Below are 144,179 nucleotides of genomic sequence, written 5' to 3'. Positions count from 1 at the left end.
CCCTTATGGCAGAAAGTGAAGAGGAACTCAAAAGCCTCTTGATGAAAGTGAAAGAGGAGAGTGAAAAAGTTGGCTTAAAGTTCAATATTCAGAAAACGAAGATCATGGCATCTGGTCCCATCACTTCATGGGAAATAGACGGGGAAACAGTGGAAACAGTGTCAGACTTTATTTTTTTGGGCCCCAAAACCACTGCAGATGATGACTGCAGCCATGAAATTAAAAGACACTTACTCCTTGGAAGGAAAGTTATGACCAACCTAGATAGCATATTGAAAAGCAGAGACATTACTTTGCCAACAAAGGTCCATCTAGTCAAGGCTATGGTTTTTCCAATAGTCATGTATGGATGTGAGTTGGACTGTGAAGAAGGCTGAGCGCCAAAGAATTGATGCTTTTGAACTGTGGTGTTGGAGAAGACTCTTGTGAGTCCCTTGGACTGCAAGGAGATTCAACTAGTCCATTCTAAAGGAGATCAGTCCTAGGTGTTCTTTGGAAGGAATGATGCTAAAACTGAAACTCCAGTACTTTGGCCACCTCATGTGAAGAGTTGACTCATTGGAAAAGACTCTGATGCTGGGAGGGATTGGGGGCAGGAGGAGAAGGGAACGACAGAGGATGAGACGGCTGGATGGCATCATGGACTCGATGGACGTGAGTTTGAATGAACTCCGGGAGTTGGTGATGGACAAGGAGGCCTGGCGTGCTGCGATTCATGGGGTCACAAAGAGTCGGACACGACTGAGCGACTGAACTGAACTGAACTGAAAACTCCACCAGACTGGATACTTCCGTGCCCTTGACTAGAGTGGAAGGAGTCAAAGAGGTGACAGATTTGCATAAGCTCAATCAGTCATTCAGTTCAGTCACTCAGCTGAGTCTGACTCTTTGTAATCCCATGGACTGTAACACGCCAGGCTTTCCTGTCCATCACCAGCTCCCAGAGCTTGTTCAAACTTGTTCAAATGTCCATTGAGTCAGTTATATCATCCAACCAGCTCATCCTCTGTCATCTCCTTCTCCTCCTGCCCTCAATCTTTCCCAGCATCAGGGTCTCTTTCAGTGAGTCAGTTCTTCACAACAGGTGACCAATGTATTGGAGCTTCAGCTTCAGCATCAGGCCTTCCAATGAATATTCAGGACTGATTTTCTTTAGGATTGATTGATTTGATCTTCTTGCAGTCCAACAGACTCCCAAGAATCTTCTCCACCACCACAGTTCCAAAGCATCAATTCCTCGGCGCTCAGCTCTCTTTATGTTCCAACTCTCACATCCATGTATGACTACTGGAAAAACCATAGCTTTGACTAGATGGACTTTTGTTGGCAAAGTAATGTCTCTGCTTTTTGATATGCTGGTTAGATTTGTCATAGCTTTTCTTCCAAAGAGCAAGCATCTTTTAATTTCATGGCTGCAGTCACCATCCCAGTGATTATGGAGCCCAAGAAAATAAAGTCTGTCACTGTTTCCATTGTTAACCCATCTATTTGCCATGAGGTAATGGGTCCCAAAACCATGATCTTCATTTTTTGAATGTTGAGTTTTAAGCCAGCTTTTTCAATCTTTTTTTTTTTTTTCACTTTCTTCAAGAGGCTCTTCAATTCTTCCTAACTTTCTTCTATAAGGGTGGTGTCATTGCATAAGCTCACAGCTCAGCAACAGCAGGGCTGGTTTGAACTCAAGTCCATCTGTGCTGTTCCCAAAGTCCATTGTCATGCTATTGTCCAAAGCACCTGTTCTCACTTCTCAAATTTGTGTGCATGCATTCTAAGTCGCCTCAGTCATGTCTGACTCTTTGTGACCCTATGGACTGTAGCCTACCAGGCTCCTGTGTCCATGGCATTCTCTAGGCAATAACACCGGAGTGGGTTGCCACGTCCTCCTTCAGGGGATTTCCTGACCCAGGGACTGAACACAGGTCTCTAATGTCTCCTGCATTTGAAGGCAGGTTCTTTACCACTAGCTCTACCTGTAAAGCCCCGAATTTGTAGGGCAGACATTGAGTCTATAAGACAATTTTCTTGTTTTGATCACAATGTCCTACTGGGGTGTCAGATAAAGGAAGTTGTTGCTTTGGGTTTAAAGTTGAAATGTTGAACAGAAGAATGCATACCCTTGGAAATCTGGTGCCAGTGATGCTCCATATCCAGCAAGGGCTTTTTTCTCCTCTTACATGCCCCATTTCTCTCTCCCCTCTGAAATCTTCTGCTTAACTACAGATACAGTAACAGTTTAAAGCCATGCTCCCAGTTCAACGGCCACTGACTACAAGTGGATGCTGAGCACTTGAAATGTGGCTTGTCCAGGTTGACATACACTGTATGTGTAAAATATCAGATTTCTAAGACATCATACATAAATTAAAACATAAAAATACTTCACTAATGATTTTATATTGATTACATAGTGACATGATACTATTTTGAATATATTAGATTAAATAAAGTATATTGTTAAAATTAATTTCACCCATTTCTTTTTACTTTTTAATGGAACTACTAGAAAAAATTAATTACATATGAGGACAGCACTATATTTCCACTGGAGAGTACTGTGGTAAAGTCATGCAAACATGCTTTCATTAAGGCATTCCCTACATTAATTAGTACATGATCATGTGAAATGAAATCTATTTCTTCCTTAATTGATAGACAGAAAACTGTCACCTGAGGTTCAGTTAAGACAGTTGTAATTATAAGGCAGGAGTTTCACATTGTGAGGAAACTAATGAAGTCTGATTTTCTCAGATTGCATCTTACAAGTGACTGAAGAGTTCACTAATCATCCCAAAGTTTGTATCCTACAGATCACATTAATAATAGTGTAATTTATATAAAGAAGCATGTAGCCTATCAAACTTAACAAAGAACTTCACATTCTTACATTAAAGAAAATAGAACCATTGCTGTTCTACTCAGAGGTGTGTTCCTAATGCTGTATCATCTTCTCATCCCTAATTAGTTCAGTGCCTTTAAACTGGTGGAAAGCTCATTGTACCCTAAGATTAAAGCAGTTCAACCTCCAAAGCTCAATTTCAGGCTAACCAGCTTTCTTGACAGATTTTTCTTATCTCATAAAAAAACAACCCTGGAAAAATGCCCTTAAAGAAATATACAAGCCCATGAACTCCTAAAGATAGCATATATTCAAAGTTCCTAACTAGAGACCTAAAGAACAAGTTTAGTCAGTGGCTCCCCAGGGTGACAAATCATTAGTGCAAACCACGTGGCATTACTCCCTCTGCAGGACCCTCAGGACAACAGTGACCTGAGACTAGAACACGCCAGCAAGGATGAGAGCCAGCAGAAATGCTTCCTGCCTGCCCAAGAATGTTAAAGAGCCTCTACCTCCCTTTGCCTTGGAGACAGGCTCTCTGTCCACAATGATGCTGAGTTTCCAGTCAGGAGGAGGATGCACTGATTGACTCCTCAGGTTCACCTTCAAAACCAGACTCTGACTTTCAGCTCTCTGCAGAAAGGAACACACCCAAAAAGTTAAACTGAAGTAAAAAACAACTTTGGTCTGAGGTCTCCTAGGAACCCTTTGCAGGATGCAAACTCAACAGCTATCTTCTGCCAGCTCTTCTCAATTTTCTCTGCTATGTGTGATATTTTCCATGGATGAGACCAGAGATGTTGGTTGTAAATGATAGACAGATGTTTAAACAATTTTGTTGCTGAAACATGATAATTTCCAGAAGCCCCTTTTCTGTACACAGTGTCTTTCAGTAAGACCCACCACAAAGAAAATGAATTGTACAAGAGGAATGGCAGAAGATCTGGAAATTAACCAGGAAACTGGATCATAACATGCCTCAGAAAAACAAAAAACCATTAATTGGAAACAGGCCAGTTTTTAGGGGTCAAGAAAAGAATACACCCTGAGTTCTCAGCAACTGGCTACATTTCACAGTCAGTAACCTCCAACTTGTCAGGGAGGATTGTGGTTAATGCTGCGAAAGACATGTGCTGAAAGGTTTCTAGTTGCCCTTAAATTCCTGAATTTCTAGTCAGGATATCATACCGCACATGTGCAAAGGAGAAAAGTCTGGTTTAAATGGGACCTGCTGTAAGTAAACCCAATATATAAAATCTTATAAAAATCAATACATTAGAAAGTGGTCATTTATATCAAAACAGTATAACTTCAAAATATTTTAAGTGAAATTTTTCTTATTCAGATATTAGGTTGAATCACATTAAATTATCAATACTTGACTATTTTGACCAAATATAAAACAAAATCCTGGTGGTCCCATATGGTTCAATATATACATTTCATTAACAACAAAGAGGCTACAAAATTTTAAAGAGGGAATTAGGAATGTCTGCTAACTCCAAAGTGGTAGTAACAAAAATTCTTTTAAAGCTTCTCAAATAATAATTCAAAATCAACAGAAAAATATGTTAACATTTTCAATTTTGATCTACAAAATCTTTCAGTAGCACAATATAGCCTGTTTAATTTGAGTACCACTCAATATAATCATTGATGACTAAGAATTTTGATAATAATTTGGTAATGTCTAAAATAACTGTAATAAACTTCATATTTATATTTTTCACATTTCAAAGTAGCTTTAATTGAAATCAATTAAGTCATGCCCCCAAATCCTTTGTGAAAATGAGACAAAGATGGAAGAGAGGGAGAAAAAAAGGGAAAGATAAACTAATTTTGATTATTAGAATTTATACATCTAAACAAAGTTTGTCTTTCAAAGGAGTCACCATAGGAAGCTATATGTCTACAGGTGATATGACCACATAGCTCAAAATGTCTGTGGAATTCCTCTTGGAACTGCCTTCAAAGCTATATAAGAAAAACAGTACAATGTTTAATAGTCATATTTCTTCTATCCTTCTTCTTGCTTTTAAAATTCAAACTAGGATCAGCCAGCTACTAACCTGCTACTTCACAAACTTAGATCCAAATGCTTTGGGGTTATAATATTTGCTGAAATACATGTACAATTTGTCCAGACTCATAGAATGGACAACACAAAGAGTGAACCCTAAGGTAAACCGTGGACTTAGGGTGATGATGATGTGCCAGTGCAGGTTCCTCAATGTAGATAATAAGTGTAATAAAGATGCTGATAATGGAGGAAGCTATGCATGTGAGGGGTGAGGAGGTATATGGGAAATCTCTGCTCCTCAACTTTGCTGTAAACCTGAAACTGCTCATTAAAAATAAATTCTTAGTTTAAAAAAAAGGAAAAGATTTTCCTGGTGGCACAGTGGATAAGAATCTGCCTGCCAGTGCAGGGGTCATGGGTTCAATCCCTGGTCGGGGAGGACTCCACATGTATCGGAGCCACTGATCCCGTGTGCCACAGCTACTGAGCCTGCATGCTGCGCTACTGAAGCCTGCATGACTTGAGCCGTGCTCTGCAACAGCAGAAGCCACAGCAATGAGCAGCTCAAGCACAGCAAAGTAGAGTAATGCCTGCTCACCGCAAGTATGGAAAACCCACACAAGCAAGAAAGACCCAGGGAAAACAAAATTCAATAAATAAAAATTCAAAACAAATTTTAAGGAAAATATAAAATATATATATAATTAAAACTATTTGGGAGAAGGAAATTTGTCTACACTGAGGTTGTCCAAGAATGATCCCATTTCCATTTTTGTCTGCTTAACCCTCCTCATCTCCATTAGTTCCCTCCACCTCTGAGAAGAAAAAAGCAATCTGCTATCTTTGCTGTTGTTTAGTCGCTAGGTCGGATCTAACTCTTTGTGACCCCATGGACTGTAGCCTGCCAGGCTCCTCTGTCCACGGATTTCCCAGGCAAGAATCCTGGAGCGATTTTCCATGTCCTTCACCTCTGTTACCTTTAAACCAAGGTAATCAGGAATGAGATGGTGGGAAAAACGTCCCGAACAGTGGCCAACTCCTATCCCACTCCGAGTGACTTCAGAATGTTCCTTTACTCTTCTTTGTACCTGTTGACGTGTATGAATGTGGTAGAGATTTCAGAATATGGCAAGGATTTGTCACGTAGTCTCTTCTCTACATAAGAAGAAATACAAATGTCGAGCAAGCAGATAAATGACAAGCAGGGGAGTGTTTTTCTCATAGAAAACGTAGGGAGATCTGACTGCCAAAGTTTTCACAGTTTACTTATTTTAAAAATTACATTGACCCATAAAATAAAAGTATTTCTTATGCCCATCTGAAAGTAAGTGGGTTTTTACTCTGAGGTTGACAAATAAAAATACTTTGGAAATAAAGAATGAAAGAACTGGACATGGAACAGCGGACTGGCTCCAAATTGGGAAAGGAGTACATTAAGGCTGTATGTTGTCACCTTGCTTATTTAACTTATATGCAGAGTACATGATGTGAAATGCTGGGCTGGATGAAGCACAAGCTGGAATCAAGATTGCCAGGAGAAATATCAATAACCTCAGATATGCAGATGACACCACCCTTATGGCAGAAAGTGAAGAGGAACTAAAGAGCCTCTTGATGACAGTGAAAGGGGAGAGTGAAAAAGCTGGCTTAAACTCAACATTCAAAAAACGAAGATCATAGCATCCGGTCCCATCACTTCATGCCAAATGGATGGGGAAACAATGGAAACAGTGAAAGACTTTATTTTCTTGGGCTCCAAAATCACTGTGGATGGTGACTGCAGCCATGAAATTAAAAGATGCTTGTTCTGTGTAAGAAAAACTATGACAAACCTAGACAGTATATTAAAAAGCAGAGAGAGATTACTTTACCGACAAAGGTCTGTAGAGTCAAAGCTACGTTTTTTCCAATAGTCATGTATTGATGTGAGAGCTGTACCATAAAGAAGGCTGAGGACTGAAGAATTGATGCTTTTGAACTCTGGTGTTGGAGAAGACACTTCAGAGTCCCTTGGGCTGCAAGGAGATCAAACCAGTCAATCCTAAAGGAAATCAGTCCTGAATATTCATTGGAAGAACTGATGCTGAAGCTGAAACTCCACCTGATGTGAAGTACTGACTCATTAGGAAAGACCCTGATGCTGGGAAAGATTGAAGGCAGGAGGAGAAGGGGACGACAGAGGATGAGATGGTTGGATGATATCACTGACTGGATGGACATGAATTTGACCAAGCTCCAGGAGTTGGTGATGGACAGGGAAGCCTGGCGTCTTTGCGGTTGCAGAGTCAGACATAACTGAGCGACTAAACTGAAAGAATAAAAATGAGAGAAATGGAGCGATGGAGGCGATTCCATCTCTCCTGTCAATCTGGAAAGGCTTGCTTGAAGAAACTAAGGTTAGTGTCTTTGGCATGACCGGGGTCCACCGGGCTCCACGCTCGTCCAAACTGCAGACCGGGGCCTGACCTTCCACGGTTGCTAAGGCAACAGGCCGCCTCTGAGGTGCTGCCTCTGATCCACCGGTCCGGCCTGGGGCTTTCATTTCCACCCAGTTTCCAGCGACTATAACGCCGCCGAGAGACTGCCCAATGGGATCGGCCCTCTCTAACGGGCCCTCTGTGATCCACGAATCAAGTGCTGCCGATAAAGCCCGAAGCTGAATGGTCAATTCCCAGGGAGGGCGGGGTTGGGAAAACAGTAGCTGTACGAAAATAGGAGCTGCTTTTCGGGGGCTTGGTAAAATGGCTGTTAGTCACTGATACCCGGTGTTCCATTTAGGGCAGAGGACGGGATCCTCAGTGGGGGTTCCTGTGGCGCTAGAAAAGCAGGGTCGCCCCAGGGAGCGAGAGTCCCCTGGACTCCTACTGGGATATGGGAGAGACCTCCTTGGAGCCCACTCCTGGCTGAGGTCCTGTTAGGTCCTGGCAGTTCCCTCTGCCAGCATCTGATTAACCCCGGGGGAAGTGACTGTATCACCAACCTCAGGGTTTGCTCCCTTATATAGAAAAACAAAACTGTTATTATTGTTGCCCTTGGGAGGGAACAGTAAGCAGCAGGTCATATGAAAATCTGTGTGAAATGAAAATATCTCCCGCCATATTAATAAATAAGAATCGTCAGAGCCATCAGCGATTTCTGGCCTCCAAATGTGAATGAGAGCTCCCAAAACTGTGATCCAGCAGATGCTGCCCCTCCACCACTGTGGTTGCTGAGGAGCTGGGGGAATGCAAGAAGCTAGGAGAACAGCTTTGGCCTCAGATAGCTGAGGTGCAAAAGAAAGGACTGAATTCAGTGAGCCCAGAGGCTTGCATGCTCGCATACAAAGAATGCTAAATTCCTTAACTTGAAACCTAATCTTTGTCGTTCAGACTGCCTGCTCCCTTTGTTGCAAACTTGTATACAGCCTGACTCCTGCCTCCTTGGAGCAATTTTCTCAGAGGTACTGAGGTGCTATTTCCCAGGCTCGGAGTCCTAAACATTCCCACCAAACCTCTACTTTCCGTTTGTGACTGTATTTTTTAGTTGACATCTGTAATTGAAAGTTCATGGAAGAGCTGAACATGCAAGGGAAGTATTAGTAAGATTCTAAGTTGAAAAAGAGAATGTTTTGATTTGTTTTTCAAACAAAGAGAATACCGTCAGGAAGAAAGCGAATGCAGTGAGATGACTGGTATTCTGCCAGCCCAATTCTACAGACCAGTGAGGCCTCCTAGCAGGGACCAGGGCTTTTGGAAGAAAAGAAAGACAAAGATGAAGGAAGATAACAAGGAAAAAAGAAGAGGGAAATATTTGAAAAGTCTGGAAGAAGAAAGGAAACAGCTGAGCCAATGGAAAACAATAGAAGAAAAAGAAAAGTTTCTGCTCTGCAGTAGAATGACTATTTTCCAACCCAACTTCAGGATATATGAACAAAAGCCACTGTATTTGTAGAGGAAATTAAGGCTGATTTAAATTCGTCCTGCCCCTGAAAATCCAGGATGTATGTTTGTCCACCCTGGGGTTGATTAAAGACATAGACCCATAAGCCTGCCCCAGTGGAGTAAGGATACTGAAAGTCTAAATGTCTGGAGAATTCTCATCTATCAGCACTCAGAGTGGGTAGGGTGTAGTCCTCAGGAAGTCTCAGAATATGGTCAGTCCTTTATCAGAATTATTTTAGATTCACTTTTATTTTTTCATCAAATGCACGTAAAGCATGGACTTGTGCTTCTCTTGAAACTGTGCTGACCTTGTCCTTTTCCTGAAAATGTACCTGCTCCAAGAGGAATAATAATAATGTTTTTAAAGCCCTATATGCATGACCTCTTTGTACTTTTCAAATCATTGTCTTATGCCCTTCCCTCCCCTTCCTACATTGTGCCTGATGCAGTCACCCTCGTTCTCACAGTGGCTCACAATAGTGACTTCCTGTAGCTCTCATCGTTACACTATTTTTTATTTCTTTTTCAAACTTGTTTCTGGTTTCTGGAGAGGATGTTGTTAATTCTTAACTTACTACATAAAGAGTTCCTTTTCCAGAAACATTATTAATGCAAGGAACGGTCTCTCTTTTCCATCATGGATATATATCAGTGCTTCTTACCTCGTGTGTTGACAGTCTTTTCGCTCTGTATTATGAAACTAGCTTCACTGTAATTACTTTTCACTCTCTTGAGAAGCTCTGCTAGTCAGTTCTCCATTTGCCCCTCAAGAGTTTCTCCTGTTTCATCTTTGCGTTTTGAGAGCTGGGATCTATACTTATTTGGAGTCGAGTGCCTTGTTCCTCACAGAGCTCTGAAATTCTACAGCAGAGTGAAGGGTGTAATTTTCCAACAACTTCAGTGGCAGTTGTTTACTTTCTACTGTTTCCTGACTCTTTCGCTTTCCAGACAGCTGATCCAGCTTAATGATGTTTTAAGCCATTCTATCCACTAGTATTTAGAAAAGTTGTATCATAGGCTTTCAAGTCCTCTGAGAGTACAAGCAAGACTGTTAACATCTATATCTTAGATCTGTTGGCTTGAGGTTCTCAGTATCACTCCCCCACCCCCATATGGGCAGATGGTGTGTATTGTTCTTTGATTTCACTTTGTATCCACCTAATTGGACTTCTGCATGCTAAGCCATAGGAAGGAAAGAATTGAGTAGGAATCACCTCCCCCAACTGCTGTTGTTCCATTATTTTTTAAATGTCAAATATTTGAGACATACCCATTTATTCCTGAATCAGCATAATCTGAGTGTTTGGAAAATAAGTGTTAGGAGGAGACGAAAAGATGAGGGAAAAAAAGCTGAAGTGAAAGACTTCTCTCAAGAGCTCAGGAGAAATAGCTCCAGAGGACAGACTCTTCTATAAGTAGTAGAGTACACAGAGGAAGAACCAGAGTTCACAAGCAGATCTGAACTCAGCATGCTAAGTGGAATGTAGGTTTGAGGGAGATGGTGCAAGCTGGGGGTCGTGAGCACAAGCATCTGGGTTCACATCCTAGCTCTGCCATCTACTATCTGGGTGACCCTAAACAAGTTGCTCAGCCTCAGTCTCCTTACCTGTAGAAGGTAGGTAGAATGGTTCCAGCCTCATAGGGTTGTTGTGAAGATTAGTGGGTTAATTATATAAATTGTTTGGAATAGGACCTGGTCTTTGGAAGTGCTAAGTAGGTATTAACTACTGTTACTATAAAGCCATAATCTCCAAACCACAGCAGTTTGCCACCATGTGTCTCTAACAGAGGTCGTACATGGTGTCTCAGATACTAATTAACCAAACAAGTTTTTGCTTAAAATTTAGTAAAAGCATGGAGAAGGCAATGGCACCCCACTCCAGTACTCTTGCCTGGAAAATCCCATGGATGGAGGAGCCTGGTGGGCTGCAGTCCATGGGGTCGCTAAGGGTAGGACACGACTGAGCGACTTCGCTTTCACTTTTCACTTTCATGCATTGGAGAAAGCAATGGCAACCCACTCCAGTGTCCTTGCCTGGAGAATCCCAGGGACTGGGGAGCCTGGTGGGCTCCCGTCTATGGGATCGCACAGAGTCGGACACGACTGAAGTGACTTAGCAGCAGTAGCAGTAGTAAAAGCATCCCAATCCATTTTCATTTCTCCTGCAGTTCAAGGGTGAATATGAACCCTCATGCATTGAGGATGGAATTTCCCAACAGTAGCTTCACTGTGACCGTATTAGTGACAGCAGCAGCAGAGAAGGAAATACATGAGGGCCTTCTCTATTCCCTGCCCCTTTCCCCTATGCCTCTCAGAATTCCACAATTAGATCCATTGCTGCCAAAAAGAGGCCAAAGAAATCAGTGCCCTGAGATTCATCACTGAAACTACACATTGCTGTGAACATGATTCACGTGATTTTGACTTTCAAACGTAGGTAGAGATAACAGGAAGTGGAAAGGTGCAAGGGAAGGTGGAGTGCTTGATGGAAACTGGTAAGGTAGGCACAAGGTGGCACAGGGTGGTAACCAGAGTGCTCCTCCCCAGTGACTGCATTTGCACTGAGGGCTGTTTCTGCTGCCCTGACTCTCTTAACATCTTAATATTCTGAAATGCTCTCTGCATCACCTTTCTCTTCCATTTTCCACAATCTGTGGTCCCTTCTCTTTCCCTAGTCCCTCTTTTCTTTGAAAAGTTCTCCTCAGTTCTCACTGTTACACTGAACATGTGTTCGTTTCTCTCTCAGTTGACTCTGGTGGCAGATCCTGTACTCAGCAACTCTCCACTTCTGGAAGGTGGGCTCCTCCAGCATATCGCTAAGTCATATTTTCTTTTTTTTTCTAATTGAAATTGATTTACAATGTTAGGTTAGTTTCAAGTATACAAGCACAGTGACTCCCATATATTCTTTTCCAGATTCTTTTCCATTATAGGTTATTACAAAATATTGAATTTGGTTCCCTGTGCTATAAAATAGGTCCTTGTTGATTATTTATTTTATATATAATAATGTGTATTATAGACCAACCTCCTAATTTATCCCTCCCCTCTCCTTTCCCTTTTGATAACCATAAGTTTGTTTTCTATGTCTGTGAATCTCTTTCTGTTTTATAAATACATTTATTTGTATCTTTTTTCTTGGATTTCACATGTAAGTGATATCTGATATTTGTCTTTGCCTTACTTCCTGTAGCTATGTCCATTTATGTTGCTGCAAATGGCATTATTTCATTCTCTATGGCTGAGTAATATTGCACTGCATATACACAGATAGATGGATCATATCGTCTTTGTCCACTCATCTGTAGATGGACATTTAGGTTCCTTCCATGGCTTGACTATTATAAATAGTGCTTTTATGAACATTAGGATTCATGCATTTTTTTTGAAATAGATTTTTCTTTGGATATATGCCCAGGAGTGGCATTGCTAGATCATATGGCAACTCTACGTTCAGTTTTTTTAAGGAACCCCCATACAATTCTCCATAATGGCTGCACTAATTTACATTTCCACCAACGGTGTAGGACCTATTGTATAGCACAGGGAACCAAATTCAATATTTTGTAATAACCTATAATGGAAAAGAATCTGATATCTGTCCTGGTGTTTTCCGAATTTAACATTAAGAAGCATGGGTTCTCTAGATTGGGGGAGTGTTATGGCCTGAACTGTGTCCTCTCAAAATTCACATGTTAAAGTCCTAAACCAGGCTTCCTTGGTGGCTCCATGATAAAGAATCTGCCTGCGGTGCAGGAGGCCTGGCTTGTGCTCTGCAATGAGAAGCCGTAGGAGCCACACGCACCCTGCTTGCCGCAACTGGAGAAAACCCTGAGCAGCAACAAAGACCCAGCACAGCAAAAAGAAAAAAATCCTAAACCCCACTACCTTAGGATGTGACTGTATTTGGAGATAGGACCTTTAAAAAGGTAGTTAAAGTAAAAAGAAGTCAAATGAGTGGACTCCAGTTCAGTGTCACCAGTGTCTTTATATGGGGTTTCTCTAGTGGCTCAGATGGCAAAGAATCTGCCAGCAGTGCAGGAGACCTGGCTTTGATCCCTGCATCAGGAAGATTCCGTGAAGAAGGGAATGGCTACCCACTCCAGTATTCTTGCCTGGAGAATTCCATGGACAGAGGAGGCTGACAGGCTAGAGTCCATGGGGTTGCAAACAATCAGACATGACTGAGTAACTAACGTTTTCACTTTTTCAATGTCTTTAAAAGAAGCAGAGATTAGGACACAAATACACACAGAAGCAAGTCACATGAAGACGTTGAAAGAGGATGGCCATCTGTAAACCAAAGGAGAGCTCTTAGAAGAAACGAGCCCTGTTGGTATCTTGACCTGAGACTTCTAGTCTCCAGAACTGTGAAAAAATAAATTCACATTTAGTCACCCAGCCTGTGTGCTTTGGCATAGGTCCCAGCAAACTAACATCAGGAGCATTATCAAGACATGTCCCTTATTTCTGCCCTTTCCTGATGCCTTCTACCAGATGCTTACCTTCATCTACTTGGCAGCCTGGAATGGCCAATTATTAAGACTGGATCTTTCCTGGTTTGCTTATGGGGTCAGGACACTCAGAATCAAACCTGTATAAGTGTTGGTACTTAAGACCCTACTTGCTGCTGCTGCTGCTGCTAAGTCGCTTCAGTCATGTCCGACTCTGTACGACCCCAGAGATGGCAGCCCACCAGGCTTCCCCGTCCCTGGGAGTCTCCAGGCAAGAACACTGGAGTGGGTAGACCCTACTTACTGCTGCCTAATACTTAAGGTACTTACTGAACATTTATCACGTCCTAGGGCCATGGGACGGAGAAGGCGATGGCACCCCACTCCAGTACTCTTGCCTGAAAAATCCCATGGATGGAAGAGCCTGATAGGCTGAAGTCCATGGGGTCGCTAAGAGTCGGACACGACTGAGCGACTTCACTTTCACTTTTCACTTTCATGCATTGGAAGAAGGAAATGGTAACCCACTCCAGTGTTCTTGCCTGGAGAATCCCAGGGACAGGGGAGCCTGGTGGGCTGCCGTCTATGGGGTCGCACAGAGTCGGACACGACTAAAGTGACTTAGCAGCAGCAGGGCCATGGGAACATAGAGAAAAATCATCTAGGGCTAGAGAAGAAATCTTTCCTGAAAAGATGGTAATTTAGACAACTTTAAAGACTCAGTAGCAGTTGTTAGAATGGGAATTGTTAGAGAAGGTTGGGTGGGGATAAGACAATTCAAGCAGAGAAAACAGCTTGTACAAATATACAAAGATGTGGAAGAGTAACATGTTGAAGGAATAGAAGTAATCCTCAGTGACAGAAGTGAAGAGTCCGTGTGACCTGTGGCATAGGGACAGGCAGGAAGTCAAACACCAGGGTCTGTTTTTTTGGCTGTTCTGGGTCTGTTGCTGTCCACAGGCTTTCTCCAGTTGTGGCAAGTAGGGGCTACTCTCTAGCTGCGATGCGCAGGCTTCTCGTTGCGGAAGCCTCTCTCGTTGTAAAGCCTGGGCTCTGGGTACACAGGCTCAGTAGTTGTGGCCTGCAAGCTCAGCTGTCCTGTGGCGTGTCTTCCTGGACCAGAAATCGACCCAGTGTCCCCTGCATCGGCAGGCAGATTCTTTACCACTGGACCACCAGGGAAGTCCCCAAACACCGAGGTTTCGTGGACTAAGCTGAGGGATCCGAACAGACTAGCTTTGGTAGGACTTGAATACTGTCTCCGGAACATTCACCTTCAGGAAAGCATGAGGTGAATTAGAGAGGAGGAAGTAGAGACTCAACAAACTTGGATACAATTTTTTTTAGAAACTATACTGAGAAAGGAAGGAGAGGGCAGTAGCTAGAGGAAAGGGAAGGTCAAAGTGAAGGAGAGCTGTGGGAGATGGGCCAGTAAAGAAGGTAAGATCCAAGAGCGTGTGTAGTTATGGTCAGAGGCTTATATCTCTGAGGAGACAAGAGAGGAGGGAACCCAGAGTGAACATGGAGCAATCAGACCTAGACAGGCAGAGGGATATCCCTTCTGCCACTAACAGAAGGAGAGAACCTAGTGTTGGGATGCTTGAAGGAGAAAAAAATTGGCCATGCCCTGCAGCATATGGGATCTTAGTTTCCAGACCAGGGATTGATCCCATGCCCCCTATATTGGGAGGGCAGTCTTAACCACTGGACCACCAGAGAAGTCCCTTTTTTCCCCTATTTCCTCTTGTGAAGGAGAAAATTTGAGCAGGAAAAAAAGAGGATAAAAGTTGAGAGGGAAAAAAAGAGGATAAAAGAGGAACTCTTTGCAGGCAGTCTTCGTTTTCTCAGGGAAGTAGTGGGAAGGTCTTCCAGATGGTGTGAGAGGAGAGCTGGGGAGAAAAGGGCCTGAATGATGGTATATGTTTTAAACACATTTCAGGGGATGGGTGGAGAAGTCACTAACTAAGTATTTAGAATCAAATGAGAAATGCTTAACATTGGAAATTATCATACTTTGTGTTCCCTTAAAACCAGACCCTGACTAGGGATTTAACTACAAGTAGTTTCTGGGGAAGAAAATGGCAACCCACTCCAGTATTCTTGCCTGGAAAATCCTGTGGATGGAGGAACCTGACAGGCTACAGTCCATTGGGTCACAAAGGGTCGGACATGACTGAGAGACTTCGCTAGTTTCTGGTGTTGGGGAGGAGGGCTTTCCTGGTGGCTCAGATGGTAAGGAATCCACCTGCAACACAGGAGACCTGGGTTCAATCCCTGGGTTGGGAAGACCCCTTGCAGGAGGGCATGGTAACCCACTCCAGTATCCTTGCCTGGAGAATCCCATGGACAGAGGGACCTGGTGGGCTACAGTCCATGGGATTACAAAGAGTTGGACATTACAAAGAGCGAATAAGCACGGTGCAGCACAGCTTCTTGGGGAGACAATTCTGGGAAACACCAGAAGAGAAGGGGAAAATGAAGCAGAAAAGGGACAGCAACTAAAAAGTTATCACTGTGGTAACTACAGAGAAAAACACATTCTTCAATGTTACCCCACTCAGTGGGGAAGGGGATGGAAAATTCAGACACCAAGTCCTGATGGCCATTGGTTAAGGGGGCTGGAATGTGCTGGTTATCTGTTAGAATGTGAAAATGTTAGTCTCTCCATCGTGTCCAATTCTTGGCAACCCCATGGACTGTAGCCCTCCAGGCTCCTCTGTCCATGGAATTCTACAGGCAAGAAATACTGGAGTGGGTAGCCATTTCCTTGTCCAGGAGATCTTCTTGACCCAGGGATCAAACCTAGGTCTCCTGCATTGCAGGCAGATTCTTTGCCATCTGAGCCACCAGGGAAGCCCCTGGTTATCTGTTGCTATAGAACAAATTACCCCGGACTTACAGGCTCTGAACAGCAATAACCATCTCTCACAGTTTCCATTGGTTAGGAACTTAAGAAAGACATGGTTGGGCTATTCTAGCTCAGGATCTCTACTGTAGTTATTGTCAAATGGTAGCTAGAGATGGAACAGCAAGGGGAACCAAGTCAGCTAGGGGATGGGCCAGCATCTCTGTCTCTCCATAGTCTCATGGCTCTCCACTGATCATTTGCCATGGGCTAGTTTGGGCATCCTCAGAACATGGTGTCCCTGAAGCAGTCAGACTGCTTACCTGGTAGCTGGAAGAGGGCAAAGGACAGTAGTCCAGTAAGCAAGGTATAAACTTCTCTGCCTGTTATGACCTAGCCTCAGATGTTATACAGCATCACTTCTGCCATGCTCTATTGGTTGAAATAATCCCAAAAGCCTGTCCAATTTCAAGGGAAGAGGACTTAGACCTCACTCCTCAATGGGAGGAATGTCAAATTCACACTGTAAGAAGAACATGTTGGGTAGGAAATATAGTTACCTATCCACTGGAAGATACAAGGCTGCGAGGGGAGTAGTGTCAGAAGGAAACATCAGGTAATTCTCCAGTATCTGTAGCATACTCACTGCTTCTCCACCTTGTGGCTAACATCAAGTGTACATCATGTCCATGTAGACTACGCTTCACCAACCAGGGACTGCACTCAGGCAGAGAGTAATTACTGCTGGCAATTGCAAATCTTAGTTCATGAAAATAAATGCTGAGAAGGATATGAGTGGCCACCTACAGCATCTGCTATATTGACCACACATTTGTTGTAAGAAGGGAGTATTGTTTCCTCCCCCCACACTACTACAAATTTGTTTTGACTGATTAGCATGACTCCTAACTCCCCCCATTTCCTGTTAAGGTGACTTGATTAAACACTACTGTGCCCATTCTTCCATGTTCCATTGGCTTCCATGTTCCTGTCCAGCCTTTACCAGCCACTCTCTTAAATACTCTGGCAGTCTGTACCTTCCCAGTCCTTCTTGCATGATTGTTTGCTCATTGCAGCTCTATACCCTTTCTTGAACTCCAACTGTTGACCCTGACCTAGATTTGGTTCATTAACATGGTCTAAGTTCCAATACAGTCTTAAAGAAGAACTTAATTCTTAAAGAAGAACTTAAGTCTTAAAGAAGAACTTTAAAAAGCTCAGGCCTAAGGCCCACTGGGGCCTCAGCAGGATTCAGAATTTCTAGTCAAATTTCTAACACTAATCCTTTACCTATCCCAAACTAGGCTTTCCCAAAGGAGTACCTCCAAAATATCTATCCACTCCATCAGGGTCAGTCCTCCTACCTTCACCCAAATGTCCATAACCTGAAAAGACCAAAGATTTTAGCAATTTGAACCAATTCTCCAAAGCTTCCAAAGGAAGGCATGTCTCCACCTAGGAAGGCCCAGCTAGACCCGTCCACTGCAACCCCTCCGGATCCACTCTTCCTGGTCATCTCTCACAAGTCAGTACTGCCTCCCACACACCAGCCGCATCAACACACAGCTCTCCTTTTCCACCCTGACCCAACAGCTCTCTCTTGATATGTTGGGGATTAAGTCTCACATTTCACAGAGATAACAAAAGGAAAGCAGAAGCAGATCACTGGTTGCCCAGGGCCAGCAGTGTTGTGGGGGTGGGCCCATCTCTGCAAAGGAGCACAAGGAAATTTTTTGAATGATAGAAAAGTTCTATACCATCACTGGGTGATGGCTACACAAGAGTATGAATTTGTCAAAACTCATGGAGATACATGCTTTGAATGGGGGCATTTTAATGTATGTAAGTTATACATCAATAAAGTTGATTATTTTAGAAGAGGGGTAGTAATCAATCAACCATGGGGCATGCATGCTATTAATCTGACCTACAGGGTATGGCCTTCTCTCCAAGGCCTTCAGTACCAATGTCCTCTGAGAGGAGGCAACCTGGACAGTCTTCCCTTTTTCCCAACATCGCATCCCACAGGATCTACCTTGGGTGTCTTCCCCACATCTGTGTGGATGGGGACAGACCATTTCACAAACACATATAAACACACTCCACTCCACACCCCTAAATTTGTATGACAAAATATACGCTAGAGCATAGGCACTCAGTTATGTGTTGAATGAAAGAATCAGTGTACTAAGTTAGAGTAGATGTATGAGAGACACCCAAATAAATACATGAGATTGATTATTGATTGTTTGATTGGCTTATCTATTATTTATTTTTACTCTATCAGTTTAAATTATGGACTTCATCCATAATTGTTCATTTTCTTTCAGTTATTTCAGCTAAAAGTAGAACCTATCCTACAAAATTATAGGATTAAGAAGCATTATAATAGATGCTGCTGCTGCTGCTGCTGCTAAGTCGCTTCAGTCATGTCCAACTCTGTGCGACCCCATAGATGGCAGCCCACCAGGCTCCTCCGTCCCTGGGATTCTCCAGGCAAGAACACTGGAGTGGGTTGTGAGTACCAAATTTTTAAGTGCTAACTTAGAGGTATATAAGGGTTGAACTAATCCTAAAATAAAAATGTTGGGAAAAGAAAAAGGAATTGAATGGTTTAAAGCTAAATCTTAGAAAATATTTTGAATATCTGAGACACTTCACCTAGATATAATGGATATTAATTTAGTGCTTTTTTGTTTAGCAATCAAGGTGCATTCCAAGGTGAGGATGCAAAGATAAATACACATGGTTTGGAGCATAAAGGTGTATACCAGAAAAAAAAAAATGTGACCAACTAAAGATTAAATCATTTTCCATTTCGAAAATAACAGCTGAAGTGTATCCTGCATTATTTGTGGTATTGCATTTTTATGAAGTGAACCAATGACTTATTTTTATCACAATCCTCTTCACATCATTATCTGGTAATGGGTGCTACAAAAATTCTTATTAATTGTTAACATTTATTTTGTAAAGTTACTTTATGTATTTCTAAAGCATATTCATTTTCAAACCACTCATTGTTTCCACTACTAGTTTAAAACTGTAGCTTATAATAAAAAAAAAAAGTATTATCATATTTCCATGGCCAAATGCCATCCCCAAATCATTCCACTTATTAGTACTTTGTAATTTCAAAAGGGATGCACCTTTATCTGACTTTTTAAGGACTGATTTCACTGGATGACACACTCTGAAGAAATTGCATGTCGTTAAAATACAGTTGTAATAATATTCACCGTGGAGGATATTCACAAAATCATTGCAACTCAGGAGGTTTTCATGCTTTGAATGCTATTGTCCCCATGTGCTAGTTTCACCTGAAAAAAACTGAATTCACTAATGTGTATCTACAAGTTAAACTGGGTGATTTATTACTGCTTAATCAAAAAAAAAAACAAAAATACCAAACAGGAAAGAGTAAAATAGAAAATTGAATCCATCCCATGTAATTGAAATATTTTTTTACAAAGATTTGTTTCATGTGTGTGTGTGTGAATTTGCATGAACACTGTACTAGGCTTCAATGTAAAAATGTGTTTCCCACTGGGAGAAAGTGGTCAGAAAAGACTGGAAAAGACAGCCCCTGCTGTTTTCAGTGGTTTGGCCTTCAGTAGTATTGATTACTCATGTGATTGCTCACCTGAGATCAGGACCACAAGAGCAGATAAGAGAGCCTGGGTTGTTGCCTATATTTTTTAAGATATACGTATTTGTTAATGGATTTTAGACTGTGAGGGGTCTTCATTGCTCCACACAAGGTTTTCTCCAGTTGCAGGGAGCAGGGCTGCTCTCTATTGTGGTGTGCGGGCCCCTCCTCACAGCGGCTCCTCTCATTGCGGGCATGGGCTCTAGGGCCTCAGTAGCTGCGGTGCATAGGCTCAGTAGTTGTGTGGCAGGGACTTGGTTACCACATGGCACGTGAAATCTTCCCCAACTGGGGACCAAACCCATGTCCCCTGCATCGGCAGGCAGATTTCTAACCACTGGACCATCAGGGAAGCCCCCAGATTGCCGTTAGAGCAGCGTGGACCTGCATGGCTGCAGACTATTTATCTTAAAACATAGCCAATAATCATCTACATTGGTATGAAAGTTTTCAGTGATGAAGCCTCCTATAGGAGCTGCCACTAGGTGAGAAGCGTTTCCAGTCTGAAAGTCTGCTTTCAGAGGAGGAGTCCCATGGACCCGCAGCTTCCATGTGAAAAGTGCATGAGTTTCTTCCTCATTAGGTTGGTTTTCACCCCAGGACACGTGTGTGCCTGCAGAAACCGGTTTCTTCTGATATTCATGCAAAGCACCCAACTCTGACTCTTGTGTCTTTCATTTTCTCTCTTCCCTTATGCAATACCACCTCTCCTTTTGAGGCCATCCAACTGACATTTGAAAAAATGCTTTTGGTAATTTGTTGCTATATTTTTAAGTAAATTTCTATTTATGGATAAGTAATAGAAGTGTAGAACTCAAGTTCACGAGTGTAAAGCCTCTCCTTTTCCTGTCCTCCAGCCAACCACTTTCCTTCCCAGAAAATGTGTTTTTTTTTTCATTTTTTAAGTGGTGGAAAATTGGTTTACAATGTTGTGTTGGTTTCTGCCATACAAGGACGTGAGCCAGTTATAATTATATATACATGTGCTCTCCCTCTTGAACCCCCCTCACCTCCCCCATCCGACCCCTCTCCTGCTGCTGCTGCTAAGTCGCTTCAGTTGTGTCCGACTCTGTGTGACCCCATAGACGTCAGCCCACCAGACTCCCCCATCCCTGGGATTCTCCAGGCAAGAACACTGGAGTGGGTTGCCATTTCCTTCTCCAATGCGTGGAAGTGAAAAGTGAAAGTGAAGTCACTCAGTTGTGTCCGACTCTTCGCGACCCCATGGACTGCAGCCTACCAGGCTCCTCCACCCATGGGATTTTCCAGGCAAGAATACTGGAGTGGGGTGCCATCACCTTCTCCGTCCCACCCCTCTAGGCCATCCCAAAGCACTATGCTGGGCTCCCCGTGTTGTTTAGCAACTTCCCACCAACTTTTTTACACATGAAGTGTGTGTATGTCAATGCTACTTACTCAGTTCGCCCCACCCTCACCTTCCCCTGCTGTGCCCACACGTCCATTCTCTACTAGGTTCATCAATAACACTTTTCTAGATTCCATATATGTTCATTAACATATGATGTTTATTTTTCTCTTTCTGATTTACTTCACTCTATATAAAAGGCTCTAGATTCATCCACCTCACTACAACTGACTCAAATTCATTCCTTTTTATGACTAATATTCCATTGTATAAATATACCACAAATTCCTTATCCATTCATCTGTTGATGGATATCTAAGTTGCCACCATGTCCTGTAAATAGTGAATGTATTGTAAATAGTGTAATATATTGTAAATAGTGTAATATATCATAAATAGTATAAATAGTGAATTATTGTAAATAGTAAATACCCCATTGCAATGAACAGTGGGGTACACGTGTCTTTTAGAATTGTGATTTTATCAGGGTATATGCCCAGTAGTGGGATTGCTGGGTCATACGGTAGATTTAGTCCCAATTTTTAAGGAATCTCTATACCATTTTCCATAGGCTATATCAGCTTGCATTCCCACCAACGGTGCAGGAGTGTTCCCTTTTCTCCATGTCCTGCACGTATAGGCACCTTTTCTTTGACAAAGAAGGCAAGAATATACAGTGGAAAAAAACAGCCTCTTCAATAAATGGTGCTAGGAAAACTGAACAGCTACATGTAAAAGAATGAAATTAGAACACTTCCTAACACCATACACAAAAATAAACTCAAAATGGATTAAAGACTTAAACATAAGGCCAAAAACCATAAAGCTCTTAGAGGAAAACATAGGCAATACAAGTCTTTGATATAAATCACAGCAAGATCCTCTTTGACCTATCTCCTAGATTAATGGAAATAAAAAATAAATAAAAATGGGACCTAATAAAATTTAAAAGCTTTTGCACAGCAAAGGAAACTATAAACAAGATGAAAAGACAACTCTCAGAATGAGAGAAAATAATTGCAAATGAAGCAACTGACAAAGGGTTAATTAATCTCCAAAATATACAAGCAGCTCATACAGCTCAATATCTGAAAAATAAACAACTCATTCCAAAAATGGGCAGAAGATCTAAACAGATATTTCTCCAAAGAAATGAATACATGAAATAAATACCTGAAAACATGCTCAGCATCACTCATTAGAGAAATGCACATCAAAACTACAATGAGGTATCACCTCACAGCAGTTAGAATGACCAACATCAAAAAATCTGTTAACAATAAATGAGGCAGTAAATGTTACTAGGTTCCCCCTCTCTCCACCCCGCTGAGTAGCAACCACTCCCACATTTTGAAGTTGGGCTGGGAAGGAGGTTCCTGGAAACCGATTTTGCAATCCTGGGCTCCTGAGGCATGAAAAAGTTTGGAGAGAGAGTTGGAGAGTCACAGATTAGGAAAGAGCCGCTAGTGTCTCGCACCTGCAAGCCCCTTGGAGGTGATGTTGGCCCACCTCTGGCCCTATGACCGCACCACCTTCTTCTGATCCTTCTGTGCCCCTAGGAATGAATCACCATGCCTTATCATGGACAAGCTGGTCCCTAGAAAGGAGGTGTGCCCTGGGAGCTCCCTTGTGCCCGCCTCTCAGTGCCCCTTCTTCTTTCAACTTAGTATCTCACACCACATTCACTCTCTGAGAAGCAGCAACTCCATAGGTTCAATCAGTTATCTGCCCGTTAGCCAGCTTTCTCACAATCCACCTCCCTCCTTTCCACAGGTGTTCCCTTGAGATTGATGGCCAGTGCAGTACCACCAGGCTCACCTGGGGTTCTGCTCCCTGCCACACCTGACACTCAGGGGCATGATGTGATCACTACCCAGGCTCTGAGCACTGCAAGGAACTGCACATGTCCAAAATGGATCTTCAGGCCAAGTGCAGAGCCTTGGGGACAGAGGTTAGAAGAATAGCTGTGGTCCAAAGCCTGAGCAAGTGGCTGCTGTGGAAGGAGGCTCACTGATGGAGCAAGGGCAGAGAGAGAAGCAGGAGCCAGAGGAGGCCTCAGAGCTGTGGAGCACCCAACAGAGCATCCAGGAGGCAGGAGGGCCTGCAAGCTGACCAAAGCTGAATTTCCAGGAATGCTCTAGGACCAGCACTGCTAAGCCCTGGGAGGAATGTCATGGAAAGCTAGGATTCGTGAAATGCCATGACAGCAAAGGTCCAAGAAGTCCCAGCCAAGGGTGTGGGAGGCAGACACAGAGCTACTTGCTGAGAACTGCATGTTCAGTGCAGGGTCGGGGTGGGGAGACTTCCAGCACCTGGGGGAGAATTATTACCTGGTATATCCTGAAGCTTCAGTGTTGGTGCCCATGATGCTCAGGCTGGCAGAAGGCTTGACAAGCAACCATAACATCCTAGAATTCCCACGTGTGATCCCAGTAGATTTGGAGTGTGAGACAATAGAGTATCTGGGTAAGTGTTTTCAGCCCTAATATCATCCTAACACATTGAAGTGGGTGGAAGAGTTCTCTGAGCCTGTGTGAGGGATCATCACAGTAATGGGGATGAAAAGAGCTGGTCACCTTGACCGACAATATGGACCAGTCCAGCACACACACCAAAGACATGCAGGGAAGCTTGCATGGACTCTTTCAGCAAAGATGTAACTCAGTCACAAAGACACACCACCTACAAGGAAAGATGGGAAATGTAGGCTAATGGAGAGTTACAGGCTGAATGTTTGTGTCCCTACAAAATATATAGTCCCCAGTGCAACTGGATTTGGAAGAAGAGCTATTGGAATCAGGTGTACTTCAGGTCATAAGGGTAGAGCACCCATGATGGGGATTAGGATCTGTAGGGACTTAAAGTCTTTATATGAAGAGAAAGAGAACAGAGTGTGTGCTCTCTCTTCCCTCCCTCTCCCTCCCAACTCCCCTCATCCCTCTGCCTTGAGAAGACAATGAGATGGCAGCCAGGAAAAGAACCCTCACCAAAAACTACATCTGCTGACACCTTGACCTCTGACTTCTAGCCTCCAGAACTGTGAGAAATAAATGTCTATTGTTTACTCCATCCAATCTATGGTATTTTGCTTTAGCAGCCTGAACTAAGATGTGGGGTAACAAAAGAAGTAAAGAATGAGTTTTGGTATATAGTTACATATAGCTTACTTACAGTCTCTTTCACACTAAGGAAACATGTCATGTTCATTACGCTGTGTTTAAGAAGGGGTCAATCCCACTGTAATTGACCATCCACAATGTTCGCCATTTACTAATACACAAAATAAGGGAAAGGAAAAACAACACAAACACTTTGTTACGTGATGAGCAATATCTACAGAGCCATCCTAATGTTAACACTGATTATTTGGTTTTCAACCTTTAGTCTCAAACAATTAACAAGTCACTGGAGAGTTAACCATAGAACAGTAGGTGAATGTCATCCATCTTGATTGCGTGCATGCTAAGTCACTTCAGTCGTGTCCAACTCTTTGCCACCCTATGTCCTATAGCCTGCCAGGCTCCTCTGTCCATGGGATTCTCCAGGCAAGAATACTGCAGTGGGTTGCCATCCCCTCCTCCAGGAGATCTTCCTGACCTAAGGATCAAACCCACATCTCTTATGTCTCCTGCATTAGCAGATAGGTTCATTACCACGAGCACCACCTGGGAAGCCCTATCCATCTTGACTAGGTCAAAGTAAAAGCATAGCTGAAAGATATAAAGAAGTAGAAGATGGAAGCAGTGGGGAGGGCAAAGTGAAAGTGCAAAGGTCAGAGGTGGGAGAGGTCACAAGATACTACATCTAGCAGTAGACCTAAGTGGGTCATTTAACAGTATGCAGGTGACCGTGGAAGCAGAGAGGAAGGTATATAATGTGCAGAGTGAGGACAGGGCGATGAAAGTCAACTCTAACAGCGTACAGTCAAGAAGCAATGTTTACAATGGATATATTGATATATATAATATATAGAGGTAAGGAGGCAACTCCCAGAAAAAATTCAAATGTCAAAAGAGTTCAAAAGTAGTTGTTCCAGGATAGCAAGATTGGGTGGGCCAGAAAATGTTGCTTTTTTGTAATACCTGATTTATTTAGCAACTGTGCATAATCTGTATTAGTGAAATTTTTAAAAATAAGAGAGGCCAGTTGTTATGCATTTGAGAGAGTTATCCATTCAAAACAGTAAAAATGAAATATATTGTGTTATTTAGGGGCCTTTGTATTTCCAGAAAATGGAGCCATTTCTTGAGGGTGTAAGATAGCCAGTTTTACTACACCAGTTCCCATTTCTATCTGAAGGAGGCCATGTCCACCTCCTCCCTACAACCACTGCAAACTAGATGCCTGCAGCTTGCACTGTATGTAAATAAAGGGTAACTAGATATCACTTATATGTGGAATCAAAAAAATAATACAATTTAGTGCATATACAAAACAGAAGCAGAGCCCACTGATACAGAAAATGACCTTATGGTTACCACAGCGTGGGCAGTGATTAGGGGCACAGGGTTAACAGATACGAACTGCTATATACAAAAATAGATAGACAGCAAAGACGTACTGTATAGCACAGGAAATTATGCTCGTTATCTTTTAATAACCTATAATACAATCAGTAAAGACACCAAATCACCACGCTGTGTACCTGAAATTCACACAATATTGTAAATCAACTATACTTTAATTAAAAGAAAAAGAATAGTCACTCAACAAGTCACTAGGTACCTTATGATTTGCTATGAAATCAGACTTTGCCCCCAGATATTGGCCCTAATATCTATTGTTTGCCTAGCTTGCAATTTTATGTGTGTACAGAGCATTTCTCCGCAATCAAAAATCCACACAAACATTAAACCTTTGTACCCTTGGCACCTAAGCCCATTAACCTCTGTGAGAGATAGCCACATATTAATCCTTCTTCCTTCACCCACAGAACCCTGCTCAAGTGTGCTCCAAGTGTCCATATTCTTTGTGCTTGTATATCTATGTATGGCTTTGATTTTTTGGTTAAAGAAAAAGAAAATGTTTTGCTTTCTAAATGTTATGCTTACTGAAACCTAGGCATGGACCAAAATTTAAAAATGTTTTTTATGCTGGAGAAAAAACCGGTACCAGTGAAACAAAATGGAGAATCCAAAAATAGACCCAAACACATATGGCACTTTATATTTTGGTAACACTGGCATTTCAAACAAGTCACAAAATCATAGACCCACAAAAAAATCTTTAGTAGGGGGAAGCCACGTCCCTATATTTTGGTGCCTCAAAGGTTTCAAACCTAATTATCAACAATTTATGCATCAGGAGTTGAACATAAAGTAAGCAATAAAACTTCAAAGAGAAAGCATGAGTGACCATGGGAAAGGCCTTTCTAAAAAGGAATAAACCATCTGTATGTGAGGGAGGTGGGAGGGGGGTTCAGGATGGGGAACACGTGTACACCGTGGCAGATGCATGTTGATGTATGGCAAAACCAATACAATATTGTAAAGTAAAAAATAATAATAATAATAAATTAAAAAAAATAAAAAGGAATTAAAACCTAGAGTTCATAAAATTTTTAAATTGGTATATTTCAATACCAATAAATTTTTCTGTATGGAATTAAACTAGTGTAAACAAAGTCCAAAGATCAGTGTCAAATTAAAATAATATATTTTATTTTAATATAAACTAATATATTTACAACATGCATACATGCTAAGTTGCTTCAGTCACGTCCGACTCTTTGCCCCCCAGGGGAACCGTGCCCCTCAAGCTCCTCTGTCCATAGGATTCTCCAGGAAAGAATACTGGAGTGTTTTGCCATGCCCTCCTCCAGGGGATCTTCCCAACCCAGGCATCAAACCTGAGTCTATTAATTCTCCGGCATTGGAAGGTGGGTTCTTTTCCACCAGCGCCACCTGGGAAGCCCAATTGCAGCAACATACATGGCAAAAAAGGTCTAATTTCCTTAATTTATAAAAAGCGTGTAACAGCTAATAAGAAAAAATTGACAAATTAAATATGACAATAGGCAAAAGATGAGAACTGGCAATTTTCAAATAAAACAGCTTCATCCATTAAATACAAATGAATAAATAATAAAACTTACTAATTACTAAATAAATACAAGTAAAAATTAAATACCTATGGGGTTGACAAACATTTAAAGTTCAATGATAGTCACTATTGTTGAAATGTAGATATATAGGCTCAGATTACTGCTGTGCGTCTATAAACTGATGGACTCAGGGAGGAGTAACTATCAATATTCACAGTACTTTGACTTAGCATTTCCACTAATGAGGAAATATACTACAGATATAGTTACAACATCTTATGAAGATAGTCTATGAGATTAGATTCCTTAGAATATTTGTAATAGCAAAAAATTTTTAAGGAGGGAGAGAAAGAGAAAGAGCTACAAATAAATTATCAGCAGGAAATTTGTAAAAAAAAAAATTATAATTTAGTAGTCTGGCAGCACCAGGTGTTGGCAAGTTTTCCGAGAAATGGTTTCTTCTGTTCAGGAATGTGGGGAGGGATGGGTGCTACATAGAGACAGTTTGGCATTTCCTGGTGAAACTGAGATACTGTGACCTAGAAATTCCAGTCCTAGAAATATAATCTTTAAAAATTGATGCATATGAGAATCAAAATACATCTATATGTTCATAAAAACATTTTCTACAATAAGCACAAACTGGAAACAATCCATATATCCATAAATATTAGAACTGACTTTTTTAGTGAGATTTAGTTATACAATGGAATAACTCAACATTCAAAAAATGAAGATCATGGAATCTGGCCCTATCACATCATGGCAAATAGATGGGGAAAAAGTGGAAACAGTGACAGATTTTATTTTCTTGGGCTCCAAGATAACTGCAGATGGTGACTGCAGCCATGAAATTAAAAGATGCTTGCTCCTTGGAAGAAAAACTATGACAGACCTAGACAGCGTATTGAAAAGCAGAGACGTCACTTTGCCAACGAAGATCCATATAGTCAAAGCAATGGTTTTGCCAATAGTCATGTGAGAGCTGAATCATAAGGAAGGCTGAGTGTTGAAGAATTGATGCTTCCAAACTGTGGTGCTGAAGAAGACTCTTGAGAGTCCCTTGGATAGCAAGGAGATCAAACCAGTCAATCCTAAAGGAAATCAACCCTGAATATTCACTGGAAGGACTAATGCTGAAGCTCCAATACTTTGGTCACCTGATACAAAGAACCAACTCTGGAAAAGACCCTGATACTAGGAAAGATTGAGGGAAAGAGGATAAGAGGACAACAAAGGTTGAGATGGTTGGATGGCATCACTGACTCAATGGACATGAGTTTGAGCAAACTCAGGGAGATAGTGAAGGCAAGGGAAGCCTGGCATGCTTCAGTTCATGGAGTCACAGAGAGTCACACATGACTTAGCAACTGAACAACAACAACTGTCATTCAGTAATAAAATAAATCAACTCAGCTACAGGCCACCAGGGCTTCCTAAGTGGCGCTAGTGGTAAAGAACCTGCCTGCCAGTGCAGGAGATGTGGGTTCATCCCTGGGTTGGGAAGATCGCCTGGAGGAGATCATGGCAATCCACTCCAGTATTCTTTCCTGGAGAATTCACAGACAGAGGAGCCTGGTAGGCCACAGTCCGTGGCGTTGCAAAGAGTTGAACACGACTGAATGACTTATGACACATGCATGCACATGCCACAATATGGATGACTCTCATAAATATAATGCAGGAAAAAAGAAGCAAGAAGCAAAATTCATAAAATGTGGTTCCATCTAAATACAGTTTATAAACAGAAAAATAAACTGTACTATTAAGAAATGCATCCCTGAAGGTAAAAATTTTTTAAATGCAAACAAATTATCACAAAAGTCAAGATAGTTTGAGTTCTAGTTCTAATAGATAGAAATAATGCTGTAATTGAGTAGGAGTCCACTGGGCATCTTTAGGTGGTAGCAGTGCTCTATTTCTTGACCTGAGTCATATCTAAATAGTGTGTATATGAGTGTGTGTACATGCATGTGTACATATTATATATTTTATATGCAACAGTAAAATAAGAGCAAATGAAATTCTAAATCTACTATTGGGATATCCTTAGATGATTACAATACCCTCATCAAAGAAAAGAATGAGATAACTCTAGCTTCCTTTAGATTTTTTTGAAGTATAATTGATTTAAAATACAATATTGGGCTTTCCTGGTGGCTCAGTGATAAAGAATCTGCCTACCAATGTAGGAGACACAGGTTCAATCCCTGATCCAGGAAGATCCCACGTGCCACGGAGAAACTGAACCCATGAGCCACAGCTATTGAGCCTGCACTCTGGAGCCCGAGAGCTGCAACCGCCAAAGCCAGTGCGCCCTGGAGCCCGTGCTCTGCGACAAGAGAAGCCGCCACAAGGAGAAGCCCACACACTGCAGCTGGAGAGGAGTCCCTGCTCCCCACCACTAGAGAAAAGATGTGCAGCAACAGAGACCCAGCACCGCCGTAAATCCATAAAATTCTTTTAAAAATGTGTTTCAAGTATACCAAAAAGTGATTCAGATATATGTATTTCAGATACACACACACACACACTTTCTTTTCCATGATGGTTTTGTGTAAGGTATTGAATATAGTTCCTTGTATTATAGTAGAATCTTGTTGTTTATCTATAGAACTTTGTATCTGCTAGTCAGAAACTTCCTCTTTATCCTTCCTCAAGCCCTTTTCCCCTGTGGTAACCATAAGTCTGTTATGTATGTCTGTGAGTCTGTTTCTATTTTTCACATAAACTCGTGTGTAACATATTTTAGATTCCACACATAAGTAATACCATATGGTATTTGTCTTTCTACCTGAGTCACTTCACTTAGAATAATAATCTCTAGGTCCATCCATGTTGCTGCAAATGACATTATTCCATTCTTTTTTATGACTGAGTAGTATTTCATTATATATGTATGTATGCATATATGTCACATCTATACATATATATACACACACATATGTATGTGGTCACATCTTCTTTATTTATTCATCTCTCAATGGACATTTAGGTTACTTCTGTGTCTTGTCTATTGTAAATAGAGCTGCAATGAACATTGAGATGCATTTATCTCTTTGAATTATACTTTTCTCCAGATATATGCCTAAGAGTGGGATTGCTGGATCATATGGTAACTCTGTTTTCAGTTTGTGAAGGAACCTCCATACTGTTCTGCATAGTGGTTGCACAAATTTACGTTCCCACTAACAGTATAGGAGGGTTCCCATTTCTCCATACCCTCTCCAGCATTTATAATTTGTACACTTCTTGATAATGGCTATTCTAACCAGTGTGAGGTAATACCTCATTGTAGTTTTGATTTGAATTTTTCTAATAATTAGCAATGTTGAGCATCTTTTCATGTTGCTGTTGGCCAAATGGACATCTTCTTTAGGGAAATGTCTATCTAGATCTTCTGCCTATTTTTTGATTGGGTTGTTTGTTTTTTTTTTTTTGATATTGAGCTGTAGGGCTGTTCATATGTTTTAGAAATTAATCCTTTTTTGGTCACATCTTCTGCAAATATTTTCTCCCATTATGCAGGTTGTCTTTTCATTTTGCTTGTGGGTTCCTTTGCTAGGCAAAGGCTTTTAAGTTTAATTAGATGCCATTTGTTTATTTTTGCTTTTATTCATATTACTCTAGGAAATGGTTCCAAAAAATATTGCAATTATTTAAGTCAAAAGGTGTTCTGGCTATTATTTTCTCTAGGAGTTGAAGAGTCTTACATTTTGATCTGTACTTCACCTGGAGTTTTTTGTATACAGTGCTATCGAATGTTCTAATTTTATTCTTTTCTATGTAATTGTCTAATTTTCCCAACTCCACCTATTGAAGAGACTCTTTTCTCCACTGTATAGTCTTGCTTCCCTTGTTATAGATTAATTACCCATAAGTACATGAGTTTATTTCTTGGATTTCTATCCAGTTCCACTGATCTACATCTTTGTTTTTGTGCAAGTACCGTGCAGTTTTGATGACTGTAGATCTGTAGTACAGTCTGAAGTCAGGGAACCTGATTACTTTGGCTCTGTTCTTCTTTCTCAAGATACTTTGTCTATTTAGGGTCATCACATCACATTGTGTTTTCACACAAGTTTTTAAATTATTTGTTCCAGTTCTGCCAAAAATGCCATTGGTCCTTTGATGGAGATTGCATTGAATCTGTAGATTGCTTTGGGTATTATGGTCATTTTCACAATATTGATTCTTCCAATACAAGAACATGGTGTATCTTTCCATCTGTGTGAGCTTCGACTTCATTCATCAGCACCTTGTAGCTTTTGCAGTATGTCTTTTGTCTCATTAGGGTGGTTTATTCTTAGGTGTTTTTTGTTTTTTGTTTTGATGTGATGATAAAGGGAATTGTTTCTTTAATTTCTCCCTCTGATCTCTCATTGTTAGTGTACGTAAATAAAGCATTGTTAGTGTATGTAAATAGCATTTCTGTTATTAGTGTTCTGCAACTTTACTGAATTCATTGATAAGGTCTAGTAGTTTTCTGGTAGCGTCTTTTAAGATGTTTTATGTATAGTATCATGTCATCTGCAAATAGTGACAGTTTTACTGTCACTTTTCCAATTTGGATTCCTTTCATTTTTCCTTTTTCTCTGATTTCTATAGCTAGGACTTCTAAAACTGTTGAAGAGAAGTGGTGAGAATGGGCATCCTTGTCTTGTTGCTGATCTTAGAGGAAATGCTTTCAGCTTTTCACCATGGAGTATAAGGTTAGATGTGGGTTTGACATATGTGGCCTTTATTATGTTGAGGTGTTTCCTCTATGCCCACTTTCTGCAGAATTTTTATCATAAATGGATATTGGATTTTATAAAAAGCTTTTTCTGCATTCTTTTATTCTTCAGTTTGTTAATGTGGTATATCACATGGATTGATTTGCATATACTGAAAAATCCTTGGATCCGTGGGATTAAGTCCCACTTGATAACAATGTATAATCCTTTTAATGTATTGTTGGATTTGGTTCACTAATATTTCTTTTAGGATCTTTGCATCTACATTTATTAGTAATATTGATCTGTAATTTTGTTAGTGATAGTGACCTGTATTTTGGTATCTTTAGTCTGGTTTTGGTGTCACGGTAATTGTAGCTTCATAGAATGAGTTTAGAAGTGTCCTTTCCTCTGCAATTTTTGGAATAGTTTCAGAAGGAGAGGTATTAACTCTTCTTTAAATGTTTGGTGGAATTTGCCTGTGAAGTCATCTGGTCCTGGACTCTTGTCTGTTGGGAGTTTTCAAATTATGGATTCAATTTCAATACTTATGATCATTCTCTTTATGCTTTCTATTTATTCCTAGTTCAGTCTCGGGAAATTTTACCTTTCTAGGAATTTGTCCATTTCTTCTAGATTGTCCATTTTACTACCATATATTTATTCTTTGATTTCTTCAGTGATCTATTGGTTGTTTAATAGCATATTGTCCAGCCTCCATATGTTTGTGTTTTTTGCAGCTTTTTATTGTAGTTTATTTCCAATCTTATGGCATTGTGATCACAAAAGATGTTTGCTATGATTGCAATTTTCTTAAACTTGCCAAAGCTTGATTTGTAGCCTAGCATGTGATCTATCCTACAAAATGTTTTATGTGCACTTGAAAAGAATATGTATTCTGCTGCTTTCAGCTGGAATGCTCTATGCTGCTAAGTCACTTCAGTCGTGTCCGACTGTGTGACCCCATAGACGGCAGCCTACCAGGCTCCCCCGTCCCTGGGATTCTCCAGGCAAGAACACTGGAGTGGGTTGCCATTTCCTTCTCCAATGCATGAAAGTGAAAAGTGAAAGGGAAGTCGCTCAGTTGAGTCCGACTCTTCGCAACCCCATGGACTGCAGCCTACCAGGCTCCTCCGTCCATGGGATTTTCCAGGCAAGAGTACTGGAGTGGGGTGCCATCGCCTTCTCCGGGAATGCTCTATAAATATCAGTTAAGTCTATCTGGTCTGATGTATCATTTAAGGTCTGTGCTTCCTTATTGATTTTCTGTCTGAATGATCCATTGATCACATCCATTGATGTGAGTGGGGTCTTAAAGTCCCCCACTATTATTGTGTTACTGTAAATTTCTCCTTCTATGTCTATTAATATTTGCCTTATATATTCAGCTGCTCCTATGTTAGGTGCATTTATATTTACAATTTTTATATCATCTTGGATTGATCCCTTGATCAAAAAGGTAGTATCTTTTTTGTCTCTTGTAACAGTCTTTATTTTAACATGTTATTGAGCAGGGGATTTTTGCAGAAACTAATGCCTCTGGCCAGTGATTTGTTATGTAAGCAAATATTTAAACGTCTCCAGTTGATAGCATTTGGGTAACAAAAGATGTATTAATATATCTCTAGTCAGTAAGTTGTTAAAGCACATTTTGTCTGATATAAGTATTGCTACTTCAGCTTTTTTCCCCATGTGCATGGAATAGCTTTTTCTGTCCCCTCACTTTCAGTCTGTGTGTGTCTATAGATCTGAAATGAGTCTCTTATAGGCAGCAAATATATCGGCCTCTTTTTTTAATCCATTCAGTTAGTCTGTCTTTTGGTTGGAGTATTTGTTTGTTTACATGTAAGGTAATTATCAACTTCTATGTTCTTGTTAATTATTTTTGGATTTGTTTTTGTAGACCATTTTCTCCCCTTCTTTTGTTCTCTTCTGATGTGTTATGTTTGGATTCGTTTCTTTCTTTTTTGTGTGTATATCTATTGTAGATTTTGGTTTGCAGTTACTTTGAAGTTTTAGCATAGCAGTCTATATACTGGGTTAGCCAAAAAGTTCATTTGGGTTTTTCCTTAACAGTTTACACAAAACCTGAATGAACTTTATGGCCAACCCAGTATATACAAGATTATTTTAAATTGCTGGTCTCTGAATTTCAAATGCATTTTAAATACCCTGCATTTGTACTCTCCTCTCCTCATAGTTACTGGTTTTGATATATTTCACATGTAACTATTTTTTGTATCCCTTAACTGCTTATTTTGTATACAGATGATTTTGCTACTTTTTTATTTGAACCTCCTTATTGGTTTGTGTGTGTGTGTTTTCCTACATTTACTATTTGTTTGTCTTTACTGGTGAGCTTTTCCATTTCTTAATTTTTTTTTTTCTATTTGTGGCCTTTTATTTTCAGCCTAGAGAAGTTCCTTTCAGTATTTCTTGTAAAGCTGGTTTGGTAATGCTGAATTCTTTTAGATTTTGCTTGTCCATAAAGCTTTTGATTCTTTCATCAAAACTGTATGAGAGTCTTACTAGGTAAAATATTCTTGGTTGTAGCTTTTTCCTTTTTTATCGCTTTATATATAACATGCTACTCCCTTATGGCTTGCAGAGTTTCTGCTGAAAAATCAGCTGATAGCCTTGTGGGAATTCCATTGTATGTTATTTGTTGCTTTTCCCTTGCTGATTTTACTGTTTTCTCTTTATCTTTAATTTTTGTCATATTGATTACAATTATCTTCGTGTATTTCTCTTTGGGTTAATCCTGTATGGAACTCTGAACTTCCTGGACTTGTGTTACTATTTAATTTACCAAGTTAGGGAGGTTTTCAGCTATTTTTCTCTTCAAATATTTTCTCAAGTCTTTATCTCTCTTATCTTTCCAGGACCCCTGTAATATGAATATTAGTGTGCTTGTTGTTGTCCCAGAAGTCTCTTAAACTATCCTCGTTTATTTTTTTTTCAGTTTAGCAGCATGAGATAGCTCTTGAAATATTCCTGTATAACGTCTCTATGTTCTTATTGCCATCTTATTAATGCTGTTCAGAAGCAGAAGATATTAAGAAGAGGTGACAAGAATACATAGAAGAACTATACAAAAAAGATCTTCAGGACCCAGATAATCACAATGGTGTGATCACTCACCTAGAGCCAGACATCCTGGAATGTGAAGTCAAGTGGGCCTTAGAAAGCATCACTACAAACAAAGCTAGTGGAAGTGATGGAATTCCAGTTGAGCTATTTCAAACCCTAAAAGATGATGCTGGGTTAAAGTGCTGCACTCAATATGCCAGCAAATTGGGAAAATTCAGCAGTGGCCACAGGACTTGAAAAGGTCAGTTTTCATTCCAATCTCAAAGAAAGGCAATGCCAAAGAATGCTCAAACTATCACACAATTGCACTCATCTCACACACTAGTAAAGTAATGCTCAAAATTCTCCAAGCCAGGCTTTAGCAATACGTGAACCGCGAACTTCCAGATGTTCAATCTGGATTTAGAAAAGGCAGAGGAACCAGAGATCAAGTTGCCAACATCCGCTGGATCATTGAAAAAGCAAGAGAGTTCCAGAAAAACATCTACTTCGGCTTTATTGACTATGCCAAAGCCTTTGACTTGTGGAGCACAACAAACTGTGGAGAATTCTGAAAGAGATGGGAATACCAGACCACCTGACCTGCCTCTTGAGAAATTTGTATGCAGGTCAGGAAGCAACAGTTAGAACTGGACATGGAACAACAGACTGGTTTCAAATCAGGAAAGGAGTATATCAAGGCTGTATATTGTCACCCTGCTTATTTAACTTCTATGCAGAGTACATCCTGAGAAACGCTGGGCTGGATCAAGCACAAGCTGGAATCAAGATTGCAGGGAGAAGTATCAATAACCTCAGACATGCAGATGACACCACCCTTATGGCAGAAAGCAAAGAAGAACTAAAGAGCCTCTTTATGAGGAAAGTGAAAGAGGAGAGTGAAAAAGTTGACTTAAAACTCAACATTCACAAAGAGTCACAAAGAGTCTGACACAACTGAGCAACCGAACTGAACTCAACTGAAGGTCTCTGAGATATTACGTGAAAGAAACAAAGTGCCAAATTTTTAAAAACCAGACATATTTTGTGTAAATTAAAGTTAAAGATACATAAATGATAGATACATGGATGCATGCATGCCTAAGTGTATACACTCATATATAAATAGATGAATAGATACATAGGTAGATATATAGATTAAAACAAAGATGGTAGATTGAGAAATAAATCATTGGTAGATAAATACAACATAGACATATGACAGATGCATAAATAGAAAGAAAGATAGATACATTGATCCCAAGATACCTAAATAGATACCTAGATGATTGCACAGGGAGAGAGAGAGAGCTGTACATAGATAGATCATAGACAATAGATTGCTAGGTGAATGGATACATAGATACCTAGATTACATACAAGAATTACATATAGACAGGAAGAGAGGTACACAGAAGTATGATATAGAGATATATAATAATAGATAAATTAACTCATAGTTACATAGATGCAGAAATGATGATTAAGATATATAAATGATAAATAAAATGCATGTATATAGATTTGGGGAGTTTGGGAGGGAATTATAGGAAACTTTATATGGAAACAGCCATAAAATATGTAGAATTATTTTTTAGTATATGACATTTTGATTTATTTTTTAACATGAAGCCATATTGAAGTGGGCTTCCCAAGTGGCTCAGTTGAAAAGAATCCACCTGCCAATAAGGAGATGCGGGTCCGACCCTGAACCTAGAATATCCCCTGGAGTAGAAAATGGCAACCCACTCCTGTATTCTTGCTTGGAAAATCCCACGGACAGTGGAAACCTGTGGGCTACAGTCTATAGTGTCACAAAGAGTCAGACACAACTAAGCTGGGAAAAGCACACATATTAAAATATTTATATATATATATATAGGCAAAAGATGATAAGAATGTACACAAAATGTTAAAATTAATAATGCCTAGTAATAGAATTAAGGATGATCTTATTCCATTTTACCCCTTATTTCATTTTCTTAACATTTCAACCATAAATTCCTATTTTTAATTTTTAAATATTCATATATCTCTTTCTTAAATGACAATACAAATAAAGCACAGACATACTTGACTTTAAAAAATAAAAGGACACTGGAGTCATTACTCACTTCATTTACAGAGAGAGGTGACTTCAGCAAATGTTCTAGTGAGCTTTTTATCTGAAAGGCTGTGTGAGGGGGGTCAACTGGTCCCACTACCATCTGCATGGGTGTCTTTTGCTTCAAGGTCCATTTGATAGGTGAGAATGTGTCAGAGAATATGGCAGGCTCAGAGTTAGGGAAGGCACTCTGCTTTCAGGCAGAGCTAAGACTTCAGTCACTCACAAACCTGAAGCCAAATCTAACAGCCCAGCAAATCAGAACCACATTGCTCATTCATTCATTCACTTACCTACAAACATTTATTCACTTACACAAATGTTTATTGGACATCTACCAAATGCTGAAATGACCCCAGAGCCTGGGAACATAAATATGAAGAGTTTCCCTGCAAGAATATTGTATTATAATGGAGGAGAGAAACAATCATGTGATTACTAATAAAAAATTATAGGTATTAAGTTCCCTGAAGAGAAACATTCAGTTCAGTTCAGTCGCTCATTCGTGTCTGACTCTTTGCGACCCCATGAATCACAGCACACCAGGCCTCCCTGTCCATCACCAACTCCCGGAGTTCACTCAGACTCACATCCATCGAGTCAGTGATGCCATCCAGCCATCTCATCCTCTGTCGTCCCCTTCTCCTCCTGCCCTCAATCCCTCCCAGCATCAGAGTCTTTTCCAATGAGTCAACTCTTCACATGAGGTGGCCAAAGTATTGGAGTTTCAGCTTTAACATCATTCCTTCCAAAGAAATCCCAGGGCTGATCTCCTTTAGAATGGACTGGTTGGATCTCCTTGCAGTCCAGAGGACTCTCAAGAGTCTTCTCCAACACCACAGTTCAAAAGCATCAATTCTTTGGTGCTCAGCCTTCTTCATAGTCCATCTCTCACATCTATACATGACCACTGGAAAAACCATAGCCTTGACTAGACGGACCTTTGTTGGCAAAGTAATGTTTTGCTTTTCATTATGCTATCTAGGTTGGTCATAACTTTTCTTCCAAGGAGTAAGCATAGCTAGTTATAATAAAAAGTTATAGGTATTAAGTTCATTGAAGAGACATATAGCAAGCAACTTGTCTATTTTAGATGGGTTGGTCAGGAAAGACCTTTCTGAGATGGTAAAATTTGGGCAGAGACTCGAGTGAAGAAAGAAAACAGTGAGGCAAGGATATTGGGAAAGTACATGCCATGTAGTGAGGAAAGCAAAGGCTCTGAGGTCAGAGCAATATCAGTGTGTTTGAGAAATTGTCTGATGTCCACTGTGGCTTGAGAAAAATTATAAAAGATGAAGTGAGAGAGTCAGAAGAGGCCAAATCAAGTAGGATCTTGTGAGCTCTGGATATTATTTTCTGTGCCATTGGAGTGTCAGCCAAGATCTTAACTAATACTGTTTCCACTGTCATAAGGTCGCTGGGTTTTCCAGTTGTTTGATACAAATGCATTTTCTCCTGAAGCATTCTGGGAAGTTTTTCAGTGATAACTCACTCACCATACCTTCCACTGACTGGAGGTATCTACCCTGCAGGTCCCTGGCATAGTTTATTGCTTATGAGTGCTTCTTCATTCCAGAGCTTCTGGCAGTATCCCTCCAGCTTCATTCTGTGAGCCCACCTCTTCTCTCCTTGTAGTGCTTTCTGCTCTCGCTCTCACAATTATGATTCCGGTTTACAAGAATCACTCAAGCGTCCTCTTATCAAATCCTCTGGGAGTGCAGGCTGCCCCCCATTCAGCAAGCTCACCTCTCCACCATTAGCATAGTCAGCCAGTCTTAGCCTCTCAACGTGGGCCAGACATCGGTTCCCTGTGTCCATAATTGTAAGAGACATTTAACTAGTTCTTGAGTGGTCCTGAAGAAGACCCTATCCTTAGGCTGGTGTTCCTCAATCTCGACACTACTGACATTTGAGGCTACACATTTTTTGCATGTTGTGGGGGACTATCCTCTGCATTGCAGCATGTTCAACAGAATCTCTGGCCTCCAAATACCAGCAGCATCCCTCCTGTCATGACCATCCAAAATGTCTCCAGACATTGCCGATATTCCCTGTGGAGAAAAATCCCCACAGTTGAGAATCAATTTTAGTCCTAGGCTGCAGGTGAAGGGGAAGCATGCTTTCCTGTGGGAATACAGTGTGACTCTTGCAAAACTCGAGGCAACAGCTCTCTGAATCAACTTCAGACTCCACCTCGGCCTTTGCTAGCAAAGAGTCACACCCTAAGTGGTGAAGGTTCAGGGCTTGCAACACCAGTTTTCAGTACTTCTCCAAGTACTACAAAGGTCCCCTGGCCTCTCCTTGAAAAACATGGGAGTATTTGAAACCCAGAGTCCTAAAACCTCAGTCAAAACTGAGATAGCATAGCCCCATTCTCATAAGCTATTATCAAGTTATTTTTGGAGGGAAAAAAAGGAGCATATGCGTACATCACACTCATTTACTGTTAATAGTACGTTCTCTGCATAGAATATCTCTGGGAAAGTTCACAAAGAATTGAAAGATAGTGTCTATTTTTTCTGAGGAAAGGAACTAGGTGATGGGACAAGAAAAGACAAAACTCTCCATTTTTGTGTATCTTGAATTCTAAACCATATTATTATCTATAAAGTTTCTTTTAAAAAGGAAAAGAGCAAAGAATTAAAAAAAAATTTTTTTTAGAACCTTTTAAGGGGAGGCAGGATTGCATGAGGAAAAACACACATGGAGAGGCTAAATTCTGGGAATGCAAGATGGCCCAATTATTCTGTGGGTTCTGTTCTAACTCCAAGCATGCTCTGGGGTTAAAATGAAGTCAATGAAAGCAAATTGTGCAATTTTTATACAATTGCAAGTTCACAGAATGTTCCCTCTAAAGGATGGATTTAAAAGCTTAACTATTTCCACCATGAGGCTACAAAATCAATGTATTTATTCATCCTTTCTTTCAACAAGTATTTGAGTGCCTGTTATGTGCCAGGCACTGTTCTAAGTGCTAAGTATACAGGACTGACCAAAACAAAACCCCCGCTCTCATATATTCTAAAGCAAGGAGAGGTCAGAAAATGTAAAATAAAAGTAAGTAAATTATAAAGTATCAAAGAGTGAGAAGTGCTAAAGAGAAAAAGGAAATTGTAGAGGACAAATAAGGAGTTCAGGTGGGGGTCATGTAATGACATTTTAAATACGGTGGTCAGAGAAGAATTCAATGAGAAGATGACTGTGGGATTGGGCAGATTTTCAGACTTTCACACAGGGTCACATGCTCAGAAGGGCCCATACTTGTTTTGACACACTAACTACCTATTAAGGGTTTTGAAACCCTTAATAAAAAGAAAGTGAAAACACTGCTTAAAACTCAACATTCAAAACACTAAGATCATGGCATCTGGTCCCATCAGTTCAGTTCAGCTCAGTTCAGTTGCTCAGTCGTGTCCAACTCTTTGTGACCCCATGAATCACAGCATGCCAGGCCTCCCTGTCCATCACCAACTCCCAGAGTTCACTCAAACTCATGTCCATCGAGTCGGTGATGCCATCCAGCCATCTCATCCTCTGTTGTCCCCTTCTCCCCCTGCCCCCAATCCCTCCCAGCATCAGGGTCTTTTCCAATGAGTCAACTCTTTGCATGAGGTGGTCAAAGTATTGGAGTTTCAGCTTTAGCATCAGTCCTTCCAATGAATACCTAGGACTGATCTCCTTTAGGATGGACTGGTTGGATCTCCTTGCAGTCCAAGGGACTTTCAAGAGTCTTCTTCAACACCACAGTTCAAAAGCATCAATTCTTTAGCATTCAGCTTTCTTCACAGTCCAACTCTGACATCCATACATGACCACTGGAAAAACCATAGCCTTGACTAGACAGACCTTTCACTTCATGGCAAACAGATGGGGAAACAATGGAAACAGTAACAGACTTTATTTTCTTGGGCTCCAAAATCATTGCAGATGATGACTGCACACATGAAATTAAAAGATGCTTGCTCCTTGAAAGAAAAGTTTATGACCAATCTAGACAGCATATTAAAAAGCAGATACATTACTTTGCCAACAAAGGTCCATCTAGTCAAAGCTATGGTTTTCCCAGTAGTCATGTATGGATGTGAGAGTTGGGCCATAAAGAAGGCTGAGCATCAAAGAACTGATGCTTTCAAACTGTGGTGCTGGAGAAGACTTGAGATTCCCTTGGACAACAAAAAGATCAAATTAGTCAATCCTGAAGGAAATCAACACTAAATGTTTACTGGAGGGCCTGATGTTGAAGCTGAAACTCCAATACTTTGGCCACCTGATGCAAAGAGCCAACTCATTGGAAAAGACCTTGATGCTGGGAAAGATTGAAGGCAGGAGGAGAAGGGGATGACAGAGGGTGAGATGATTGAGTGACATCACTGACTCAATGGACATGAGTTTGAGCCAACGCTGGGAGATGATGATGGACAGGGAAGCCTGGCATGCTGCAGTTCATGGGGTCACAAAGAGTCAGACATAACTGAGCGACTGAACAACAAAACAGTTTTTAACAAGAAATCCCAGATTTTCATTATATTGGCCCTGCATGTTATATGGGGGATCCTACTTTCAGATAATTGGGGATAAGCTTTGCAGGAAAGAGGAATCACAAAGAGCATATCTGGAGTTTTCAAGAAGCAAGGAGGTCAGAGAGACTAGAGATGAAGGCAGGACAGTGATGGGTGATGATGTGACACATAATGTGAAGTCATCCTCTGGGTGGGATGGAAAAAAAATTGTGGAGTTTCAGCAGTGGAGTGACACAACAGGTTTTGTAAAAGAATAGCTCTGGATTTCCATTGAGCATAGATTATAGATGGGCAAAAACAGAACTGAGGATACCATTAAGAGGCTACAGCGATAATCCGAGAAAGACATGGCTTGGACATGATGTTAGAGTGAAGGTGCTGAGAGGTGGTTCGATTCTGGATGTGTCTTGGAGGATTCGCCTGATTTCATTTAGGGTCAGAGATTGAAATAAGAGTCAAGGGTGGCTCTAAAGTTGGCCTGAGCAACTAGAAGGATAGAGTTGTCATTTTTGGAATAAATATAGAAGGTTGTGGGAGAAGTAAGTTTTCCAGAAAACTGGAGGAATTCACTTTAGACATTTTAAATTTGAGCTATTTCACATCTAAAAGGAGATATCCAATAGGTAATTGAGTATCTACATTGAGAGTTCCAGGGAAAATCTGCATTGACAATATGTATTTAGGAGTAATGAGCTCAAATGGATAACATTTAATGTCATGGGAGTAAATGAATCACCATACAAGTGTACAGAGAAAAGAGGTTCAAGGTCTGAGTTCTGAGGGTGCTCTACAGTAGAGGCAGAATATGAGGGGGAAGCAGCAAAGGAAGGCTCCTGATGCATGCAACATATAGAAAAATTACCATCCAATAAAAACCAACTGAGAAAAATAGCCTTTAATATATTGAAGTATAAGCGGCATTCAGCACTGCAGATGTATACGGTTTTCACCTCAGTCCAGGCTTTGGTAAGAGCTCCCAATTTAAATGACATACTAGCAAATGAAATAACTGGCTAGCAGAACAACAATGAATTCCAAGCCATGGAAATGATAATTATTCTTATTGTGTTGTTTCTAATAATTTTTTAAATTTCTAGGAAATAGTCGATTTATAGGGTGACCACCAACCCCAGTTTCCCTGAAATAGAGGCAAATCTCAAGATGCAGAATTCATGCTCAATGTGGGAAATTAACCCAATGTGGTATCAGTCTTTTATTCAAATCCAGTCTTTCCAGGTAATATCTTGTTCTTTCTCATCTGCAAAAATATGAGTAATACAGGGTTGTTATAAGATAAACAAAAATATTGTACATCAGAATGCATGACATTTAGTGGTTATTCAATAAATGATAATATTAGGAGAAAACCATCTTGTATACCTCATTAAACCCTAAGGACACCACTAGCATATGGCAAGCAAATTTTTTGGAGTTCATAGTTATGATCCAGAGTTACAAAGGAACATTAACTTATATTTATCATATTTCTGTTTAGCATCATTATCCACTGAGAGGTACAGGGAACATGACACAAAATAAAGAGAGACGCCCAACACAATATTTGATTCTATCATAAATACAGCATTCTATTATTCTATGATGATATTTATACCATCATAATAATATTAACACTGACTATTGGCTTTCAAATTATAGAATAGACAAATTATGGGGAAATTAACCATAGTTTCAGAACAAAGTATAAATGCTATTAATCTGAATATTGTCAAAATAGATCAATAGCTATCAAAAGAAAGGGAGTGAAAATGAGGTAAAGAGAGGCAAAAAGTAGTGGAATTACCAAGATCCAAAGTGTGAAATTAAATACTATCTCTTGTTTATGGAAAATGAAGCGGAGGTTTAAATATATGTTTTGAGCAACTGAGACTAGTGGTAGGACCCTTTCAAAGGGTGGAGAAATTGTAATTAATGGAGGTGAAATAAAACTTTGCTCATCATAGAATGGCAAGGTGTAAAGATCAGTTTTTAAAATGGTATAAGGTTATTGTTGATAAATGTGGCAATCGCCATCACAGGAAAAAATAGAAATGATTAAAATTTCAGTACTTAAAGGCATTCAGCTTTTCAGAAAACTGAGCTATTGGTAGTGACTCATTTTTGAGTGAGTAATAAAATCAAACCAGTTCCTTCTCCATTCAGAACCTGGGCCACTATCAATATAGCTGCTGAAAACTGGATCCTCATACCTTGATTCCACTTTATTTAGATAAGACTGACTAATGAGCCAGCTACTGTATTAGTTGGTGAGGGCTGCTTTTAAGAAAACATCATGGACTGAGTGACTTAAAGAACAGAAATTTATTTTCTCACAATACTGGAGGCGAGAAGTCTGAGACCAAGGTATTGTCAGGGTTAGTTTCTGGTGGGGGCTCTCTTCCTGGTTCTATAGACAGTCACCTTCTCACCAGGCTTCCACATGGCCTCTTCACCACAAGTGCATGGGGAAAGGGAGATCTGTGGTGTCTCTTCCTCTTTTTCTAAGGATCACACCTCCACCCTCAGCACTTCCTTGAACCTTAGTTATTGCTCTTAATACCTTATCTCCAAATATAGTCACATTACAGATTAGAACTTCAGCATAGAAATGAGGGTGGTGTGGGGTGGGCACACAGGTCAACTCATAATACTGACCATTTTTATTTGTAGACTTTTTCATGATGGCCATTCTGACCGGTGTGAGGTGGTACCTCACTGCAGTTTGATTTACATTTCTCTCATAATTAGCAACGTTGAGCATCTTTTCATGTGCCTGTTGGTCATCTGTATGTTTTCTTTGGAGAAATGTCTATTTAGGTCTGCTGATTTTTTCAACTGGGTTTGTTGTTATTGTTGCTGTTGTCATCGTTTTTCAGTTTTATAAGCTGTTACCATATTTTGGAAATTAAGCACTTGTCAGTCACATCATTTGCAAAAATTTTCTCCCAATCTGTGAGTTGTCTTTTCATTTTGTTTATGGTTTCCCTTGTTGTACAAAAGCTTATAAGTTTGATTATATCCCATTTAAATTATTTGCTTTTATTTCAATTGCCTTCAGAGACTGACCTGAACCACTGGTACAATTTATGTCGAGAATGTTTTGCCTATGTTCTCTTCTAGGAGTTTTATATGGCAACTACTATTTTTTAATAAAAATCAAACCTCCTCCCCAGGATAACAGCTCTAACATACTAGTTGCTAACTTTCTATGTTGTACATTATCTGTATGCAAAGTGTTCCTTTCCAATTTATCTTCAGCAGAAACTTCAAACCACACAAGTAATCTAGTAGCATTTTTCCCAGGTTTCAGAGGGTTGACAGTTTTCCCATTCATCAAGAAACTTTCCCAGCAGTTCAATTGCATCCTGAGTGTCTGTATTTGTTTTCCATTGCTGTATAACAAATTACCGCAAATTTAGCAGCTTAAAACAACTTGCATTTACAGTCTCATAGTTCCTGTAGGTTAGAAGTCTGGCACAACATAGCTTGGTTCTCTGTTCTGGGTCTCATGAGGCTGAACCAAGGTGTCCTGCTATAGTCCCATCTGGAGCTTTGGATCCTCTTCCAAGTTTATCTCGGTTTTGGCAGAATTCAGTTCCTTTCTGTTGTAAGGCTGAGGTTGTTGTTGACTGTCAGCTGGGGGTCACCCTCGACTCCAAGTCTTCCTTGGGTTTTAGCCATTTGGCCCCTCCGTTAACAGTTCACCACATGGCTGTTTATCTTCTTCCAGGCTAACAGGAAAATGTCTCGATGGTGTTTCACCTTTTAAAGGGCTCATTTGAATCTAATCCACAGATCACATTCAAATGTTGTCAATTATCCCAATAATACCTATTATAGGTTCAGGATCTCATCCAAGATCATATACAATATTTAATTGTCATGTCTCTTTGATCTCAAGTTCTTCAAACCTTCCCAACGTTCATGACCTTGACATTTCTAAAGAGAGCAAGCCAGTTACTTTCTTGTTGTTATTGTTCAGTCGCTAAGTCGTATCTGCTCTTTGAGACCCCATGAACCACAGCACACCAGGCTTCCCTATCCTTCACTATCTCCCGGAGTTCACTCAAAATTGTTTAGTAGGTGATGCTGTCTAACCATCTTATCCTCTACCACACTCTTCTCCTTTTGCCTCCAATCTTTCCCAGCATCAGGGTCTTTTCCAGTGAGTTGACTCTTCACACCAGGTGTCCATAGTATCGGAGCTTCAGCTTTAGCAATAGCCCTTTCAATGAATATCAGGGTAGATTTCCTTTACAACTGATTGGTTTGATCTCCTTGCTGTCCAAGGGACTCTCAAGAGTCTCCTCCAGCACCATAATTCAAAAGCATCAATTCTTTAGCACTCAGCCTTTCACATAATATACTCTGCATAGAAGTTAAATAAACAGGGTGACAATATTACTACAGTGATTGCAAAATGTTTCTATTAACAAGTCATCATTCCCTCTACATTTATAAGTTGGCATCTTACTCTCAAGCACAGTTTTCCTTTCTCCCCCAATTATTTTTCTTTATTTATGCATTTATTTATAACAGTGAGGACTCATGGATTTCTATTTTATTGGGAGGACTGCATTTGTTATTATTATTATGTTTTGATGCTTGATTTGTCCCAGATTTAACCAAAGGAACATGTTTTTAAGCTGATTCTTATGTCTCTATGGCATTTCACTTATTATTCTTTGAGCAACTTTAACTGTCAGGCACAAAAATGATCTTCAAGGCTCATCTTATACTTTTCCCCCCACATCCAGAATCAACCATTTATCCAAGGATCATTACTTTTAGTGGAAAAAAAGTATTTAGAAACCAAGATCTGGGCACTAATTATAGTCATTGTTACTGGAATATTATTGCTTTTAGTTCCTTATAGGAAATAGAGCCAGAAATATATGAATATACATCTATAACATATAAATCTATTTTTATATCATTCTACTTGTTCATATTCAAAACAATGAGTTCACACCAATATTTCCAATTCCAAACTAACACCACAGAGTTTTTCCAACCTCTGCTTTTCCATAATTGTAATGTCTTTCTCAGATTATGAGAAACTTGGTTTGCATTATTCCCAACACATTTGCTCTTCAGCCAGTTCCCAAGTGTGTAAGCAATCTTGTGACCATTCGGGCTGTCTTCTTGGCCCTGGCCTTGGCAGCCCCAACCATGCTGGCTGAGCCTTTGGCCCCAGTCCCTCCCAACACAGCAACCACAAAGGTAAAATCCTCAGCTGGTTAGTTCTTTAGTATTGCTACAACCATTCAGCAGCCAAGTCTTCATCCCCAAATCTATTAATCATATTAATTGCACCAATCAAAAAGATAAATTTTTTTAAGTCTAAGTAGTGATCCCATGCTTAAAATTGTTTAAAAGATATCAGTGGGATGAACATAGATGCAAAAATCCTTAACAAAATTCTAGCAATCAGAATCCAACAACACATTAAAAAGATCATACACCATGACCAAGTGGGCTTTATCCCAGGGATGCAAGGATTCTTCAATATCCGCAAATCAATCAATGTAATACACCACATTAACAAATTGAAAAATAAAAACCATATGATTATCTCAATATATGCAGAGAAAGCCTTTGACAGAATTCAACATCCATTTATGATAAAAACTCTCCAGAAAGCAGGAATAGAAGGAACATACCTCAACATATTAAAAGCTATATACGACAAACCCACAACAAACATTATCTTCAATGGTGAAAAATTGAAAGCGTTTCCCCTAAAGTCAGGAACAAGACAAGGGTGCCCACTTTCACCACTACTATTCAACATAGTTTTGGAAGCTTTGGCCACAGCAATCAGAGCAGAAAAAGAAATAAAAGGAATCCAAATTGGAAAAGAAGAAGTAAAACTCACTGTTTGCAGATGACATGATCCTCTACATAGAAAACCCTAAAGACTCCACCAGAAAATTACTAGAACTAATCAATGAATATAGTAAAGTTGCAGGATATAAAATCAACACACAGAAATCCCTTGCATTCCTATACACTAATAATGAGAAAATAGAAAGAGAAATTAAGGAAACAATTCCATTCACCATTGCAATGAAAAGAATAAAATACTTAGGAATATATCTACCTAAAGCAACTAAAGACCTATATACAGAAAACTATAAAACACTGGTGAAAGAAATCAAAGAGGACACTAACAGATGGAGAAATATACCATGTTCATGGATTGGAAGAATCAATATAGTGAAAATGAGTATACTACCCAAAGCAATTTATAGATTCAATGCAATCCCTATCAAGCTACCAACAGTATTCTTCACAGAGCTAGAACAAATAATTTCACAATTTGTATGGAAATACAAAAAAACCTCGAATAGCCAAAGCAATCTTGAGAAAAAGAATGGAACTGGAGGAATCAACCTGCCTGACTTCAGGCTCTACTACAAAGCCACAGTCATCAAGACAGTATGGTACTGGCACAAAGACAGAAATATAGATCAATGGAACAAAATAGAAAGCCCAGAGATAAATCCACGCACATATGGACACCTTATCTTTGACAAAGGAGGCAAGAATATACAATGGATTAAAGACAATCTCTTTAACAAGTGGTGCTGGGAAAACTGGTCAACCACTTGTAAAAGAATGGAACTAGAACACTTTCTAACACCATACACAAAAATAAACTCAAAATGGATTAAAGTTCTAAACGTAAGACCAGAAACTATAAAACTCCTAGAGAAGAACATAAGCAAAACACTCTCCAGCATACATCACAGCAGGATCCTCTATGACGCACCTCCCAGAATACTGGAAATAAAAGCAAAAATAAACAAATGGAACCTAATTAAACTTAAAAGCTTCTGCACAACAAAGGAAACTATAAGCAAGGTGAAAAGACAGCCCTCAGAATGAGAGAAAATAATAACAAATGAAGCAACTGACAAACAACTAATCTCAAAAATATACAAGCAACTCCTACAGCTCAATTCCAGAAAAATAAACAAACCAATCAAAAAATGGGTCAAACAACTAAATAGACATTTCTCCAAAGAAGACATACAGATAGCTAACAAACACATGAAAAGATGCTCAGCATCACTCATTATCAGAGAAATGCAAATCAAAACCACTATGAGGTATCATTTCACGCCAGTCAGGATGGCTGCGATCCAAAAGTCTACAAGCTATAAATGCTGTAGAGGGTATAGAGAAAAGGGAACCCTTTTACACTGTTGGTGGGAATGCAAACTAGTACAGCCACTATGGAGAACAGTGTGGAGATTCCTTAAAAAACTGGAAATAGAACTGCCTTATGACCCAGCAATCCCACTGCTGGGCATACACACAGAGGAAACCAGAAATGAAAGAGACACGTGTACCCCAGTGTTCATTGCAGCACTGGTTATAATATCCAGGACATGGAAGCAACCTAGATGTCCATCAGCAGATGAATGGATAAGAAAGCTATGGTACACATACACAATGGAGTATTACTCAGCCATTAAAAAGAATACATATGAATCAGTTCTAATGAGGTGGATGAAACTGGAGCCTATTATACAGAGTGAAGTAAGCCAGAAAGAAAAACACCAATACAGTATACTAACGTATACATATGGAATTTAGAACGATGGTAACAATAACCCTGTATACGAGACAGCAAAAGAGACACAGATGTATAGAACAGTCTTTTGGACTCTGTGGGAGAGGGAGAGAGTGGGATGATTTGGGAGAATGGCATTGAAACATGTATAATATCATATATGAAATGAGTCGCCAGTCCAGGTTCAATGCATGATACTGGATGCTTGGGGCTAGTGCACTGGGATGACCCAGAGGGATGGTACAGGGAGGGAGGAGGGAGGAGGGTTCAGGATAGGGAACACGTATATACCTGTGGCGGATTCATGTTGATATATGGCAAAACCAATACAATATTGTAAAGTTAAAAATTTAAATTAAACTAAAAAAAAAAAGATATCAGTGGAACAGAAGAGAGAATCCAGAAAGAGACCTAAATATGCATAGTGTTTTTGTTCATAATAAAGATATCATTTCTGATCAGTGAATTTATATGCAATCTAGTCAATGGGGTAAATAAAATAGTATTGGGGGAATTGAAGAATATTAGGAAAAATAAGGTGGATTCATATGTCACTGTTTATAACAAAATTGATTACAGATGTATCAAAGATTTTACATAAAATAAATCTGTACAATTCCTACATAAAGCATGAGTGAATTTACAATAGGTTCTGGAGTGGGAAAAGACCTTTCCAAGAAAGATATCAAGGCACTGAGACATAAGGCAAAAGTTTGATAAATTTAACCATACCAAATTTATAAATTTCTCCTTGATAAATAAATAAATACATTAATAAATAAATCCTAAAACTCATTAACAAATTGGGGAAAGATATTTGAAGTACAGGAAAATAAACAACAGATATCCTTAATTTGTGTAAAAAGTTATACAAGTAGAGAAAATAAATTCAAATAACAAAAGCTAAACAGAGAAATAAACAAAGGATTTTACAAGAAGTTAAAAAATAAATAAAAGTATAGATGGGATCTTCAGCCTTACACAAAGGCAAAGAAATGAGAACCAAGATGATGGAATACAGTATTTCTCCCATGAGACTGGCAGGAAGGCTTCATGGATCCATGGAGGTTGTGAACACCCATAACTCCCTCTGGAGTTGTTGAACATGAAATACAGTCATTCTCATACATTGTCCTGAAATGTTGTTGAAGGGTAAATTTGTTGACACCTCCTGGAGAAAACTTTTGACAGTTGATTTCAATATTTAAAATGTACAGACTCATTAACCCTACAATCCCACCGCTAGGTGCTTACCCTAAGGATATACTGGCAAACTATGCCAGAGTATCTTTTCAACTTTTCAAGGATATTCACTGCAGCCTTTTTCACAAAATAGAGGAAAAATAATGGAACCAATGAAACTGTCTACCATAATGGGCTGGTTAAACAAAGTATAAGTGCATTCAACTGCTGCATTAAAAATGCCACAATTTAAAGAAAATGTGTTCTCAGTGCTGATATGAAAAGATTTCTGACGTTTTTGTATTATGTTAAAAAAAAAAGCAAAACAAATAACATAAATTTAGTAGAAACCTTCTTGTACAAACAAAAATATTTATATTGAGAGATGAATATAGACATGCAGCTATGAAAAGATTTTTTTTAAGTCCCTCTGAAACAAAGGCATAGCAGGAAAGCAATAGCCTTATTTGGATAATGACCTTAGAGCTAGCTTCTTTTTGACAGAGAAAGCCCAACAGGGGGTCTCTGAACAAGAACAGTTTGATCTCTTGCAGTCTGAGATACATTTAAGAAATGCCCCCACTTCTGGGCTCTATCTACTCTATCTAGTCATTTTCTACTTGAAAACAGGTCAGTTCTTGCTTGGACTCATCTCTCTCTTGTAATTTTATTTTTAAAAATATAGGGACTTCCCCGGTAGTCCAGTGATTAAGACTCTGCACTTCCACTGCAGGAGGTGCAAGTTCAGTCCCTTGTCAGGGAACTAAGATTCTGCATGCCATGCAGTGCAGTCCAAAAAATATATATATATATATATTTTTTTTTATATTTATATACTTATATATGTTTTTATTTTTACAAAATAAAATAGTTTTATAAAATAGTTTTTTTTTTTTACTTTGAGTATACTTGATTTACAATGTCATGTTAGTTTCAGGTGTACAGCGTAGTGATTCAGATAGATACATATTTTATTTTCAGATTCTTTTCCCTTATCAGCTATTACAAAATATTGAGTATAATTTCCTGTGCTATATAGTAGGTCTTTGTTGGTTATCTATATGCAGTAGTATATATCTGTTAATCCCAAACTCCTAATTTATCCCTGCCCCACTTTCCCTTTATGTAACCATAAGTTTGTTTTCTGTATCTATGGATCTATTTCTGTTTTGTAAATAAGTTCATTTGTGTCCTTTTTTAGATTCCACCAATACGCAATATTATATATTTGCCTTTGTCTGACTTACATCACTTAAAATGATAATCTCTAGGTCCATCCATATTGCCACAAATGCCATTATTTCATTCTTTTTGATGACTGAGCAATAACCCATTATACATATGTATACATAGGTATGTATATATATATATGTGTGTGTTTGTCTGTGTGTGCGACTATATCTACTTTATCCATTCATCTATTGGCGGACATTCAGGTTGCTTCCATGTCTTGGCTATTGTAAATAGTACTGCTATGAACACTAGGGTGCATAATCTTTTCTAAATAGATTTTTCTCTGGATGTATGCCAAAAAGTAATATTATTAGATTGTTTGGTAATATTTTTAGTCTTTTAAGAAACTGTTCTCCATAGTGGCTGCACCAATTCACATTTCTATCAACAGCATAGGAGCTTCTCTTTTCTCCATACCCTCTCCAGCATTTATTATTTGTAGACTTTTTGATAATGGCCATTATGACTGGTGTGAATTGATCATTCATTGTGGTACTGATTTGCATTTCTCTAATAATTATTGATATTGAGCATTTTTTTCATGTATCTCTTGGCCATCTATATGTCTTCTTTAGAGAAATGTCTATTTAGATCTTCTGCCCATTCCTTGAGATCTTCAACAATTTCTTGAATTGTTTATTGCTTTGATATTGAACTGTAGAGTTGTTTATATATTTTAGAAGTCAATTCCTTGTCTGTCACATCCTTTGAAAATATTTCCTTCCATTCTGTAGGTTGCCTTTTCATTTTATTTATGATTCCCTTTGCTATGCAAAATTGCTATGCAATTTTAAGTTTATATTTCATTTGTTTATTTTTGCTTTTATTCCCATTACTCTAGCAGATAAGATCAAAAATGTATTAATTCAATTTATGTCAGAGCATTCTGTCTGTTTTCTTCTAAAAGTTTTATAGTATCCAGTCTTACGTTTAGGTCTTTAATTCATCTTGTGTTTTACTTTTGTATACGGTGTAAGAGAATGTTCTAATTTTATTCTTTTATAGGTAGCTGTTCAGTTTTCCCAGAAGTTACTGACGAGATTTTCTTTGCTCCATTTATATTTTTGCCTCATTTGTCATAGATTAATTGGCCACAATGCGTGGGTTTATTTCTGTGCTTCCTGTCCTGTTCCATTGATCTATATAACTGTTTTGATGTTAGTATCATATTGTTTTGATGACTGTAGCTTTGCCGACAAAGGTCTGTCCAGTCAAAGCTACGGAGAAGGAAATGGCACCCCACTCCAGTACTCTTGCCTGGAAACTCCCATGGACAGAAGAACCTGGTAGGCTGCAGTCCAGGGGGTCGCTAAGGGTCGGACACGACTGAGTGACTTCACTTTCACTTTTCACTTTCATGCATTGGAGAAGGAAATGGCAACGCACTCCAGTGTTCTTGCCTGGAGAATCCCAGGGACAGGGAAGCCCGGTGGACTGCCATCTATGGGGTTGCACAGAGTCAGACACGACTGAAGCGACTTAGCAGCAGCAGCAGTCAAAGCTATGGTTTTTCCAGTAGTCGTGTATGAATGTGAGAGTTGGACCATAAAGAAAGCTGAGCACTGAAGAATTGATGCTTTCAAACTGTGGTGCTGAAGAAGATTCTTGAGAGTCCCTCAGTCTGCAAGGAGATCAAACCAGTGAATCCTAAAGAAAATCAACCTTGAATATTCATTGGAAGGACTGATGCTGAAGCTGAAGCTCTAATACTTTGGCCACCTGGTGCAAAGAGCCAACTCATTGGACAAAACCCTGATGCTGGGAAAGATTGAAGGCAGGAGGAGAAGGGAATGACAGAGGATGAGCTAGTTGGATGGCATCATCAACTCAATGGGCATGCGTTTGAGTGATCTCTGGGAGATAGTGAAGGACAGGGAAGCCTGGAGCGCTGCAGTCCATGGAGTCACAAAAAACCAGACATGACTGAGTGACTGCTGAACCTTGGGATAAATAGCCATTTTTAAGATGTTGATTCTTCTCATCCAGGAACATGTTATATCTTTTCATCTGTTTGTGTCATCTTCAGTTTCTTTCATCAGTTTCTTATAGTTTTCAGAGTAACGGTAGGTCTCTTGCCTCCTTAGGTAGTTTTGTTCCTAGGTATTTTATTCTTTTTGATGTGGTGGTGAATGGGATTGTTTCTTTAATTTCTCTTTCTCATCTTTCATTGTTACTGTATAGAAATGTCGCTAATTTCTGTGCATTAATTTTGTATCCTGAAACTTTACCGATTTCATTGGTGAGCTCTAGTAGTTTTCTTATAGCATCTTTAGGATTTTATAGGTATAGTATCATGTTGTCTGAAAATGGCGAGAGATCTACTTATTCTTTTCCAATCTGAATTCCTCTTATCTCTTTTTCTTCTCTGATTGCTGTGGCTAGGACTTCCAAAACTATGTTGAATAATAGTGGTGAGAGTAAATACCCTTGTCTTGTTCCTGATCTCAGAGAAAATGCTTTAACCTTTTCATTGTTGAGTATGATGTTAGCTTTGGGTTTGGTTTATATGGCTTTTATTATGTTGAGGTATGTTCCCTCTGTGCCTACTTTCTGTAGAGTTTTTATCATAAATGGATGTGGAATTTTATCAAAAGACTTTTCTGCATCAATTGAGATGATCATATGGTTTTTATTCTTTAATTTGTTAATGTAGGGAATCACACTGATTGATTTGTGGATATTGAAAAATCCTTGGATCCCTGGGATATATCACCCTTGATCATGGTATATGATTCTTTTAATGCATTTTGGATTCAGTTTCCTAGTATTTTGTTGAGGATTTTTGTATCTGTGTTCATCAATGACATTGGCCTGTAATTTTCTTTTTTGTGATATCCTTGTCTGGTTTGGTATCAGAGTGATGGTGGCCTCAGTGAATGAGTTACAGTGTTACAGTGTTACAATGAGTTACAGTGAGTTACAGTCAGTTACAATGAGTTACAGTGTTACAATTTGCATCTTTTTGGATTAATCTCGTGATCATTTTGTAGTGTCTTTCTTATCTCTTTTAGCCGTCTTTACCCTAAAGTCTGTTTTTTTCTGGTATAACAATTGCTACTCCTGCTTTCTTTTGTTTTCCGTTATGTGGAGTACCATATCCCATCCCCTTACTTTCTGTGTGTGTCTCTAGATCTAAAGCAGGTCTCATAGATAGCAAATATACAGGTCTTGCTTTTGTATTCATTCATCCTGTCTGTGTATTTTCACTGGACCATTGAATCCATTTACATTTGAGGTAATTATTGATATGTATGTTTCTATTATCATTTTGTTAATTGCTTAGGATTCTTTAGGTCTTTCCCCGCCGCTTTCCTCTTTTGTTCTCTTCTCTTCTGATTTGATGATAATCTTTAGTGTTTGAAATCCTTTTGTGTGTGTTGTTGTTGTTATTGTTGTTGTTGTTTAGTCACTCAGTCATGTCCGACTCTTTGTGACCCCATGGACTGCAGCATGCCAGGCTTCCCTGTCCTTATCTGTCTCCCAGAGTTTGCTCAAATTCATGTCCACTGAGTTAGCGATGTCATCCAAACATCTTATCCTCTGTCATCCCCTTCTCCTCCCGCCTTCAATGTTTCCTAGCACCAGGATCTTTTCCAGTGAGTCAGCTGTTCATATCAGGTGGGCAATGTACTGGAGCTTCACCTTCAGTATCAGTCCTTCCAACGAATATCCAGGGCTGATTTCCTTTAGGATTTATCTTTTTACTGTCCCAGAGACTCTCAAGAGATTTCCTTTAGGACTTGATCTTTTCACTGTCCAAGAGACTCTCAAGAGAGTATATGTGTATCTACTATAAATTTTTGGTTTGCAAAACCATGAGGTTTGGTTATAGCAATCTATTTGTACACACACAAACACACACACACGCATGATTGTTTTAAGTTGCTGATCTTCAAATTTCAAATGCATTTTAAATATCCTGCATTTGTACCCTCCTACCTAATGCAAAGAAACAATTCATTGGAAAAGATCCTGATGCTGGGAAAGATTGAGGGCAGGAGGAGAAGGGGGCCACAGAGGATGAGTTGTTTGGATGGCATCACCAATTAACCGACATGAGTTTGAGCAAATTCTGGGAGATAGTGAAGGACAGGAAAGCCTGGTGTGCTGTAGTCCATGAGTTTGCAAAGAGTCAGACATGACTTGGAGAAGGCAATGGCAACCCACTCCTTTTCCATGCAAGTACTCTTGCATGGAAAATCCCGTGAGGAAGGAGCCTGGTAGGCTGCAGTCCATGGGGTTTCTAAGAGTTGGACACGACCGAGTGACTTCACTTTCACTTTTCACTTTCATGCATTGGAGAAGGAAATGGCAACCTGCTCTAGTGTTCTTGCCTGGAGAATCCCAGGGACAGGGAGCCTGGTAGGCTGCCGTCTATGGGGTCACACAGAGTTGGACATGACTGAAGTGACTTAGCAGCAGCAGCAGCAGCAGCAGACATGGCTTAGTGACTAAACAACAACCCCACATGATTACTGGTCCTGATATCATATTTTACATCTAATTGTTTTGTGTCCCTTTACTGCTTACTGTGGATACAGGTGGTTTCTACTACTTTTGCCTCTGAACCTCTCTACTAGGTTGTGAGTGTTGATTTCCTACCTTTACTGTATGTAGGTTTGCCTTTACTGGTGAGCTTTTCCATTTTGTAATTTTTTTTTGTTTCCAGCTGTGGCCTTTTTTTCTGCTTAGAAATTTCCATTAGCATTTGTCATAAAGTTAATTTGATGATGCTGAATTCTTTTGCTTTTACTTGTCTGTAAAACTTTCTATTTCCCCATCAAATCTGAAAGACCTTACTCTTAGAGTTTTCTTCATTGAAGGTTTTCCCCTTTAATCACGTTAAATATATCATGCCAGTGCCTTCTGATCTGCAGAATTTCTACTGAAAAACTCAGCTGATAGCTTTATAGGGATTTTCTTGTATGTTATTCATTGCATTTCTCTTTTTATTTTTTAGTGTTTTCTCTATCTTTAATTTTTATAAACTTGATTACTATGTGTCTTGGTGTGTTTCTCTTTGGCTTAATTCTGTATGGGACACTGTGTTAATCCTGTGTGAGACTTGGGTGACTGTTTCCTTTCCATGTTGGGGAAGTTTCCAGCTATTATCTCATCAAACACTTTCCTAGGCCCCTTCTTTCTTCTCTTTCTGAGATGTGTATAATGTGAATTTGGGGCCATTTGATGTTGTTCCAGAGGTCTCTTAAACTGCCTTTATATATATTTATTCCTTTTTTCTTTATTCTATTCCATGGCAATGATTTCCACCACTCTTCCAGCTCACTGATCCATTTTGCTGCTTCATTTATTCTGCTATTGATTCCTTCTAGTGTTTATCATTTCAGTTATATTGTTCAACTCTATTTGATTGTTCTTTACATTTTCTAATTCTTTGCTAAAAAACTTCTTGTAAATTTTTGCTCTGTGCATCTATTCTTCTCCTAAAATTGTGGCTCATCTTTATGACCATTATTCTGAACTTTTTCTTAGGTAGATTTCTTGTTATTCCCGGGTTTTATCTTGTTCCTTCATTTGGAACATATTCTTTTGCCATCTCATTTTCTTTAAATTTCTAGTTATATTTTCATGTATGTGGTAGGTTAGTTACATTACCCAACCTTGAAGAAGTGGCCCTCTGTATGGGAATGTTCTATCTATCTCAGCAATACACTCCCCTCTCATCACCCAAGGGCCAAGGACCAGCTGATCTGGGTAAGTTCAGACTTGTGTTTGTGGACTCATTACTCAGGCTGTAAGGTCCTAGTTCTCTTGCTTCTGGTATCTGGCCCTGGTCCAGAGGCTTCTGCAGGCTTTCTGGTGTGATAGGTTGGTGCCTGCCCATTGGTGGGTGAAGCTGGGTCTTGGCCCTCTGGTGGGCAGGGCTGTGTCAAGGAGCAAGTCTATAGGTGGCTGTGGGCTCCAGAATTCTTTAGGTAGACTGTCTGCTGATGGCTGGGGCCAGGTCTTGGTGCTAATGTCCCACAAGATGTCTGCTTCCATGATAGCTTAGGCAGATGAACACTTCGTAACATCTCCATCATCAGTGCCCATGTCCCAAGGGTACATGATAGTCACCCTCTGCCTCCTCAGGAGACCCTCCAAGAACAGAAGGAGGTCTGACCCAGGTTCCTATGAAGTCACTGCTTTTGCCTTAGGTCCTGATGCACACAAGACCATATACGCACCCTCCAGGAGTGGAATCTCTATTCCCCCAGTCCTATGGAGCTCCTGTGCTCAAGCCCCACTGACCTTCAAAACCAAATGTGCTGGTGGCTCCTTCTGCTGCTGGACCTCCAGGCTGCAGAGCCTAACATGGTCCTTAGAACTCTCACTCCCATGGAGAACTTCTGTACTTTAACTATTCTCTAGTTTGTGGGTTGCCTGCCTGGGTGGTACGGCATTCGGTTATATCACAAGTGCACCCCTATTTACCATCTCGTGTGGTCTCTATTATATATCTTTGGGGGCAGAATACCTTTTCTGGTAAGTTTCAGTCTTTTTATCAATGGTTATCCAGCAGTTAATTGTAATTTTGATGAGCTTATGAGCAGAGGTGAGCTCAAGTCCTGCTCTACCGTCTTATCCCAAAGTCCCATCTTTCTTATCATTTAGTCCATAATGTCTCATTCACAATTCTGAAACCAAAAAAACTCTGAAAACCAAGGTTTTCTATGGCTCATTTCTATAACTTTATAATGGTGAAACTTGACCTAAATTGATGTAGATTATATACAGTTTTTATTTATCCTGCTTAACATGAATGATCATACATCTAACTGCAGAACTAGAAATGTATTTGATTATGGGGTGCTGCCCCCAACTCTGCTAGGGTGTTTTATACTACACAATACATGTACTACTAACTTTCTAAACTTCAGAAAATTCTGAATTCTCAAACACATCTGGCTCCAAAGTTTGTAGATCTACACTTTGCTAAAAGGAGCAAGTGGCAGCCAACTCACCCTAAAATTCTGGCTCTTTCCAACTGCTTCTTCCATAACTACAGGCTCAGGAGAAACCTGTAACTGCCTTCCTGGTTATATCAGAAAGTGTTGTACCAACTGCATTTCCCTCAGATAACAATGATCTAAAGCTCTCCATTCCCTCACTGCATGCTCCCAAACTGCTAAGTCAGTGCTACATATTTTTGACTTTTATTACAGCAGCACCTCCTCCTAATTCTAATTTCTACATTTTTAGAGTAGTCTGAACTGCTGCAATAAAATAGAATACCAAAGTGAAATGGCTTAATCAAAATAAACCATTATTTCTCACTCATGTAACATCCTGGGAAAGCTATTCCAGGTTGGCAAGCAGCTCTCTTCATAGAATCACGCAGGGCCCGAGGCTGATAGCAGCTCTACCATCCAAGGCTACTCTGGTCATTGCCATTCTATCTCAGGAGAAGCGAGAAAGGAAAGTGCAAGTAGTCTTCTGGGTCAGGTCTGGAAACAGCAGACCTCGACTTTTGTTTACACTGCATTACTCACACAGCCACACCCGCCTACAAGAGAGATTAAGAAATGAAGTACAGGGAATTCCCTGGTGGCCCGGTAGTCAGGACGCTGTGCTTTCACTGTCAAGGGCATGAGTTTAATCCATGGTCGGGGGACTAAGATCCCACAGACCACATGGCATGGCCAAAAAATAAATAAAAATAAATTAAAAGGAGCTGGACAATCTTTGCCAGCTACCATTTATGTACAACCAAACATTCCTGATCACACCTGTTCTAGCCAAGGATGAGCTTGGCTAGGTTATTCTCTGGGATTTTTAGGGATGCAAAATATGGCAGAAATGGAAAAGGAGGGGCTAGTGATCCCTGGGGAAGGGAAGAAGGCCAGGGGAAGAATTTGGGAGAAATCTGGAAGAGAGGAATGAATGCGAACATCTGTGACATATAAGGAATATAAACACAGTTGGAAATGAAGCTTTTCAGAGTCACACTGTAAACTTAAGTCCACTTTGTGGTATTCAGGAAAAATGCAAAAAAGAACCTGAATAATTTTGAAATTGCTTTTTGACTAATGAGTTATTTATTTGGTAGCAACACAACTTGAAGCCATGATGGGTCATAGATTTACATGTGCAATAAGATGCTAAACTGGAAGTTTTGATTGAGACACCATGTATGAGATACCAAAGTAAAAAGAGAGACAGAATATCGTGCAGAAAGGTGTGAGCAGGCTTCCAAAACCCAATTAAATGAGTAATGCCTATCAAAGGTACAAAAGGGTTTGAGGGGTTGAAGATCAGAAAGGACTTAGGGAAAGGCTTCTGTACTGAAGTTCCAGCCTACCCCAAGGGGTATGTATAAGTGAGTGGTGCTTCCCGTTGTACCTCAAGCATGGTGGGAGCACCTTTAAGGACACTGCTTTAAGAGCTTATTAGAGGTTCCCTGGAGGGAGGGCTGTGTGTTTATTGGTGTGGAGAACGATAAGTTGAATGGATGAAAGAGCAGATTGCACTGGAAGCCAGCTTGCCTCCCTGATGAGGGTAAATGGTGAACGAGCGCTGCTGAGGACCACATGGAGGCCACCACAGGGAGCTGCAGCCCATCTGAATTCTGACTAGCAAGGGTCTCCTCGAAGGATGGTGGGAAGCCTACTGAAAGGCTGACCAAAGACACCACAGGAAAACCAGAGGCTGAGAGAATGATGTACATAACCTGTATCATGAGAAGAGCCAGCAGAGATGCTGCTGGAGAAGCCAGGAGAAAGGCCCACAGAGAGTCAGCCATAATGACCTACCAGACCCAGAGAGTCCTAACCTGTTCATTCATTCAACAGGTATGTATTGAGCACCTACTGCATGCCAGACTATGCTCCAGGCCCTCCAGCGTGTGTCAGTGAGCAGTGGAGCCTGCGTTCTTAAAGAAACAGTAGGGGAGGGAAGACAAACAATAACAAATGACATGATGAATATATGAATTACAGAGTGTGATAGATGTTGAAAAGTGTTAGCGGGGATAAGATGGGAGTTATACTTATTTGAATGTACATATATAAATTTTATATTTAAAAAATATTTTTAACAGGGTAAGGATAATGGTAGTTGCATTTTTTCCAACTTTAAATTTATAACAATTCCAAACTTACAGAAAAGTTTTAAGAATATTACAGAGAACTCCCATATGCCTCCTATGTACATATATAAGTATATATTACATATTATCTATATATTATCAGTATCGCTCACAGTCTTATTTAATGAACTGTAGCTTATTACTGTCTTTATTTATGTTAAAAATCAAAATTTCTTACCACATCTTGACTTTTTAGCACAACAAAAATTTTCTAGGCGGCCCTGGTTTTCAGCCATTTTCCCAAGAATCCCTGGGTTCTCCCTGTGGGGAATGGCATTTATGTATTTAATTTCTTTTTGGCTGCACCAGGTCTTGGTTGCTGGGCAGAGGCTTTCTCTAGTTGCAGAGCACAGACTCTAGGTGCAGGGGCTCAGCGGGTGTGGAACGCAGGCTCTAGGGCTCGGGGGCTTCTTTAAATGCAGCGCGTGGGCTCAGAAGGTCTGGCTCTCCAGCTCTAGATCAGGGGTTCAGCAGCTGCGGCGCATGGGCTTAGCTGCTCCATGGTGCACGGAATCTTCCTGTATCAGGGATCGAACCCATGTCCCCTGCATTCGCAAGTGAATTCTTATCCACTGTACCACCAGAAAAGCCCAGGAATGGTATTTAGAAATCAAAGTAAACAAGATCTGGGTCCTAGTTGTGTTCCTTGCTACTTGGATGTCATTACCCTTTCAGCAGACAAAGTTATAAATATTTGTATATATATATATATTTATATACATACACACATATACTATGATCTGAATATTTGGGTACCCTCCTCAAATTCACCCTGCTTATTTAACTTATATGTAGAGTACATCATGAGAAATGCTGGGCTGGAGGAAGCACAAGCTGGAATCAAGATTGCCGGGAGAAATATCAATTACCTCAGATAGGCAGATGACACTACTTATGACACTTTCTACTTATGGCAGAAAGTGAAGAAGAACTAAAGAGCCTCTTGATGAAAGTGAAAGAGGAGAGTGAAAATATTGGCTTAAAGCTCAACATTCAGAAAACTAAGATCATGGCATCTGGTCCCATCACTTCATGGCAAATAGATGGGGAAACAGTGGAAACAGTGGCTGACTTTATTTTTCTGGGCTCCAAAATCACTGCAGATGGTGATTGCAGCCATGAAATTAAAAGACACTTACTCCTTGGAAGGAAAGTTATGACCAGCCTAGGCACCATGTTAAAAAGCAGAAACATTGCTTTGCCAACAAAGGTCCATATAGTCAAGGCTACGGTTTTTCCGCTGGTCATGTATGGATGTGAGAGTTGGACTATAAAGAAAGCTAAGCGCTGAAGAATTGATGCTTTTGAATTGTGGTGTTGGAGAAGACTCTTGAAAGTCCCTTGGACTGCAAGGAGATCCAACCAGTCCATCCTAAAGGATATCAGTCCTGGGTGTTCATTGGAAGGACTGATGCTGAAGCTGAAACTCCAATACTTTGGCCACCTGATGCGAAGAGCTGACTCATTTGAAAAGACCCTGATGCTGGGAAAGATTGAGGGCAGGAAGAGAAGGGGACGACAGAGGATGAGATGGCATCACCTACTGGATGGACATGGGTTTGGGTGAACTCCGGGAGTTGGTGATGGACAGGGAGGCCTGGCGTGCTGCAGTTCATGGGGTCACAAACAGTCGGACACAACTGAGCGACTGAACTGAACTGAACCTCAAATTCATGGGTTGAAATTTTCACTCCAAGTTGATGGTATTAGGTGATGGGGCCTTTGGGAAGTGATTAGGTCATGAGGGCAGAAAGAATAAAGTGAGAAATCTGAGACCCAGAAGAGAGCCCTCCCCGACCATGCTGGCACCCTGATTTTGGACATCCAGCCTCCAGAACGGTGAGAACTAAATTTCTCTTGTTTATGTAAGGCACCAGTCTGTGGTATTTTGTTGCAGCAGTCCAAAGAGATCATATAAATATATATTTACATATATAAACACATAAAAATATGGGAGGTCACTCACATTTATTTGCCTGACTGATAAATACGTATTTTTCCTCTTTCCCAAGAGAAAGAAGAGAGAAGTTGAGCCAGCTGTGTTCAGTTTATTCTTCCCAGAGTCGCCAACCAGGTTAAGTCATTCTACCTCCCTGAGGAGAGCACGTGCAGGGGCAAAGAGGGGAGCCAGGAGTTGCAGTAGTCAAGCTCTCTCCACCTGGAAGGAAAGGAGCGTGGAGATAGATGTGCTTTCCTAGTACTATTTCCCTAGTAAAAGATATCATTTTCATTTTTTTATCTCCCTTCCTGTTTATATATATGTATATTAAACAGTCTCTCCACTTCTTCCATCTATCCCTGGCTGGCCAAAGATTGCCTTCTTTAGTCATACCATTTCTTACAGCATCAGATTTTCTCCTCATTTTTATAATAAATTATATACATTTACATACATATTTTTCTTTTTATAACAAAGAGCCTGTGCCCCTTTATTTTCCTACTTCCCCTCACAGCCAAACATTATCAAAGAGTTGTCTATACACTGTTATCTCTGCTTCCTCATCTGCAATTCTCTTTTCAATCTACCTTCAGTCAAACTTCCTTCCTTCCCCGTCTCTCCTCTGAAGCTGTCCTTATTCATGTCACTTCTCTTTCCAAACCTTACTTGACCTTTCGGCGATATTTGCCAGCTGACCACTCCTTCCTCCTCTCTCTCATCTTGGTAATGTCATTCTCTCCTGGTTTCCCTCTGACCTCATTGGTAATGAACTCTTACCTCCTTGTTTTCCTATGCCAGTTCTTCCTGCTTGACCAACCTCCAAATGCTGAGGAGCCCAACAGTAGGGATCTCTATCCTGACCCCATTCTATTCCATCCATGTGTGACTTTAAATACCATCCACGTGTCTTTCACTTCTAAAGTGTGCCTCAAGCTCAGACTGGGAGCCAGACTCTTATGGTAACTATCTTCTCCTGGATATCTAAGAGGTATCTTAAAGTAAGATGCAGTGGAAGGGATCAGCTGGTTGGTCACCAAGTCCTTTTTAATACGTGTTTATTTATTGGCTGCACCAGGCCTTAGTTGCAGCATGTAGGATCTCCCATCTTTGCTGTGGCAGGTGGGATTTTTAGTTGTGGCATGTGGATCTACTTCCCTGATGAGGAAACAAACCTGGGCCCCCTGCACTGGGAGCGTGGCGTCTTAGCCACTGGAACACCAGGGAAGTCCCCTTGAGCTCCCAGCCAAGCATTTCCTAGCTTCCCATGCAGCCAGATGTAGCTCTGGAGCAGGACAGGGTCACAAGATAGAGCTTAGATTCATGAGTCAGTACACAAAACATTACCCACTGAATACCCACATTGAACTGTTTTATCAACAAGAAAAGAAAAATCTATTGTGTTCTGCCATTGCTATTTGGAGGTAACTTGTTCAACAGCAATTAGCTTACCCAGACTATTAGAGATGTCAAAAGCTGAGCTTGACTCCCTTACCCAAATTCTTTCCCCTACCAACTTGATAATTCCTCGATAATTGATTTCTTTCTCCATTCTGCTGCAAGACAAAAGCCTTGATTTCTTCCTTTTCCTTATCCACACATCCAGCCTACAAGCAAGCTCTCTTGGTTCTCTCTCTGTATTATTCCAGTTTTGCTAAAGTAACTTACAAACTCAGACTTGCAGCGAGATACAGTAAATATTTATGTCTCATGCAGAAGTTGGCAAGCTGGTTGTGCTTGTGCTAGGCTTGGTTGACCTTGTTTGTTTTCAGCCAAGTTTGGCTCCATATTGCAAATCAGGTTTGGGTCTGCAAGCCATGTATCCCATTCTGGGACTCTGAGTGAAGAAGCAATGCTTCCTGAAAAATGTTCTTTTCATGGTGGATGACAGAAGCACAAAAGAGACAACAGAAGTTGTTCCTGCCTCCTAAAGCTTCAGATTAAAATCTCAGTCACAATCTGTGACTTATCTTGTTTTTACTGGCTATTACTTCCTGGCATCTAGTAGATACTCAACAAATGCTTATGAAACTAATGTTAAATGAGAAGATTCTGGAAAAGCAGTTTAAGGCTAGACTATTAAAGAATCTTGGAATATTGTGTAGGAGAGTCTGGACTTCATTCTAAAGCTATACATCAGTCACCAAAGGAGAGGTCTGCTTTGAAAAGGTAACTATAATGGTTTCTGGGTGATGAATGTTTAAAAAGAATCCAGTTAAAAGGTTACAGTCATTGTCTAGATTAGAGGAGACTTGAAGCCTAAACTAGGGCAGAGGGATTAGAAAGGTGACTGCTTTGAGGTGTCATCAACAAAAATCAGTTAGTAATAGCATTAATTAAGTGCCCTTAGTAGGCTCAGGCTTCATGCTATCTTTACAGGAGCCAAGCAAAATAGTTATTAGTATGCTAACTTTGCATTAAAAAAAAAAAAAAAAAGCTTCAGAGAACTTATACAATCCCCCCCCCCCACCCCGAATCACACTGCTAAATAAAACACTATTCTGGAATTCCATTGCAGGAGTATCTGATTTCCAAGGACAAGGAGTGGAAGACAGTTATCCAGCCAAGATAATTGTTCAGATGATGTCCTTTGCTAATATACATACAAGTTTGCTGGGAAGGTAATGAGCGTGGTTTTGGTTACCCTGTAGCTTAGAAGCCTGTGATACAGTAAACTGTTCTGCCTGAAACAGAAGCTGACTCTTGTTAACTCACTGAACAGGATATTTCCTGAAAGGCTATGGGGACTCACAGAATCAGTGGTAGGCTGGAGGCACAGGCTCCATGAAAAGGTCATGAACCCAGGGAGTTCCAGACAATGAGGCAACAAGAACTAGCCATCTATATATTCATGAAACAGATGGTTATTGAGTGCGTACCCCGTATCAGGCACCTCAGAGCCCTGGGGACACAGCTGCGAAAATTCCAGAAGCATCCTCACCTTCATGCAATTTTCATTCAAATGAGGGACTTGGGTCATAAATAAAGCAATTGATTAAATCCAAAAATACGTCAGATGGTAGAAAATAAAACAAGGAAGGGGGATAAAGAGTGCCATGAGGAGAGAGAAGTTGCAGTTTTCAATGGAGTGGTCAGAAAAACCTCTCCAAGAGTTCTGGTCCATCCACTGCTACAGACACATGAATGAATGAGAATTCTAAGTGTCCCCTTGTTGCTGCTCATTCTCTTGAGTGTCAGAGTCTTAGAGTAATATTTGACTGGCAGAGATGAAGACATGTGCCCAACCCCTTCAGTTCAGTTCAGTTCAGTCGCTCAGTCGTGTCCGACTCTTTGCGATGCCATGAATCAAAGCATGCCAGGCATCCCTGTCCATCACCAACTCCCGGAGTTCACTCAGATTCACATCCATCGAGTCAGTGATGCCATCCAGCCATCTCATCCTCTGTCGTCCCTTTCTCCTCCTGCCCCTAGTCCCTCCCAGCATCAGAGTCTTTTCCAATGAGTCAACTCTTCGCATGAGGTGGCCAAAGTACTGGAGTTTCAGCTTTAGCATCATTCCTTCCAAAGAAATCCCAGGGCTGATCTCCTTCAGAATGGACTGGTTGGATCCCCTTGCAGTCCAAGGGACTCTCAGGAGTCTTCTCCAACACCACAGTTCAAAAGCATCAATTCTTCGGTGCTCAGCTTTCTTCACAGTCCAACTCTCACGTCCATACATGACCATTGGAAAAACCATAGCCTTGACCAGACAGACCTTTGTTGGCAAAGTAATGTCTCTGCTTTTCAATATGCTATCTAGGTTGGTCATAACTTTTCTTCCAAGGAGTAAGCGTCTTTTAATTTCATGGCTAAAGTCACCATCTGCAGTGATTTTGGAGCCCAAAAAAATAAAGTCTGACACTGTTTCCACTGTTTCCCATCTATTTCCCATGAAGTGATGGGACCAGATGCCATGATCTTTGTTTTCTGAATGTTGAGCTTAGCTCCTCTGAAATGAGGCAGAGGAAGAATTGCCCTTCAACTCCAATATTTTAATAAGCACTATCTCCAAAGAACATACAGAAAATGAGAGCTTTTCCCCAAAGAGAAGAGGATTTGGACTCTAAACCACCCAAATAACCACAGGAGTGGATGTAATCAATAAGGCAGAGTCAAAGACGAGATTCGTCAAAGAGAAGAATGAGAATGAAATAAAGGACAGTGCTTTAGAGAATCCTGGATAAGTTTTAAGATACAAGTTGATGAAGAGGAACCAGTAAAGGAAAGCAGGAAGAAAAGCATCTGGAGGGAGCAGTGTTTGAGAATCCAATGACAGAGAGCTTGAGAGGTCAAAGGCAACCTTATGGAGAAGCTTGGAAGAAGACACTGTAAATGGAGAAAAGAACCAACAGTGAATGAAATGGGGATAAAGTAACCTCTGAACCAAAGTGTTCCATAATTCATGCTGCTGTAAAGGAACTTGAAAATTACACTATCCTGTGTCAAAAGGAGTGTAGGACTTCTGCCCTCACTTCACTGAACTTCACAGTAACCTTGTGAGAAAGAGCTTATCCTCACTTGGAGATGGAGGAAAATGATATCGAATACCCAGTGTTGGAGATTATAAACCTTTTCCTGGAGTACATCTTGTCAATAGATAGCAAAAGACCTTAAACGCATGTATTTTCTGACCCTTCCTCTTTAAAGGAATTTAGCCAAAAGGAATAATCAAAAGCATGCACACAGATTTATCTACAAGGTTGTACACTGACTGTAATAGTAAAGAATTGAAAACAAGCTAGTTCCAACACGAGGGGATTGGTATGTCCATGCTGTGAAATAACGTGCAGTCAGTACCAAATGAATGTTGAAGAATGAACTATTCAAGAAAAAAAAGAGGAAATGGTTTACAATTTATGAAGCAGAAAAAGCAGAGACAACAAAAAGTATATACAGTATGATTCCATTTTTGCTTCTTATGGTTTCCTGCCACATTTTCCAAAATGTCTGCAATAAACAAATACTACTTTTATAAAACAAATATTGTTTATATATACTGTTAATACAGATCTCTCCAAGAAAATTAGAGATACCAAGGGAATATTTCAGGCAAAAATGGGCAAAATAAAGGACAGAAACACTATGGACCTAACAGAAGCAGAATATATTAATAAGAGGTGTCAAGAATACACAGAAGAACTATACAATAAAGATCTTAATAACCCAGATAACCATGATGGTGTGATTGCTCACCTAGAGCCAGACATCCTGGAATTCAAAGTCAAATGGGACTTAGGAAGCATCACTATGAACAAAGCTAGTGGAGGTGATGGAATTCCAGCTGAGCTATTTCAAGTCCTCAAAGATAATGCTGTTAAAGTGCTGCACTCAATATGCCAGCAAATTGGGAAAACTCAGCAGTGGCCACAGGACTGGAAAAGGTCAATTTTCATTCCAATCCCAAAGAAATGCAATGCCAAAGAATGTTCAAACTACCACACGATTGTACTCATCTCACACACTAGCAAAGTAATGCTCAAAATTCTCCAAGCCAGGCTTCAACGGTACGTGAACCAGATGATCAAGCTGGATTTAGAAAAGGCAGAGGAACCAGAGATCAAATTGCCAACATCCACTGGATCATATAAAAAATCAAGCGAATTCCAGAAAAACATCTAGTTCTGCTTCATTGACTATGCTAAAGCCTTTGACTGTGTGAATCACAACAAACTGTGGGAAATTCTTAAAGATATGGGAATAGCAGACCACTTTACCTTCCTCATGAGAAATCTGTATGCAGGTCAATAAGCATCAGTTAGAACTGTTGCTGAAACAGCAACTGGACATGAAACAATGGACTGGTTCCAAATTGAGAAAGGAGTATTTCAAGGCTGTATATTGTCATCTTGCTTATTTAACTTATATGCAGAATACATCATCCAAAATGCCATACTGGATGAAGCACAAGCTGGAATCAAGATTGCAGGGAGAAATTTCAATAACCCCAGATATGCAGATGACACCACCCTTATGACAGAAAGCAAAGAGGAACTAAAGAGCCTCTCAATCAAAGTCAAAGAGGAGAGTGAAAAAGCTGGCTTAGAACTCAACATTCAAAAAAACCAAAATCATGGCATCCGGTCCCATCACTTAATGGCAAAAAGATGGGGAAACAATGGAAACAGTGATAGACTTTATTTTGGGGGGCTCCAAAATCACTGCAGATGGTGACTGCAACAATGAAATTAAAAGATACTTGCTCCTTGGAAAAAAAGTTATGACAAACCAAGACAGCATATTAAAATACAGAGACATTACTTTGCCAAGAAAGGTCCATTTAGTCAAAGCTATGGTTTTTCCAGTAGTTATGTATGGATGTGAGAGTTGGACCATAAAGAAGGTTGAGGATGGAAGAATTGATGCCTTTGAATTATGGTGCTGGAGAGTCCCTTGGACTGCAAGGAGATCAAACCAGTTAATCCTAAAGGAAATCAACCCTGAATATTCATTGGAAGGACTGCTGCTAAAGTTCCAATACTTTGGCTACCTGACGCAAAGAGCCAATTCATTGGAAAAAAGACCCCAATGATGGGAAAGATTGAAGGCAAAAGGATAAGAAGGGAACAGAGGATGAGATAGATAGATACCATCACTGATTCAATGGACATAAATTTGAGCAAACTCTGGGAGATACTGGAGGACAAAGGAGCCTGGGGGGTCCTGCAGTCCATGGGGTCTCTAAGAGTCAGACACAACTTAGCAATTGAACAACAACAATCTGTGTGATTAAGTACGTATTTGTGTCCAACAGGGATAACTGGGAAAGGAATGGCCAGAATTACTCTCGACTCTTCAGTCATTCCTTCTACCACCTCAGGCTGCCTTCTCATATAGAACAGTCACTAAGTGTCTTACTGCTGGTCTGCTGCAATAACCAAAATACCATAGTATGCGTGACTTAAACAGTGAACATTTATTTCTCTAAATTCTGGAGCCTGGGAAGGTGAAGATCAAGGTGCTAGAAGATTTAGTGTCTGATGAGAACCTTCTTCCTGGTTCATAGACGGCTGTCTTGGCTGTGTCCTCCCACAACAGAAGGGCCAAGGGAGCGCTCTGGGGTCTCTTTTACAGGGACATTTATCCCATTTGTGCAGGGCCCACCCTCATGAATGGTTGGATGGCATCACTGACTCGATGGACATGAGTCCATGGGGTCTCAAAATACTTCGAGGTACGTGAATACGACAAATTACTAAAACACCCACCCTAGAGCCTTTCCACGGAGAAGGCAATGGCACCCCACTCCAGTACTCTTGCCCAGAAAATCCCATAGATGGAGGAGCCTGGTAGGCTGCAGTCCATGGGGTCGCTGAGCCACTTCACTTTCATTTTCACTTTCATGCATTGGAGAAGGAAATGGCAACCCACTCCAGTGTTCTTGCCTGGAGAATCCCAGGGACTCGGGAGCCTGGTGGGCTGCCGTCTATGGGGTCGCACAGAGTCGGACACGACTGAAGTGACCTAGCAGCAGCAGCAGAGCCTTTCCAAGATCAAGATTCCAACCTTTCTACACCTCGACCTAGAAGCACAGGCTCTCATTGAGAGAGGAAGTACCCCTACATAAGAGACACTAGGGTTGGCCCACATGCGGTGATCCCTAGTAGGATGTGGAGTGTCCAGAGTAAAGGGGTGACGGGCCCACTTAAGATACGTGAAAACTAGATAAGAATAATAATAATAAAAAAAAAGATACGTGAAAACTGGAAACTCTGGTGCTTTCTGCAGTGGACTGTTCCGGAGCTGAGCTTACAACACTTATAAGTAAGCTCCATTCTTTCCAGCTTGACCCAGCCTGCAACCCTCACTTAAAATCTCACCGCACCATGCCTAGACTAGAGGGCCTAACTGGGGCAGAAATTCGCTATCAAGGATCTATGGGTCCCTGAGGCAGTGCGGTCTCGTTTCCGGAGAGCTGGAGCGGGCGAGCGGGCAGCGTGTGTGAAGATGGGGGCGAATGGGTGCGGCCATCACGCTCGAAGTGCTAGGTGCCGGATTTTGGAAAACCTAACAATATTAGAGAAACACACAGGCTCGAACATCCCTAAACCCTTCATCTGGTGAATGCAGCAATCTGGGACCGTGAGCGTCTACACCAAACTAAACGCGGCCAGAACACATGCACCCCTCCCGGGCAACCTCTGCTTGGGTGCCCTCCCACTTCGCGCAGGCGCCGTGCAAACCTGTGGTTCCGCCCTCACCGCAGAGCGCCTAGAAGCGGACTACGGTGGCTCTGCTAGGGATAAATTATCAAGGTCCTACCGTGCAGCCTGGGTCGGGAAGTTCCCCTGGAAAAGAAAATGGCAACCCACTCCAATATTCTTGCCTGGAATATCCCATGGACAGAGGAGCCCGGTAGGCTACAGTCCATGGAGTCGCAAAGAGTCGAACACAACTGAGCGACTTCACTTCACTTCATGCAGCAAATGCAACCCGAGAAATATGAACTGGCTGGGAGAGTTTAGGGAGGCGGCCACGATGGCATTTGCAGAAACAGATAAATGTATTTGGGGGTGGGAGGGTTAAATCTCCCTGGAGAATGAAATGGCAGTCCATTCCAGTATTCTTGCCTGGAAAATTCCATGGACAGAGGAAGACAACAGTAAGGAGGAAGAAAATTTAGACTCTGGCTCAAAACCTGGGGCCCGGGGGTGGTACTCTGAAGTCCCTCTCGGGCACCCAGAGCCCTGCCTTGGGGGTGTGGCCTCGTGCTGCCCGGGGTTGGGGCGGGACTGCCCCGGGCCACGCCCCACTCTGATAGAGGCCAAGGACGCCGCACCTACACTTCCGCTGCGCACTGCGTTCTGCACCGGGCGAGCGAAGGTGATCCAGGTGAGTCCCGGCCCTTGTGGGCAGCGAAGAGGGTGGGCCTCGGGGGCACTTAAGCTTCTGCTCTGGGCACTGCCCATATCTCTGCCATCCCTAGCTGAATAGAAGCTCGCTCGCTGGGTCCCTTCTTTTTTCTACCTTTGCATCCCCTTTGCCCTCCATCCTCCCTATGATGTAGTGAGTTTGGAGCGTCTAAGTCAGACTAGCCTCGCTATCTAAAACTCAGGGAGATTCTCAAGGTCAACGCTTCCTCGGTTACTTCCTTTTCTCTCCCCCGTTCCCTGAGCTGTGTGGACCCCGGGCGCTTTCTTTCTGCCTTCCGGAGCCCACCCGACCTTGCCAACTGCATCTCTGGTGCACAGGATGGGCGCGCAGGGCACTGCAGGAGCAGCTGGCAGTGCAGGCCTGATGGGTGACACAGGTTTTTAAAGTGGCCTGAGAGCGCTGCGCCAGCTGCGGATGTGCATGTGTTGCTAGGAAGTTTCCGGGAGGGCCTCCAAGGGAATTGTGTTTATTTTCCTCCGGCCTCATAGAAACGTTTTTCCGTATGTTTGTATTGGAACCTACGAGTGGGTCACTTCCTACCGCCGCCTTAAAGCAAGAGTGGAGGCGGAATCTTCGTTTAGATTCTGTCTTGAATTTCAGAGGAGCCCTTCATCTGATGTGGCTGCAGGGAGCCCTAGGGCCCCAGCGGTGGGGCAGCTGCAGGGCGGTGGAAGGGGCTGGGGGCTGATTGGTAGCTTATTCCCCGATGTTCTGGCTTCTGCTAACACTTTCCTCACGAAGTTTACCGCTTCGGGGACCAGAGTGTGGGAAAGGAGATGAAAAAAAAAGCAGAGACAAAGAGGGTGGGTAGGAGAAGAGCCTCGGGCTTGTGGCTTTAATCCCCTAACAGAGAAAAGGGGTTCTGGAAGGAAGGACTCCCAACTGCCCTGCAGATGTGTGGCTCTTTGCAGGTGCTGTAGACCTGGGCGTGGTCGTGTGGAATTGCCGCAGATGTTAGATTTCTCTGTCCGTGGGAGCTGAAGCAAGGGCACCCCATGGGAAATCTGTAGATCATTGGGAGTCTACAGTTTCTGGGAAGCACCCAAGGTTACTGGTCAAAATTACAGTCTGTGCTTAATTTAAGTCAACCAATTCAGTAATGAGCATATAGTACCCGAGTCAGGGAATTGTTTATTCTCACAGGAGTTAAATTTAACTGAATTTAATACGTTTATATCTAAAATCCAAACAAATGCTTTCTGCCAGAGAAGACATTCTGTTAAGCTTCCCTCCTGACACAGTGTTACAGAAATAGAAAACTTTGTCAAGCCATTCCCCACCCCACTCCCAAATGATGTTACTATATATAAAACAGATTCTGGTAGAGGTACTGTGTCTAATCATAGAAACCGCATTTCGGGGGCTTACATAGCCGCCGTCCTCGTTAGTATAGTGGTGAATATCCCTGCCTGTCACGCGGGAGACCAGGATTCGATTCCCTGACGGGGAGGCAACACACCCTTTGGGGCTTCCCTGGTGGCTCAGAGGTTAAAGCGTTTGCCTGAAATGAGGGAGACCTGGGTTCGATCCCTGGGTGGGGAAGATCCCCTGGAGAAGGAAATGGCAACCCACCCACTCCAGTACTCTTGCCTGGAGAATCCCATGGAGGGAGGAGCCTGGTAGGCTACAGTCCATAGGGTCGCAAAGAGTCCGACACGACTGAGCAACTTCACTTCACTTCACTTCACTTTCCATACATAAGGAACAAAACTGGAGAAGGGCAGTCTTACCCCTTATTTAGACTTAATCCTGCCAGTTTAGGGTTCTGCAGAGATGCAGTCCGTGAAGGAGAACCTCTTAAGCTGGAGAATAGTAAAGGAGCTGAACCTACCTGGGGAAATCTGGAATGAAGTGAATGACAAATCAACCTGTGAAAAAGTCATTTAGTGCTAGCTGCACAGATAGCAATATCTAAATATATTCCCTATGAAGTGAAGTGAAGTCGCTCAGTTGTGTCTGACTCTTTGCGACCCATGGACTGTAGCCTACCAGGCTCCTCCGTCCCTGGGATTCTCCAGGCAGGAATACTGGAGTGGGTTGCCATTTCCTTCTCCAGGAGATCTTCCCAACCCAGGGATCGAACCCGGGTCTCCCCTTTTGCAGGCAGACACTTTACCATCTGAGCCACCAGGGAATCTATATTCCCTATCAGTTCAGTTCAGTTCAGTCACTCAGTCCTGTCCGACTCTTTGCGACCTCATGAATCGCAGCACCCCGGGCCTCCCTGTCCATCACCAACTCCCACAGTTCACTCAAACTCACGTCCATCGAGTCGGTGATGCCATCCAGCCATCTCATCCTCTGTCGTCCCCTTCTCCTCCTGCCCCCAATCCCTCCCAGCATCAGAGTCTTTTCCAATGAATCAACTCTTCACACGAGGTGGCCAAAGTACTGGAGTTTCAGCTTTAGCAACATTCCTTCCAAAGAACACCCAGGGCTGATCTCCTTTAGAATGGAGTGGTTGGATCTCCTTGCAGTCCAAGGGACTCTCAAGAGTCTTCTCCAACACCACAGTTCAAAGCATCAATTCTTCAGCACTCAGCCTTTTCACAGTCCAACTCTCACATCCATACATGACCACAGGAAAAACCATAGCCTTGACTAGACGGACCTTTGTTGGCAAAGGAATATCTCTGCTTTTGAATATGCTATCTAGGTTGGTCATAACTTTCCTTCCAAGGAGTAAGCGTCTTTTAATTTCATGGCTGCAGTCACCATCTGCAGTGATTTTGGAGCCCCCCCCCCCAAAAAGTCTGACACTCTTTCCCCGTCTATTTCCCATGAAGTGATGGGACCAGATGCCATGATCTTCGTTTTCTGAATGTTGAGCTTTAAGCCAACTTTTTCACTCTCCACTTTCACTTTCATCAAGAGGCTTTTTAGTTCCTCTTCACTTTCTGCCATAAGCATGGTGTCATCTGCATATCTGAGGTTATTGATATTTCTTCCAGCAATCTTGATTCCAGCTTGTGCTTCTTCCAGCCCAGCGTTTCTCATGGTGTACTCTGCATATAAGTTAAATAAGCAGAGTGACAATATACAGCCTTGACGTACTCCTTGTCCTTTTTGGAACCTTTATTTCTATTTAAATATTCTGAATCTGTATTCAGAACAGCCTGGCCAAGCACAATTGATCATGAACCATTTACCTTTTTTTAAAGCAATATTTGTTTAAAAGAATATACTGCTGTGGTTTTTTGCAACTGGTTTCATTAATACTACTTATGAGTATACTTATAATACTACCTATGAGTATACTATCCTTTTGAAAAAGAAGAATTCAGAAGTTACCAGGTAGGTTACTACTATGTAAAATAGAATTTTTGTATTGCCCTGTCTCTTATGTTGTCTACCTATTTTCCATGGGGAAGTTATACTACATTTCAAATATATTTGCAAATACCTCTAAGGATTTCAGCATTTAGAATCACCAATCCTCTGTTACCCTCTGAATTCTTTCTTGAGTCCACCTACTCATTAACTGGAACTTGTATTCTAGTATTTTGGTGCCGTAATTCAATCTGTTTTATTTAACAGCCAAAGAAATTTATTTTTATCTATATGCTTTTTTTACTTCTCCAGCCTAAGAAATGTGAAGGATTGTGACACAGCTTCCTTCTAAGTACAGACAGGCCTGAAGAGTTAGACTCTTGTTTCAGACAAGTGCTGCTGCCTGTGCAGTTCCTCCATTCAGAATCACTCTGAATGGAGACTCACGGGAACTCAGCAGCTCCTAAGAATTAACTACAGTCCACCCACATTTCTTGTGATGGAAAGTCCAAGTGGTGTCAGTGTGACTCATTAGAGGTTTTTTTTTTCCTCTTCAGGAAGTCAGAGTTTAGTTTCATTCTGCCCCTCCATTCCTATATAATGCTAATTAAGGGACAGGTTGTATGGGAATCATGATATAAAAAAGAAGTGCTAATTTCTGTGCTGCTTTGCTCCTTACAAACCTGTACGCCTGAAAGATTAGAGGTTTGTTTTTTTTTTTTTTTTTTTTCTGTAATATCTCCTCTTGTCATACATAGTTGCTGCTGCTGCTAAGTTGCTTCAGTCGTGTCCGACTCTGTGCGACCCCATAGACGGCAGCCTACCAGGCTCCCGCATCCCTGGGATTCTCCAAGCAAGAACACTGGAGTGGGTTGCCATTTCCTTCTCCAATGCATGAAAGTGAAAAGTCAAAATGAAGTCACTCAGTCGTGTCTGACTCTTAGCGACCCCATGGTCCATGGGATTTTCCAGGCAAGAGTACTGGAGTGGGGTGCCATTGCCTTCTCCAACTGCAGTGCTAACACTCATTAAAAAGAAAGGAAAAAAACCCCCCAAACTTGGACCTTTTCCAAGTTTTTTTCTTCTTCCAATTAGAAAGCTCTTGGGCTTTAATCAGTCACAGGCTTGGAGTTAATTATTAGCTTTCTATTCTCGTTAATATAGTTTATCCTCAGGAGAGGGTCTGGGGAAGTAGCAAAGTTCTGAAGAGGTTAAGTGTGATCAAACTTGCTCCCCAACCTTGTTGAGAAAGGATATATAGCCAAGGGTTTAGAGCACGACTCTCAAGCCAGACCGCCTGGCTGTGTGTGAATCCAGGCTTTCTCCGTGATAGCTGCGTGTCCTGGGCAAATGACTTAACCTTCTCATGTTCAGTTTCCTCATCTGCAAAATGGAGTAATAATATATCATAGGGATGCTGTGAGGATTTAGATGAGTTAATACTGATGAACTACTTAGAACCGTGTTTGACACATAGTAAATAATATATGTACTACTAGTACTGTTATTAATAGTCGTTGATTTTTCCTACCACTCTTCATCTAGTCTATATCACTGCCCTCCAGCCAGCACTGGTCTCCTTTTTCTCCCTTATACAAGTGAAGCCCTTTCCTTTGTGGCTGTGTACTTGCTGTTTTCTCTACTGTGTTCTCACATCTCACATCACATCCTTCAGAGACCTTAGTTCCGTCTCTTCTCCTCCTGTTCTATGGTCCTCCCAAGTTGCCTTCCTCCTTTTGACTCCATTTTCTGGCATGTCAGGACCTCCTTTCTCTGTCTTGATGACCACTGTGACCCTGCACTGCACGTGGCACCCAGCATTCAGTAGGGGATAACACGGGGAAGGCCTCATCTTGAGGCCATACTGAGGAAGGTGGCAGGTGTGGCCTTCGTTAAAGTGAGCATTCCATCTGATGAAATGGTTTGTTCTGAATAGATTGTATCAAATCAGCCCCCTTGAATGAATTGTTGTTGTTCAGTCTTTGTAACCCCATGGACTGCAGCACACCAGGTTTCCCTGTCCTCCACTATCTCCTGAAGTTTTCTCAAGTTCATGTCCATTGAGTCAGTGATTCTATCTAACCATCTCATCCTCTGCCGCCCTCTTCTCTCTTTGCCTCTCCCAGCATCAGGGGAATGCGTTGTTACAAGAGTTTTATTCTCTTCTGCGTTCTCCCTGTTCTCCCCCTGTCCTCTGAGGTTGGTGCCCTTAGACCATGGGACGTGTTCTGCAGCCTCTCCCTGGGATCACGCCTCCCTGGAGGCTGGGCTCCAGATGGTCCATGGTGGCTCAAGGCCTCTAGGTCAGCGCATCAAGGAACTCTCACCCATAGGGTCAAGAATTCTTGGGTCAAGACTCTGTTTGGGAGAACTCATCATTGCACAAACAAGGGAACCCAGGATTTGTTCAGTCTTACAATCCAGTATTTTCGATTCCTGAAGAGCTGACTTAGCGGTTCTTCCCAAGAGCAATTCCACTCGGTGTGTGTGTTCAGTGTGTTTTCACGCTGAAGTCAGAGTCCAGAGAAGAAGAGAGCAAGTAATTTGCTTTGACCTTAACAGAGTATGACTGTCAGTGCAGGCTCATCCAACATAACCAGGAAACATTCACTCAGGCGTCAGCATCAAGCTGGTCCTTCACCAGCCCCTCTCCTGCTCCCAGCGAGTATAGTGGTATAGCCATTTGTCCTCAGCATTGACAGTTCACCAAAACATTGGAATTAAAATGACATATGTGAGGCTTCCTTATGGCCCAGCGGTAAAGAATCTGCCTGCCAATGCAGGAGACATGGGTTCGATCCCTGATCCAGGAGGATCCCACATGACTGCAGAGCAACTAAACCCACTGCCCCACAACTACTGAGCCTGAGCTCTAGAGCCCAGGAGCTGCAGCTACTGAGCCCACATGTCGTAACTGTTGATGCTCCTCAACAAGAGAAGTCACTGCAACGAGAAGTCCGTACACTGCAACTATAGCGTAGCCCCCTGCCTGCCACAACTAGGGAAAGCCTGCACAGCAACGAAGACCAGCACAGCTAAAAAAGATAAATAAGTATTTTGTTTTTTAGTGACATGTGGAACCTGAATATTTTATATTCTAAGCTCTGGCTACTTAATCTTCAATGGAATAGATTTGGATTGTAGGACATGTATCTCTTAAAAAGACAGCTCTTCCATTCCCCTAACTGACAGCTGACGTCCACCTTCTGAGTGTTCTGCTAGCAGTGTTGATGAGGAATTAAAGGAGGTGAGAAACTGGGAGAGAACCACTTTGTGATCTGCCTCTGCTGTTTGCCTCACTTGAATTAATAATTGAGGCTAGAGACGTGATGGCCTGCCTATTCAACTGACTTTTCATTTTTAGCCCTTGGAGAGATGTCTACTGAATATGCAAAGCAATTGTGGAGAATAGTTTTGCTTTCCTTCTCTTAACTGTCCATGTCTTCCTTTTAAAATGTAGCTGCCATTTGAAATGTTGACTCTTAAACAGATTTTACCATCTGTTTAGCATAGAAGTTACCAGACTGGCATTTCGAAAATGTAGGATGAGCCCAAGGAAACTCTCTTTTTTTCCTCTCCCATCATGGAAATAGGGAATTACTTTTGTGCTACTTCTGTCCAGGCTCTTAACTTTCTCCATGTAGCTTTATATGGGCACAGCTGTCTTGCCTGGAAGTAATTTTGAGGCCTTTTCCTTTGTAGATATATTTGGAGGCAGAAATGAGGCTGGACAACTACTTCATTGAAAGGGTATAGGCTGAGTAGACCTCTGCCACAACTTCCGAGTTTTTGGAACCACCTCCCAGTGCTGGGTACTCATAGAAGTCCATTTGATATGGTCAGATGAAGCCCTTTAAGTTACCATCTTTGTAGTATTCTCATGAAAAAATACCATGTAAAATGTAAAGTAAGGAAGATTGGATTAATAGCACAGGCAGCCAAATAAGGATTTTAATGAAATACTGGGGAATGGCGCCAAGTCAGCTGTCAGTGCTCTAGCCTTGTCCCAGTCCTGATGCATTAACAATAATAATCATAAAAAAGCTGTGGAGAAATGGCTGTACCAATGGAGAAGAGCAATCTTGCAAATGGAAGTAGGGGTTACCATTGCCCACTCTGGCTTTTATTTATTTGTTTGAGGGCAGAGAGAGAGTTGAAAGTTGAAATCCTCTCTCCCTTGAAATATTTGCTTGATTTACATTTAGTAAAAGATAAGTTGTTTTAACTTCATGGCTCAAAAGTCATAAATTATTTGAGACCGTTGCCCAGTGCTCCAGCTTGCCTTTTGCTCCATTTGTGCACTGCTGATTGTGCCTGGGGAATTTCTATTGGCAGCTCAGAGGGAGTGGAGTGAATAGTGAAGGAGAGCTTTACCCCAGGAGTACTCTGCTGGGTGTAGTTCAGGAAGTTCTCTGATTAATCCTTTTGTAACTGAAGGAACCCCTGCCCCAGTGAGATAAGGGGAGTGGTGGCAGAAGCGGGAATTGGAGGAAATAGTAAGTGAAGTAAAGGACTTCAGTGGTGGTGTTTCTAGGAGAATCAGTCAGTCATTCCTGGAGGAGAGTGCCTTAGCCAGATAGCATAATGAACCCCATGAACTCAGGCACTGCAGAAGAGCACATCTTCTAGGGGTGAGACAACACAGCCTCATTTTAAGTCCAAGCTTGATCACTCCTAAAGTGAGACTTGACAGTGGTGCCTTGTGGCTTTTTAAAAATCCACTGCCTATTCACTGGCTGTACCAAAGACCTGTTGCTCCAAGTACTGCTCCTTCCACCGCAGACTTCAAGGCCCCACCAGTCACCAGGGCACCAGTGTTTTCTGATCTCCCCCTAGAAACCCACTGGTCTGGTCCCATGCCCCACCTGCTTAGCTACGCTTCCTAGTTTTTTTCCCTCCAACCTGATACGTGCTCAGAAAGTTGTGTTTGGCCAGTAATAAACATTTTGATAAATAAAAAAGTTACAAGCAGAAATTCTGCTGTTTCAATATGTATATTACAGGAGTAATTTGGTTTAATAAGGTATTCTCAAAATATGCAAACATCCAAAGGTAGAGCCTGAGGCTGGTGAGGGTCCGTGGGGAAGAACAGCTGCCTGGGAAGGGGTAGGACTCGCACAGGCTGTATTGGTGGGATTGGACAGTGGGAGTGAATTCAGGAGGGAGCGCTGCCGGAGATGTATTCCCTTACAGCCCACTTGTCTCTTGACCTTCGACACATGGACTCCACTTTCTACTATTCCCCTAAAGCCTGGCTGCACAGGGTCCCCCTCACCAAAGCCAAGAGCATATTCTGTTCATGATTCTTCACAGAGGGGTCCACTTCTTTTCAGAATTCTTTCTTCCTTACCTTTAGGGTCTGTACTACTCCTGCTCCATTTTCATACCTGGAAAACTCTTTCCATGTGTTGGAGTTGAATCCACCCCAAGGCTCATGTGGTTAAAGATGGTCATGTTTGCTTAATCAAACACCTTTCCCTTTGGAAAGTGATGCTTCCTCTGCTAACACTTAACAATTCCATACCCTTTCTTCTGCTCATCTCATTTTAGTCCCTTGAGGGAGAAGCAGGAGAAGCAGCACTCTCACCATTCACTGGAGTCCTGGCCTTTCCTCACCCAGAGCCTTTCTTTGCACTTGCTCTTGCCTCTGACTGGAATGTTCTTTTCCTCAGTGTTGCATGGCTGTTTCTTCTACATCCATCTGTCAGTGCAGATGTTGGCTGCAGAAAAGTGACCTTTCCCAGACGATCCTGCTGTAGTAGCCCCCTCCCCTACCCATCCCCTTTCACCACTGCCTTGTATGTTCTCCATAATCGTCATTCCTGAGGACTTCCCTGGTGGTCCAGTGGTTAAGAATCTGCTTTGCAGTGCAGGTGATGCAGGTTCAATTCCTGGTTGGGGAACTAAGATCCCACATGCTATGGAGCAGCTAAGCCTGCATGCCGCAACTAGAGAATCTGTGCACCACAATGAAGGATCCTGCATGATGCAACTCTGACCTGATGCAGCCCCACGCACACACACACACAGTCATTGCCCGCTCAGATTGACTTGGCATATTTCTTGTCAGTCTTCTGACATTAGAATGTCCGTGCGTTGAGATCAGGGACTGCATCTTGTCCACTGCTATATTCGCACACCTAAGCAGTGCCTGGCATAGAATAGACACTTTGTATATCGTGGTTGAATAAATGAATTAAATGTTCTCATGCTGTCCACACTAGGAAATTAAGTTCTTCTGTCAGTATGCTGTCCACATCCGGAATCTAATAGACCCGCCTTTTGCCAAATTTGAATCTATCCCAAACTATCAGAATTAATTCCTAAGTCAGAGCACATAACTGATTTGTAGAAAAGTCAATATCCTCCTTATTTAGGAGGTATTCACACAGATGGACAGAGACGTGTACTTGCCAGGATGTACAATATGTCTTTGTGTTTGGATCAGCATTTAATAAGTGTTTGTACCAGATGCTTAGTCTAGCTTATCTCATTTAACTCCTCAAACCATCCTGTGAAGTAAATAGTATTCTCCAATTTGGCAGAGAAATTAAATGACATTTACAAGCTCCCAGAGGTGGGGTCTGAACATGAGTTTATCTCCAGAATTCTCACTGTCTGTGCTTCCTTAGATTTTCCCATGGCAGAAGACAAATCATAAACGTTATTCAAGTCTGCTAGGAATAAAAACATTCCCAAAAGGATTTCTGCAATTAAATAAGAGACAAGAATTTTGTAAATAAAAAGAAAAACTAATTCTTTTTAAACCTTCAGTTTAATGTTCTCTCAACTGTTTTGACTTAAGTGTGCCAGGAAGTAGTTAACTAGAAACAAATACCTCTATAGTTACTAAGTGAGGAGAGAATAGAAACACTTCTGTCCTATTTCTGCCTTTCCCCAACCCCTTTAGTTTCATTTTTGAGAGGAGTTTTAAAAAATATTTGTTTTGGCTGCATTAGATCCTAGTTGTAGCATCTTTTGTTGTAGTGCAGGCTTAGGTGCCCCTCGGCATGTGGGATCTTAGTTCCCCAGCCAGGGATCAAACCCACATCCCATTGATTGAGAGGTAGATTCTTAACCAGTGGACCACCAGGGAAGCCCCTGGTGGGCAGTTTTTGTACTTGGCTTCTGACCATTGCTATGAAGGAAAAATCTGGAATTGACTATTTGTTTTCTTATTTGCCTACTTCCTGCAATAGAACATGAGCTTCCTGAGGACAGGGGCCAAATCCAGCTTATCATCTTCTCTCTTACACCAGCCCACGGAGCAGCCGTAGTAGGCACGCAATATACCCGACAAGTAAATGAACACACACTCAGCCCCGTGCAGTATGAGGGTGTCTGGCTACAGGGAGGGCTTGCAGGACTAGAGTTTGCTGATTTCCATGGTCTGTACTAGAAGCCTGCTTCCTTCTGGATACTCCTGCTTGTCAGATGACCTGTTATAACATGCTGGCTAGTAAGAGTTTGGGGAAAAGGGGCATGTGTGTAGCTATAAGCTATGTTTGCTCTCTTAAAATGGTAGTTTAAAATTATAAATTCTTAAATGTATCCTATCATCATATATTCAAACATCGCCTTTTATCACTGAATCAGGGCAAAGACAGTTAACGGCACATTAGCACACACAGTGTGACCTGATAAATAACATTCATTGAGTACTTACTGTGTGGCAGGTAGCTTGATGGGTGTTTAGAGACAGTGTCCCTATTTAGCTTTACAACTATTATATAATGTGGGGTAGGTGCCATGATCATCTCCAGTTAACAGGCGAGGAAGTCGAGGCTGCTGAAAAACACTGAGTAATTTTCTTGAGGACCCACAGCTAGGGGTGTGAGATCCAGGTTCCAAACCCAGACAATTTGATTTCAGAACTGCACCCTTACCTGCAAGGCTGTGTACTGCGCTCAGTGGGTAAGTAACAGGGTTCAAGCTAAAAGTCAGGTCTGACTCTTTGGCTCCATTATAACATACTGCCTGTTCCTCTGTCTCCTCAATTACTAATTATTGTCAGGCCGTTTTTTTTTTTTGCTGGTTTCTTTTTTAAATTTACTTATTTTTAACTGGAAGATAATTTCTTTACAATGTTGTGTTGGTTTCTGCTATACATCAACATGAATCAGCTATAGGTATACATATGTCCCCCGCATCGTGAACCTCCCCACCCCACCCCTCTAGGTTGTCACAGGGCACCGGTCGAGCTCCCTGCGCCAGCCAGCAGAGTCCCGCTGCCTATCCCTTTTACATATGGCAATGTATATGTTTTAGTGCTACTTCCTCAGTTCATTCCACCCTCTCTTTCCCGCACTGACTCCACAAGCGTATTCTCTACGTCTGCATCTCTGTTGCTGCCCTACATATAGATTCATCAGTACCATTTTTCTAGATTCCATATATATTCACGAATACATGATATTTTTCTCTTTCTGACTTACCTCACTCTGTATAACAGGCTCTAGGTTCATTTACCTCACTAGAACTGACTCAGATTTGTTCATTCTTATGGCTGAGTGATATTCCACTGTGTATATGTACCACAGCTTTCTTATCCATTCCTCTGCCGATGGACATCTAGGCTGCTTCCGTGTCCTGGCTATTGTAAACAGTGCTGCAGTGAACACTGGGGTACATGTGTCTGTTAGAATTGTGGTTTTCTCAGGGTATGTGCCCAATAATGGGATTGCTGGGTCATATGGTAGTTTCCTAGTTTTTAAAGAAATCTCCATACTGTTCTCCATAGTGAGTGACTTTATCAGTTTACATTCCCATGAACCGTACAAGAGGGTTCCCTTTTTTATCCTCATTCTGTCTAGCATTTATTGTTTGTAGATTTTTTGATCATGGCCATTGTGATCAGTATGAAGTGAAACCTCATTTTAGTTTTGATTTGCATATCTCTAATAAGTGATGTTGAGCATTTTTCCATGTGTTTCTTAGCCATCTGTATGTCTTCTTTGGAGAAATGTCTGCTTAGGTCTTTGTTAGGCCATTTTTCATATAACTTTTTGGCATATATTTGCTCACTTTAGACATTCTGCTGCTGCTGCTAAGTCGCTTCAGTCGTGTCCGACTCTGTGCAACCGCATAGATGGCAGCCCACCAGGCTCCCCCATCCCTGGGATTCTCCAGGCAAGAACACTGGAGTGTGTTGCCATTTCCTTCTCCAATGCATGAAAGTGAAAAGTGAAAGTGAAGTCACTCAGTCGTGTTTGACTCTTAGCAACCCCATGGACTGCAGCCTACCAGGCTCCTCCATCCATGGAATTTTCCAGGCAAGAGTACTGGAGTGGGGTGCCATTCCCTTCTCTGCTAGACATTCTAGAAGGTACAAAGGAAAATCTAATTCAGCCATCTGAAAATAACTATGCTTATGATTTTGATATTTTCTTCTTTAATTTTTTCTATCATTGAGAAAACTAAGATATACACTTCGTTGTCTTTTTTTAACCTAAGACTATATTTTAAATCTGTTTCACCATCTGAAATATTTCACTGTTTTTGCTGATTCTATTCTATTCTATTTTATGGCCATGTTATTTATTTAGGTAGTCCTCTTTGTTTGGACATCTGTACCATTTCTGTTTTTGCTGTTATAAACAGTGCTGAAGTCTTTGAACCATATCTGTTTGCCTTCCTGATTACTACCCTAGGATAGATTCCCAGTAGAATTATTGAGCATTTTTAAAATACGAACAGTATAAAGTATACTACCTTGCTTTCAGGCTGTTCTCCAGATGGTTCTGTTTTACATGTCCCCCAGAAGCATGGAACACTGCAAAGTAACTAAATAAATTTTTATTTGTACAGATCATAAATTTTAATCTTTACAGCTGGTGTGTGACTAACCTTGAAAACTGCATGAAAATTAACAAGTGCTATTATACAACCAAGATAGTTACAGAGTAATCTGCACTGGTCGTGAAAGTTCAGTTCCAAAAGGACCGATATGTGTCTGTCACCATGTAGAAGGCAAAGTCTAGGGCAGAGTTCCCACCCCAAGAACCTTATCTTGCTGGGTGGATATATGGGTTGCTGGTGACACAGAGCAGGTATGTAATCAACGAACCATGGTGTGCAGTCCGAATGAGTGCTCCTGTCAAAGAGAGGTTTATGTTCCACATATCAGCTTCGCAAGCCTGTGCCGTGGGACCTATCTACTAGCTGTGGGTGGCCCCGCCTTGGGTGTGGCTGCTGTGAGCTGAAGTGCCTCCCCTTTCCCAGTGCACACACCCAAACCCACGACAGGTTGGGAGTGTCCAGCTCTCTGTCCTGGATTTCTCAGAAAATAGGGATTCGTCAAATGAAGATATTTTTTTTTTGACCCCTAAGTGAATTAAACGGATTCTTTTCTTAAAGGACAAGCTGTAAGCATTGTCAATCCGCATGGGATTTGTGTCTTCATCAGCTATAGTGACAGAGCTTTTCTCTGTGCTCTGATTTCTTTCTCCAGGAATTCATACATCCAATTGCTTCCATTGTTTCAGTAGATATCTTAAGGGGGATAAAAAGGAAACTGACATGGGTTAGGCACATACTTTATGCCAGGCACTGTGCCAAGTGGAGGGATCATTTTGAAAGCCACCTGGACTTACAGCTTGCTTCGTTTATTCTACAGCTTTCTATAAGCACACACTCTGTGTTTGGCACGGAGGATGCTGGACAAACATGGTCCCTCCCTCGTGGGAGCTTAGTAGCTGATACAATTGGCCACTCTCTCTATTCTAGCCCTGATCACACCAGCTGGGAAGTGCTGGCTGCAGTGCCTGTGAAGCAGGACTCCTCACTGGGTAAAAGTGCATGGCGGCGTCTGGGCGGGCTGAACAGGCTTGGCTCCTGCACTTGTGCAGGCGTGTCCATGGCCCCTGCAGGGAGAGCCTCGGGGAAGGCCTCCTCTCTCTTCCTGCCCCTGGCACATTTACAGTTTCCTGACCCATTACACCATCTTTTGCAAACCACCTACTTTAGCATCGGACTCTAAGTCCCCCTTCATGTAACTTCTCTGCCCTGCAAAGGTCTTGCTCCTGCTTCTGCTTGTCCCCACCCCGATTCCTTTTCCCCCAGTACCTATCACCACAGCAGCGTATGAGGAGACACATTTTCATTAGGGTGTGACTGCCTGAGCATGTCCTCCGAAACTGCATTTATATTGTGGAAGAGGAACACAGTAGTAAACATTAATTTCTAATTGCAGATTTTCTTAAATATTTATGTATTAGTTATTTATTTGACTGCACTGAGTCTTAGTTGCGGCATACAGGATCTTTAGTTGCAGCATTAGAACTCTTAGTTGCAGTATGTGAAATCTAGTTCCCTGACCAGGGATCGAACCTGGATCCCTTGCACTAGGAGCATGGAGTCTTGGCCAGTGGACCAGCAGGGAAGCCCCAAATTGCAGATTTTTGAGCAGTTGCCTTTCCAAGTTCATTGCCTGCAGTAGAAACATATCCTCAAAAGGCACTTCTCTGTCCTGCCACCTACCTTCTTCTACCCAAACCCTTACAGGCCAGAAAAACAGAGGCCAGTGACTTGGCCACGAATTCTAATGTTTTGCTAGGGCTAGTTGGAGTATTTGGGGGAAAGTTCTATAGACTGTTCTGGTCTTAGCTCTGCCTTCACCTCGCTACCTGTGCCTCTATTTCCTTTTCTGTAAAATGGAACTTACGGGATTTGGGGGAAGATTACAAGCATGCTGAAAAGTCACCAGGTGACCCCAGGCTGTGAGGGAGCCCAGCCTGCTGTCCAAAGCTGAGGTCGGAATGGACTTTCAGCTTGGAAACTTGGATCTAAACCAGATAGTGAAGTAAAAGTAATTCAGTCGCTCTTTGCGACCCCATGGACTATACAGTCCATGCAATTCTATAGACCAGATTACTGGAATGGGTAGCCTTTCCCTTCTCCAGGAGATCTTTCCAACCCAGGGATCAAACTTAGGTCTCCCGCATTGCAGGTGGATTCTTTACCAGCTGAGCCTGACCATTTAATTCTTAAACAGGCAGTTTTTGGCAAAGTCAGAGACAGCTTCATTTTCAATAGCCTGTTTGGCCTAGATGTGTTGAACTCCAGGGTAATTAGGTAGTCGTGTTTATTTAATTTTCAAAGAGGTGTTTGGTATTCACTCTGTATTTTTGTTTTGCTATCTACTACTAAAGCTTTCTCCCCAAGCTGATTTTCTAAACTCTGAAAATGACTAACTGTAGAAGAGAATGAGGGCAGGGGAGCTTGGAGGGGAACCAGAGACTCCTTGCTCTCTGTAGCCACACGTGATGGCCCAGGAGAGGCTGACCTGGTGGTGACTTTGGTGCTGAGTCATGGGAATGGCCCTTTTCAGAATGTGTCCGAGGTCCCAAAGAAGAGCGTGGTGGGTACCCCTCAGTGAGCAGCTCCAGGTGAAGAAAGACTATAGCAAGGGAAACTGATGGAAATTATTGTGAAACATGGTGAGGGGTGAGCAGATTTTAGGATTTTGTTTTCAAATGTTATTTTGCAGATGTAAGGGAAACTTAAACTTTTAAAGAGCTGAGCTGTTTACAGGCCCCAGATTCCACACTGAGAAAGATGCTGTGACTCCAGTGTCAAGTCAGCTCTGAATCGTCAAGTGGAATTGAAAGGGGACATCAGAACCTAATCAGAATCTAAACTTAAATCCCAACTCTGCTACTTTCTCTTTTAGACCTTTGGAACATTACTTAACCTCCGGGCATTCTTTGGAAGATGGGGAGAATACTATCTGGTAGGGTTGTTAGTGAGGATGACTGGAAACATTTTGGAGCAGGGTAGCCCTCCCAGGCTTACGGGAGAGATGTAGCCCGACAGTTAGCAGGGATGGAAGCTCTAAGCTGAAGGCAGAACACACATGAGCTGTCGGCCTGCAGCATCCGTGCACGTGGCGGGCCAGCAGCTGAGAGCTCGGGAAGCCTTGTAGCTATTTCTCTTTATGCTGCCGTGCTCTTTGGACATCTGGTGATAAAGCTCAGAGAGGTTGGAGGCAGCACTAACTACTTTGAGATTATTAGGGCTTCTTTGCAACCACCAAGTTTTCTTCTCCTTGGCGTTCCTTCTTTCCCTCCTGGGGCAGGACAGGAACTCAAAGAGCTGAAACTGCCGAACACTGAAAAATGCTGAGATGAGCTTTTTTTTCTGCAAACATTTTATTAAGAAATTTTTGAAACATGCAGAAAAGTTGAAAGAATTGTACATTTATCATATATATATTTAACACAGGTTCTAGAATTAATATTTTGCTATATTAGCTTATATCATCATTTTTGATGCATTTCAAAGTAAGTGGCATTGCAGGCACCAGGACACATCATGGGGTTAGTTTTGAAGTATTGATTTGATGAACACCTTGGGTTCTCCATGGAGAAGGAAATAGCAACCCACTCCAGGGTTCTTGCTTGGAGAATCCCAGGGATAGGGGAGCCTGGTGGGCTGCCGTCTATGGGGTCGCAGAGTCGGACATGACTGAAGCGACTTAGCAGCAGTAGCAGCTTGGGTTCTCCAAGAGCTGCTCAGAGCCCCATTCTGCTTTCGAAGCACTAAAACCCATCCCTTCCCTTCCAGTGTGATGTTCCTGCTGCCACACTAGCACGTGCCTCAGGGTCCAAGCGAGGCCTAGAGGTCCCTGCCCTCAGTGTCCCCCATGCCACCAGACAAACGAAAGCCTGGAGTCATTGTGCACTTACTGGTTTATACCCTCTTCTCTCTCTCTTTCTGTTTTTCCCTTTTTGTCTGTCCATCTCCTTCTGGTAATCTTGCAGCATTTTGCCTTATGAAATATTTATTTGAATTGTGTTTTTTAGTGGCCAGACCATCCTATGGCAATGACCACTGCAGTGGTTTAGATAAATCTCATAAATGCAGTGTTGATCAAAGGAACTCCAGCACAGAAGAGAATGTGATCGTGAACTTTTCTGTGTGTATATTGCAGACTTCAGTCATTTTTTTAAAGATTCTGTTGGGTGGTTAACATCTCTGACTACCTCTTAGAGCCATCAGATCACTCACACTTCTTTTCGATCTGTAGGGATACACTTGCTGGTTACAGAGCATCGCACTCCTGAGACCTCCTGTGGCACAGCGCCCATAGTGCCGGGCTGCACCCTAATGTGTTCTTTCTCCCACAGAGTCAGGATGGCCGTCCTCTCTAAGGAATATGGTTTCGTGATTCTAACTGGTGCTGCCAGCTTCTTGATGGTAACTCATCTAGCCATCAATGTTTCTAAGGCCCGCAAGAAGTACAAAGTGGAGGTGAGTGGGAACACATGGTGCCCTTATAGGCGTGTCGGGGGCAGGAACCCGTTTTCAGCCACAGAGGCAGAGGTGAGATGCTAGTGATGCTACTGACGTACCTGTTAGAAACTCTGCCCCTGTCTGGCGGGAGGAGAGAAAGAAGTACAGGCCCCTGCTAGAGGGTCTCTTCGGTCTTGTTTCTCTTTTGTCTCTTCTGTAGAAAAACCAGGTGTGCTTTTGTCTGGAGCTCTTTGCTGGGAAGAGAGTTATTTTCTAAAGGAGGTTAAACAGGGAACACCCTGGTGGAGCAGTGGTCAGGACTCCATGCTTTCACTGCTGAGGGCCCGGGTTCAATCCCTGGTTAGGTAACTAAGATCCCACAACCTTTGAGGTGTGGCCAAAGATAAATAAAATTTTAAAAGGGGGGGTTAAATAGCAGTTGTTTTCTGGGGTGCCCATTTAAAATGATGTCTTCTGGTGATTTTCCTGTCTTCCGAGTAGAAAAGAAGCACGTGGTGCCACAGTTATCCCGTGCTTGGACATTAGACGTAGGGGGCAGGTCTGCTGAGTGCTTCCTTTAGTTCCAGCTAATCTAGAAGGGATAATTACTGAAGCTGTCCCTGGAGAGCAATTTTAAATGTCTACTCTGTTGAATAATTATAATTAGGCTCCCTAAGCAGAACTCCTTTTAAAGTTCTCATGTCCAGTTTCTTTTTTTCAATGCACACATCCATTAACATTCTCACACACAGTTTCCATTCCCCCAGTAAGGGAACCTTAAAGGCTGTGGTATCTGATTGACTCTTGGGACGGAGCTGTTTCCCAGTTACTGCTCGTAGTGCATCTCAAAGCCACCAGTGACGGCATAATGTCAACAAGAGCACTGAATTTGGTGCATGCTGCCTCCACCCCTTGAATGGCACAGACATACGTCCTTGTTCTGGATATTAATAGACCCAGATTGAATCTGCCTCTGAGAATGAGACCTCTCTCACTGCATGTATTTAAGCAGAAATTGAATGATCATCTACTAAAGTTATGACAGAAGATGCTTTGGGATACATTGTCTTTAGGGCTGATTTTAACTCTCAACATTGAATGCTACACTTAACCATATGATCATACACACTTTGTTTTAACAGTATCCTACCATGTACAGCACTGACCCTGAAAACGGGCACATCTTCAACTGCATTCAGCGAGCTCACCAGAACACGTGAGTGCTGGCCCTGCTGGGCCCCTGAGACATCTGCAGAGTGGGAGCTTTCTGTCCTACACCTCAACCCTTGGTTTGCTGAGTAATTGGGATGATGATCATGGATACTCATTGAAAGTATTGTAAAATGTGTTTATGAACAGATTAAAATAATATTAACCAAAATTAAGAGTTGTTAGGATGGTGAGAGACTGGATAACCTTTTCTTTCCATTTCTTTTTTTAAATTGAAGTTGATTTACCTTGTGTTAATTTCTGCTGTGTTACTTTCAGCAAAGTGATTCAGTTATACCTACATTCTTTTTTTATGTTCTTTTTCATGACAGTTTTTTACAGGCTATTGAATACAATTCCCTGTGCTATATAATAGGACCTTGTTGTTTATCCATTCTGCATATAATAGCTGACATCTGCTAACCCTAACCTCCCACTCCATCCCTCCCCCAACATGTCTTTACTGCTATGGTACTCTTCTGCAGTATTTGCAACAAGTCCACTCTAAAGTGATGCTGAATGTCCCAGCCTAGGGGTGAGAGGCTTTGAGCTCTGTAAGCAAGTTGACTCTAATTCACCTCTTCACTTTGTTAGCTTTGAGGTCTTGGACTCACTGTCTTCTGAGTTACCTCTAATCCCAAGCAAAGCAAAAGAAGGTGGATGATCTTAGTGGTCCGGCCTTCCGCCTCTACTCAATGATTATTTTTACTCTCATTTCTAACTTGGCAAGTAAGAATGTAAAGTTCTTAGTTTTACATGGACATACTTAAGTAGGGTGCTTTTCTTAAAAAAAAGTTGTTTTCTTTCTATTCCAGGTTGGAAGTGTACCCTCCCTTCTTATTTTTTCTAGCTGTCGGAGGTGTTTACCACCCAGTAAGTACTGAGCACGCACAGCACAAGTGGTTTTTTTGGGGGGTGGGGGGGTGGAGAAGGGAGGCATCTGATTAGATTTAATAGATTTAATTCACTGAGTCTTTGGGGAGGGAAGAGGAAATGAACATTCAATGAACATCTTTGATGTCTAGGCACCGTATATTTTAAAGAATTAAATTCTGTTACTTCTTACAGTTTCTTAAAGCAGGTAGAATTTTTCCTGGTTTTTTTTTTTTTTTAAACAGATAAAAAACCTCTTGAATATTGTATAACTTTCTCAAGATCAAATAACTAGAGTAAAAAAGTCATAATTTGAACCCAGGACTGTCTGCTCCTAGAAGGCTCATGTTTATCGAGTTTTCCTTTGCTGTATTTATTCAGGCAACAGAAATTTCCTGGACACCTGAGGTTACTGCAGTGACCAAAACAGGCACAGACTCCAGGTCTCATGCACTGACTCTTAGTTGGGGTTACAGATGAAAAAGTAATGCAAGTATTGGGTTGGCCAAAGAGTTCATTTGTGTTTTTCCACGTCTTATAGAAAATCCCTAACAGACTTTTTGGCCAACCCAATACATCATGTCAATTCAATTCAGTCGCTCAGTCGTGTCCGACTCTTTGCGACTCCATGAACCGCAGCACGCCAGGCCTCCCTGTCCATCACCAATTCCCAGAGTCCACCCAAACCCATGTCCACTGAGTCGGTGATGCCATCCAACCATCTCACCCTCTGTCATCCCCTTCTCCTCCCGCCTTCAATCTTTGCCAGCATCAGGGTCTTTTCCAATGAGTCAGTTCTTCGCATTAGGTGGCCAAAGTATTGGCGTTTCAGCTTCATGCATCGCGTAGTATGTTAGAAAGTGGTGCCCCCCGCAGAGGAAACACAAGTGGGCATGATGGAAAGGGAATGCTGGGGGACCAGTGCTGAGGGGCGCAGTCAGGAGGCATTCCCTGCTGCGAAGGAGACACTTGGGCAGTTGGTAGGGAGCACATGCCTCCAGACACCCCCAGACGAGAGGTGGGCAGGGGAGGCCCTGGAGCAGGAGCCTGTCTGGTCTGCCTGGTGTGCAGTGAGCAGCATGGCTTCAGTGGTGGGCAGGGGGTGACGGCAGGGCCGAGGGGGCACCTCGGTGCCTTGTAGGCTGCTGTGGCCCTGTGAGCCCTGGATTTGGTCTGCACTGTACCTTACCTACATAAAGCAAGGTTCTCTGGTTAGTTGCCGTTTGGGTCTTGCTTTGGACAGAAACTTTCCTTTCAAGGGGCCGGATTTCCCCTCCATTGGGTTGTGACCAGAGGACTGGTACCTCACATTTAGGGTTCTGAGACTTCCATAAGCCTCTGCTCTGCACCCAAACCCTGCTTCTGTCCCGCACCCCGGGATCCCGTTCCTTGAGCTTAGTTCTTTAAAAATACCCTAAGACTGCTCTGAGGACAAGTGCCTAACACAGCTCCTGGGTTTACAGAGCAACCTAATGAGACTACAGACCTCCTAGATAGAGACATATGTGCCTGGGTGTTTATTTATGGTTGTTTCATACTCCTACCGATATTTAACACTCCCTAAAATCATGGAAACAAACAAACAAAAACCCTGAAGTAGGAAGCTCACCCCACTGATGACAGTGCTGAGTTGGAAAGATGCTCGAGGACAGCGGCACTCCGTGACTCACGTCCTCACACCTCTTCTCTCTCTTTCTCCCTGGCCTCCTTTGGACCAGAGGGGTTGTCACCCCAGGAGGGCGGCCAAATGGAAGGATTTTTCCATCTCACATGGGTTTTTCCTCTGTCTTCTGAAGGTTGTTGGAAACGGGGAGACTGTCCCCTTCCAAGACTGCATATCCTGGGGTTCACAACATAGCACCCCCTCTGGCTTTTTCTGGGAGAGCCCCACACTTGGGCATAGGGCGCAGCGTAGCCCCTCGGAGCCCTCTGGAAGCCCTCACTGATGAAGCAGCCCTCAGCACGGAATGCCCAGGCCACTGCTCACAGCGCTCCTCCCCCAGTCCTGCCTTTCCGTTGGTTTCCTCTCCTGTTGCTCTGCAACCCCTAGGCCTGCCTCTCCCAGAGCAGAATCACTGTGCTCTAGCACCCTGACCCCTCCAAGGCAAGCCCGGCGGTTCCTGCCATCCCACCTCCCGAGGAGAAGGCAGGCCAGCAATCACCTCTCAGGTCTGCGAGCAGTTCATGGAAGGATCACAGTGCTTTGATTTTCCTGACGGAAAACAATTTCATTCTACCCTCATTTGGTAGGGAGTATTTTACCATATCTATGAAACTGTTAACTTTTTATTAAAGTATGTCATCAATCCTAGATGTTAATAAACATCTGCCTGTTTCTTGAATGAAAACACTGACAGAGCCCTTCTATTTTAGCGTATAGTTTCTGGCTTGGGCTTGGCCTGGATCGTTGGACGAGTCCTTTATGCTTACGGCTATTACACAGGAGGTAAGGACACGCTGCTGTCTGCCAAGGAAACAAATTTAAAATCTGCTACTGTACTTTCCTGTTTAGCAAGGCTTTTCAAAAAGCAAAGTAACTTAATTTACTTTGTCTTTCTGTAACTTGATAACCAAGTTGTAGCTATCAAAGTAATTTGATAACCATGGTGAAAGATTGGTTATCTTCTTTCCTTTTGTTAACCTTTGAATAGAATTTAATAACAAAGCTCATGTTTATTGAATATTTTCAATGTGTCTATTACTGTTCTAAGACCTCAGCATATGTTGTTTAACCCTATAACAATTCCATGACATAGATAGTATTAATATATAAATGAGGAAACTGAGGCTTAGAAAGATTAAGACTCCAGGTCTCAGAGCTACTAAGTGTAAACTAGAAAGCCAGGATTCAAACCCAGGCAGTCAGACTTCAGATCTGCTCCTCAGCTGTACTATAAACGGTGTTTCTGAGAGACAAGTGGGGAAGAGACTCTTCTGGCTTTGCTTACCTTTTGGAAGAGGAAAGAAGTTCCCAAAGATCCTAAAGCAAAGGTGCTCTAATTATTATCCTATAATTTGCTTTAAAGTCCAATACTATTGTGACACACAACTTTCCATGCAGTATCTGACAATTGCCAGCATAGGCTAAAGAGTTGGCTGACCTCTTAAGACCAAATGGTCTAACATACAAGCCCAAGTGCCTTGATAGAATGGCTGGTGGATGTTGACAGCATTGTAATTGTGGAGCGTTCCCAGTAACTTCTGTTCCTTCCTCTTTCTTTTAGAACCCAGAAAGCGGCAGCGGGGAGCCCTGAGCTTCATCGCCCTCATTGGCCTGATGGGCACCACTGTGTGCTCTGCCTTCCAGCATCTTGGTTGGGTTAGAACCGGCTTGAACAGCGGGTGCAAGAGCTGCCATTGAAGAATTATAGGGTTTTTTGAAACTCTCATTCATTTGAGTGACTTTTATTTTCAGTTACATTTTTTTTCTTGAATAAAATCTTAGCTGGCGTGAGCCTCATACCTAACCCTGACTCTATCATTTAATTCTTTTTGAGTCTTTATCTAAACTATAAGTATCCTGTTCCTACTACATGAGTGAGGGGCCACAGGTATTAAGCACCCCTTCTACCCTGCCAGAGGATCTTTACTTAAGGTGTGAGCTGAGAAAATGTCTAATTGTGAAAATATTTGTAATCATGCCCACTGAGCCACCTGGGAAGGCCCCCCACAATCATGCCATGGCAGTAAACACCTGAGGCTTGATGGAAAGTCTTTTTGTGCTAGTTGGGATATAAGATTCTCTTATCACTAGCTAATATATAGAATGACAATAGGATTTTTTTTTTTTTTAATCTCTACTGAAGACTGATTCTAATAGTTAAAAACTGAAAGTGAAGTTGCTCAGTCATGTCTTACTCTTAGCGACCCCATGGACTGTAGCCTACCAGGTTCCTCCATCCATGGGATTTTTCAGGCAAGAGTACTGGAGTGGGGTGCCATTTCCTTCTCCAGGAGATCTTCCCAACCAAGGGATTGAACCCGGGTCTCTCACGTTGTAGACAGACACTTTATAGTCTGAACCACCAAGTGACAGACTAAATTGAAGATTATGAAAGTTAATAAAGATGAATCTAATTTTCTGCATGTGTATGCTAAGATCTGCTTGCATAGGTACAAATGGAGGACATCCTTAGCAACAAAAATACAGTAGACTTAAGCAGCTTTGCTGCCTTGGGTTTCTCTTGCCTTGGACATGGGGTATCTCTTCACGGCTGCTCCAGCAAAGCACAGCCACTGCTCCTTACCTTAGACGTGGGGGGTATCTCTTCATGGCTGCCTCCCCTGACCCTGGAGGTGGGGTAGCTCTTCTCGGCTGCTGCCCCTGACCTTGGACGTGCCCAATGTGCTACTGGAGATCAGTGGAGCAATAACTCCAGAAAGAATGAAGGGATGGAGCCAAAGCAAAAACAACACTCAGTTGTGAATGGGACTGGCGTTAGAAGCAGGGTCCGATGATGTAAAGAGCAATATTGCATAGAAACCTGGAATGTTAGGTCCATGAATCAAGGCAAACTGGAAGTGGTCAAACAGAAGCGGCAAGAGTGAATGTCGACATTCTAGGAATTAGCGAACTAACATGGACTGGAATGGGTGAATCTAACTCAGATGACCATGATATCTACTACTGCGGGCAGGAATCCCTTAGAAGAAATGGAATAGCCATCATAGTCAACAAGAGTCCGAAATGCAGTACTTGGATGCAGTCTCAAAAACGACAGAATGATCTCTGTTTGTTTCCAAGGCAAACCATTCAGTATCAGAATAATCCAAGTCTATGCCCCAACCCATGGGGTCGCTAAGAGTTGGACACGACTGAGCAACTTCACTTTCACTTTTCACTTTCATGTATTGGAGAAGGAGATGGCAACCCACTCCAGTGTTCTTGCCTTGAGAATCTCAGGGACGGGGAGCCTGGTGGGCTGCCATCTGTGGGGTTGCACAGAGTCGGACAAAACTGAAGTGACTTAGCAGCAGCAGAAGCAGCATGCCCCAACCAGTAATGCTGAAGAAGCTGAATTTGATTGGTTCTATGAAGACCTACAAGACTTTCTAGAAAACCCCCAAAAGATGTCCTTTTCATTATAGGGGACTGGAATGCAAAAGTAGGAAGTCAAGAAACACCTGAAGTAACACGCAAATTTGGCCTTGGAGTACAGAATGAAGCAGGGCAAAGGCTAATAGAGTTTTGCCAAGAGAACACACTGGTCATAGCAAACACACTCTTCCAACAACACAAGAGAAGACTCTACGCATGGACATCACCAGATGGTCAACACCAAAATCAGATTGATTATATCCTTTGCAACCAAGGATGGAGAAGCTCTATACAGTCAGCAAAAACAAGACCAAGAGCTGACTGTGGCTCAGATCATGAACTCCTTATTGCCAAATTCAGACTTAAATTGAATAAAGTGGGGAAAACCACTAGACCATTCAGGTATGACCTAAATAAAATCCCTTATGAGAAATAGATTTAAGGGACTAGATCTGATAGACAGAGTGCCTAGTGAAATGTGGACAGAGATCTGTGACATTGTACAGGAGATGGATCAAGACCATCCCCAAGAAAAAGAAATACAAAAAAGCAAAATGGCTGTCTGAGGAGGCCTTACAAATAGCTATGAAAAGGGAAGTGAAAAACAAAGGAGAAAAGGAAAGATATACCCGTTTGAATGAGAGTTCCAAAGAACAGCAAGGAGAGATAAGAAAGCCTTCCTCAGTGATCAATGCAAAGAAATAGAGGGAAAAAATAGAATAGGAAAGACTAAAGATCTCTTCAAGAAAATTAGAGATACCAAGGGAACACTTCATGCAAAGATGGGCTCAATAAAGGACAGAAGTGGTTTGGACCTAAGAGAAGCAGAAGATATTAAGAAGAGGTGGCAAGAATACACAGAAGAACTATACAAAAAAAGATCTTCACAACTCAGATAATCACAATGCTGTGATTAATCATACTCACCCAGAGCCAGATATCCTGGAATGTGAAGTCAAGGGCCTTAGGAAGCATCACTACGAACAAAGCTAGTGGAGGTGATGGAATTCCAGTTGAGCTATTTCAAATCCTAAATGATGATGCTGTGAAAGTGCTGCACTCAATGTGTCAGCATTTTTTATTCCAATCCCAAAGAAAAGCAATGCCAAAGAATGCTCAAACTACCGCACAATTGCACTCATCTCACATGCTAGTAAAGTAATGCTCAAAATTCTCCAAGCCAGGCTTCAGCAATATGTGAACCATGAACTTCCAGATGGTCAAGCTGGTTTTAGAAAAGGCAGAGGAACCAGAGGTCAAATTGCCAATATCTGCTGGATCATGGAAAAAGCAAGAGTTCCAGAAAGACATCTATTTCTGCTTCATTGACTATGCCAAAGCCTTTGACTGTGTGGATCACAATAAACTGTAGAAAATTCTGAAAGAGATGGGAATATCAGACCACCTGACCTGCCTCTTGAGAAATCTGTATGCAGGTCAGGAAGCAACAGTTAGAACTGGACATGGAACAACAGACTGGTTCCAAATAGGAAAAGGAGTATGTCAAGGCTGTATATTGTCACCCTGCTTATTTAACTTATATGCAGAGTACATCATGAGAAATGCTGGGCTGGAGGAAGCACAAGCTGGATCAAGACTGCTGGGAGAAATATCAATAACCTCAGATATGCAGATGACACCACCCTTATGGCAGAAAGTGAAGAAGAAATAAACAGCCTCTTGATGAAAGAGGAGAGTAAAAATTTGGCTTAAAGCTCAGCATTCAGAAAACTAAGATCATGGCATCCAGTCCCATTACTTCATGGCAAATAGAAGGGGAGACAGTGCAAACAGTGGCTGACTTTATTTTTCTGGGCTCCAAAATCACTGCAGATGGTGATTGCAGCCATGAAATTAAAAGACACTTATTCCTTGGAAGGAAAGTTATGACCAACCTAAACAGCATATTAAAAAGTAGAGACATTACTTTGTCAACAAAGGACTGTCTAGACAAGGCTATGGTTTTTCCAGTAGTCATGTATGGATGTGAGAGTTGGACTATAAAGAAAGCTGAGTGCCAAAGAATTGATGCTTTTGAACTGTGGTGTTGAAGAAGACTCTTGAGAGTCCCTTGGACTGTAAGGAGATCCAACCAGTCCATCCTAAAGGAAACCAGTCCTAGGTGTTCATTGGAAGGACTGATGTTGAAGCTGAAACTCCAATCCTTTGGCCACCTGATGCGAAGAGCTGACTCATTTGAAAAGACCCTGATGCTGGGGAACATTGAGGGCAGGAGAAGGGGACGACAGAGGATGAGATGATTGGATGGCATCACCAACTCAATGGATATGGATTTGGGTCGACTCTGGCAGTTGGTGATGGACAGAGAGGCCTGGTGTGCTGCGGTTCACGGGGTCATAAAGAGTCGGACACGACTGAGTGACTGAAATGAACTGAACTGAACTGAACTTGCTTTTCCTATGATGCAGCGGATGTTGGCAATTTGATATCTGGTTCTTCTGCCTTTTTAAAATCCAGCTTGAACATCTGGAAGTTCTTGGTTCATGTACTGTTTAATCCTCACTTGAAGAATTTTGAGCATTACTTTGCTAGCATGTGAGAGAGTACAATTGTGCGGTAGTTTGAGCATTCTTTGGCATTGCCTTTCTTTGGGATTGGAATGAAAACTGACCTTTTCCAGTCCTGTGGCCACTGCTGAGTTTTCCAAATGTGCTGGCATATTGAATGCAGCACTGTCACAGCATCTTCTTTTAGGGTTTGAAATAGCTCAACTGGAATTCTATCACCTCCACTAGCTTTGTTCATAGTGATTCTTCCTAAGGCCCACTTGACTGTACACTCCAGGATGTCTGTCTTGATTATTGTAGCTTTATAGTATTGTCTGAATGCTGAAAGGGTTATCCCTCCATCTTTGTTCTTTTTCCTCAGGATTGCTTCAGCAATTCAGGGTCTTTTGTGGTTCCATATAAATTATAGGATTATATGTTCTATTTCTGTGAAAAATATCATGGGTAATTTGATAGGTATCACATTAAATCTGTAGATTGCTTTGGGTACAATGGCCTAGTGTTTTAACAATATTAATTCTTCCAATCCAAGAGCATGGGATATCTTTGTATTTCTTTTAATCATCTTCAGTTTCCTTTATCAATGTTTTATAGTTCTCAGCATATAAATCTTACACCTTCTTGGTCACATGTATTTCCAACTATTTTTTTAATGTGATTTTAAGAGGGATGTTTAAAAAAAAAACTTTCTATTATTTCACTGTTGCTGTAAAGAAATGCAACTCATTTCTGTATGTTAATCTTCTGTCCTGCTACCTTGCTGAATTCATCTATCAGTTCTAGTACTTTTCATGTGGAATCTTTAGGATTTTCTACATCTATTATCATACCGTTTGCAAATAATGACAAATTTACCTCTTACCTTCCAATTTGGATACCTTTTGTTTTCTAATGGCTGTGGCTAGGATTTCCAGTACTGTTGTGAACAGAAATGGTGAGAATAGGCATCCTTCCCTTGTTCCAGATTTTAGCAGGAAGGCTTTCAGCTTTTCACTAGAGTATCATGTTAGCTGTTTGTCATAAATGGCTTTTACTATGTTGAGATATATTCCCTGTATACCCACTTTGGTAAGAGTTTTTATCATAAATGTACACTGAATTTTATCAAATGCTTTTTTGCATCTATTGAAATGGTATGTAGTTTTTGTCTTTTGTTGATGTGGTGTATCAAACAAGGACTGATTTGCACATGTTGAGCCATCCTTGGGACCCTGGGATTAATACAGCTAGATCACAGTGTGTGGTCCTTTTTATGTACTATTGGATATGGTTTGCTAATATTTTGTTGAGAGTTTTGTGCATCTTATTCATCAAAGATATTGGCCTCTAATTTTCTGTTTTGGTAGTGTCTTTGTTTGGTTTTGGTATCAGGGTGATGATGGCTTCAAAGAATGACTCTGGGAATTTTCCCTCCTCTTCAGTCTTTTGGAAGAGTTTAAGAAGGATTGATATAAGTTCTTTTTTGCCTGGTAGAATTTCCCATGACACCATGTCCTGCCTGCCATCTGCCACACACAGTGGGGTATCACTCCAGGACCTTGCTTCAAACACATAAGATCCCCATACCCATTAAGACACTGAGGTCTCTGTTGCTGACTCCTGGCTCTTTCTTCAGTCTCAAGGATGGATAGGTATAGGGCTTGGAGGCCTGCAAAATACAGCCCAACAAGTGTCAGAGCCAGCAAGGAGACCAAGGAAACTCCCGTGAGCACAGACATTGGGAGATAAGGATGAGCAGTGGAAAGTTGGGGGGACTATCCACTAGTGTGTGGGGACCAAAAGTTGCAGGGGGTAATCCTGAAAGTTGTGGGGCAATCCTGGGAGTGGCTGTCTTTGATGAATGAGAGCCACCAAGAGAGCATGGAGAGTAATGGCCCCTAATGGCTCGGCTTTTGTATCCAACTGAACCTTTTGTAACTGGTTTGGTTTTCACCTTGGGTGTGTGCATCAGTCCCCAGTACCTGAGTCTAAGCCCTGTTGTCTCTCTCTGGTTTTGACCCTTGTTGGAGGTCCTAGTAACTTGAATGATGATTCATGTTCCCCTGAAACTGATGTATATGAATGTGAGTGATATGTATTATTATTACTGTTATTTGTTTTAACTGAATTGGCTGTTTAGAAACTGGGGGGGAGAAAAAACCCTGAAGATGCCCAAGATGGGACTCTTGACATTCTAAAACTGGTTTTGGCATGTCTTTGTCTCCAAATGGCATGGCTGAGATTGGTTTCTGGATGAGCTCTGTTTAACTGGCTTAAAAGAAATTAAGCACTTAAATAATTTTCAGAAAGTATAAAAGAAAGTGGCTAGAATGAATTTCAATTTCAGGTTCACATGACCTAGGAAATGTTCAGTACTGAATCGATATCTGGTACTGAAGCTACTTAAGCTTGTTGGTTTGATTAATACAGATATGTCTTTAGAGTCCAGAGGAGGCAATGACACCCCACTCCAGTACTCTTGCCTGGAAACTCCAACAGACGGAGGAGCCTGGTGGGCTGCAGTCCATGGGGTCACGAAGAGTCGGACGCGACTGAGTGACTTCACTTTCACTTTTCACTTTCATGCATTGGAGAAGGAAATGGCAACCCACTTCAGTGTTCTTGCCTGGAGAATCCCAGGGACGGGGGAGCCTGGTGGGTTGCCATCTATGGGGTCGCACAGAGTTGGACACGACTGAAGCGACTTAGCAGCAGCAGTCTTTAGAGTCATCAGTGATAAATGTGATACTTGCACTTCTGTTGTATACCTAGGTTTACTAGAGATCAAATAAGACCTTATTATGTCTGTTGCAAATCTGTCTGCAAGGAAGACAACTTAATATGATGAAACTTTAAGGAAATGTACATGAGATAAGAGCTTTTGGATAAACTCCCTAGGAATAATTATGTTTTGTGAATGCCTATCTAAAACAGTCTCTCCAGGTTTTGACAATTTAAGTTAAATGAAGAGAATTCATTAACTATCTGGGTCATTTCAAATAGGAAAAATTTTGGAACATTAATTGCTAGCTGGGTCTAAGTTTACCTACCTTTGCCTTCTTAGGAGAGGAAGACTAAAGCATAAGTTTTCCAATCAGGAAATTCTGGAATGAGAAACAGTTCACAATTACTTGCTCCTTGGTTTTTGCTAGACACTAAGGTTTTTAAAGCACAAGATTATAATCAGTCATAATTCTAGTTATTGTAACTGAGTTTCTGTATTGATTACATTATAATCAAGTTTAACTGGACCTTTTAAAGTCTTCTGTCATTTACAGGCAGTTATTGTTGTACTCTGATGCTTTTGCAAAAAGTACTTCAAGAAGATTCAGAGGAAGGACTTTTTGACAAGTACAGGTTTCTGTTAAATCTCAAATCATATTGCTGAACTGGGTAAGTAACCAGAGAATGCTAATGGAAAACCTGATGACTTCATAAAAAGTTGAAAGGACTGGTAGCTGAGTTAACTGGTGAATATGGTTATAATTTTTGTGCGGTTTTTTGTTTGTTTTTTTTTTGTCTGGAGTATGATCTGTGTTTTCCAGATATAGAGAAGCCCTTCCTTGAAGTTAATTATGACTTAACAGCAATTTGGTAAACTATACCTGTGGGTAGAACGGAAACATTCTTCTTTTCTGCCTGGTCTCTTTAGAAATTGGAGATTCTTGGGTTCCAAGCAACCTTATCAGGTGAATGCGAAAGACTCTCTCTTGGCATGTTCAGGAATCTCAGTATTTGGGGGCCGTCTGTAAGAGGGGATTCCACTGAGGCAGAGTCTGATGGCGGACCCTGGCTTGGCTTTCCTGGCCTCGAAAGGCCTTTTGGGAATTCAGTCTGAGATGCCTGAGGAGTTCCACCACAGCCAGTTTCGAGGGGCCTATGCAGTCAGTTGACAAATCAGTCTTGATTTGGCTGTGTTTAGTGGAAATGAGGGTAATTTTGGAGAGAAAAATACGTTTCAGTGGATACTAAATTCTAGTACTGTTAACTGAAGTCTGGATTTATGAAAGTTACTCTGTTAGCCACACTTTTGCCTTGATGTTCAGGAGGAAATGAAAATTCTCTAGTGAAGCTGTCATGGAGTATAACTACTCAGGATATGTAACACTGCTTGCTTTACCTCTATTGCTAAAAGCACATGTACCATGTTTGTAACAATCTGGTGTAACTGACAAAGTATGTAGCCTCTAAAATATTTCCCCATTAACGTACCTCAGAGCTTATCAACAGTGTCTGATCAGTTTTCCTGCAATGTAGCGAAATAGGCAAATATAAAGGAGGCCTGGCTGGAGGAACATGGTCTGGACACAGTGCAGGCAGCATTCGCCCTTGCTTTGAAGGACATATACTTTGATCTATCAAAAAACTGCAATCAAAAAGGGAAAGGATGGGGAAATCTTCACATACAGATATATGGAGAAGTCATTCTGACTTAACATATGGTTTAACTTAAACTTTACTGACTGGAGGAACCTGCATGGCACTGCTGCTTTGGCCGTCGTGGAGGGGAATACATTTGAAAGTCCAGATGGAGGAGCTGTGGTTCAGACATCTAAGGTAAAGCTAGGTGGCCATTGGAGATGTGATTTTGGACATGTTCCTGTATATTACTGGAAACCCGAGTTTTCTGAACTGCAGCACAGACCAGGACAGCTGTGGTATCCTCTCAGAATGTGGACATTGCTTGTGTTTTGCTTAACAGTCCTCTTTTCCTAGCGCTGTGCCTGTCAGACGTCTTACATTTCATCCCTAGCCTGAGCAGAGGACGTCTGAGAACCTCACTGAGAAATGAATCAGATTGCTAGGGGCATTGCAAGAGGCCACTGTTGTCTTCCTCTGGACTTCTGTGAAAACTTGATCTGGCTCATGAGACCACATGGGGGAGGACTGACCACGGGGGAGGGGAAATACTCTTACCAGCTTCTGCTCCCACATGCCAATATGCCACAAGGACCTGTCAGCAAACGTTACCACACAATACCGCTCACACTTTGCCAGGGTGACTGCCCATGAGCCCCTTATCCCAGGCTATGCTCTGTGGGCTGGAATAGGGCTGCACATACAAGTCCAACTAGGAGAATTAACTGTTTTTCATTTGGGAAGACCTAATGTGTGCGCTCGGAGAAGGCGATGGCACCCCATTCCAGTACTCTTGCCTGGAAAATACCATGGATGGAGAAGCCTGGTAGGCTGCAGTCCATGGGGTTGCGAAGAGTCAGACACGACTGAGCGACTTCACTTTCACTTTTCACTTTCATGCATTGGAGAAGGAAATGGCAACCCACTCCAGTGCTCTTGGCTGGAGAATCCCAGGGACAGGGGAGCCTGTTGGGCTGCCGTCTATGGGATCGCACAGAATCGGACATGACTGACGCAACTTAGCAGCAGCAGCAATGTGTGCACTGCTAACAAAACACTTCTGGCTAGAGCACTAGAATGTTTCCTTCAGAGCTAGGGTCTTCCCTGCCTCATGCGGGTGGCTCTGGGTTTGTGAATGCCAGGGGTGGCCTTACCTTCCTTGTAAGCAGACAGGGCATTGCTGCTCCTATTGGCTTCCTCTCTATTAACCCAGTTAGTGCTTGGCTCCAAAATCTGTCCCCATTCTGAGAAATGATTTTTCTTGGCACACTAGGTATCTTACTGTTGATACTCTTTGGCTGCTGCCATCTCTATTTGTGGTATTTGGTTGGTTGCAGTGCCCCCCTACACACCTGTCCCCAGGATCATGGAACAGAGGTGGACAAAGACTGTGAGGGTCATGCAGGGGATGTAGGTGTGGAGTGTACGAGCAGGTCCCCAGGATGGCTGTTCTCCTGCTTCCTGTACATCCCCTGCTTGACAAGGGCCTGTACCCTACTCACATGACTGACCTTCCTGTACACTTGCCCCCACATCAGCTAGTGACTGTTCTAATCTTTAGATCAGTGTATCTCCTCTGTGATCACTTATCAAAGCAGCGGTGAGGAGCATGACCCTCTGCCAGTTTCCCTGGTAACAGATAAGACAACCTAACCTAACCTCAATCCCCCCATAACTGGTAACCTCCCCTCGGGAGCAAAGATTGCCACCATGTCCTGCCCCCTTACTGCTGCACACAGTGGGAGCTTGCTTTAGACACATAAGATCCCCCATCCATTAAACCACCGATGTCAGTCACTGACTCCAGGCTCATTTTTGGTCTCAAGGATGGGCAAGTACAGGGCTTGTGGGCCTGTGGGGTGCAGCCCAATGTTTCTAAGTGATACTCTAACTGGGTAGAGTATCGTAGGTTGTAGATTTTTATCTTCCAGGACCTTTATATCTTCCCACTCCCTTCTGGCTGATAGTCTTACGGAGGATCCCTTGTAACTGCTTTTCTCTTGCTGCCTCTAGGACCCTCACTTTAACTTTTGTCATTTCAATTATGTCTTGGGGGAGGTCTGTTTGGGTTCATCTTGTTTGGGACTGTCTCAGCTTCCTATACTTGGATATGTGTTTCCTTCTTTAGGTTTGGGAAGTTTTCAGCTAATTTCTTTCAGATACATGTTTGACCCCCTTTTCTCTTCTCCTTCTGGGATCCCTATTATGTGTAGATTGGCTCACTTCATGTTCTCCCATAGGTCTCAAATATTGGTTTCATTTTTAAAATTTGTCTGATGTTCTGATAGGGCGAGTTCCATTATTTTATCTTCCAAATCACTTATTCACTCTTCTGCATTATTCAGTTTGCCCATGGCCAGGACCGTCGGTGCAGGTCTCTGTTCCGCCTGCCACAGTGCAGCCGCTGCACTCTCCTCCAAGCCTCTGAAGCTCCCTTTGTGTCCCAGCTGATCCCCCAGCCACTGAAGGGGCTTCCCAGAATGGGGGAACATTTCCTCTCTTACAGCTCCCTCCCAGGGCCACATGTCCCATCCCAGTTACATTTTTCTTTTGTCCTACCCAGCCATCTTTCCTACAGCTCTGGTTGTATGAGATCTGCCAGCGTTCAGCAGGTATTCCGTGAGAACTGTTCCACACGTTGACTGTTTTAGATGTATTTGTGGGAGGAAGAGACTGCCACATCCTTCTGGTCCATCATCTTGACCTCTGCCCACCCTTGCTGTATGAGGCTCTGAAGAATCAAACAACGGTGCGTGCAGTGCCCAGCTCTGTCCCCACCAGGGCTAAGGGCCAGCTCAGGCTCCAGCACGAGGTGCGGGAGAAAGCATGAGCGCCACCTGCTGGTGAAACTTCATCAAACGTCAGCAACCAGAGTATCTACTCGTGTTCCAAGGACCCCACCCACCCAGAGTTGGCCCCGTTTCCTTTTCTCCGCTATAGCATTTGTTTCCAAAGATGCTCTCCTAACTCAATCGAAAACAGCTCTCTCAGTTTCCTCTCTTAAGCCGCACTGTCCAATTGAACTTTCTGATATGATGGAAATATTCATCTCCACTGTCCACTACAGGAACCACGACCCACGTGTGCCATGGAATACTTGAAATGCGGTGAGAGCAACTAAAAGGCTGAGTTTGCATTTAGTTTTGTGTTTAAATAGCTACATGTGGCTAGTGATAGCACAGCAGTAGAGCAGTGGCTCTCAACCTTGACTGTCCCCTAAATTCACCCTGGCAGGAACATTTTAAGAATACAGACAAGTTAGGCCAAATCCCAAATCAATTAAATTAGAATCTATTTTCAAAGCTTTCTCTGGGTATTTCAGACATGTGGCCAAAGTTGAGAACCACTGCTCTAAATACAGTGTTTGGCAAACTATTGTGCACAAGAATCTCCTGAGGATCTTGTGAAAATACAGACTCTTGATTCATAGGCCTGCTGCCCTGGGACCATACTGTGTACCAGGGCTCTACCCAACCCTTCTAATCCATTCACCTAAACAAACACTGAGTACTTCCTGTGAGCCCAGTGGCACGGCAGTTCTGGCTTTTAGAGTTTCCATTCTAGCCAAGCATGTAATCTCAAATAGTGATAAATGTTTTGAAGTAAATAAAATAGCACAGTGGGATAAGGGTGTGTACCGTAGATTTAAGGAGGTAAATGTTTACTTTTGGGCTTTCAGCTTATAGGAAGACCATGGGAAATCTGAGAAAACATGCTCTCTGGGGAAGAGGGACAGTGAACATGAGGTTCCTGAGGCAAGAACGAGTCTGGCAGAGTAACACACAGGTGAACAGAGGAAGTGAGATCGCAGGACACGGTGGACACAGTAAGGAACATGGATTGTGTTCTAACTGAAGCCACAGTCGGCCTTAAGCAAAGCATGAGGAACTCTAGTTCACAGTGAGAGACTGCTCACTGCTGATCTGACTTGATAGTTTTTCACAGCATCTCTTAACTGCTAAGGCTTAGTCTCCTTTTTCCCCTTTGCAGATTTTTTCCCCTCAATACCCTAGAAAGAAAAACATAGGTCTTTAGGTATTAAAAAAAAAACAAGGAATTATATTCACTTCAAATGAAAGCCAAATTCAGAACTAGGCACTTTGGAGAAGCCAAGGTGGAGACTGCCATTGTAAGAAGCAAGCAAGGGCTCGGGGCTGTCCAAACCCCCATCTCTGGAAGCTCCTGGTAGGATGGCTTCCACGCTGCTGTCAGTAAACTGTAACCAACTTTCATTCTGCCAGATTCTTGCTTTAGGCAGCAAAAGACTCCAAGGTAAGAAATAGAGGAGCAGGTGGAAAGAAGGGGCCCAGTGGCTACCTTTTATCTGAAAAAGACCTGCCCAAGTGAGAGACTGCTTCTATATGGAATGAAAAGTCAGACCAGAGATCAGCACTCTGAGCTACTGCAAAGGAGTGAGCCAACATGAGTCTTGGTTTTCCTCTTTCCCATCAATACAACTCCAAGACAGTTTCTATCAATAGCAGTTAAGTGATGCTTTCCCACAGGAATTTGTCAACCAAAGAAATCCTACAATGCATACGAAGGAACATGAGCTGAATACATTTACACATGGCTTCATCAAGATACAGGGTTAATAGTTATTACTTCTAAGAAAATCTTGGGAAAGATATGCACCCAAACATTAACAGTAGTTACCTCCGGAAGATCAGATTAGATGGGAGGAGGGAGAAAGAAGGATACCTTCTGCTTAACTTTCAAAAGTGAATCAAAATACTAGTGGAGAAAAAAAGATTCCAGAATTTAACTAGATGACACAACTTCTTCTAAACCAAAGGAAGGCCTGGCCCCTAGGCTAAATCATGTTTCCTTAAATGCATTTTATATATATATATATATATTATTGTCCTAAGATGCTTCATTAACAGCTAAGAATCTTTGTTCAGGCCAATTTGTGAAATACAATAGCTGTTAACGTCCAGAACACATTGGACAAGGCTGGGGTGGCAGCTGGAATAATGCTCCTCATCAGGTATGCCCACTTCCTAATTTTTTGGACCTTTGAATATTACTTTATATGGCAAAAGGAGTCTTTACAATATGACTAAGTTAAGGGTCTTGAGATGAGAGATAATTATGGACTGTCTGGTCGGTCCCCAATGCTGTCACAATTGTCGAGAAACAGAGGGAGATCTGCCTACACAGAGGAGGGCAAGGGAAGCAGGGAGAGACCTGATGCTAAGCTGTTGGTGCTGAAGACAGAGGGGCCATGAGCCACAGAATGCACTCTGGAGACTGGAAAAGTCAGGAGGAGTCTCTCCTAGAGCCTACAGAGGGAGCTGGGCCCCGCCAACACCCTGATCTGCCCAGTAAAACCATTGTGGACTTCTGACTTCCAGAAACATGAAATAATAAAGGTGTTGTTTTAAAGTCCCCACGTTTGTGGTAAACTGTCATAGGAAATGAATACACAGAACTAAGGACTAGGAAGCGTGGAAGGAGCAGAAAGCACAAGAATAACAACCCCACATTCCTGGGTTGGAACCCCACTCCTCAACCTATGACTTGACTGTGGTCAAGACTCTTCCAATTCTGAGTTTCTTCATCTAAAAACTAGGGCTAAGAACTTCCTCATGTTCAGTGTGAGTATTCGATGAGAAGGGAAGTAGCAGACAGAACACCCTAGCTGCTTTCTCTTCAAAGGGATTACTAGAAACCTGTCTTATCCAGGCGGCTGCCACTGCTGAAGTCACACCAGGATCCTGAGACATGGAGTGAGATCCCTGTTGGCCTTGCTCAGTATCCATGACCCTGTGTGCAAGTATCCATCAAGAGAGGACCCTGTGTGCAAGTATCCATCAAGAGAGGACCCTGTGTGCAAGTATCCATCAAGAGAGGACCCTGTGTGCAAGTATCCATCAAGAGAGGACCCTGTGTGTAAGTATCCACCAAGAGAGGACCCCGTGTGTAAGTATCCACCAAGAGAGGACCCTGTGTGCAAGTATCTGTCAAGAGAGGACCCTGTGTACAAGTATCCATCGAGAGGACCCTCTGTGCAATTATCTATCAAGAAAGGCTGATTCAACTGTTCTCATCCTCTAATTACAGTGTTTGCCCACCACAGTACATAAACAGATGCAGGCCCAGTAACAAGAATCATCCCTCGCCTATTAGCTACTGTGATGTTTATGTGTCGATCAGACTGGGCTATATGGTGCCCCAATGTGTCTATGAGGGTGTTTCCAGAAGAGATCAGCGTTTGAACTGGTGAACTAATAAATAAGCAAAGCAGATGGCCCTCCCCACTGTGGGTGGGCCTCATCCAACCATTAAACACCCCAACCAGAACAAAGGCAGAAGAGCGGCAGATCCAGCCTCTGCTGGAGCCGAGTGTCCGTCTTCTGCCCTTAGACGCCGGCAACACTCCAGGTTCTCAGGCCTCAGGACATGGACTGAATTACACCACTATCTTTCCTGGGTTCCAGCTTGCAGCCAGAAGACTATGGGCCTTCTCTCTCAGCTGCCGTAATAATCACATGAGCCAACTCCTGTAAGAAATCTTTGCTTACACTCACCTGTTCTACTCTATTGGTTCTGTTTCTCTGGAGAACCCTAATACTATTAAACCTAAATTACTTCCCTGAAAGGCTGGTAAGGCAGCAAGGTAAGGATTGCTGCAACAGTCTGAGCAGTCACTGTGAACTGACAGCCCTTCAAAGGCAGGCCCTGTTCTTTGGGGCTGGGAAGAAAACGGAGCCCAGAAGTCTGCGTGGGCCATTGATAGTTCGTTACAGCAGCAGAAGCCTGCCTGCGTGTACTCACTGCAAAGAATGTCAAATCCTCTGTTTTGAACTTTAGCCTATCCTGTGTCCCTCTATAGCCCTAAGATGTGTTTAGCTTCAAAACCCGACACTGAAAAGGCTGTCGGTGTGATTTATTTAGTTTTAGCATACTGCAGTGGCATAAAAAGGATCTGTACATTTAAAAGGAAACCCTTCCATCGTAAGAGAGCAAGCTGTAACTCAAGGATTGGAGCTGATTCCCCCTTCCCCAACCACCACCACCACCACCACAGCGCTGGCTCTGGCCAATCAGCATCCACGGCCCACTGACCCACCTGTTAGCCAAGCCCGCTGTCCCCACTATCAGCCTTCTCTGCGGGATGACAAGGGACTGTGGACTTAAAAACGCCAAGGAGCAGAAATCTCTTCTGATACGCCCAGGAACCTCTAAAGGCAAGTATTCTTTAAAGTATGCTGAAATGAACCCATGAGTGGGTGGGCTCCATGGAAGATGGACAATCCTGGTCCTCCCTGTGTTCTCTGGAAAGTTGTTAGTGACTCTCAAAGATTATTTAGAGAAATCAGCTTTGAGGAAAATCAAGCTTTCCTGATTAGTATATAAAAGACACTTAAGTACATTTTCACTTAGGAAAATGAGCCATGAAGAGCATCACTGAACCATTTTCTTATCCTGAATGACCAATATTCTGGGTCTGAACCAGCAGGCGGCCGCACTGCCACAGTCGTGCAGCTGGCTCTCGTTATTCACTGGTGTCACCGCGTGTTCAAAAAGCAGACTCCACGTCACCCATCTCCACACACACGGTCTTCAGCTGTGAATAGTACTCAATTGTCACCCGGCCGTTCTCTCTGCCGAATCCTGAAAGAGAGAGACAGGGTGAGGATGTGCCACTGGCGGGCCCCAGCCACGGCGGCCTGCAGAGACGCGCAGGGCCTGCTCCCGGGCTGGGGAGAGCGCAGTGGCAAGCTTCCGGGAGCCCGTCCTCCCCGCAGGCTGTGGCTGTGGAGCCAGACGTGCGGAAAGTGACCTGCTGGCCATCAAGGACAGGGACGGGGAAACCCTTAGGCTTCATTTCTTACCAGTATGAACCTTAACTTCCAGTATTTACTTTTCTGGGCTAAGGTCTAAAATGTTCAGATTTCCTCATCAAACATTAGAGCATTCTCTACAATTATCAACCTGATGCCTTTAAAGGTCAGTGCTAACTTAAAACCTAACTCTACATAACACACTTAGTAACCTCCTCTTATATTGAATCTTTAGGAGCACCAACTATTTAGACTCTGCCCACTCAAGTGGGGAGTGGACCCTATAGGCCCTCAGGCTACTCAAAGCCAAGACACCACACAATCACTTGTAGATGAGGCTGCGTGCTACAAGGACAGCCTTCCTTGCGCTCCTGCCCCAGGCTGAGGCAGGCTCTGCATCCTAAGGCCTAGGCCCAGCCTCCAAAACTGCGTGTCTCCAGGGGGCACCATTCCAAAGGCGACACGCTCAAAGGCCCTTTAGCTTTTGTTCCTTTTCAGAGCCTCTCAGCGTGGAGCTCACCAGGCACGTTAGGCCAGCTTTCTGTCCTCTCATCTCACGTAGAACTATCCATGGGCACTGATGCAAAGATGCAGATTAGGAAGGGAGAGCTGGGTGCAGAGGCCCCACTGAGGCCACAGCTACAGATTCCAAACAATCTGAGGGTTAAGAATGAACAAAACAGAGTCCTGATTCCTACCCTGCATTTGAGTCCGTGTGACAGCTTCCCCGCATGACCCCACAGGGACAAGAATCTAGAGATGTATGAGTAGAGAATGCCAGGGTGATACCAAACACAATACCAATAAAACTGTCAAACAAACACCCACCACCTCACCATTTTTTGTCGGTATTTATGTGTTTGCCAACACCGTGACGGCTATAAATACCTGCCAAGAGACTAGGGGTCAGACTCTTAGAAAGGTACGTCTACAAAGTCCAAACCGATTTTCATTTAGTCAAAGTGTTAGTCGCTCAGTCATGTCCAACTCTTAGCTTCCCCATGGACTGTAGCCCACCAAGCTCCTCTGTCCATGGAATTCTCCAGGCAAGAATACTGGAGTGATAGCCATTCCCTTCTCCAGGGGATCCTCCTGACCTAAGGATTAAACCCAGATCTCCTGCATTCCAGGCAGATTCTTTACCATCTGAGCCACCAGGGAAGCCCACTTCACAAAACTGGTGTAATTAGCAACAAGTGCCAAAGAAAAGAACCTCAAAGTAATGGCTATGTTCCTGATGCCTCAAATCTCCTAACAGACTATTATAAGCTTGCTATGGTTAGGACATCTCGGAGTGGTTTTATGCTTACAGCAATTATCGACTGTGAGGAAAAAGTAATGCTACTGTTCACAAGCCAACTTATACATCAGAACCTTCTGGAGAACTTCTGGAAAAAATAAAGATGCTTGGCTTCCATTCTCATGGATACAGTGGGCCTGGGGAGGACGAGGAATTCATATACATTTTGGTAATTCTGATACACATACAAGTTTAGGAACCTGATCTGTTATGACCAGTGTCTCCAGAGACAAGAATTTTTCACAATTCCCAGCTCCTCACCTGACTTCTTATATCCACCAAAGGGCAACTCCACTGGACTGACATTGTAGTTGTTAATGAAGCACATTCCAGCCTGGAGCTCCGCCACCACTCTGTGGGCGCGCTGGATGTCCCTAAGAAGAAATAAATTGCATTGGTTAGTCATAGTTTCTTTTGCTACAACTTTAACAGGAAAAGTGAGACTGTCACTTCTAAGAGTTTCAAAACATTGCCAAATTCTTATTTCTTCACAATATGTCTTAAAATCTTATACCATCCAGGCAAAATAGGTAAGAATTTGAATTTTGTAGTCTCATCCAAAAGCATCTATAAAATATGTAGCAGCAACAAGGGTGCTAAAAACAATTCAATGGGGGAAAATAGTCTTTTCAGCAAACAGTGCTGGAGCAACCGTATGTCCACATGCAAAGGAATGAAGAGCCAGCCCCTTCTCACACAGCGCACAAAAATTAACTCGCATGGATCACTTAACTAAAGTATCAGACTGAAAACCATAAAACTCTTCAAAGAATACAGGAATAAATCTCCATGACCTTCCATTAGACACAACCTTCTTAGACAAGACACCAAAAGTAACAGATTAAAAAAAATAGAATAATTTTGATCTATAAAAATTTTTCAATTTTGTATCGCAAGTGAGATTATCAGAAAAGTAAAAAGGCAACTCACAGAAATGCAAATCAAAACTACAAGACACTGCTGCATATCCACTGCTGCTGCTAAGTCACTTCAATCGTGTCCGACTCTGTGTGACCCCATAGACGGCAGCCCACCAGGCTCCGCCGTCCCTGGGATTCTCCAGGCAAGAACACTGGAGTGGGTTGCCATCACTAGGATGGCTAAAATCAAAAGAACAGATAATAGCAGTTGCTAGTGAGGATGTGGAGAAACTGGAATCCTTAAACACTGCTGATGGGAAAGTAAAGTACTGCTGCCACTTTGGAAAACAGTTTGGCATTTCCTCAAAAAGTTAAACAGAGAGTTTCCATATGATCCAGCAATTCTACTCCTGGGTTTATACCAAGCAAAATGAAACATGCACACAAAGAAATTTTCACACAAAAACTCATAGATGAATGCTCATTGGAGCACTATTCATAACAGCCAAAAAGTAGAAATAGCCCTAATGTCTATCAATTTGTGAATGAATAAACAAAGTGTGATATATTCATACAACAGAATATTACTCAGTATAAAAAAGGGCTTCCCTGGTGGCTCAGATGGTAAAGAATCCGCCTGCAATGTGGGAGACCTGGATTTGATCCCTGGGTTGGGAAGACCCCCTGGAGAAGGGCATGGCAACCCACTCCAGTATTTTTGCCTGGAGAATCCCATGGAGAGAGAAGCTTGGTGGGCTACAGTCCATTGGGTCACAAAGAGTCAGACATAACTGAGCGACTTTCACACACACAGTAGCAGAAAGGAATAAAGTAGTCATACAGACTACAACGTAAATGAACTTTGAAAAGAACCTAGTAAATGAACTAAGTGAAAGAAGCTAGTCATGAAAGGTCACGTACTGTACGATTTCATTTATGCAGAATTTTCAAAATATGCAAATCTATAAAGACAGAAAGCAGATTAGTGGTTGCCATGGGTGGGGGGAGGGAGAATGCAGAGTACCTGTTAATGTTCTTGGGATGACAAAAATGTTCTAAAGTTAGATTATAATGACAGTTGTACAATCTATAAATACACTAAAAACTACTGAATTGTATACTTTAAATGAGTGAATTATTTGGTAGGTGAATTATCCTAACAAAGCTGTCTTTTTTTTTAAAAAAGGAGTTACGGTCCTCTGTAACTGGCCTTTGTATTTTGGTGGTGCGGCAAAGTAGCAGGAAGGATGTAATCCACTCTCTCCTCACATCAACACAAGCAGCTCCTCAGAGAGGGCTTTTAGGAAAGGACGTAATCCACTCTCTCCTCACATCAACACAAGCAGCTCCTCAGAGAGGGCTTTTAGGACAGTGAGACTGCTTTGTTTGACACGACAGCACTGGGTCCGCGTTATACGTGTGCAAATGCACAGAACGCACACCAAGAGTGAGCCCTCACGTGAACCATGGTCTTTGGGTGATAATGACGTGTTCATGGAGGCTCATCAGTTCTAACAACTGTACCACTCTGGTGGGCGATGTCGATCACGGGGAGGCTGTGCACATGTTGGGGCGGAGAGACTGGGAAATCTCTGTACTTCCCACTCAATTTTGCATTGCACCTAAAACTGCTCTAAAAAAACAAAGTCTGTTAGAAACAACAACAAAAAGGAGCTCCTCGTTCTTTCCTTCACAACTCAACTCATCAGGTCCTCAAGGGAGACTTGGGTCTTCCTCCCCAAGTTCCTCACCACAAAACTACAAAAAAACCCCAAACTTGTATATAACTAAAGAAACAGCATATTCTCAATTGTAAAGCAGTCTTAGAAAACTGCCTACTACTGCCAAAGACAAATCAGAGTTTGTATATAATCAAACAATCTGCAATCATTTTCAAAGAATTTTACTCCCAAATCACTGTTTGCTTTTCAGCGGTTTAAGTTTATGTACCAGGATAGTAATCACATTACTTACAATAGTTAAAATTGGAAACAGCACCCTAAATACACACTAGAAGGCCTACATGTGTTACAATGCATCCCAATTTAGGGACTACTATAAAGCTATTAAAAATCATGTCTTTGAAAACTACTGCCAGTATTTATATGCTTACAGGTTTCTAAATTCCTTGACATGTATTTTTTAATAGGGACCTAACACAATGCTTTACATAGATCAGAAACTTAAATACTTATTCAATGAATGAATAAAAAAAAGAATAGGATGTATCAATAAAGTTAATGGCTTAATTTAAACTCAACAGTAGGGTTCCGGCTGTGCTGCTACGTTGGCATCATCTGACTCTACCTGAAGCAGATAGAAAATGCTGATGCAAATGCAACGAGGGCAAACGCCAGTGGAGGAATAAGATGAATATCTAAGGAGACATAGCAGCCCCCTTCCTTCAAAGCTGCGTGGAGTGTCCTTCCCCACCTACCTGGTGAAGACACCAGCAGCTAGTCCAAAAGTGGTGTCGTTGGCTCTTTCCAGAACCTCAGCTTCAGTGTCAAATGATAAAATGGACATAACTGGTCCAAAGATTTCTTCTTTTACACAGGTCATGTCATCTCGGCAATTAGCTGCAAACATTATTTTAAAAATCAAACATCAGTGAAGGAATTATCTGAATTCCTTTTAACATGCTGGCATGTTAAAATTCCTTGTTCATAGTAAACAGTGAAATACACAGCTTTAGAGAAATTTCAATGCAACATTTCCAGTGTGATTATAAATCAGAGCATCCTTCCTGCATGATCATGAACACTGCATATTAAGGAGTCATGGCCTTTGTGTTCATTCTACATCTACTTTTTTTTATATTCATCATAAAGACATAGTTAGGGCTTCCCTGATGGCTCAGATGGTAAAGAATCTGCCTGCAACACAGGAGACCCGAGTTTAATCCCTGGGTCGGGATGGTCCCCTGGAGAAGGGAATGGCTCCCCATGCCAGTATTCTTGCCTGGAAAATTCCATGGACAGAAGAGCCTGGTGGGCTACAGTTCATGGTGTCTCAAAGAGTCGGACACAACTGAGCAACTAACACTTTCACTTTTCAAGGACATAGATAATGAGGTGGACAAGGATATATGTACAAGGACTTCCATCACAACACTCCTGTGACAATGAAAACGAGAAGCAACAAGCAAGGCATCTAAAATCGATGGGATGGTCATGTGAACAAAACATGATGAACTTCCATAAAGCCGCGAAAAGTAATGTTTTTGAAGAAAATTTAATAAGCAAATGCTTATGATGAAGAGTCACTGAAAAAAATACAAACTGTACATATATCCCAATTTCTGTTAAAATGTCATACAAGATTAATATTTTTTACACTTTTTCACTTTTTCTTAATAACTGTGATAGTAGAAGGAGAAACAGTATTTTTAAAGAGAAAATACAATGTACAAACATAAACAGAAATAACTGAATGGGTGTTCAGTTAATATGAAAATGTACTTAAGTGATTAACTCCCTAAAATGATTAAATTCACACTTGACTTTTTAAAATACACATGTATACCTAAAGAAGCTCATATATTTAGATGTGCAACAGTGAACCCCAGTGACCTTCAAGAGAATGGTGCTTTTATCTCACTGTGGCTGAGAAACAGCTCATCTCAGCGCTGGCAACCATTGCAAGGAGTGAGATATGCGTCCGTAAGGCTGTGTGATATATGTAAATGCTGAGGCAGGAAAACAGCCTTAGAGCCCTACTATAAATACCAGCTTTACACCAGCCAAAGCTAAAAACCAACTACTCACATATCTATAACGATGAGGACTCCAAAATCTCCTCAGAGATAGATCAGAGCTTGTATATACAAAGTAAAAACAGCTCTTTGTTCCTCTGTATGTAACAGTGTACTTTGGGGACACCAAAATTATCTACAAAGGTATATTCAATAATTTTAGGTGGTGATTAAGGACAGTTTGAAAGTGAAATGAAAGTGAAGTCGCTCAGTCGTGTGCAACTCTTTGCAACCCCATGGACTGCAGCCTACCAGGCTCCTCCATCCGTGGGATTTTCCAGGCAAGAGTACTGGAGTGGGGTGCCATCGCCTTCTCTGCAAGGATAGTTTATTATGATCTAAATCTCTGAAAACTGCTAGTCCATATACCATGTTTAGGGAAAGTGTTAGTCAGAATAGTAAATGATTCATGACAGTTCATTACCCAACTGTCCCAGAATACAGTTCGTCTTACGCAGGCTGATAACAGAGTGTGGCGCTGTGTGCAGTATGCTCTACACCAGAGTCAAGAGATGAGGGGATAAAGCAGCAGCTCATATGTGAGAAAAGAGAGGTCCCTGCACTGTACTTCAGCCCCAAATCTAGTAAATGAGTCTAAAGATTGAGCCTCTGGAGTCAGTCTCAAACTTTAATGTGCACAAAAACAAACTGAGAACTTTCTTTCCCTTTTGAACTTTTTATTTTGTATTGGAGTATAGCCGATTAACGATGCTGTGCAGTTCCAGGTGGAGAGCGAAAGGACTCGACCATACATGTACATGTATCCATTCTCCCAAAACGCAGGTCTTGAGGTTCTAGCCCCTCAGAGTTACATTTGGGGGTCTAGGGCAGAGGACAGAAATCTGCCTCGACCAGTTTTCCAAGCGATACTGACACTGTGGACCACAAATCGGGCTTTCAGAATCACTAGGATGAAGTGGAGGTACTTAGCTCCCTGTTCTTTACATAGGTTCACAGCTTAAAAAAAATTTTTTTTTCCTAATTGCAAAATACACATTCTCAATTTAAGTCTGTTGTAGTGAGAGGGATCAACCTAGAACTTGTTACACAGAGTGAAGTAAGTCAGAAAGAGGAAAACAAATATCATATACTAATGCATATTTATGGAATCTACAAAAGGTACTGAGGATCCTATTTGCAGGGCAAGAATAGAGGCAGGCATCTTTACGATACAGAGTTGCGGACACAGAGCGAGGGTCGGCAGGAAGGAGAGGGTGGGACGAGTTGGGAGACCAGCGTTGACCCACCATGTGTAAACAGACAGCGAGAGGGGAGCTGCTGTGTAACAGGGAGGTGAGCCGGCCAGGATGGGTGGGGTGGGGGGCGTGGGAAGGAGGCTCAAGAGGGAAGGCATGGATCTATACTTATAGCTGATTCACACTGTATAGCAGAAACCAACACAACACTGTAAAGCAATTATCCTTCAACTAAATAAACAAACATAATCTACAGAAAATCTGTAATATTCAGCAATGCATGAAGTTTAACAAAAATCACCTTTACTCCAAGCATCTAGAGAAGTAAACCCACTATCAATATTATGATGCATGTTCTCTGCTCCTTCTTTGTCCCATGCACATATCTGGTTTTTCAGATTTGGGATAATACCACATACACTATTGCTTAACCTATATTTGCTATTTAAAAACATAATGTAAGTTTTCCTTCTTCTTTAACAGCTACAAGCTAGTTCATGGTATGGATGCTAAATGCACAGCCTTTAAGCCTCAGTAGTTGCTTTTCTAGCAAGGGCTAAAGGTTAAACTGCATCAAGTCAAATACCAAGTGTTGAAAAGTGGCACCACTATCAACCTCAGGGACAAAGTCAGCTGAATCTATCTTCAAGATAAGGTGTAAGGAATTATACTGCATTATTTCATCTATATATAGTTTTTTAAAGCCAAGAAGACTGGCAGTATTTTTACAGTAGATACTAACACCACCAACGTCTAAAACAGTGTCCCCGCAGGCAGGAGGGGAGGAGACGGATGAGAACAGCAGGATGACCACACACTTGACTGTCCAAACCCGGAGACTGTTCAGACTGAAAGGAAATGCTAACAATTATTATATCAGTTAAGTTTTAATATTAGTATACTGTCTGACAAATTGGTTTTATTATATTGATGATCTAAAAGTTCAAAGTAAAACACACTCTTTACCAAGTTGCTTGAGAAAAGAAATTCACTACTTAAGTTTTAATCAAACATGAATTTTCATTTTGGTTCTAGAACAACAGGTGTGTGCCTAGTTAAGTCCCAGGTAACTGATAACACCATCCAAGAAGAGGAGGGGCAAACAGGAGGCTTCCATGGCAACAGAGAACTTCTACTTCTCACATCTGAGTAGCGGCGACACACAGTTCCGACCCTTGCTTTACACCATATGTACAGTTTATAAATTTTTTTTTGTATCTAACATTTAACTCAAACTGTTTAAAAGCAAACAAGAAGAGGACATACTTAACACACAAGGTCTCATGTAATACCCATCCTTTAATTTGGGGTCTTCAGGTACAAAGACGTCTCCACCACATAACACTTTAGCACCCTGCCAAAAAAGAAAGGAAGAATGCATACTTTATGTTAAACACACAACCTCAATATGCATTCTGGAAATGCTACCTGTGTCCTGAACGAATGGACACTTAGTCACTCTACTGCAAGTGCAGTGCAGAATACAGCTCCCAGATGGACATGACCACAGGGAAGCGCGCAGAGCAAGTAACCCAGGAGGAATTACCCTTCCCCTCATCTCGTCGCATCTCTACTTGTTTCTTACCTGCTCCTTTGCCACTTTAACAAACCCAAGGACTCGCTCCAGATGTGGTCGGTTGATGAGGGGACCCATCCTTGTATCTTCCAGAAGGGGATCTCCAATTTTTATCCTTTGCGTCTGTTTCACCACTTCCTCTGTAAATTGATCAAGAATTTCCTTTTGCACAAATACCCTTGTACCATTACAACAAACCTAAAAAACAGACACAAATTATATGTAAGTAAGGGGTAAAAAGCTTCCCCAGTGGCTCAGCAGTAAACAATCTGTATGCAATGCAGGAGACACAGGAGACATGGATTCAATCCCTGGGTCAGGAAGATCCCCTGGAGGAAGAAATGGCAACTCATTCCAGTATTCTTGCCTGGGAAATCCCAAGGGCAGAGGAGCCTGGTGGGCTACAGTCCATGCGGTCACAAAGAGTCAGACGTGACTGAGCACACCACAAAGGGGGAAAAAGGAAAAGGGAAAACAATCCAGCAGCTTTAAATTTAAAAGAAACAGGGGACTTCCTGGTGGTCCAGTGGCTAAGGCTCTGTGCTCCCAATTCAGGGACACAGGTTCCATCCCTGGTTGGGGAACTAGATCCCACATGCAGCAGCTAAGACCCTGTGCAGCCAAAAAAAAAATTAAAGAAACAGTATACCGTGTTTAAAAGTTAGTTCCATTTCTAAAAAATTATCACCATACTGAACAGGATCACACATGTAATTGAAGGCATGCTACCCTATATACAAACTCTCTGCCCCTTGAAATAAAAGTTAAGCCTTTGTTTTTGTTTAAATTTCCTTAAGGCAATTAATAGATCTACATGTCTCATAAGACTTCTCCTATTTTCTCACCTCAGGTGTTCAATTTGGTTGTATATTTTGAGGTTAAGAGTAGAAGGAATTGAAGAGTACAAACAGATCAAGAACTGAGATCCTGAGTCTAATAAAAATCTAGAGCATTTCATAGTCAATGTTTGTCTTTAAAATCACAAATAATGAGGAATGCCCTGGTGGTCCAGTGGTTAGGACCCCATTTCACTGCTGGGCCCCAGGTTCAATCTCTGGTCAGGAAACTAAGTAAGATCCTACATCCTATGTGGTGCAGCCAAAAAAATAAAATAATAAATTTAAAAATAAGATCTCAATTTAAAATAAAGTGAATATCATAACCATATTGAAGGGGGTGGTGAAAGAAGAACTGACCCATTAATTTCTGAACACAGATTTTAACTATATACCCTTAGGCTAAAACCAAAAAGAACTATAGAAAGAAGGTTGCAAGCTAGTCAGAAGGTTTGTTTTTCACAGTAATGCAAGTGCAAATCTGAAACTATTATAAACATATTCTAGGACTGAGCAATTACATGTATTGTGAGTAATGGATGCTAAATGTTTCACTATCAGAGAAGGAAATTATGAACATGGAAGGGAGGAGGCTAAAATAAACCTTGCAACACTGGAATGATGGGAAATATCTGTATAAACTTATAGTTATTAATATAGACAGATATAAATAGATATATGTGTGCTTACATACACATATGCCAAATATCAATATGTATTTCCTGGCTCTGGACTCTTGAGAGGACATAGAAGCGATAATACTCCAGCAGAAACAAGTACATCTGGCACCCAGATCTTCATTTCTAAAAACCGTTTACCATTAAATGGAACCAAGTTTTCTTAGAGAAATAGCTCATTCCAGAGTTCCACCACAGAAAGCACAAGATGTGTTTAGAACACCTTGCTATGCCAGGAAGTAAAACAGTGCTCAAAGAATAATGGGGACATATCAAAAAGCCATAGAAAGAGGCTCCCACCAGCAGAATCTTCAATTATTTGAGCATCAAAACAAATAGTAACAGTAACTCACAGAATGAGGTAAGAATCCATGGGTTCATGCTGATAAAAGTAAATGAATGAAAAACAAACTAGGGAGATGGGGAAAAAGTTCTTTCTTTCAATAGGCACTAAACTAAATAAATGCAGAAGGAATAACAGAATTGGAAAATCACCACTTGGTGACCACCAGAAAAAGATGTTCTAGGGGACATCAAAGGGTGCTAAAACCAGCAGATCCAAGTTTGATAAGGAACAAGGTAGTCTCACTTGATCTCCTACAAGACACTCATTAACCTCAGAGGAAAAAACAGCAACTTCAAGATAAAGACCCACCTTAAGTGGGTGATCAAAGTCAGCGACACCACTGTCAAATACCATTTTTTGCCAAAACTCCATAAACTAAATCCAATTAAAAAAAAAAAAAACAACTAAACAGACCCAAAATGAGGAACATTTTACAAAATAAATGGGTTGATTCTTCTAAAATGTCAAGGTACTGAAAGATCAGAATGACTTTAGAACTATTCCAGATTAAATGAGATTAAAGAGACACCACAAGTAAATGCAACACATCTTCCTGGATTAGATCTTAAGCCAGCAAAAAATAAGCTGTTTCTAAAAGGACATTAGTCAAACAAATGCAGAAATCTGAATAAGGGTTATGATTGAATAACAGTACTACATTAACACCAAGTTACGGATTCTACTAACCATTGTGCTTATTTAAGAGAAGGCAATAGGCTTCCCTGGTGGCTCAGAGTGGTAAAGCATCTGTTTGCCATGCAGGAGACCCAGGTTAGATCCCTGGGTTGGGAAGATCCCCTGGAAAAGGAAATGGCAGCCCACTCCAGTACTCTTGCCTGGAAAATCCCATGGACAGAGGAGCCTGGTAGGCTACAGTCCATGGGGTCGCAAAGAGTTGGACACGACTGAGCGACTTCACTTTCACTTTTTTTGAGAAATACACATGAATGGAGAGGTTACAGATCTTCTGTGTGCAACTTTCAAACAGTTCAGAAAAATATAGTAACATGCATATGCATGCACAGACAGTAAGTGAAAAGTCAAAGTGTTAGCTGCTCAGTCGTGTCCAACTCTTTGCAACCCCAGGGACTGTAGCCCACAAAGATCCTCTGCCATGGCATTCTCCGCAAGAATACTGGAGTGGGTTGCCATTCCCTTGTCCAGGGGGTCTTCCTGATCCAGGGATTGAACCCAGGTCTCCTGTATTGCAGGCAGATTCTTTATTGTCTGAACCATCAGGGAAACCCATGAAAAGACAGACAGAATGGTAAATGTGATAAAATGTTAACATTGAAGAACCTGGTTCAAAGGTATATGAGAATTCTTTGTATTATCTGTGCAACTTTTCTGTAAGTCTGAAATTATTTCAAAATAACAAGCTTTAAAACAAGCTGTGGGAGGTTCAAAAGGGAGGGGATATGTGTATACCTATGGCTGATGCATGTTGAGGTTTGACAGAAAACAACAGAATTCTATAAAGCAATTATCCTTCAAATTAAAAAATAAATAAATAAATAAATAAACAAAAAAACATGCTGTGACATGAAAGGTGAAGACTCCCTCTAAACCTCTTTCAGGGTCAGGTACACACCTCGCCTTGAGTAAGGAAGTTGGCCATCAGCGCCCCCTTCACAGCATTCTTCATGTCACAGTCTGAGAAGATGATAAGTGGAGACTTGCCTCCGAGTTCCAGGGTGACAGGTTTGATTCCTTTAGCAGACATCTCCATGATCTTACAGAACAAGAACAAAAGCATCGAGAAGTTTAACACCAATGAGATTACATGTTATAGGTTAACTCGACCGTGACCCTGAAAAGTCATGTTGAACTACATGTGACCTGCAGCCTTGTTCTCAATATACTCTGTCCTTAGTCTACTTGAAATAGTCTTTTCCAGAACACTGAAGAGAATCTACAGAATTGCATATTCTTAAGAGGGAGTTCATTTAAGACAACCTGTCAATTCATCTGTCATGGGCAGAAATTCTTTTGTATTGCTCTAACTGTGTTCCAGGCTGACAGAACTCAGAGCACAAATTAAGGTCAAATCGATGAATCTGAACAAACTGGGAAAACACCCTTTATTCAGAGGCGGCAGCTACAGATGAGGTAAGTCACTGAAGGATACGAGTGGCAGCCCAGGGTCTGACCTCCCAGACACAGGCAGAAGACGACTCCCATCCCCAGCGGGCCTAACACACCGAGCTGCTCTAACTACTCCTTCACACTTCTCAAGTACACTTCAGACCTTGGCCCAGTAATCCGTACAGCCTCCCTGCCAATACAAGCTAGGTAAAATCAGAGGCTAAGCCTCCACCACACGCTCTGGGGAGGCCTGACAGAGCCACACCGAGATGTCATAACCAGATGCCCCTACTGTTTCACTCTCACCTTTGAGCCGGTGGGCACGCTTCCAGTGAAGGAGACTTTGGCCACATCACGATGCTGACACAGGAACTGGCCTGTGGCAGCCCCTCCCTGCACCACGTTGAAGAGCCCAGGAGGGACTCCAGCCTCAGTATAGATTTCAGCCAGCAGCAACACGGACACGGGCGTGAAGGGAGAAGGTTTAAAGACCATGGCGTTACCTGCATTACCAAGACAAAAATACAGAAAGATTTTTTAAGACTGAAGATCCTCTGAAGACAGGACAAGGAGGACACATCAAGAACAACTCCAGTTGAGAAACACTGTATGACATCCCTTATATGCAGAATCTAAAAAGAAATGATACAAATGAACTTATTTATAAAATAACAGATACAGACTCACAGACTTAGAAAAGTAACTTATGGTTGCCAGTGGGGAAGGATGGAGGGCAGGGATAGTTAGGGAGTTTAGGATCAACATGTACACACTGCTGTATTTCAAACTGATAACCAACAAGAACCTACTGCAGAGCACACGGAACTCTACTCAATGCTATACGGCAGCCTGGATGGGAGGGGACTTTGGGGTAGAATGGATACATGTATATGTGATTGGCTGAGTCCCTTCACTGTTCACCTGAAACTGTCACATTGTTAATCAGCTATATGCAATATAAAATTAAAAATTAAAAAAAAACAACTCTAATTGTTTCCTGTTTCCCATCAAATGCTAGACCAAAAATTATTATTAATAAGTAAACCTATCTTGTTCTTCCCTCCTTAGTTTCTCTCATGAAACAGACCAAGCCACACACTTGCAATGTCTCAACCAGTAATGCCTTATGTATCTACAGCTTTTTACATATATTAACCTCATTTAACATTTGCAACAGCAGTATGAAGTAGGTATGATTAGACCTATTTTATATAAGCTGAAACTGAAGATAAGAAAGGTTAATTAATTTGATGCGAGTCTGCAAGGCTAGTAACTTAATTATATTTCTCCTCTATCACAGAGAAATGGGCAAAACGAACATGAGGCAGCAACAAGAAAAAAGCTGCATTTCAATACAATGTCTTAATACTAGACTCTTTTAACCTGAGAGTTTTTTCTAAGACATAATGTCTTCTTTTCCCACAGATTCTTCGCTTTAAATAGTGCAAGAAATCTTTTTATTAATCAACCAAAGCTTCTCTAATGGAAACCTTGCCTTTCATTTCTCTTAAGACACAAATTAAGTTTGTCTTCTGCTTCCTAAATGAAGTGAAATTCCCAAGTGCTACCTGCTACACAGAAACGAATGCTCAGAATTCTTGTCCATAAAGGAAGAGAACTTTCAAGTGCACAAATCTAATTCATTTGACAATAATAATAATAATAATAATAATAAAATCTCCAAGACCAAAATTAACTTTCTTCCTTCCCACAAACAAAAATAAATAAAAATGGGAATAATGTATAACCTCAAAGCTCCCTAGGGGGCAGGGCAGGGGTGAAATCATGCCAGGGAGAAAGGGTAGCTCCCAGGCGGAAGAATAATCCATACTTACCACAAGCCAGAGCTGGAGCCGACTTCCAGCAGGCGATCTGAAAGGGGTAGTTCCACGCTCCTATTCCAACACACACCCCTAGTGGTTCCCTTCTGGTGTAACCAAAGGATCCACCCGGGAGCTGGATGTGTTCGCCTAAGAGGACAGAGAGGGTAGAGAACAGTGTAGGCCGCCTGCCCCAAGAGTCCGCCAGTGCCTGGACTCACTCTGGACTCCAGCCAGACCACCCACCCCCAGCCACTGGGCTCTGGTCTTTTGTTCATTCTAGTTATTCGTACATTGCTTCTGCATGTTCTCTCCACATAAAGAATCCTTATTATCCTTCAAGCTAACGTTCATTCAACTCAATATAATCCTCTAAAAATTTACCAAGCATCCACCACATAACTCACAGGAAATGGAACAGAAATGGGGAGAGACTTGGCAGCTAAACAGTCCCAGGACCCTGAACCTCAGCCTTCTCACCCCCACTGACCTCCTGGGCCTGGCCAACCCAGCCAACATGTGAACTGATGGACACTTCCTAGACAGTAAAAGAAAATTTTTTGCTGAGTAAGTAAAACTAATAAATATGATGCACTCACTGAGTCTTGCAAGAACTGGTTTTTGCACAACCTTGTCTATGCCTCAGCTACAAGGTTAGGGGCTTTATATACTGGGCTGGGCAAAAAGTTTATTCAGGTTTTTCCATACAATGTTATGGAAAAACTACAACCCAATACATCATCTCATCTGATCCCTCTAATAACCAATAAGATAGGGACGATCTCCCGTTTAAATAAAGATAAGTAATTCTCAGTGACACCCAAGTAGAGAGTGTTAAGTCCAAGATTTTAACTCAGGTCTGTCTTAATTCCAAAACCTGTACCCTACTCCACTAGGCTCTGCTCCCCTGCTTCCTATAAGCTGGTCACAGAAGGTGAGGTGTGGGCTTACCAGCCATGGATCCTGCCAAGCCTGCATAGTACTCCAGGCACTGCCAGGAAGTGTCAATGTCCCAGCGGGCCTCAAAGATGGACTTCCCATTGTTGATAGTCTCCATAGTGGCAATTTCATCCCTCCGTTCCTTTGGGCAAAGCAGAGAACTAGACTGAAGACAAATCACCATACACCTCAACATATTCAACAATCAAAACAGAATACATTGCCTAATTTTTCAAAATAGAAACAGCTTGAACTTCCAAAAGAAAGGAATGGCTGGACATCTGGAAGAGATGAAAGTTGTTGCTAAACAGCACCCTGTCCTCCCCATCAAGTAACTGTCACAGATACAAGACCAACACCTCATTCCAAGATTAGTTAGAAAAGGACTGTTCTGAGAAATATTATATATGTACACCTGCACCAAATATGTACAGATATTTGTGCATCAGGTTTTCCTGGTGGCTCAGACAGTAAAGAATCTGCCTGCAACGCAGGACACCCGAGTTCGATCCCTGGGTCAGGAAGATCCCCTGGAGAAGTGAACGGAAACCCACTCCAGTATTCTTGCCTGGAGAATTCCATGGACAGAGGAGCCTGGAGGACTGCAGTCCATGGGGTCGCAAAAAGTCAGACAAGACTGAGTGACTAACACACTGCATGTATACAGTAAGAACAAAGAGTCCTTAGGAGAACTGTACAAAACAGCCAGATACACATCAACACAAATGGGTTTAATTCACCCAAAGAAATGCAGCATGCCAAAATCACAAGATAATTATTTTCTAATGCTCATTACTCATCAATTGTCTTTTCAAATTCTGTTTCCAGATGTGGTTTACACAACTTAAACGTACTACAGATGGCCAAAAACGAACAAAAAGATCTTGGAAATCAGACCTGAAAAAATAAATAATGTCCCCAGAGGAGATGAAAAACTTGAATATGGGGGTTTCCCTGGTGGCTCAGTGGTTGCTACAAAAGTATTGCAATTTTGGACTGTGCATTTTAAATCATTGTAACTAGGCTCAAATACATCTTTTTTAATCAAAATAGAAACTATGACAATCAACACATTTTTGCCAACAAGAAATAAGTTTGTTTATTCTTATAGCATAAAAATCCATGCTTAGGATTCAACAAACCCCTGGAAAGCATTTTCTGCTTCCTGCTGGTTAAGAAAGCATTAGATGCTTGAAGAAGTGGTCGTCAGTTGGCAAGAGGTCGGGTGGAATATGGCAGATGAAGCAAAACTTTGTAGCCCAATCCTCTCAATTTGTGAAGCTTGTACAACTTTTGGTTGTACAATGTGCAGTCAGGCATTGTTGTGGAGAACTGGGCCCTTTCTGTTGACCAGTACCGGCTGCAGGCATTGAAGTTTTCAGTGTATCTCATCAGCTTGCTGTGCATACTTCTCAGATGTAATGGTTTTGCCAGGATTTAGAAAGCTATAGTGGATCAGACCAGCAGCAGACCACCTAACAATGACCATGACCTTTTTTTGGTGCAAATTTGGCTTTGGGAAGTGCTCTGGAGCTTCTTCTTGGTCCAACCACTGTGCTGGTTGTTGCTGGTTGTCATATAAAATCCACTTTTCATTACACATCATGTCCTGATCAAGAAATGGTTTGTTGTTGCACAGAATATGGGAGGACAATACTTCAAAACGATGATTTTTAAATTTTTTGGTTAGCTCATGAGGCACCCACTCATCAAGTGTTTTCACCTTTCCAATATGCTTCAAACACCAAATGATCATAGAATGATCAACTCTGAGTTCTTGTGCAATTTCTCATGTAGTTGTAAGAGGATCAGCTTCGATAATGGCTCTTAATTGGTCACTGTCAACTTCTGATGGCCGGCCACTATGTTCCTCATCCTCAAGACACTCATCTCCTTTGCAAAACCTCTTGAACCACTGCTGCACTGTATATTCATTAGCAGTTCCTGGGCCAAACACATTGTTGCAAGCTGTCTGCACTTCTTTATGACTTATTTTGAATGCTAATAAAAAAGTCATTCGAATTTGCTTTTTGTCTAACATCATTTCTATAGTCTAAAATAAATACAAAATAAACAGCAAGCAACAAGTCATTAGCAAAAAAAAGAGAAATGCGCATTAAAATGATGTATAACATAACCACATTTAAGAACGTAATCCAGGATCAAATGGCAAAGTTCAACAATGCAAAACTGCAATTACTTTGGCACCAATCTGTGTCTCCTAGACACAGGTTCGATCCCTGATCTGGGAAGATGCCACATGAAGCAACTAAGCCTATGAGCCACAACTATTGACCTATGGTCTAGAGCTGGGGAGCTGGAACTACTGTGTCCATGTGCCACAACTACTGAAGCCCATGTGCTCTAGAGCCCACGCTCTGCAACAAGAAAAGCCACTGAAATAAGAAGATGGCATGCTGCAACGCAGAGTAGCCCCTGCTTGCCGCAACTAGAGCAAAGTCCTCATGGCAACAAAGACGTAGCACAGCCAAAAATAAATAAAATTATTTAGAAAATCTCAATATGTAAGAAATAGGTATTTGCTATTACAGATCTGATTTTCATTAAAAAAAAAAACACTGTGGTCAAAATCTGTACATAAAACATGAATTGAACAATTGACAAGAAAGATGAATCTCTTACTAAAACTGACAATCAGTATGGCTGACCAGAAGCAAAATGAAATTAACACAAGTGTCTAACACAAGAGCTACCAAGTACAGATCTCAGAAAGCACGGAAGGATGAAATACAGGAAACGGCACTTTGATCATGATAATTGGACATGGTCTATTTCTACAAAGACTGGAGGTATGAAGTGCTTTGATTCGTTCATTCCACATTTGTTGGATTCCAGAAAAGATGACAGAGTAGGACTTGAGCTCAGCTCCTTTCATGAAAACACCAAAATCACAACTAACTGCTAAACAGCCATCAACAAGAAAGACCAGAACCTCCCAAAAAAGCTATTCTGCATCCAAAGACAAAGAAGAAGTCAACAAGATGGTGCGGGGCGGTACACTGCTAATCTAGTCAAATCCCACACTCACCAGGTAGGTGACCCACAAATTGGAAGATAATTATATTGCAGAGGTTCTTCCACAGGAGTGAGAGTTCTGAGCCCCACATCAGGCACCCCAGCCTGGAATACTGGCATCAGGAGGAGGAGCCCCCAGAGCATTTGGCTTTGAAGACCAGCAGGTCTTAATTATAGGGACTCCACAGGAGTGGAAGAGATAAAAACTTCACTCTTGGAGGATGCACAGAAGATCTCATGCACACCAGAACCCCAGGAAAAAGCAGCAAGTGACTCCATAGGAGCCTGGGTCAGACCTACCTGCTGGTCTCTGAGTGTGTCCTGAGAAGGCAGAGGGTGGCTGGCTTTGGTTTACAGTGAGGACAAGGACATCAGTGGCAGAGGAACCACAGAATACTCACTGGCATGAGCTCTCCTGAAGGCTGATATTTTGGCACCAAGACCTGGCTCCCCCAACAGCCTACAGGCCCCAGTGCTGGGATGCCTCGGGCCAAACAACCAACAGGGCGGAAACACAGCCCCATCCACCAGCAGACAGGCTGCCTAAAGTCTTCTTAAAGACTAAAGCCACGTCTAGACTCATCGCTTGACACGGCCCTGCCCACCAGAGGGCTAAGACCCAGACCCACATACCAGTAGGCAGGAACCAGCCCCTCCCTCCAGGAGGCCTGCAAAAGCCTCTAAACCAGCCTCATCCATGAGGCAGCAGATACCAGGAACAAGAGGAATAACTCCCCTGCGGCCTACAGGATGGAGACCACAAACACAGAGAGTTAGATAGAGGAGACAGCAGAGAAACATGTTCCAGATGAAGTAACAGGAGAAAACCCCAGAACAACAACCAAGTGAAGTGGAGCTGGACAATCATTTCACACTCTTTACTAAGAAAAAGGACAGATCCAGTCTCTTCCTTCAAGGAGCTCACTTCTTAAAAAGGAAGTTAGTAAGTGCCAAACAAAATTCTGCAATTACTGAATAGACATGTTTCTTCAGAAAGGATGATTTGTTTACATCCAAATATAGTCTAAATTAAACTGCCTTTCAAACCAACAATTTACCTTCTCTTTCCTGATTCTATACTCACCAAAACAATTTTTTAACAATTAATTAATTTTTCCCAGTTACTGATACTAGAAAGAGGGTACTTAGGAAGACAACAGCCATTAGTTCTGATGTAACAGTTCTTGAATTAAAAGACACTTACTCCTTGGAAGGAAAGTTATGACCAACCTAGACAGCATATTCAAAAGCAGAGACATTACTTTGCCAACAAAGGTCCGTCTAGTCAAGGCTATGGTTTTTCCAGTGGTCATGTATGGATGTGAGAGTTGGACTGTGAAGAAGGCTGAGTGCCGAAGAATTGATGCTTTTGAACTGTGGTGCTGGAGAAGACTCTTGAGAGTCCTTTAGACTGTGAGGAGATCCAACCAGTCCATTCTAAAGGAGATCAGCCCTGGGTGTTCTTTGGAAGGAATGATGCTAAAGCTGAAACTCTTTGTACTCTTGAAACTCTTAATACTTTGGCCACCTCATGCAAAGAGTTGACTCACTGGAAAAGACTCTGATGCTGAGAGGGATTGTGGGCAGGAGGAGAAGGGGACGACAGAGGATGAGACGGCTGGATGGCATCACTGACTCGATGGACGTGAGTCTGAGTGAACTCCGGGAGTTGGTGATGGACAGGGAGGCCTGGCATGCTGCAATTCACGGGGTCGCAAAGAGTCACACACGACTGAGCGACTGAACTGAACTGAACTGACTGAACAGTTCTTTAACCAGGTGTGAATCATCCCACTTCTTGATGTGTTGAGTATGATCAATGTAAAACACATTTTCAAAAGGCAGGGAACTAGTCCCTAAAGAGGAAGTAGGCACCAGTTCACTAATCAGCATAAACACACTGATGAAATCAGTATGTTACACTTCAAACACATGAAGAAATATTAAACTGACAAAAGTGAAATGCTGTTGTCTTCCACATTAATACAAGCATGAACAGACGAGAATTAATCTATGACTACTGCTGAAAAGCCTTGGAATATTTACTAAGAAAGGAAGTTTCATTAAGATTTTTTTTTTTTTTTGGTAAAGAATGGACAGGCAATTAGTTTTGAGGACTATTTCAAGGTTTCAACTCAAAGAGAAAATTCAATCTATTGGCTGGTCTTTTGAAATTTTTCTTGTCTTATTCCAGCATCCTCTATCCTCATGCAAAAGGTTATTTCTAAAAAGCCATTGTGGGGCCTTTTGACATACCTTGCTGCTGCTACTGCTGCTAACTCGCTTCAGTCACGTCCGACTCTGTGCGACGCCATAGACGGCAGCCCATCAGGCTCCCCTGTCCCTGGGATTGTCCAGGCAAGAACATTGGAGGGAGTTGCCATTTCCTTCTCCAACACATGAAAGTGAAAAGTGAAAGTGAAGTCGCTCAGTTGTGTCCGACTCTTATCGACCCCATGGACTGCAGCCTACCAGGCTCCTCTGTCCATGGGAGTTTCCAGGCAAGAGTACTGGAGTGGGGTGCCATTTCCTTCTCCAACACATGAAAGTGAAAAGTGAAAGTGAAGTCGCTCAGTTGTGTCCGACTCTTATCGACCCCATGGACTGCAGCCTACCAGGCTCCTCTGTCCATGGGAGTTTCCAGGCAAGAGTACTGGAGTGGGGTGCCATTGCCTTCTCCTTACAAGGATCATAAAAAAGACACTGATGAAAACTATCAAGCAGTCCAAGGGAATCTCTAACACTTAATACTGCATTCAGGGAAATGGGATTCCTTTGCCCTCCTGGGATAAGGAGGGCAGAAGGGAAAGGGGAAAACAATGTAAGCTTCCTGCCCCTACTAGCTCCAAGAGCCACCATAAAACAAAACTGTCCACCATGACAACGCACTGCAATGAGCATCTCTTGGGAAGCATGTGCTTCATATCTACCCCTATCCCTCTCTTGGCCACCCCGCTTCTCATGTGACCTGACCACGGGTCCACTGGATGAAAGGGAAGAAGAAAAGCCCCATCCCCCTCCTTCATTTCAAACCGCCAAGCAAGCATTAAGTGTCTAGCTTTTTTATAAGAGAACAGCATGAGCAAAGACATGCCCATTCAACTCTAATAAGCCTGAGCCCCTGCTTGCTTCAAGAGGCAGAGCTGAGCAAAAGAACGGCTGAAGGCAAGTGCATAAGCTACACACGCACTCTTTTCTATGTGTAAATAGTGGTAAAATACATTATAGTTTTAAAATACATTTCTCTCTCCTTTTAAAGCCAAATGACAGCGACTTTCCTAAGGAGGCTCCAACTTAGAAATGATTGGTGCCTACCATTAAGATCTTTATAATTTGATAAAAAGCATCAAAAAATTCAAGGTGAAAAGGGAAACTTTTTTCCCTTTTTTTTGAAACCATCACATACAATGGTATGTGTAACTAACACATACCAAAAACTGTTCATTTCACTAGGAGTCCATAGGCTTCCAGCTAAGATAGAGTAATAGGGATCAGATTTAGGCTCCATCCTCAAGCAACTAAAAATACCAGATAAAATACACAAAACAACAATTTTTACAAAACAACAATTTTCAGACACTGGACATTGGACAGCTCAGGACAGTGATCCCTGAGAGAAGGAAACAAATGAGGTGGGCCCTACATATGTTCTTGCCTGCTTCCTGGAAAAAGTCTCTATCAGAGAGCCAGTAAGAGGGCCTTAGGTGGGACCCAACAGATACTCTGAGTTAAGGAAACAGGTTGGGCATTCAAGGACTATGTGATGGCTACAGTATGCATTCTAGGGATAGGAGAGAAGAGAGCTGCACAGAAGAATCCCAGAGATCCCCCTTAAGTCTTCATCTGAGAACTGGTCAGTGTGAGGACCCTACCCAAGGCTAGGAAAAAACTAACCAAGAAGGTGAAAAGGAAAAAAAAAAAAAATCCCCAGAACTCACATAGGGGCATGAACAATTCATGTTCCCACCAGTCATGTTAAGAAAAACTTCACTAGTACACAGAGCATCAAGCTAGGTATTCAGAAGGGTATTCAATAGTGGGGGAAAATAAGCTGTTCTGATCACACCTAACAAAGAACAGGAACAAGTCTTGCAAGGATCAAACTAATTCCAAGTAACTTCACTGTGTCCCAGAACAAAGCTCATTAATGTTTTAAAGTACAAGAATATTCAGCATCCAACACATAAAAATCACAATGTTTAGTGATAACAAATTACTAGACAGGCAAAAGATAGGAAAGTTATATAACATTTAACCAGGAGGAAAAAAACCAGTCATCCAAAACAGGAAAGTTATATAACACCTAACAAGGAGGAAAAAGTCAACCAACAGAAAGAGATCCAGAGCTGGTAGATGTCACAATTAGTAGAGGGAGATATTAAAAGTTATTATGACTATATTCCATGTGTTCAGGAAAGTAGAGGAAAACATGAACATGTTAAGGAGCAACATGGAACAACAACAAAAAAGACTCACGTTGCACGTCTAGAGATGAAAAATACACCAGACGGGATTAACAGCAGATCAGATACTATGGAAGAAAAGGTAGGTGAACTTTACGTGTAACAATGCAAATTACCCAAAATGAAACACAGAGAGAAAAAACTGCGGAAAAAAATGAACAGATCATTAGTGAACTGTAGAACAGTTTCAAGTAGCCCAAGGTATATGTAATTGGAGGCTCTGAAGAAGAGGAAATAGAAGAGTGGGGGCAGAAGAAATATCTAAAGAAATAATAGCCATAATTTTTCCAAATGTAACTATATATGTACAAATTCAAGAGAAACTCCAAACAAAAGAAATATAAAGAAAACTGCATCAAAAGACAATGAACTTGTTTAAAACTGATGACAAGAAGAAAATCTTAAAAGCAGCCAGAGAGGTAACAAATATTTAATAGAAGGGAGCAAAAATAAGAATGACAGCAGACTTTTCTTCTGAAACAAAACAAGTCAGAAGACAGCAATGCAACATCTTTAAAGCACTGAAAGAAAAAACTGTCAATCTAGAATTATTTATCTAGAACTCTTTTTGAAAATGAAAGCAAGGACATCCCTGGTGGTCCAGTGGTAAAGAATCTGCCTGCAGTTCAGGGGATATGGCTTTGATCCCTGGTCCAGGAAGATTCCATATGCCTCGGGGCAACTAAGCCCATGCGCCACTCCAGAGCCCACAGGCTTCGAGTACTGAGCCCTAACGACAGCAATGACTGAAGCCTGCAAGCCCTAGAGCCCGTGATTTGCAACACAGGCAACCACAGCAATGAGAAGCCTGCACACTGCAACTAGAGGGCAGCCCCTGCCTGCAGCAGCTCCAGAAAGCCCACACAGCAGCGAAGACAGCACAGCCAAAAACAGATAAGTAAAAAGTGTAAAACTAATATAAATAAAGGAATAATGAAAGTGAAATAAAGACTTCAGACATACAAAAGCTAAAAGAACATCTCTAGCAAACCTGCACATGAAACATGCTAAGGAAATTTCTTCAAGCAGAAATAAAAATGGTAACATAGAAATCTGGGCCTTCCCAAAGGGATGAAGAACACTAGTTATGTTAAAAATGTGAGTAAATATAAATATTTTTATCTTATAGAAGATAATTGTGCGTAGTTTAAAAATGGAAAGGGCAAGGAACTATAGATCATGGTTAAATTCAAAAATCACTGAAAGAAAACAACCAGGGGCTAAACTGTAGGTTGTGGTCAGGGGGTGGGATCTGTTCAGTCATAGAATAATTTCAGGTAAAGGTGGATCCAGGGCTTCCCTGGTGTTTCAGGGCTAAAGAATCTGAATGCCAATGCAGGAGGCGCAGGTTTGATCATCAGTCTGGAAGGTCCCCTTGAGAAGGAAATGGCAACCCACTCTAGAATTCTTGCCTGGGAAATCCCACGGACAGAGAAGCCTGGAGAGCTAAAGTCCATGGGATTGCAAAAAGTCAAACAGGACTTAGTAACTGAACAAAAACAACAGCAGCAAAGGTAGATTCAGGCCATGATCATCAGACAAGAGCTTTCGAGAAAGACAGTAATATATTTTTGACTGTAAAAAATTATATAAAATATTAAAGAAAACGGAATGAAGAGTTTAAAGAAAAAGAAAATTAACATTACACAGTCGATTTCAGAGCAAAAAAAAAATAGGTACTACTCAGGATTTTAAAAATAATTTTATAATAATAAAAGAGCCAGTTCTTAAGAAGGTAAAACAAACCAAATGCTTATGCACAAGCAAAAGTGAGAGGCAAGTTAGAATAATAAATTATCAGCTTTGAGTTACAACTTTTAATCTACCAAATTAAAAATAAATTTTGATAAAAGAAAACACCTTGTTGGGAGAAAATTCTCCAGGAATATTCTGATATTACTGCATGGTGTAGGCTTTCAGCAAAGGCCACCGGCAAGCAGACTGAAAAGCAAAGGCCTTGGAAGGCAATGACAGCATCTCCCTAAAGACGGAGGTCTCTGAAAAGATGTGGAGATAAAAAGCTCTCTACTCCCAGTTCTTGGAGACTTCTGCTTACATTCCAGGGTAATAAATCTAGTGATACCTTTCCCCTTAACCTTGGAGATCTGCTCAGTGAGTAACATCTCATTAACCTTAACAAGTAACCTTTCACCAAAGGAGAGAATGGGCAGATGTGCCCCTTATAAGTTGAGTCTCTTAATTTTGGGGTTCCTCTCCTACAGTGCAACCCACTGTATGCAACAGGATAACATCTAGCTCTTACTGCATCACCCCATGGGGACTGGGGCTCAGAAAACTAGTACTAAAGTATTTTGCTGTGAGTAATAAACTCTCTCTCTAATCCAGAAAACTTTATGTTTCTTGTCAGAATACGCATATAACCTTGCAAACAGGGTAACTCTCAGACCCCCAGTTTCTGACATAACACACTGATAAGGAAAAAAGTCATCACAGTCCTACACTGAGAGATATCCCTGATTTATATTTTGGTGTATATCCTCTGAATCTTCTAATTTTCTGTAAAGACAATCTAGTACTTTTGCCTTTTAAGACTGTAAAAAGCTAAACTTTATTTCATAAGAGGGAAACAGGAATGAATCTATGAAATCTTCTAGGCAACTAAGGCAGAAAATTAACCTGAAAAAGAAAAGTCAACTTCAGAGTCATCAGAGGAAAGAGTAAACCTATAGTTAAAAAGAAAAGGAGACAAGCTACAAAGGATACATTATCATTACAACAAAGAAGGAAAAGAAAGCCTGCCCAGGGAGATGTCACAAGGAGCCTAGAGCCAGAAAGAAATCACTGAAGGAAAGCTTGTTGTACATATCAAAGTGAGCATATGGAAATGTTTTTGGATCTCATCAAAAAGGTATCACTTAATAATGCACCAGTCTAACTGCAAATCATCACACACACAAAAAAATCACAGAGCAATGCAAGAGGACTTTTCTGGAAGAGATTAAATTAAAACATACCCTTATTATCCTGGCAGCCTCCAAAAGGATTCGGCAACGCTCCATGCCAGATTTTTGACTCCATATTTTAAAGGCAGCCTTTGCATCCTGAACAGCCAAATTTACTTCCTTTTCTCCTGAACATGTGAAAGTAGCTATCACCCTACCTATAAATACAGGGAAAGTCAGTGTTAATTTCAAATGTTTGCCACATATTTTAAATAAAGTATTGTGTATCCATTTTCCTTTCAGTGATCCTCTTCCTGTTTTTAAGTATAGTCTGATTTAGTGACTACCCCTAAAGCAACAGCTTATCTTTTAAAGAATCTAATAAAAGTTGAACACTTGTCTTCAGAAAAATGTACTGTGTCTCTTGCCTAGCACACCTTGAACTCTGGGGGTAAGAACTCCTGCCCTCCTCTATTTCACACTTGGGTTTACTAAGGTTAACTTCCTATCAATTATTTCACAATGCTCTTTAACAGTATTTTATAATCTCAGAGGTCTTGCAAAATCAAAGTATTCACTCTCCTGGGTTATGAACTCTGATTTTAAATCACTGGTCTGTGTTCTATGTAAGTCATATAATACTACTGATACTTGATGAACATGGTTAATAAATAGAGGATCAAGAAAAGATATTACTAAAAGCAAGAAAATTTTTTTCTCAAATATGAGGGAAAAAAATCCCAATCTCTCATTTTCTTCTTGTTTTTGTTGTTCAGTTACTAAGTCACGTCTGACTTTTTGTGACCCCATGGGCTGTAGCCTGCCAGGCTCCTTTGTCCATGGGATTTTCCAGGCAAGAATTCTGGAGTGGGTTGCCATTTCCAACTCCAGGGGATCTTCCAGACCCAGGGATCGAACCCACATCTCCTATGTTGGCAGGTGCATTCTTTACCACTGGACCACCTCGGAAGCCCATTTCATTTTCTTACTTCAATCCTATTCCCTACACTGGGCAAAATATAAAATGATCAGTTTTTCTAGACCCAAATCCTAAGGGTTGTGACTGACACTACTAAAAAGAAATCTCTAGGATGTCAGTTAAGGGTCTTCCCTCCCACAAGAACATCTGGGACTCTGCTTTTTCCAGAGATTTCACAAACCTGTATTATAAATTTGAGTAGCCAATTGATAGACGTAGTGGCTAAGAATCACACAGAACACACTGTAGGCAGTTAAAATAAAGAGCAATTTTTCTGTCTTTTGTATCAATATGGGAGTGGGAAATCAAGAGGCCTAAAGGAGAGCCTGATGGTGGCTGTGGGCCCTTCCTGCTCTGACAAGTCGCTGCTCTGTGGTTTTCTGTAATTGATCACACCTAAATTCTCCAGTTTCTTGAAATTCAGTTTTATCCATCTGGGGATATACTATTCGGTTTGCACAAACATTTATATTTCTCTCCTCGCAAACATTAAACCTAGCAAAACAAAATAAAAACAAAAAACTTCTTCCTCATTTGCTTTGTGATCTTTGGCCTTCCCAAGGCGTGGCACAGTGCTTGGCACACATTAAATACTGGATAAAAGCAGAATTTTTTATGTCCCTTTCCCAGCTCTGGTTCGTGTCCGGAAATACTTTAACACTAGGGGATGGCAACAAAGTAATCATTCACGCTCATTACAACCATCTGTGCATGCTCCTCCATTTTGGCACAAGTATTTCTTTTCACCCTGTCCTAGAACTCTTCTAAGTCCACCGTTGAAGACATTACTGAGATCCTACCTTTAAAATTTAATAATTAACACAAAGACACTACCTTACCCACCAGGGCTCTCTGGACTCTGTTCAGGCTGTTGTGAAATTAACCTTGACCCCACCGCGCAACTCACGAGCTGCTCCCCTTTTCTACGACTCCTTCCTGCCCGGGTCCAGAAGCTCTCGTGTTTGCGCAGCATCCTTAGCTGCCTACACAGATAACTTTATACTCTACACCATCACTTACCCGTGCTCAGTAAACGTCTGTTCATTGCACTACTCGAAGCTTCGGGAAGTTAGAATAGGTTTCACCCCTGGGGCGGGGGAGCGTCAGTCCGCGCCACAGCTTCGCCCCTACCCTGGCCCCCTCGACCCGGCCCCAGCGCCGTCCCTCCGACCCGTTACCGGTTGCTGGCTCGAAAGCCTTCTCGGTGCCGGAGGCATCCACTGGTTCCACGCGGGCCCCGCCACGGTAATTGAGCGGCTGCGACACGACGAAGGTGCCAGTGCTCATGGCGGCGATCCGAGCAGAAGCTGGCCTGAGGGTGCGGGAAAGCGTACACAGTGCAGCCAGGCCAGCTCGGAGAAACATGGGGAGCAGGAGCCGCGGAGAGGGCCAAGCCTGAGGGGCGGGGCCGCGGGGGGGGGCGGGGCAGGACGCGGGCTGAGGGAGGGGCGGGGCCGGGCGAGGGCTGGGGCAGTGCGGAGGGGCGGGGCCGAGGCAAGACGCGAGCTGAGGGAGGGGCGCGCCCCGACTAGAGTTGAGGGGCCTCCAGACAAGGGCCCGCCTTCCGGGGCGGAGTTTGCAAGACTTCCGTGCAGTCAGTTGGCTAGTCGGTGGTCCAGGTCGGCTCCTCGCTTAGCCTAGAGGCTGGGTGGCACATCAGTCTTACACATAAACTCACGCACGCCCACGCACTCACTTTCTCCCCCTCACTGTCTCCAGAAAGTGAAAGTGAAGTCGCTCAGTCGTGTCCGACATGGACTGTAGCCCACCAGGCTCCTCTGTCCATGGGATTCTCCAGGCAAGAGTACTGGAGTAGGTTGCCATTTCCTTCTCCAGGGGATCTTCCCAACCCAGGGGTCGAACCCCAGGCCTCCCGCACTACGGCAGACGCTTTACCGTCTGAGCCACCAGAGAAGCTCAGTATTTATAACAAGAGTTTTCAGGTACATCACTACATGTAATCAGCCTAGGGTCTTCTGATCATTCGGTCTAAGGAAAGGGGAGGATTAGATCCAGTGATTAGGATTACCCATTTCCACTGCACTAGACACCGTTGAACCCCTGATGAAGGAACTAAGATCAAAAGATCACACATGCCATGCCAGGGCGTGTGTGTGTGTGTGTGTGTGTGTGTGTGTGTGTGTATAATGAAAGAAAGTAAAAGTGTTAATTGCTCAGACCTGTCTGACTCTGCGACCCCAAGGACTGTAGTCCGCCTGGCTCCTCTGTCCATGGGATTTTTCAGGCAAGAATACTGGAGTGGGTAGTCATTCCCTCCTCCAAGGGATCTTCCCAACCCAGGGATGGAACCCAGCTCTCCTAAATTGCAGGCAGATTGTTTACCGTCTGAGCAACCAGGGAAGTATATATTTATTTATCTATTTATCAATATCTCCTAGCTGAGCATGTTATAACTTTCTTAGATTATCTGGTACACATCTCCCAAACGTCAAACTTTATACAGATAATGAGGTTTACATTTCTTTCTTCTTCCAGATCAGTGTTTAAAACAAGAGTTTTAAGTTCAAATAGGTAACACAGACTTTGAAAAGAAAGTTGTCTTTTTTTTTTTTACTTTGGCAGGAAAGCACAACAGAGAAATCTACTCCATATGATAAACAATAGAGTTAGTCACACCATAATTAGTCACAAAGTGACTTTGTGAATTAATTTTACTTCTGAATTAATTCTCTTTACCTCTGAATTAATTAGCTTTCATGTTTGGTTGGGCTTCCGTGGTGGCACTGGTAAAGAATCTGCCTGCAATGCAGAAGACCAGAGTTCGATCCCTGGATCAGGACGATTCCCTGGAGGCGGGCATGGCAACCCACTCCAGTATTCTTGCCTGGAGAATCCCATGGACAGATTCTCCCATGACAAAGAGCAGACTACAGTCCACGGGGTTGCACAGAGATAGACTCGACTGAAGCAGCAGCAGCAGCAGCATGCTTGGTTGTATTATCAAAGGCAAAGATAGCAGATGCTTATGTAAGAAAGACATTTATTTCTCTATCATAGAACATGCTAAACAGTGCAGCAATAATACAGTGGCCCTAAAGTGTTAGAAAGGGGCCCCCTTGGTTCTTCTGCTCTGACACTCTCACATGTTAATTTCTCCATGTTCTTTCAAAGACCACTCTCCCTTATCTTCTCATAGAGGAGCTTCAGACATACGGAGACATAGCTACCATCTTGTATGTCACAAAAAGCATCCAGACAATTTTGATGCAGGTGACTCATGTAGTCCTTGGACCACACTCAAAACAACTAAGTTTGTTTCCAAATTATGACTCTTGGAACACTGATTTTGTAAGATGTTCCTTATTTTAAAAAAAAGATTCTATTTAATATACTCTTCTTCTGGAAATTAACAATAATTATTAGCACATTTAGAGCTCAAGTAAGTGCTGCAGTAAAAAAATCTGTTCAAAACAAGTGAGGGAGATTAGAAGTACAAACTTCCAGTTATAAAATAAAAGAGTCACAGGGGTATAATATACAACACAGGGAATACAATCAATAATATTGCAATAACTTTGTATGGTAACCAGTCTTAAAGTGGTGATCATTTTATAATGTAGGGAAATATCGAATCACTCTGCTGTATTCCTGAAGCTAATGTAATATTTTAAGTTGATTGTACTTCAATAAAAAATATTAATTGAAGAAACAAATTTGTTCAATGTAATAACCTATGATTTCCCAATCTTATTTGAATGCAGCACTGATTTTTCAAGTGACCACTGATAAACACTTTGGAAAATGTTTTGAAGTCAAGTTGGGAGATGAGACTTAAAGTTTAGCTAGTAAGGAGTCTTCGAGTGCAGTATGTGCTAAGTTGCTTCTGTTGTGTCCGATTCTTTGCAATCCCATGGACGATAGCACAACAGGCTCCTATGTCCATAGCGATTCTCCAGGCAAGAATACTGGAGTGGGTTGCCATTCCCTCTTCCAGGGGATCTTCCCTACTCAGGGATTGAACCCACATCTCTTGTGGCTCCTGCATTGTAGGCAGATTATTTACTTGTGAGAAGTCCCACATTTTTCTAAATTTCATGAAAATTATAAATTTTCCAATCCAAGAAGTTCAATCAAGCTCTAACAGAAGAAATACTAATAAAAGTACATCAACACACATCCTAACTAAAATTCTAGGAAACTGTGATAAGTACAAGTTCTAAAATAGGTGTTACGGAGTCCTTCTTCAAGGATTATTCAGCTTTTGCAGCCTTATTTCACAATCAGGGAGCCGAGGGTTTATTTTAACAAAACTTTTTTAGGCCAGGCTTTCCACAGTTTCTTCAGGATTCTCTCACTTCACAATTTTCAGTTCAGTCACTCAATCATGTGTGACACTTTGCAATCCCATGGACTGTAGCACGCCAGGCTTCCCTGTCCATCACCAATTCCCAGAGCTTGCTCAAAATCATGTCCATCGAGTCAGTGATGCCATCCAACCATCTCATCCTCTGTCATCCCCTTCTCCTCCTGCCTTCAATCTTTCCCAGCATCAGGGTCTTTTTCAATGAGTCTGTTTTTTGCATTAGGTGGCCAAAGTATTGGAGCTTCAGTTCAGCATCAATCCTTCCAAAGAATATTCAGGACTGATTTCCTTTAGGATTGACTGGTTCGATCTCCTTGCAGTCCAAAGGACTTTCAAGAGGCTTCTCTAGCACCACAGTCCAAAAGCATCAATTCTTCAGCACTCAGCTTTCTTTATAGTCCAACTCTTACATCCATACTTGACTACTGGAAAAAACATAGCTTTGACTAGACGGATCTTTGTCAGCAAAATAATATCTCTGCTTTTTAATATGCTGTCTAGGTTGATGACAGCTTTTCTTCCAAGGAGTAAGCATCTTTTAATTTCATGGCTGCAGTCACCATCTGCAGTAATTTTGGAACCCATATAAAGTCTTTCACTGTTTCCATTGTTGCCCCATCTATTTGCCATGAAGTGATGGGACTGGATGCCATAATCTTAGCTCTTGGAATATTGAGTCTTAAGCCAGCTGTTTCACTTTCAAGAGGCTCTTTAGTTCCTCTTTGCTTTCTGCCATAAGGGTGGTGTCATCTGCATATCTGAGGTTATTGATATTTCTCCCGGCAATCTTGATTCTAGCTTGTGCTTCATCCAGCCCAGCATTTTGCATGATGTACTCTGCATATAAGTTAAATAAGCAGGGTGACAATATGCAGCCTTGACATACTCCTTTCCCAATTGGAAGCAGTCCGTTGTTCCATGTCCAGTTCTAACTATTGCTTCTTGACCTGCTACAGATTTCTCAGTAGGCAGGTAAGGTGGTCTGGTATTTTCATCTCTTGAAGAATTATCCACAGTTTGTTGTGATCCACACAGTCAAAGGCTTTAGCATAGTCAATGAAGCAGAAGTAGATGTTTTTCTGGAATTCTTTTACTTTATCTATGATCCAGTGGATGTTGGTAATTTGATCTCTGGTTCCTCTGACTTTTCTAAATCCAGCTTGAATGTCTGAAAGTTCTTGGTTCAGGTACTGTTGAAGCCTAGCTTGGAGAATTTTCAGCATTACTTTACTAGCATGTGAGATGAGTACAATTGTGTGGTAGTCTGAACATTCTTTGGCACTGACTTTCTTTGGGACTGGAATGAAAACTGACCTTTTCCAGTTCTGTGGCCACTGCTGAGTTTTCCCAATTTGCTGACATATTGAGTGCAGCACTTTTACAGCATCATCTTTTAGGATTTGAAATAGCGCAACTGGAATTTCATCACCTCCACTAGCTTTGTTTGTCGTGATGCTTCCTAAGGCCCACTTGGCTTCACTCTTCAAGATGTCTGGCTCTAGGTGAGTGATCACACCATTGTAGTTATCTGGGTCATGAAGATCTTTTTTATATAGTTCTTGTGTGTATTCTTGCCACCTCCTCTTAATATCTTCTGCTTCTGTTAGGTCCATACCATTTCTGTTCTTTATTGAGCCCATCTTTGCAGGAAATATTCCATTGGTATCTGTAATTTTCTTAATCTTAAGAAAGACTTAAGGAAGAGATCTTAGTCTTTCCCATTCTATTGTTTTCCTCTATTTCTTTGCACTGATCACTGAGGAAGGCTTTCTTATCTCTTCTTGCTATTCTTTGGAACTCTGCATTCATATGGGTATATCTTTTCTTTTCTCCTTTGCCTTTCGCCTCTCTTCTTTTCTCAGCTATTTGTGAGGCCTCCTCAGACAACTATTTTGCCCTTTTGCATTTCTTTTTTGTGGGGATGGTTTTGATCATGGCCTCTTATAAAATGTCATGAACCTCCTTCCATATGTCATGTAAGTGTATGTTCCTCGGTTCTTTGTCTCATCACAACAAAGATTTGGAGTGATGGACATTGAAGCCCCCTCGGCGTGTCACAGCTCTCAGGTCTTGGATAGACTGTGTTATAGCTCTCAGGTCTCCAATGGACCATGTTATAGCCCTTAGACAAATCAGTGTTACAGCTCAGTGTTACAGCTCTATTTTATTTAGAAGATAGCAGGAAAATCCATCTTCGAGGTGTGAGGGCACGTCGATCCAAAGACACGAGGAGAAGAGCACCCCAGTGTGTGGGAGAGAGAGAGAGAGAGCGTTTGCTTCTCTATTTATATGTTTATCTCTCCCTGGGCCTGTCCTATGTAAATTGGGCCAGCCAGGAGTGTTGTTTGTTTTACCTGAGGTCCTCACTCCGGTCCT

At 41.9% G+C, this 144,179-nt stretch overlaps 2 protein-coding genes across 4 annotated transcripts; one reads left to right on the top strand and one right to left on the bottom strand.

Annotated features, from left to right (window-relative positions):
* The first annotated feature begins 71,346 nt into the window (after window positions 1-71,346).
* Window positions 71,347-94,482, top strand: MGST3 (microsomal glutathione S-transferase 3). Of its 2 annotated transcripts, NM_001035046.2 has the most exon segments (7): window positions 71,352-71,389; window positions 75,460-75,568; window positions 88,828-88,951; window positions 90,076-90,149; window positions 90,958-91,015; window positions 93,389-93,461; window positions 94,240-94,480. In NM_001035046.2, coding segments are annotated over 5 exon segments (459 nt in total). In that variant the 5' UTR covers window positions 71,352-71,389; window positions 75,460-75,568; window positions 88,828-88,834; the 3' UTR covers window positions 94,377-94,480.
* A 15,314-nt stretch (window positions 94,483-109,796) lies between these two features.
* Window positions 109,797-138,876, bottom strand: ALDH9A1 (aldehyde dehydrogenase 9 family member A1). Of its 2 annotated transcripts, none has more exons than XM_005203432.4 (11): window positions 138,500-138,876; window positions 136,573-136,718; window positions 126,111-126,240; window positions 125,175-125,309; window positions 123,646-123,842; window positions 122,846-122,986; window positions 119,405-119,593; window positions 119,086-119,173; window positions 115,307-115,448; window positions 112,271-112,383; window positions 109,797-110,539 (listed from the first exon to the last, which is right to left on the bottom strand). In XM_005203432.4, the coding sequence occupies exons 1-11, from the start codon at window positions 138,522-138,524 to the stop codon at window positions 110,445-110,447; spliced, it is 1,401 nt and encodes a 466-aa protein (XP_005203489.1). In that variant the 5' UTR covers window positions 138,525-138,876; the 3' UTR covers window positions 109,797-110,444.
* Window positions 138,877-144,179: the final 5,303 nt, after the last annotated feature.

This window comes from Bos taurus, chromosome 3 (genome assembly GCF_002263795.3).
Source record: "Bos taurus isolate L1 Dominette 01449 registration number 42190680 breed Hereford chromosome 3, ARS-UCD2.0, whole genome shotgun sequence".
Lineage (NCBI taxonomy): Eukaryota > Metazoa > Chordata > Mammalia > Artiodactyla > Bovidae > Bos > Bos taurus.
This window is presented reverse-complemented; position numbering and strand designations above follow the sequence as displayed.

What these genes read in the sequence shown, in the direction of transcription:
- MGST3 (XM_010802714.3), top strand. Translation starts at nt 88,835, where the DNA reads ATGGCCGTCCTCTCTAAGGAATATGGTTTCGTGATTCTAACTGGTGCT. An exon ending in GCAAGAAGTACAAAGTGGAG is followed by an intron (nt 88,952 to 90,075) that starts GTGAGTGGGAAC and finishes TTGTTTTAACAG; the next exon opens with TATCCTACCATGTACAGCAC. An exon ending in TCGGAGGTGTTTACCACCCA is followed by an intron (nt 91,016 to 93,388) that starts GTAAGTACTGAG and finishes CTTCTATTTTAG; the next exon opens with CGTATAGTTTCTGGCTTGGG.
- ALDH9A1 (XM_005203432.4), bottom strand. Translation starts at nt 138,524, where the DNA reads ATGAACAGACGTTTACTGAGCACGG. An exon ending in CAGACGTTTACTGAGCACGG is followed by an intron (nt 136,719 to 138,499) that starts GTAAGTGATGGT and finishes CTGTATTTATAG; the next exon opens with GTAGGGTGATAGCTACTTTC. An exon ending in ACTTCCTTACTCAAGGCGAG is followed by an intron (nt 119,594 to 122,845) that starts GTGTGTACCTGA and finishes TCTGTTTTTTAG; the next exon opens with GTTTGTTGTAATGGTACAAG.